General features: G+C 39.0%; 2 pseudogenes; one reads left to right on the forward strand and one right to left on the reverse strand.

Moving 5' to 3' along the window:
- Nucleotides 1-7,308: 7,308 nt before the first annotated feature.
- On the forward strand, nucleotides 7,309-74,395 carry LOC119507700 (annotated as a pseudogene).
- A 37,034-nt stretch (nucleotides 74,396-111,429) lies between these two features.
- On the reverse strand, nucleotides 111,430-111,758 carry LOC119507701 (annotated as a pseudogene).
- Nucleotides 111,759-144,179: the final 32,421 nt, after the last annotated feature.

Raw genomic sequence — 144,179 nt, forward strand, 5'->3', positions numbered from 1 at the left:
TTTCACATCTCCAGACTTACTGGGAGATTTCTCAGCTGAGAGAATGCAGAAGCAGTTATCAGGGACACTCACCAGTTTCTAGTTCTCTTGCTTCCCTTCTGACCCAGCCCAGAGGACCTCCTTTGTGGGTGGAAAATTCTTGCTGCTTATAGTCTCCCATTTGTCTCAAATCTGGACTTGGAAGTACCAATGCCAAAAATTTGAATCCTTTGTTCTCTGGAACAAAGACAATCTTTTTTCTGCCTTTCACCTCCTTTTCCCCAAAACAATGGGAACACATTATATGAATTCTCTGTCAGATATATTTTGAATATTTGTGTGCATACGTGTGTGTGTGTGTGTGTGGCTTATTTTCCTTTTATTTATTAAGGCTTTATTTTTGGAGATACGTGTGTTTTATTCTCATTCCCCCATTTCCCTCTTCTTGCTGCCTATGACAACTGGAGCAGCCTCAAGATGTTCTTGAGGATGTAAGCCAGATTCAGAGAATAATAGGACAGAAAACTAAATAGAGTCTGGGTCCCTGATAATTTCATGGAGCAAACTGTCCACCTTGTATTGATTAACCCTAGACAAACAGCCTTATACTGGACTTCTCTTTTGTGAGATAATAAACCCTTTGTGTTTTATTTTTCCTTTGTGATTTTTTTTTCTTTTATATTTGTCTGAACCTACTTCTAAATTGATATGGATACCTTAATCATTTCAAACTTGTCTATAGTTATTTAATAGACATGGAGGTAAACAGAACATCATTTCTATTCTCAAAGAGTCATAAGCCAGTATGAGGGGTGAAAACCTGTATGATTTACTCTGGCACAAGGTAAAGTAGAAGTACAGAAGAGATGGGAAAAATCCTATAGGGGTTCTGAGAAAAAAGAGATAAGTTTAAAGCACAGAAAATATGGCAAGAGACTCCGCAGAAGATAGATTTGAAATGGATCTTGAAGGAAATGGATAGATTTTTTTTTTTTAATGCAGTGTGATGGGAAAGGAGACCTTTCCAGGGTTTTCCATCATTAGCAAGGGGGAACTTCATGGTATCTGTTCAAGGAATGTTGAGTGGTTTCATTCAACAACATTCCTGTAGGGCGAGGAGTTGGGAGAGATGAGACTGGAGAATGAGGATGAAGCTACTTCTTGGAGGGCACTGAATTCCTGTGTACCAGGGTCAATGTACTGAAAAATATTAACAAGCTCTTTTTTCCTTTTTTATTTCTGTGTACTTGACTTCTCCACACTCAGTTCAAAGCATACAACTTCCTTGGTAGCAGAGACAATAGAATTCTGAATGTTATAAATGCAAATGAAAAGCAATTGTTAAGGGCCCATGGGCAGGGGTCACTCTGAGATCTGAGCTGTGAGGTCAGGTTGTCCTATCTCAGGGCTTCCAACCCTGGAAAAGAATATAAAGAAATATAGCTGGGGGATACTTATGGGAAGATGGTGGACTAAGATAGGCAGAGCTCACTCCCCCATTGTGGAACAACTGGAGAAATGGCAGAAAATGACCAGGACAGCAGTTCTGGGGTTCAGGTGACCAAAGAAGGACCTCTGCATGCTTTAGGGAAGATCTAATTGCAAAAGTGGAGAAACTATGACTGGGGAGTTGTGGTGAGTGTGCTCAATCATGACTACTCCTGAGGCCCAATGCTGCATGCTGGCAGGATCAGGTGGCTGAGGAGTGACACACCTGTACTTTGGCTGCTGGTTGTGGGGATGTCAACCCTCTCAATCCCACAGGCTAGCATTCCCACAGGGGAATCAAGGAGCCAAAAAACTCATTTTATTCACACACAGAGACCCAAACCTGCTGCAGTGCCCAGTGCCTACCCCCTATCCCCAAGGCAGGCTATTGTGGGGACCTGGTTTCTGGGGAGACTGGGAAGCCCTCCCGTCTGGAGGAGAAGGGGATGCAGAGCAGTGATTAACTGACATTTGGCTCATGAGAGAGACACTTGGTTCCACTGCCGCTGTCCTTTCTCCACAGAAGCCCAGGGCACTCACTGTGTTCATGAGCAGAGAGGCAAGGGTGAGGGAGCTGCATTGCAATGCCAAGTGCCCTTCCCCTACCCCTGAGGCTGGCAAGTGCACACCAGCCTGGGTTTTGCTGGCTTGTGAAAAGCAGTATACTCCTGAGTCAGCTGCTGGCTGGGGATGTTGAACGTCTCAGTCCCACAGCCCAGTCTTTCCACAAATGAGTCTGGGAATCACAAGACTCATTGTGCCCATAACTGGGGACTTGGCTGAGATGCAGATTGTCCACCTCCTGCTCCCAGAGCCAGAAGCTTCCAGCATGCATTGAGACCTGTAACCTTGACTGGATGATTACCCAGTCAGGTCCCTGCCCAGTGGGCTGACAAACCAACTGCCAAAGGAAACCTTCAACAAAAGCCAAGCAACTAAAAAATCTTAGATGAGTGAGGGAAATAAACTCAGAAAATAACGTTATCAAGATAATAAAATGCCAAGAAACAAGCAAAAAATCACAAAGCGCATGAAGAAGCAAGATATAGCCAAGCCAAATGATCTAACTAAAAAGTGAGAGGAGACAGAATTTGGAAGAACCAATCAAAGATGTTCAAATATATCTCCTAAATAACTTCAATAGAAGCCAATCCATTTTTTGGTATTTTGCATAATGGTGGCTCTAGCAAACTGGAACACCATCTTATTGAAATTATGTAGTTAGTTTGTCAGTAATTCCCGCCAAATCGGCCTGGGCATCATGTAGGGGTGCAACCCTTTTCAGAAGTCTTTTAGAAGCTGGGAAGAAAAGCAGCTTGCCAGACTGCAGCTTCTCTCAGCTCCTATCTATGCTTGCTTCTTTCTCCCAAGGTGTTTCTCTCTAAGCATCTAGGGGTCCTCTTTTAGCTTCTCCGGGGCATACTATGGGCTTCATCTGTTAGCTTAGCATCTCTAAATGTCCTTCTGTCTGCATCTTCAAGTGTCTCCAAGCATCAAGATCTGTGTCAGCTCCCGAGCTCTCTTAAGTACTCCAGTGAACCAATCAAGACCCATCCTGAAGGGGCAGGGCTACACCTCCATGGAAATAATTTAATCAGAATGTCTCATCCACAGTTGGGTGAGTCACATCTCCACAGAAATACTCAATTGAAAGTTTCCACCCAATAAAATTGGGTTAAAAAATCATGGCTCTTCTGGGGTTCATAACAGTTCCAAACTGACACATTCCACCCTCTGGACCCAGAAAGGCAGTTTTTTTCCAAATGCAAAAATATTCCATCACAATATAGTTAAATACAAAATATTATCAAAATCAGTTACAGGTGTGGTCTGTCCTAAGGCAAAATTCTCCTTTGGCTGTGGACCTGTGAAACTCAGAACAAGTTATCCTCTGCCAATATACAAAAGAGGGACAGTCATAGGATAAATGTTCCCATTGCCATAGGGAGAAATTGAAAAGAAAACAGGGTTCATGGGAACAAAATAATTCCTAAAACCTGAAGGGCATACTTCATTAGATTTTGAAGTTCGAGAGTCATTTATCAAATGACGTTTTATCCTTGGGGCTTGAGAGAGCAGGAATCCAACTCTTTCCAAAGACCTTCCTGGCAGCCTTTCTTTCCAAATATTGGGGTGAGTGCTCCACATATCCACACATTGGGGAGGCCACCTTCTTCTCAACCTCACCTTCCTCAAGCATTGGAGTGACACCCGGGTTCTCTGTCATTGACAGGGCACATGCTCAACCTCTTCAGAAGAGTGTGGTGGTGGCTAGGCTCTCCCTAATGCCTGGAGTGCAGCACTCTTCCTGAGCATTGAGGCGGAAGGTCTGCTCTCTGCCTCTAGGCAAATTCACCCTTTCCATGTGCATGGGTTGCTCTGCTCTCCTTGCCTGAGATTTCTTGGCTTCAGACCTTGGCTTCCATGGTTCTGCCTTCTCTGAAGAAATTTTCCCTTCAATCTGTCCCTTTTCTGTCTCTTTTAGTCCAGACTGGCAGTGGTTCTGCCTATACAGATTTTGCAAAAAAATCATTGGCTTTGCATGCATCATACAGGTTTGAAAACTGTCAGAAAATAGGACTTTCCACACATCCTTTCTGGATAACTCCATGTCCAATCTTGGCTTGTAATAAAATGTCTGGCAGTTTCCATGTTTTGTTAAATCATCACATGGAGGTGTAGCCTCTGACGTTTCACTTTCTGGAAGCCCAGAGTTTTCCAGACCATCAATTTCTGGTTTCTTTGTACCCAAGTCTTCAGTTTTCAGCTGTCTTTCCTCTCACATTTTACTGTAAGCTGCAAGGAAAAGCCAGGCTGCATTTTCAACATTTAGTTTGAGATCTCTTCAACTAAGTATCCCAGCTCATCACTTTCAAATTATGCCTTCCATCCAACACTAGGACTCAATTTTGCCAAATTCTTCACCGCTTTAAAACATGGATCACCTTTCTTCCAGTTTGCAAGGATGCATTCATTATTTCTGTTTAAGGCCTCATCAGAAGTATCTTTAGAGTCCCTATTTCTACCAATAGTTTCTTCAAAGTAATCTACGCCTTCTCTATCAAGGTCCTCACAATTATTCCAGAATCTTATCCTTATCCATCTAAAAAGTGGTTCCAACATGTTTGGTATTTGCAAACTCAGCAGCACCCCACTTCTCTGATACCAAAGTCTATTCCAGTTTGCTAATGCTGCCATTATGCAAAATATAAGAAATGGCTTGGCTTTTATAAAGGGGGTTTATTTGGGTTCAAATTTACAGTCCTAAGGCCATAAAAGTGTCCAAACTAAGGTATCAACAAGAGGAGATCTTCACTGAAGAACAGCCAATGGTGTCCGGAACACCTCTGTCAGTTGGGAAGGCATGTGGCTGTCATCTGCTGGTCCTTTGCTCACAGGTTGTATTTCAAAATGGCTTTCTCCAAAATGTCTGGGCATCTGTCTTAGCTCCTCTCTCCCAGCTCCTCTGCATCTTTGCTTCTTTCTCACAGGACATTTTTCTCTAAGCATCTGGGGGTTCTAACTTAGCTTCTCCAGGGCAAAATCTGGGCTAGCATCTCCAAACATCCTTCTGTCTGAATCCCCAAGTAACTCCAAGCATCAGCGTCAGCACCTGTGTTGACTCCTGGCTCTCTGAAATATGCCAGTGAAGTAATCAAGACCCACCCTGAGTGGGTGGGGTCCACACCTCCATGGAATTAATTCATAAGAGGTTCCACCCTAATCAACAGACTAATCCATCTGCCCCCACAAGATTGCATTAAGGAACATGGCTTTTTGGGGGGACATAATATGTTCCAAACTGGCACAAATGCATATGGAGAGATTAGAACACTTATTCACTGCTGGTGGGAATGTAAAATGGTACAGTCACTGAGGAAGACAGTTTGGCATTTCCTCAGAATACTAAATATTGCGTTGTCCTATGACCTGGCAATTCCACTTCTTGGTATGTACCCAGAAGATCTGAAAACAGGGACATGAACAGACATTTGCACACCGATGCTCATAGTGGCATTATTCATAGTTGCCAAAAGATTGAAACAATCCAAGTTTCCATCAACAGATGAGTGGATAAACAAAATGTGCTATATACACATGATGGACTATTATGCAGTAGTAAGAAGGAATGAGGTCCTGAAGCATGCGACAACATGGATGAACCTTGAAGATATAATGCTGAGTGAAATAAGTCAAACACAAAAGGACAGATATTGTATGATTTCACTAATATGGACTAACTGGAATATGCAACTCAGCATCTTAAAACATAGAATACAGGGCACCTAGAAATAAACAGAAGCTAGAGAAGGGGAGCAGTTACCTAAAATGTACAGAACTTTTAATGAGGTTGAACATAAATGTTTGGGAATGGATAGAAGTAAACGTAGCTCATTATTGGGATTATAAGTAATAGTGCTGTATTGTAGGTGAATTTGGTTGAAAGGGATTGTATAGTGTTATGTATGTCACTGATTAACTCTACAAAAATATAAATTCTTGAATGAACTACACAAATGTATGACACTTGTACAAAAACTTAATAATAGAGGGCCATATGGGGAAAAATTACCTATTCCAAGCTATGGACTATAGATAGCAATAATACCTTAATGTTCTTTCATCAACAGTAACAAGTGTACTACACTGATACTAGGGGTCAATATTTGGGAGATGATAAGTGATATGGGGTGTTTTGAGTTTTCTTTTTTGTGTTTATCTGATATTTTTCTTTTTGGAACAATGGAAATGGTCTAAAATTGAGTGTGATTATGATTGCACAACTAAGTGATGATACTGATGTATATTTTGGATGGAATATATGGTATATGAACATATATCAATGAAATCTGCAGTTTCAAAAAAAGCAAATGTTAATATTTAGCATATGAAATTCAAAATAGGTTTAGTAGCAATGCAATAGGGTGGGAATCCAAGTTTTTCTCTAAAGGAAAACTTTACAATTGCTTTTACATACCAAGAAGAGAGCCCAGAGACCTCACATCATAGAATTCTGCTACAGTGTTTAAAAGATCCCTCTCCCTTGTTGTTCAGGCCTGGAGGCTTGATGCCCAAGGAGGAATAAAGAACAAAACAGAACAGAGCTTCCCAACCTGTGTGTCGTCAGTGGGTTAGCAGCATCTCTTGACCCATAGTCTTCAGGAAAGCTCAGCATGCCCTAGGGTGGCTGTGGTCCTTGGTTGGTAGCCTCTGAACCTGAATAATTTTGTCTAGTGGCCAAACAATGAAATCAAGCACTCTTCCTGTGTGTGGCCAAGGAGATCCTCTACACTTGAGCATTCCACTTCAGCAGGCAGCTGATGGGCAGAGTAGTCACTGCCCTTCAGGGACACATGGACTTTGGTGTTGCTAGGTGATTACTGGGGAGGTCACGTCAGGGTTGCAGTCAGGGTTCAGGAGCAGAAAGGCCTGCTGGGTGCTCCCATGGGCCCTGCTGTGACTGTTTTCCCATATATCAGATATTTTTTACCATGTGTGGCAGATGCACCCTTTTATGGTTCTGAAGCTAGCCATGGAGTGATTACTCTAACAATGCATGGGTATTCTGCAAATTAGCTTCACCACTAGTTTGAATACTTGATGAGGAAAAAGTTTGATTGGACTTGAAGTGCTTTTGCATTATCACCACAAATTTCAACCTTACATTTTTCAATGAAACAAAAGGAATAGCTGGCAGATTCTTTAAATACCATTTCAAATACTGTAAATTTTGAATGGTTGTAAAACATTGGTGTTAAAAAGTGGTATTAAGACTTCCTGGAGCTGCCAGCCAGGGCTGCTTGCTGCACTTGGTACTGGATCTTGGAGCCAGTGGCTGCTGCCATGTCCCACCAGACTGTCATGAAAGCTAGTGAAGATATTAAAGACATCCTTGCCAGAGCAAGAAATGGAAAATACAGACTTCTGAAAATATTTATTGAAAATGAGCAATTTGTGATTTGGTCGTGTAGTCAACCTTTAGATTCCTGGGATAAGGATTATGATTTCTTTGTTCTACCCTGCTGGAGGACAAACAACCATGCTATATATTATTCAGAGTAGATTCCAAGAATGCTCAGGGATATGAATGGATATTCATTCCATGGTCTTCATATCATTCTCATGTTCATTGGAAAATGTACATGGCAACAAGAGCAGTTCTAAAGAAGGAGTTTGGAGGTGGCCACATTAAAGATGAAGTATTTGGAACAGTAAAGAAAGATGTATCATTACCTGCATATAAAAATATTTGCTATCATGATCTTCCCCTGCCCTGTTAATGCAGCTGAGGAAGAATTATGACAGATTAAAATTAATGAGGTACAAACTGATGTGAGGGAGGACACTGTGCATCAAACACTAAAAGGGGTAGCATTTCCTATTTCTCAGGAAGATTTTCAGCCTTTGGAAAAATTGAATAACAGACAGCTCAACTATGTGCAGTTGGAAATAGATATAAAAAATGAAATTATAATTTTGGTGAACACAGCAACTACAGAACAAAAAGATTTGCCAAACAGGATTCCCAAAGATTCAGCACATTACCATTTCTTTCTGTATAAATGTTCCCATGAAGGAGACTATTTGGAGTCCATAGTTTTTCTTTATTCAATGCCTGGATATACATGCAGTATAAGAGAATGTTATATTCTAGCTGGTAGTCATGTCACACATAGAGGGGAGGACAGCAAGTCCGCCTGTCAAGTTGGTTTAGAGAGAGAGGCCACATCTGAGCAACAAAAGAGGTTCTCTGGGGGTAACTCTTAGGCACCATTATAAGCAGGCTTAGGCTCTCCTTTGCAGGAACAAGCTTCATAAGGGCAAGCCCCAAGACCGAGGGCATACCTTCTAAATCGGTAGTCCCCAATGCTTGTGAGAATATCAGTAATTCCCCAAGTGGGGAAGTTTAATATTTCCCAATTTTTCCCCAGTCCCTCAAGGGGGTTTTACAAATATGTTTTTATTCTCTGCCCAAATTACTCTGGGATGTATCAGGGCTTCACACTAACCTGTACAAATCAACCAGATTTCACTCCCTATTCAAAGTTCCATATAATTATGGTGTTTGAATAAACTGACCATACAAGTTAAATTATATAGTGTGCTACAAAAAAATATAGATTTGGCACCTAATAAACATCTCTTCCTTTGGACTCACACAGAAGTTGAAGTTTTAAAATACCATCAATATCATTCTTTGCCCTTTAGTCTGATTTACCTTAGTCCTAACCAAGTCCATTTTGTTATTATCTCTAATTGAAGATTGATCTCTTTTTCATCTTCTTTAACATTTGCTGTTTGGTGTAATGCTGACATTCATAACTGTCAAACTCTGTCTCTGTGTCTCAGGTGTCACATCACAGAGATACCTGAACTTCCAGGGACTGACCTGGTGATACACAAGAGCTCATCATATCAGAATTTATAAATAGCCTTTACAACTCAGGAATAGATGTAACTGCTGTAAGAGCTTACAATCTAGGAACCTTTACCATAAGGCTTCTCCTGATAACCTATGCTCTCAGATTCATTTCTCAGAGTTTGAAAATTATAGTTAGTCCATATTAGTGAAGCATTATAATGTTTGTCTTTTCATTTCTGGTTTATTTCACTCAACATACTGTCCTCAAGATCCATTCACTCACAAGATCACATGACTCACAACTTCCTTCCTTCTCATAGTCACTCAATATTCCATTGTATGTATACACCACAGTATGCCATTCTGTTCATCAGTTGATGTATCCTTAGGTCACCTCCATCCATTGCAAATTGTGAGTACTGTCACCATAAACCCCACTGTGAAAATGTCCATTTGTGTCCCTGTTGTCAGTTCTTCCAAGTATATACCCAATAACAGAGTTGCAGGAACATATGGCAACCCCATAGTTAGCTTCCTGTGGAACCAACACACTGCCTTTCAGATGGGCTGCACCATTTTACTTCCCCACCAACAGTGATCAGTTACATCCCTCTCTCCACATTTTCTCAAGTACTTGTATACTTTTGTTTATTTTTTAAACACTATCATTCACACACCATGCATTCTCTCTTAAGTAAACAATCAATGGTTCCTGGTATAATCACATAGTTATGCATAAACCAACATAATCTATATGAGGACATTTCCATTTCTTCCACAAAGAAAGAGGAAAAGGAGAAAAAAGAAAAAGGAAAAAAAAGAAAAAAGAAAAAGATGGCAAAAAAACTAAAATAAAATAAAAATACAATACAATACAATAAAAATGTCAGACAACAACACCAATGCAAAGAATCCCATACCCCTCCCTTATATTCCTCCTCTTATAGATATTTATCTTAGGTATATTGCCTTTGTTACAATCAATGAAAGTGTATTACAATGTTACTGTTAACTATAGACTCTAGTTTGCATTGATTGTATTTTTTCCCCAGTACCATCCTGTTTTCAGCACCTTGTGAAATTAACATTCATTTGTTCTCCCTCATGTAAACTAAATTACAATCATTGACCACTCTAGATTTAACTAAGTTATACAGTCCCAATTATTATCTTCTATCTTTCTTCTTGTGTCGTACATACCACTTACCTTCCTCTTTTAACGGTACTCACAGTCATCTTTTTTCAGTGTACTTACAATATTGTGCTATCCATTTCTGGATGTATATCCTGTTGAACATTCTATACATTCTGTATTCCTTCAGCATCAAATGCCTGATCTCTACTTTCTTTCTATCTCCTGATATCTTCATTTATGCACTCTTCTCCAAACCTCTCTCTCCTGTCTTTTCCTATCTGTCTATAGCACTCCCTGTAGTATTTCTTGTAGAGGTGGTCACCTGTTCACAAATTCTCTCGGTGTCTATTTATCTGAAAATATTTAAAACTATCCCTCACTTTTGAAGGACAGTTTTGCCAGATATAGGATTATTGGTTGGCAGTTTTTCTCTTTCAGTATCTTGAATATATCGTGCCACTGCCTTCTTGCATCCATGGTTTCTGCTGAGAGATCCACACTTGTTTTATAGAGCTTCCCTTGTATTTGATGGATTGCTTTTCCCTTGCTGTTTTCAGAGTTCTCTCTTTGTCTTTAACATTTGGAAATCTGATTAGTGTCTTGGAGTAGGTCTATTTTGACCAATTCTGTTTGGGGTACACTGTGCTTCTTGAACCTGTAATTTTATGTCTTTCATAAGAGTTGGGATATCTTCATTGATTATTTCCTCTATTATTCTTTCTGCCCCCTTTCCCTTCTCTTCTCCTTCTGGGACACTTATAACATGTATTTTTGTGCACTTCATCTAGTCATTCAGTTCCCTGAGACCCTATTACATTCTCCCATTCTTTTCTCTATCTGCTCTTTTGTGTGTATGATTTCAGATGTCCTGTCCTCTAGTTCCCTAATCCTTTCTTCTGCCTCTCCAAGTCTGCTGTTGTATGTCTCCATTGTGTTTTTCATCTCTTCTATTTTACCTTTTATTCCCATAAGTCCTGCCATTTGTTTTCTCAAGCTTATGAATTATTCCTTATGGTCACCCAGTGTCTTCTTTATATCCTTTATCTCATTTGTCACATTTTTCTTTCAACTTGTCAATTTGATTTAACATATTTGTTTGAACATCATTAATTAGTTGTTTCAACTCCTGTATCACAGTTAAGTTGTTAGTTTGTTCCTTTATCTGGGCCATATCTTCATGTTTCCTGGTGTGGCTCATCATTTTTTTTTTTTTTTTTTTTTTTGCTGTCTAGGCATCTGATTTTATTGATTAGTTTATTCTGGAAGTTGTTTTCTCTCTTTTGCCTAGGGTTTTCTTGTTGGTTGTCTTTGATCTCTATCTTTTCTTTGTTTCTCTTGCTGGCCAGTTTTCAGATTGTCTCTGCCCCCCAAAATCAAGCACCCACTATGGATTGCTAAAGAGAAGGGAGATAGGCATTGAGCACCCCTGCAAGTTTACTGTGTGTAGTAATATAAATCTGCTGGCTTCCAGTGGTGCTCTCTTTTCTGCTGTCCAGCAAGACCTGGGTTTGTTTTAGAACCCTGCTTTAACAGTTTGGTCTTCCATATTTCTCAGCCAAAACAGGGCCAGGTTTCTGTACAGGGCATGTAGACTTGCTCCTGTGTTCCCAAGAAAGGGTCTGGAGCACCTTTTTAAAAGTTTCTCAATTCCCTTGCACCTTCCAGACTATCCAGGAGATTGTACTATTTGGTAACTTATTTGACCTCAGACACTGCTTTGCATCTGAGCACAGGCTGCTTCCACACAGGTGAGCTGAAACTGGAGGATTCTGTGCCTTTCCCACACTGAGACTGAGTGGCAGTGGGGCAGGATAGGGGGAGAGGATGGTATGGTCTGGGATGAAAGATTCCCACCTGATATTTTTTCTCTTTCTTCAATTTGACAATTGCAACATCTTTTTCCAGTGTATATCCTCCTCCAGAATTTCAAACAATTCAGAATTTTCCTTTTTTTCATTGAATCTCTGGAGAGGTTTTCAGTAGCCATTTACATTGCCATATTGATGACGTCACTCCTAAAGTCATTTAATTTTAAGTACCATGAGACCAAATATTTATGTTCAGATTGAAATTTAATATTTAAAGCAAACAATACTAATGCCAAAACATTGAAAAAGTTTTAAATGGCAAGATTGAATTTTCCTCTGAAACCATATATTTATAGGCACAATGTGTTCTTTATCACTTTAGAATACTCAGATTTATTAGAATTATTTTAAGGTCCATGTACTTGTCAGCCTAACATAGATCATAAATTTAGCTTAAGAATTTTGTTTCAATTCAATTTAGATCATATTTCAAAACACACTTAACTGTTTTTTATATTATTGCATTTTCAGTTATAATTCTAGAGCATTTTCAGCCTCATTTTTCTTTGATACCTGAAATAGAGAGAGCTAGAACACTTCATCATGTTTAATCTGCTAAACCTGCTCCAAGAGCCATAATTTTGAGGAGTTGTTTTCTAAATGAACAGAGGGATCCAGGATTTGGAAATTCTTGGTCTAAACCTTATGCTGCAGAAAATGAAATCAGAAATGTACATTTCATAGTATAAAATATGAAGCAGTCATTTATAAACCTTATTATCTAAGGTGTATGCACCTTTCTGTCATTCAATATGTGTTCAAGTAAGTAAAACATATTAGAATAATTATGGGTTGACAGATGTTTTTAAAAAGTAGAAAAAAAGACAGTATTTGTGTGGGTTTTGTTTACAAATAATCAGATTATAAAATTTAAACATGCAAAATAATTCACAGTAATGTTGCACTTTTTTACTAAAGATAAACACTTATAAGTTGTTCCATGGGTGCACACATAGATGTGACACATACACAATTATTGCATTGAGAAGCCTGAAACTATGTTGCAGACCATACCTGCAGCTGTTATTTTTAGTCAGGAAGAATGTTACCTGTCATGAGGGTATCAAATAATTCAGTAGTGAGTGTTCTGCACCATCCATGTGCAATTATACTTTTAAATTCCACTACACTGCAAGAAGGTAAACAGACAATCCAGACTATAGATATGATTATTCAGTCTTAAACTAATTATTATTAAACTAAAAAAAAAAGTGGTATTGCTAAAAAAAAAGTGGTATTCTCATTTGTGAGAATAACATTTCTCATCAGTGTTGACTTTCTAGAATTTGAAGAATACATCATCAAAAACTTAATCAGGAATTGCTTGTGCCTATTTTAGGGATAAAGTCTGATACAAAATTTATCCTCAGAATTCAACTCAAGTTTCTCTTAAAAAATTGGAAAATATTTTATTTTGTGTTTGTTTTTGTTTCCTGGCTGCCAAAGCAAATGCCATGCAATGGGTTGGGTTAAACAATAGGATTTTATTGGCTCACAATTTTGAGGCTAGATGATGCCCAAAATCAAGGCACCATCAAGGCAATGCTTTTTCCCAGAAGACTGGCATTTTGGGGCTGGCTGCCAGTGATTCTTGGTCCTGGGCTTCTCTGTTACATGGAAATGCCCATGATGGCCTCCCCTGGCTTCTTCCTTCTCTTCTGGGTTCCCTTGACATTGAGCTTCTGGCTGCTCCTTCTGTCTTTCTCTCTGTGACCTTCCATATAAGGCCTTCAGTAAATAGGATTAAGACCCATCGTGATTCAGCTGGGCCATACTTTAACTATAGTAACCTCATCAAAAGGGCCTATTTATAAGAGTTCATGTCCATAGGAATGGATTAAGTTTAAAAGCATGTTTTTCTGGGGTACATAGCTCCAAGCCACCACAGTGTTTTATACAAATTCAAAATTTAATAACTTTCCTAGTACTTTGATTTTTTATTTCTATTATTATAAAACTATAATATAAAAATTTTAATATTTTCAACAATTCACATGTAGATGGCCCCATATCCCCTCCAGTTTACTCCAGTGTGCAGTACAAATGCTATCAAATTTGATGTGTGTTATGAAAATGTTTGGGAAGCACTGACAAAGAGGAAGAAAAGTGTGAGGTCCCTCTGTCCCCTTCCAAGGTTTAGTGAAGAAGGGAAACCAAATAGATCATAAGTCAAGGATTATAGAAATAGTCAGATAAATACGTGGGAGCCTGGGATTACCAGGGCTAGTAGTAAACTTTCTTAGTTATGCTGTGGGACACTACAAGATTAAGAAGCCTTGCATCAGACACTACTGACATGGAAAGTACAGTGGTGGCCCCGCAACAGTGCTGGGAAGGGCTGGACAGATAGGCCCATAGAAGCCCTTCTGGTTCTCCATGAACTTGCAATGGTTGCTGGGGACCCCGGAATTTCCATGTACCTCAGGTAGGGGGCACAGAGGTGTCAACTGTTTTGGGGCCTGACAGAGGACTGAGGTAAAAATGTGGAAATTGCCATGGGTGGGGACCTCTAGGCTGGGGACAACTGACTGGGACTCCAGGCCCCAGACACGACTCAAATCACAGCCTGATTCTGGGACAGTTAATCCAGACACTCTGCAGCAGGTATCAGTGGTTCCAGAGGATGCCATGGTGGTTTGAGGACCCCTTCCTGTTGCTGCTGGGAAGGCACAATAAGTCTCTTTTACATACAGAATGGCCATCTTCAGGAGGTTGGAGCCGAGGGTGCAAACCCTGAAAGACTGAACATTTGCCAAAAAGGTCTGAGGGGTCTGAGACATCAAAAAGAGACCATTAAATTAGCCATGATATGAAGTTAACTTTGAATAGGCTGAGTATTTAAACTTAATAATTTAAACCATTTTGTTTTAAACAAAAGAGACTAAAATATTATTAATTGCAAATCTATTATTAATTGCTCAGTTAGGTGTGAGCTTGATGAGGAAGATAAGGCTACTTTTATGGAAAGAAAAAAGTAAGCTTTCTATCCACCTCTAAAAGCAATGTGAATAAATTAGTATCAGTCCTACACTACCCAAGGGTTTAGCCTTTGTTTGGTGGGCAATGGGGTGCCTTTAAATATTTATTGGTAGCAGTAGCTATTTCTGTGCAACAGATCATAAATATACCTTATTTTACCTCTCTTGAATGTCCCAACCCTTCTAAGAAGTACACAAACTGCCCCTGTACAAGAACCCCATGCCTGCACCAAACCCAAATAAAATCTCTTTTTTAATGAAAATTAAAAAGTTTGCTGCTAAGGAATAGGGGAGAAATTTCTTTTAAGCTCAAAGAGAATCTGGCCTGATGAATATGCTTATTTAAAGTTTTGATTTCAGTTCATGCTATCTTTTTTTCCTAAATCCTAAAATACTCTTAAAATATATCAGAATGGTGATGAATCCCCTTCCACAGAGTGGCTATAACAAGAGACTGCTTTTAAAAGCATTGACTTCTTGGACCAAAAGAGGGAGGAGAAATTAAACAAAATAAAGTTTCAGTGGCTGAGAGATTTCAAATGGAGTTGAAAAGTCATTCTGGAGGTTATTCTTATGTTCCATATAGATATCCCTTTTTAGTTTTTAGTGTAGTAGAATAGCTAGAAGGAAATACTTGAAACTGTTGAATTGCAACCCATTAGCCTTGATTCTTGAAGATATTGTGTTAACTATATAGCTTTGATGGTGTGACTGAGATTGTGAAAACCTTGCAACTAACACTCCCTTTATCCAGTGTATGGACAGACGAGTGAGAAACTAAAGACAAAAAATAAATAAATAATGGGGGGGGGGGAGGGATAATGGGTATAGGATATTTTGGGTATTCTTTTTTATTTTCATTTTCATTTTTATTCTTATTTATTTATTTTTGGAGTAATGAAAATGCTCAAAAAGTGATCGTGGTGATGAATGTACAACTATGTGATGATCCTGTGAACCATTGATTGTACATTTTGGATGATTATCTGGTATGTGACTATATCTCAATAAAATTTCTTCCTAGGCCTGCAGAAAGGATTTTGAGAATGGCATGCAATACATTCATTCTAGCTTACTGCTTCCCATATACCGTTGAATTATCTTTTTTTTTTTTTTAAACTAAAATATTGGCTGGTTATTTCTAATGTGAATGTTTTTCAGTCATAAATAGGTCATTGTGAAATGCCTGTCATGTATGTCTCTTTGGTCGATAATCTTTGGGATAAAGAAGAATAAATATGACAACAGGAAAACGATTACTTGTGAAGGAGCCATGCCTCTCTATCAACTGTTAGTATATCTAGGCCTGGGACTTTAACAAAATGTGGACGAAAGCTTGTGTTGTGTATATTTGGCCCTAGGATGTACACCCATCCGCTGCCCATTGCATTGACTTTCGGTTTTTGCTCAGGATCCTACCTCTTATTACTTCTGCCTATCTCTGCTCTCTTTCTCCCTTGATTGCACCTTAATGTGTTTCGTTTTTTTTGAAACAGTCATATTTGAACACATGTAGTATGGAAGTCAGGTAGTAAGTATGTTTTGTGATTTAAAAAATATTTTTACTTGATTTTTTAAAAAGGAAGAGCTTAGGATGCTCAAACTTGAACTACATACAGAAAAATGTAAATTTAACAAATTAAAAATACAACTTTTCTATTATTTTTTATCCTTAATTACTTTGCTAATCTAAATGTAGTAAAAAGCTGATTTAAAAATGGTGATTAAGTTAGGAGTGATGAATGCTTAGCTTTTAAATAAAAATATCAACTCTTTAATATATCCCAGAGCCTTAATTTACAAAGCCTTCTTCCTTTAGCAGCCTACTCATCATATTTATTCCCTGAATTTTCTTTATTTTGAGAACACAACAATGCTATTATTTTAGGGGAAAGCCTCTTGGAGGGTTAGCACTGGTGAGAGAGTAGGAAAAATTCTCATGTAGGTGATAAATGCTTTCCTTTATTCAGACATTCTTGTCTGTCAATAGGAAAGGGATAATATATTCACTAATTATACACCTTTTTATTCCTCTGTAAAAAGGTGAGACATTAAGGTTTTAGGTGATAATTGTTCTTTGACTTTGGACATGAGTATTTGGAGAAATTCTCTTTGGTAAATTCAGTTCACTCACAAGCATTGGAAACAGGTATCAAAAGCTTCAGAAAGAAACCTAATAGCATAGAGTAATAACTACTTTGCAACGGTGTTGGGGGAATTAATCAGAGAGGTTCTGTAAAGTGGCTTGGAAACGAAAAGTGCAATATAAATGCTAAGTAGCCCCATATTTTTCTGGGAAGAGGTACAATAAACACAATCAGGGCTCTGCTCAAGCTGAGCAGCCTGATGGCCACTTCCACGCTTATACTTAATGTTGATGAAATCACTGGTAAAATATCCAACAGAGCATCTCTTTATTTCCTCCTACTACAATGCAAATAATTTCCACAGAAGTCAGGGCAATTTAAGCTTGTGAATGCTTTACACAATTTCCAGCAATGTGAAGAAAAAAATCCAGGTATATGATATTTATATGGTATAATATTTGTTGATTTTATTTTACTTTACCATTGCTAAGTTCTTAGGGCCCCTTTACTCATGTGTTTTTGAAGTCCCATGAGATGATGATGACACTAGATGGTGCTATGTAACCATGGAAGACTAGTGGGGTGATGGAGGGGGGAGTGAATCTAATTTTGTAGTTAGCCAACAATATAGATAAGCAGAAGTTTCATTTAAGTCATTTTGCCCTCATTATACTTTTAATAAATCATGACTGTTTTTTTTTTTTTTTGTTATTGTTGTATTTTTTTTGGAGAGGGGACAGGGACTCATTGTATTATTTTATCTTTGCATAAAGCAAGTTCAATTTGATTTCTATTTAATTCTCACTTTGAGGGAGAGAATGCCAGGCTGCTGCCAGCTCTGTTTCACAGGGTGTGTCACTGGTAATGAGCTATGACAGCGTTCCTCCTGCCATTTACTCTGTGTCACATGAATACTGTAGTCAGAAAGTAACTTGAGATTTGGAAAAGTGAAGATGCATGATTGATTCTCATAATGAGAATGTGCTTTCTAGTCTTCTCTAAAAGCTAATGACTATTTAATTTTCATTGGAATAAAAGTATTGGTTTTCTCATTGTCCTTGGAAATTCCCATAATGGGCTAAAATATTCCTTCTGCCCTTTAAAAACAGTTTGTAATGATTCCAACTGTTAATAAGATTTCAAAAATAATTGAACAGGAAAGCCTTAGGTAATGTATCTGAGCAAATTCTAGCAGAAGGGACCACTGGCTTCCACTGTGAATAGAATCACCTTTGTGGGGACAGGGAATAGTCCTTTATAAGAGGAATGTTTAATTTATTAACTGTGTTCTGATCTATTTAGTGTTTAAAAAATTCACAAAGGGCTAACTCCTTCAAAGAAACCAGAGAGCAAAGGAAATGAGTTTTTCACCAGGATACAGGCTGCTGAATGATTGAATTACTATAATGAGATACATTGTTATATAGGTTATATATCTGTTTCTGTATCTGTATTTCTATCTCTAACTCTGTATACTCATGCTTTACTAAGACAGTTTGTGACTACTTGAAAAGGATATCAGGAAGAAGAAATTGTAGAATGGAAGCCAGAGAAGCTTCTTGGGAGAATAGTAGCTTGAACCAAAAAAGGAAAGAGAGTCAAGTATAGGCTAATTCTGTGATTGTGTGCCAAGAAAACACAGGGGTGCCTCAGCAAACTTACAAGGATGCCCTGTGATATTTTAAGTTTTTGAGGCAGAGTATTATCTGTCACATACCTCACAAACTGTATCAGAGTTTCAATATTAGATTGCACTATATTCCTTAAGATGACATCATATCTTTGCAAAGCTGGGTTTTCAGAGGTTAATGTGATAAAAATCTGTGCAGAAATTGATATGGAATGGTAAATAAGGGTGGTGTGTCCAATCTGATTCCAACATTTGAGGAGTTGCACAGTTCACACCAGGCATAGAAAGCCGATTTGTAAATAATTGTGGTTATTTAAGAATTAAATAGAAATATGTTTTCCTTTAATTTTATTTAATTTGTGACCACCCAATGTCTTACTGCATCCCATCCACACTCCCAGCACTCAGCTACCCCTTCCCTACTCTATTATTCCTTTTGGCCATCATGGATATCACCTTTAATGCACCATAAAATCTAGTTATTTAGTACTCTTATTGTTTATTGTTTGTTTGTGCCTTCTTGCTAAACTCTAAGTGCCACATGGGCAGGATTCTTTGCTGTTTTATTTGCTGACTGTTCTCAAGCATTTAGAAAAGTACCTGGCACATGCAGTTCTTAATAAATATTTGTTGAATAAGTGAAAAACGGCCAGTGGCATCTCACATCTGGTAGATATATGTTTTTGTATTATGTAAGAAAATATTCAGAAAAAAAATAGCTTAGGAACTCTTTCTTGGTCTGAAGTATTCTATGATTCATATATTGAAAGAATAGTTACCTAAGTCTTTGTTGTTATTATTGACTTTGCTTTATAGATGAGTGAGTGAATGAATCAAAGATTCTATTCTTGCTCTTCCTAATTCTCCATTCTTTAAGATGAGGCTAACGTGTGCCTGGAGCTATACTTACTACATTCCTTTCATTCTCTTCCAGCAGAGGTGATCTTTGGTTCTGTGAATTAAAAATGTCTCTAGGCTTTAACTTAAAACTTCAGTCCTTTCTGAAGTGAAGAAAACCTCACAGAGATAAGTTTCATACATTCTACAGCGAGAGTTAGAATTGTTATGAATAAATGGGGGAGGGAGATTAGCAAAGCTTGATTGGTTCAAAGTAAAAAGGATTCCATGCTGACTCAGTATATAGGTTTTCTATTGCTCTATCATAAATTACCACAAACTTAGGGACTTAAAACCACACCCATTGATTATCTCAAATTACCATGGGTTAGGAGTCAGGGCACAGTTTAGCCAGGCCCTCTACTTAGGACCTCACAAGGATGCAGTCAAGGTGTTGGCCAGGCTGCATTCTCATTTGGAGGTTTGACTGGGGAAGAATCTGCCTATAGGGTCATTCAGGCTCTGGCAGAATTCATTTCCTTGTGGCTGGATGAATGAGGCCCCAACTTCTTACTGGCTGTTGGCTGGAGGCTGCAGGGTTTAGAGATTGCCCCCTGCCACATGACTAGCCCTCTCTGTGGCCAATTCCCAGCATTGCTGTTTGCTTCTTCAAGGCCAGCAAGAAAATCTGTCCTTCCTGTCTGTTAAGACAGAGTCTTATATAACAAAACATAACCATGGGAGTGACAGACCATCACTTTGCCATATTTTATTTGTTAGAAGCAAGTGGCAGGCCCCACCCACACTCAAAGGGAGGGGATTTCACAAAAGCATTAAAACATCAGGAGGTGGGAATTATTGGGTTTTACCCCAAGGTTTGTCTACCATACTCAGGCAACAGAAAACAGCACTTTTTTTCTGTAAAATCCCTGGTCCCATATTTGCCATCCAAGGTATACTTAAAGTAATCCTCTTTTCCAAGCCCCCATCAGGAGCTATGGAGTTTACCAAAAAGTGGTTGTGCTCCTGGCATGACTTCAGAGCGATGAAATTGAAATTCTTCAGCCCGAGCTGCTGTCTGCAGCTGCTGAGACTCCCAGCCACCTCGGCAACACAGGGCATGGGGGTACAGTTCAGGCTCCTTGTCTGACAGGTGGTTCTGTTCTAGGTTCTTTGCTGCAGAAGCTCTGGGTTTGTTAACAAAATACAAAGTTTTGAAAATATATTACCCATTGTAGTTCCTTTCCATGATTATCAGTCTCAATTATTTTAAATTTATTTTTTGGAAGTTTGTTCCAAACTAGGATTAAAGTTGTTCAATGTTTGTGATATTGTGATAACATCAATTATTACTTTTGAATTAATAACATGTTATATTTAGCAAAACATGTTTAAATAATCTATATTATAGGACTTCTTACATTTTATTCTCAAAAATATAAAAGAATTACCTGTGAAAAACTCTGTATTTTGATCCTGTTTTATTCTAATTGGAATTGATAGTCTACTTATTGCTAACATAGGGGAGTGGGATGATACTCTTTTAGCATCAAAGATATATTGTATTAATAGGAAGAAGTGAGGAATAGCAAGGTGGAATAACCATTTAGTTACACAGGATCACTAATGAATAAATCCTGAAACTTCCACCACACCCCCTCTCTTTCTCCTTTCTTAGATTTTCTCAAGGTTATCTGTTAAACAGGCTTGCTTCTGTTCAGTCCTTGGAAAAGTGGGAGGGAGTTTTGCACTCACTGACTTAAAAGTTTTGGACAAATATGTTACTCCTTTTATTATGTATGGAGATACTAAATGCTTGTAAAACAGCTATATTTTATTTAACTTTACCATAAACTTTTGCTGAAATATAGTATATATTTTATTATATTGGTGGTTCACACCTTAAAAATATAAGGCTAGAGACTATCTTTCGGGCCTGAGAGAAAGAGGGTCTAAAATTGCATTCTTGCATGACTCTGTAAAAAATTGTTCCATTCTCCTGAGAAATACTACTGATTATAAATTAAATTATAAAAATAAAATTAAAATAAAAAATATTCATTTAAGGAAATTTATCTATCATTATACAGACTATTTGTTAGTTCTGTAATAAGAAAAATTAAATGCCATCGATTAATCTTTCAAAAGATGTGTGCGAGCTATTTAGAGAGAATAAGCAGGAAAAGCTTGTATTATGAAATATTATTAAGTAAATTAAATTTTACTTAATAATATTTCATAATATAATTAAAATAATTGAGACCAATATTCATGGAAAGGAACTACAATGGGTAATACATTTTCAAAACTCCGTATTTTGTTAACAAACCCAGAGCTTCTGCAGCAAAGAACCTAGAGCAGAACCACTTGTCAGACAAGGGGCCTGCCAATTGTACCCCCATGCCCTGTGTTGCCGAGGTGGCTGGGAGTCTCAGCAGCTGCAGAGAATGTTTTTCTTAAGACCCATGATAAGCAAAAATCCATGGAAACCAAGGAGTCTCATTTTGCTTTAGTAAAAAGAGAACAGAATGACGCTTTACTCAGGGGTATTAATTTGCATTTATAAAAAGCTATAAAATTTTCACTAAAACCCTGTTTTTAATCATCTCACTATTTCATGAATTTTATTATACTGTGGGTCAACTCTGTGCCCATGGAGAAGCTATGACAGGTAGTTACCCAAACACTATAATCAGGATCCAACTATTCTAATAATAAGCATTTTGAAAATATTTGTTAAGCACTGACAATGTCTTTGGTGCTATATAGAAAATAGATTTTTTTTTTTTTTCTTTTTATCTCCATCACCTCATAGTTCAAGGTGTCATGTCACCCATCCCACCTCTGGCTGTCAAAATACAATACTGCACATATGTGTCCATTCCTTTTGTAGCAATGTTTGTTTGAATCTCTTAAGATTTTGAAGGCTTAATGTGGACTTCATAGGTAAGAACAAATGATAATTTTTTAAGGTAGAGATTTCCCATTCCCAAGCTGGCAGCACTTCATGGAGGAGATCAGGTTCCAAGAGACTCTCTAGTGGGGAGAAGTGGGCTTTGATGAGCAACAGGCAGATGGCTGGACTGCTCCAAGTGTATGGAGTCATATTGAGAATAAATAGCATCTGAAACAGCAGAATGACCTACAGCAATGTTCTCAAAGGTAAATCTCGATCAGAATTGCTTGGAGGGCTTGTTAAAACAAAGATTGCTGCCTCTACCCCCAGTTTCTGATTCTGTAGATCTAGGGTGGGGGTCTGAGAATTTGCATTTTCAACAAGTTTCCAGCTGCTGCTACTGCAACTGTTACCAGGATCACATTTTGAAAAACATTGACCTAGAGTGTCGCCACGTCACCTGGCCTGATTAGGAATTGGCTGCTTGCAGAGAGAACAGGAGCTGAGGAAAGCTTGGAAGAAGTACCTTGAATGAGAGTGAGAAGGGTCTGAGACTTGATATGAATTGCTTTATTTGGGAACCCATAGTTGACACTACTGACCTTGGGGGCAATAACCCCTCCCACCATACATGCTGGCAAGTAACAAGTATTGCCTACTGGGGGGATCAGTTTTCCCTAGTGATCAAGGCCACAGGCTTTGGCGTCAGCTGAGACTTGAGTCTGAATTCCTGCTCCACCTTAACATTGCCAGAGCAAGTCATTTATCCACTTTAAGTCACAATTGCGTCTTGGTGGTCTAGGGATACAAAGTAAGTTCTCAAAAGTGACAGCGTGGTAACATTCATCCTTCCTATTTGTGGGGAGCCCCCAGTGAGTGTATTTGGGCTCCATCTTGCCTCTACCCAGACCTGGCAAATAGCCCAGGGGGACATACCCTGGCTTGGCCACATATGTGTAGTGTTTGGAGTGAGGGGTGGGATCAATGAGGGGGACAAAGATGAAGGGACAATTAGAATTTGTGGTCTCAGACCTATCAGTGTGCATCCAGTTGTATTGCCACCAAATTGTATCTGCCACCAAATTCTGTAGTGCCTTCAACCTCTCTAAGACTTGCCTAAATGTCAACTTCATGTGAAATCTTCCCTTACTTGCCATTCTTGTTTAAAAGACCAATAACAACCCCTGCCCCAACTCTCTCTCTACCCACCTTGCTTAATTTTGTCTCTTGACACCATCTACCATGCTATATATTTTTCTTATTTGTTTTTGTCTGACTCTCCCATTGGAAGGTGAGCTTCATGAAGGAAGGAATTTTATTTCTTGTTCACCATTGTATCCTAATCCCTAGAACAATACCTGACATTAATACCTGAAACATAGTAGTACTCTGTAAGTATTTATTCAGCGAATGAACACTGTGAGCCAGTGATACTCCTGTAAAGCTGTTTGTCTAAGAGAGCTAAAATTAACTTGTTGCAATTATTGATCCTGGCTAACACAGATAGCTATTATTATCAAGTGTTTTTAATAGTTTTAGTTACTTTAAAAATGTTTCCATTTGCATGTTGGGATTATTGCTATACTTTCATGAAGGAGATTTATCAGCTGAGAATTTTCCTTAGTAACAAGGATTTTATGAGATACAAATACGAAACAGCTTGGCTTTTTTTTTTTTTTTCATCATCAAACATATGCTGTCAAATCTTTTCCATCTCAGCAATATCTTGGACAGATCTCACTTCTTTAAGGACATTTTTGGGTACAAAATTCCAGTCTAGCTTAATTTAATCAATTGAAAATTTCAAACTCATATCCAATTGAAAACTATTCTCCATTGGAGTTGGCATGGGACCCATGAAACATGCACTAGTGGGGGGACTGTATTCGAGGGGGCTGGTTTGCACCTTCTCTCTTACTCCTCCTTTCCTTCTCTCTCCTGAGAATCCTCTTTCCTCCAGTATATTATGGGTTGGGGGAAAGAATGGGAAGAGGGGCAAATATCTCTTACATAAAAAGGGCTGCTGTATTTCTTCCTTGGCTGATTGTGTTCTCTGTATGACAGGCATCTAATGACAGTTTTCTTATTGTTGGGTGTGCAGCCCTTTGGCCACATAGCTTAAGTCTGAATAATTTCCATTGTGTCCACTTGGCCCAGGAGACTCATCTATCCTTGCAACACTGAAAAGTTGGCAGGGAAGACAAATACATTGCTGCCTCTCTCTTTTTTCACCCAGCCACCTACTGTCCCCACTATTAATTCCCTTTTATTTTCTGCTCAAAGGGGAGCAGAGGCCAATCAGTAAGTCCATTCATAGGCAGAATCCACATTGGGAATGGATGTCAGTTGCCCCTTCTTATGGCCACTACTAATTTTTTGGAGTGCCTCTCACTTGGCTTTGGAGTAAGATAGCAGAACCATTCCTGGAGGGAAATGGAAAAGCCATAGGAGTTTTACCTTATGCCAGTATTTCTTAATAGGAAAGCTAGTGGCAATTTGAGTAGGACAATTCTTTGCTGCACAAGCCACTCCTTTACTTTGCAGGTTATTTAGTGTCCCTTGATGCTGCCCACTAAAGGCCAGTAGCACCCCTAGAAACACCTTCTCATATTACCAGCCTCCACTCAGATTGAGAACCATTGCTAGACCAACAACTCAGTAACACATGGAAATCCTAGAATTTCTAAGCTATTACTGTTACAGGTTGGTGGGAGTAGTGGGTGATATCTACATGACTGATATGTTCTGCAAAGATGCATCTGGCAGTTCTCTTTAGAATGTGGGGGTTCTTAGCACTTATCCTCAGCTTTGGGCTTTAGTTGAAATTCTTAGACGAGAGAGAAAGAGCCCTTCAACACCCTGTTATAGGCTGATAGCAACATGTCTCCAAATCACAGTGTGAGGTATATTTTACCTGAGGTTTCTTGTATACAGCTAGTTCCCTTTTGGTAAGTAGTTTCCAGTCTCCCTCAATCAGACAAGTTATCCTTTTCCTGTCTCATTTCCCCAAGTTCTTATGCCCCAATCTTCTTTAGAACAGTATATATCTTATTCATTTTCTAAGTAAATCCTATCAGAATCACAACAGCTAATTTTTATGATGTCTTTGTAATTTTATCTTATCTTAAAAGCAAAGTTAATACTTTGTATTATGTTGAACCTTGAAATGGTCATTTTTGTAAATTAAAAATGGTTGAATATTGGCAATTTTGTGTAATTCAACTGAATTAAAAATTAATGGACCCCATACCGAATTTGAACACAAGTTTAAAGCTTTAGCATAAAGCAGTATTAGTGACTCTGATAGCAATTGAGATATCATGTTATTTACTAGCTAGATGACAGAGACAGAGAGAGACACACAGAGAGAGATAGAGACAGAGAAAGACTCAGATTTCTCCGTTTTACCATGAGTCAGCCTTATAAGAAGAAAATGGAGGATAGAAAGGTAGTTGATGTCTTAGGTTGGCATTGTGGTGCACAGTTTTTAGAATGCTTTCACATACCTGATCTCATTTTTCTTTCATGCCACTCTAAAACTCATTTCATGGAGTATTTGTGTTCCTTTAGAGGTACAATCCCCACCACCTCTGAGCATCAGAATGGCAGCCAGGTTCTCTATGAATGGCAGGGCATAGGCCTCACCAATTTTGAGCACTGAGGTGGCAGCACTCTCTGAACAGTGGGGCACAAAGCCTGCCTCTTCCAAGTGCCGGGGCAGATGGCCTGCCCCTTCTAAGTACAGAGGTGGACCCACCCTTCCCATATATGTAGGTAGGCCTGCTCTCTTGACCCAAGGAGATCTTTTCTGTCCAGACCTGTTTTCCTATGGTTCTGCTTTTGAAGTCATTCTTCCTTCAATCCATTCCTTCTCTTTCCCTTTCAGTTCAGGTTGGCAGTGGTTCTGTTCATACACATTTTGCAAAACACCTTGTTGGCTTTGTGCATATTTCCAGGGGTTCCAAACTATCAGACAAAAGAACTTTCCACAGATCCTTCCTGACTTCAATTGAAATAGCTGCCTGGATCCATGTTCAGTCTCACCCTCTTTAGCAAAGGGTCATGCAGTTAAACCCTCACATGAAGCCATGGCCTTTAGGGACTCACTTCATGAAAGCTTAGGCTCACAGTTTTGAGGTTTGAGGTGTCCAAAACTGAAGTGTCAGCAAGACAGTGCTTTCTCCTTGAAGGCTGTGGTGTTCTGGGGCTACCTGCCAGCAATCCTTAGTCCTTGGCTTTTTCATCACATGGAAATGCACATGGCAGCATTTTCTCCTTTCTATTCTGGATTCTGTTGACTTCCAGCTTCTTGCTTCCCATGGCTTTTTTCCCATGTCTGAATTTCATGCTGCTTATAAAAGACTCCAGTAATCTGGATTAAAATCCAGACTGATTCAATTAGCCACATCTAAACTAAATATAGCATCTTAAAAAACCATCTATTTACAATGGTTTCACATCCACAGAAATGGATTATGATTAAGGCATGTTTTTCTGGGGTACATAACTCCAAGCCATCACAAATTAAAGATGGCCAGTTTCCACAAGTGTATAAAAACTCCTAATCTCCTAATGGGAACTGTGACTTTAGAAGTCATTTTGCTAATGTTTAGGAAATATTCTGAAATTTATTCTCTAGTTAGGATAAATATTTAAGATGTTCAAATCATTAAGAAATACCATGTTATGATAGCAGCATATGTAAACTATACTTAATAATCATATTTGGGGTTTAGATTAATAATTGCTATATATCCTAGAATGGGTATTTTAAATGAAAAGTCTTCCAAATGCTCCCAACCCATAGAACCAGTAGGGTTTTAATGTCAATTTCCTTATGAAAGCATTCTTGAAACACTGAAGGAAATGGGGAATATTGATTTTGGGAAGGGTATATGGTTCTGGGATATTGAAACAAATACTATAAAGTGGGTTGGCCTAAACCTTTCTTGGGATCTGTGATTTTTGGGGAGGCCATCATAGAGGAGTTGTTTTAGGATTGGCTTGCAGATGACAGATAATCTTGTGTGGGTAAGAATAAAAGGGAGAACTTATTTAATGAAAAAAAAATCTCCCATTTGTCAGTTTGGGTACCTATCTCCTTATTCTAGGACATGTCTATCCGTGGAATTCCACTGATGCAGATTTTTCAACAAAAGCTCTTTGATAAAGTAAATTTATCCTTTGTGTCCAATCACGTGCATTTGGAGAATGAACCCTAGTGAGTAGAAGTCATTTTAATCTGTATTATTTAATATGTTTATTGTAATAGTTTGAACTACCTCTTCATCTGCCCGGAGAAGGTATGAGAATCCTGCATTCTGTGTCCTTTAGTCTGCTCATTCTGGAGGAAGACATGATGTTATGTTGAACAGTTTGATACGAATCCATTTTAACTGCCCTTGGTAACCATTTTTGCGACCTTCCTTATCGAATCCTCCAGAGGAGCAGTCCCATTTCTCCATCACTCTGCATCATCCACAGTTCTACCCTAATCTTGCAGTGGATGACCTCTAAAAGTCCTGAAAGAGACTGGGAGAAAAGAGGTTAAGGGACATTGAACTAGTCCCAGCCAGAGATTTGTATGTTTATGACAACTTAAAAGAAACAAAAGGGTTACATTTAGTCATACACCCCTTCATATACATCTGTCTTTTGGATGTGACATGAGATAATTAATGTGTAAGAGCCAATTGGAGTGCTTGGCACAGAGAAAACAGTCAACAACTGTTGGTATCTATCAGTCTTTCTTTAATGACCTTTTGACCAGCAAAGATGGTTTACAAAAATATTAGGTAACTCAGATTCAGCAGTTATGATGCCCTGATGTCCTTCATTTGGTGGCTCAGATATAATAGCCAAAATATGAGTGAAATGTAGCTCTAAACCAAAGATAATATCTCAAGTAACTCCTGTTGTCAAGTCACTTAGATGGAAACACCTTTGCAGCTAAACCCCAACTGTCAGGGATGGACTTGATGGGACTTTCGTGCAGCTAGCACATGTTTGAAGTCTTCTTCATGCTATGGTTTCAGTTTTGCTGCTGCTATTGTAGGCACCACTTCTCAGCATGGGCACCACTGCTTGCTGAACCAATGGGTGACCAACATAGACCCCGATCATCTTCTGAAATCTAAGAGACAATTCACTTCCAACTTGACTTAACTACAATGCATGCCCTATTATGCAATGCTGGTACAATTTGCAGTGAGGGGGTTACAGTGACACTGACTAGGAACAAAGATGGAATTTTGTGGTCAAATGAGTTAATATTTTTCAGTGCTTTGCAGCTTACAGACCACTTTCTCATGCATTGTATGATTTTATCTAAAATAACCCCTTGAAGTACGTACAGGAAATATTTTCATCTCCTTTTTATTCACAAGGTTGAAGAATATTGTTTGAGAATATTCTTACACTCTTATTTTTTCCCTTCAGGTAAAATGTACATGTCCTGCTTTTAAGTGAACTGTTTTGGTCACTAGTGCCAAATGAAATGGCAAAGCTTCACCCACCTCCTTAGGCAATACTTTTGGCAGATACAACTGCATATAGTTGGAATACTATAATGGTATGAGTGCTTTTTGCATTGATGTGTTGTACCTTGAATCAGTTTCTTCTGACAAACTGTAGTATTGCCCCCTTGAATGATGAAACTTCTTCATGAAGATGCCACGTTATACATGCACACTATTTTCTAACAGTATCAACTGTGACACTGTGATGTTATTGCGATCTTAAGGGAGGCATGGTGATCTCAACAATTCTGGTGAAGGGCTTTGTGAAAATTTATCACAGAATTACTCATTCACTACTGTTTTCTTAAGTTCTTGAACAGTCTCTTCCAAGAAGAGTGGCCTTCCCAGGAAATATTTAGTGAATGAATGAGAATTAATTGTGGCAGACATCAAGATTGATTGATTGATTGATTGATATATAACATTTGAAATAGACAATTGTATATACTGTGCATTGGCTAAACTGAACCAATGAGCACTCCCTGGATGCTTCCTGCCCCTATACCTTTGATTACTTCATTTCCTCCATCTGGAAAGCCCTTCCCATCCCTTTTATTTTTTTTTTTTTTGTTTTTTTTTATTATTTTTTTTTAATGTATATATTTTTTTCAATATTCATTTTATTGAGATATATTCACATACCACGCAGTCATACAAAACAAATTGTACTTTCGATTGTTTACAGTACCATTACATAGTGGTACATTCATCACCCATATCAATCCCTGACACCTTCATTAGCACACACACAAAAATAACAAGAATAATAATTAGAGTGAAAAACAGCAATTGAAGTAAAAAAGAACACTGGGTACCTTTGTCTGTTTGTTTCCTTCCCCTATTTTTCTACTCATCCATCCATAAACTAGACAAAGTGGAGTGTGGTCCTTATGGCTTTCCCAGTCCCATTGTCACCCCTCATAAGCTACATTTTTATACAACTGTCTTCGAGATTCATGGGTTCTGGGTTGTAGTTTGATAGTTTCAGGTATCCACCACCAGCTACCCCAATTCTTTAGAACCTAAAAAGGGTTGTCTAAAGTGTGCGTAAGAGTGCCCACCAGAGTGACCTCTCGGCTCCTTTTGGATTCTCTCTGCCACTGAAGCTTATTTCATTTCCTTTCACATCCCCCTTTTGGTCAAGAAGATGTTCTCCGTCCCACGATGCCAGGTCTACATTCCTCCCTGGGAGTCATATTCCACGTTGCCAGGGAGATTCACTCCCCTGGGTGTCTGATCCCACGTAGGGGGGAGGGCAGTGATTTCACCTTTCAAGTTGGCTTAGCTAGAGAGAGAGGGCCACATCTGAGCAACAAAGAGGCATTCGGGAGGAGGCTCTTAGGCACAACCATAGGGAGGCCTAGCCTCTCCTTTGCAGCAACCGTCTTCCCAAGGGTAAAACCTATGGTAGAGGGCTCAGCCCATCAAACCACCAGTCCCCTATGTCTGTGGTCATGTTAGCAACCATCAAGGTGGGGTAGGCGAATACCCCTGCATTCTCCACAGTCTCCTTAAGGGGGGACTACATCTTTTTTTTTCCTTGTTTTTCTTTTTTTTTTTTTAACTTTCCCTTTTTTTTTAAATCAACTGTATGAAAAAAAAAGTTAAAAAGAAAACAAACATACAATAAAAGAACATTTTAAAGAGACCATAACAAGGGAGTAAGAAAAAGACAACTAACCTAAGATAACTGCTTAACTTCCAACATGTTCCTACTTTACACTAAGAAAGTTACCTAATATAGCAACATTTCTGTGAACTTGTTCCTACTATATCCATCAGAAATTAACAGACCATAGTCATTCCTGGGCATCCCCAGAACGTTAAATAGCTTATCTGTTCTTCTTGGATTATTGTTCCCCCTTCCTTAATTGCTCTCTATTGCTAGTTCCCCTACATTCTACATTATAAACCATTTGTTTTACATTTTTCAAAGTTCACATTAGTGGTAGCATATAATATTTCTCTTTCTGTGCCTGGCTTATTTCGCTCAGCATTATGTCTTCAAGGTTCATCCATGTTGTCATATGTTTCACGAGATCGTTCCTTCTTACTGCCGCGTAGTATTCCATCGTGTGTATATACCACATTTTATTTATCCACTCATCTGTTGAAGGACATTTGGGTTGTTTCCATCTCTTGGCAATTGTGAATAATGCTGCTATGAACATTGGAGTGCAGATATCTGTTCGTGTCACTGCTTTCCGATCTTCCAGGTATATACCGAGAAGTGCAATCGCTGGATCGAATGGTAACTCTATATCTAGTTTTCTAAGGAACTGCCAGACTGACTTCCAGAGTGGCTGAACCATTATACAGTCCCACCAACAATGAATAAGAGTTCCAATTTCTCCACATCCCCTCCAGCATTTGTAGTTTCCTGTTTGTTTAATGGCAGCCATTCTAACCGGTGTTAGATGGTATCTCATTGTGGTCTTAATTTGCATCTCTCTAATAGCTAGTGAAGCTGAACATTTTTTCATGTGTTTCTTGGCCATTTGTATTTCCTCTTCAGAGAACTGTCTTTTCATATCTTTTGCCCATTTTATAATTGGGCCGACTGTACTACTGTCATTGAGTTGTAGGATTTCTTTATATATGCAAGATATCAGTCTTTTGTCAGATACATGGTTTCCAAAAATTTTTTCCCATTGAGTTGGCTGCCTCTTTACCTTTTTGAGAAATTCCTTTGAGGTGCAGAAACTTCTAAGCTTGAGGAGTTCCCATTTATCTATTTTCTCTTTTGTTGCTTGTGCTTTGGGTGTAAAGTCTAGGAAGTGGCCGCCTAATACAAGGTCTTGAAGATGTTTTCCTACATTATCTTCTAGGAGTTTTATGGTACTTTCTTTTATATTGAGATCTTTGGTCTATTTTGAGTTAATTTTTGTGTAGGGGTTGAGGTAGGGGTCCTCTTTCATTCTTTTGGATATGGATTTACAACTCTCCCAGCCCCATTTTTTGAAAAGACCATTATGGCTCAGTTCAGTGACTTTGGGGGCCTTATCAAAGATCAGTCGGCCATAGATCTGAGGGTCTATCTCCGAATTCTGAATTCGATTCCATTGATCTATATGTCTATCTTTGTGCCAGTACCATGCTGTTTTGGCAACTGTGGCTTTATAATAAGCTTCAAAGTCAGGGAGTGTAAGTCCTCCCACTTCGTTTTTCTTTTTTAGAGTGTCTTTAGCAATTCGAGGCATCTTCCCTTTCCAAATAAATTTGATAACTGGCTTTTCCAAGTCTGCAAAGTAGATTGTTGGAATTTTGATTGGGATTGCATTGAATCTGTAGATGAGTTTGGGTAGAATTGACATCTTAATGACATTTAGCCTTCCTATCCATGAACATGGAATATTTTTCCATCTTTTAAGGTCCACCTCTATTTCTTTTAGTAGAGTTATGTAGTTTTCTTTGTATAGGTCTTTTACATCTTTGGTTAAGTTGATTCCTAGGTACTTGATTTTTTTAGTTGCTATTGAAAATGGTATCTTTTTCTTGAGTGTCTCTTCAGTTTGTTCATTTCTAGCATATAGAAGCATTACTGACTTATGTGCATTAATCTTGTATCCCGCTACTTTGCTAAATTTGTTTATTAGCTCTAGTAGCTGTATCGTCGATTTCTCAGGGTTTTCCAGATATAAGATCATATCATCTGCAAACAATGACAGTTTTACTTCTTCTTTTCCAATTTGGATGCCTTTTATTTCTTTGTCTTGCCGGATTGCCCTGGCTAGCAATTCTAGCAGAATGATGAATAACAGTGGTGACAGCGGGCATCCTTGTCTTGTTCCTGATCTTAGAGGGAAGGCTTTCAGTCTCTCACCATTGAGTACTATGCTGGCTGTGGGTTTTTCATATATGCTCTTTATCATGTTGAGGAAGTTTCCTTCAATTCCTACCTTTTGAAGTGTTTTTATCAAAAACGGATGTTGGATTTTGTCAAATGCTTTTTCAGCGTCTGTTGAGATGATCAATTAATTTTTCCCTTTTGACTTGTTAATGTGTTGTAATACATTGATTGATTTTCTTATGTTGAACCATCCTTGCATGCCTGGAATGAACCCCACTTGGTCATGGTGTATGATTTTTTTAATGTGTCTTTGGATTCAATTTGCAAGTATTTTGTTGAGGATTTTTGCATCTATATTCATTAGGGAGATTGGCCGGTAGTTTTCCTTTTTTGTAGCATCTTTGCCTGGTTTTGGTATTAGATTGATGTTAGCTTCATAAAATGAGTTAGGTAGTGTTCCATTTTCTTCAATGTTTTGAAAGAGTTTGAGTAAGATTGGTGTCAGTTCTTTCTGGAAAGTTTGGTAGAATTCCCCTGTGAAGCCATCTGGCCCTGGGCATTTATTTGTGGGAAGATTTTTGGTGACTGATTGGATCTCTTTGCTTGTGATGGGTTGTTGAGGTCTTCTATTTCTTCTCTGGTCAGTCTAGGTTGTTCATATGTTTCCAGGAAATTGTCCATTTCCTGTACATTATCCAGTTTGTTGCCATACAGTTGTTCATAGTATCCTCTTATAATTTTTTTAATTTCTTCAGGATCTGCAGTTATGTCACCTTTTTCATTCATTATTTTGTTTATATGGGTCTTCTCTCTTTTTGATTTTGTCAGTCTAGCTAGGGGCTTGTCAATCTTGTTGATCTTCTCAAAGAACCAACTTTTGGTGATATTTATCCTCTCTATTGTTTTTTTGTTCTCTATGTCATTTATTTCTGCTTTAATTCTTGTTATTTCTTTTCTTCTACATGGTTTAGGATTGGTTTGCTGTTCATTTTCTAGCTTCTTCAGTTGATCCATTAGTTCTTTGATTTTGGCTCTTTCTTCCTTTTTAATATATGTGTTTAGTGCTATAAATTTCCCCCTTAGCACTGCTTTTGCTGCATCCCATAGGTTTTGGTATGTTGTGTTCTCATTTTCATTTGTCTCTATATATTTAGCAATTTCTCTTGCTATTTCTTCGTTAACCCACTGATTGTTTAGGAGTGTGTTGTTTAACCTCCAAGTATTTGTGAATTTTCTAAGTCTCTGATGGTTATTGACTTCTAATTGTATTCCATTGTGGTCGGAGAATGTGCTTTGAATAATTTCAATCTTTTTAAATTTATTGAGGCTTGTTTTATGTCCCAGCATATGATCTATTCTGGAGAAAGTTCCATGAGCACTAGAAAAGTATGTGTATCCTGGTGATTTGGGATGTAATGTCCTGTATATGTCTGTTAAATCTAATTCATTTATCAGATTGTTTAGGTTTTCAATTTCCTTATTGGTCTTCTGTCTGGTTGATCTATCTATAGGAGAGAGTGATGTGTTGAAGTCTCCTACAATTATTGTGGAAACATCCATTGCTTCCTTTAGTTTTGCCAGTGTTTATCTCATGTATTTTGTGGCACCTTGACTGGGTGCATAGACATTTACGATTGTTATTTCTTCTTGCTGATTTGCCCCTTTTATTAGTATGTAGTGGCCTTCTTTGTCTCTCAAAACATCCCTGCATTTGAAGTCTATTTTATCTGAGATTAATATTGCTACACCTGCTTTCTTTTGGCTGTGGCTTGCATGAAATATTTTTTTCCATCCTTTCATTTTCAGTTTCTTTGTGTCCCTGTGTCTAAGATGAGTCTCTTGTATGGAACATATTGATGGTTCATTTTTTTTGATCCATTCTGCGAATCTATATCTTTTAATTGGGGAGTTTAATCCATTTACATTCAACGTTATAACCGTGAAGGCATTTCCTGTATCAGCCATCTTATCCTTTGGTTTATGTTTGTCATATTTTTCCCGTCTGTCTATTAATATCCTTTATTGTACCCATACCGAATCTCTTTAGTACTGAACCTTTCTCCAAGTCTCTCTGTCCTTTCTTTGTTTCTCTGTCTGTAGGGCTCCGTTTAGTATCTCCAGGAGGGCAGGTCTCTTGTTAGCAAATTCTCTCAGCATTTGTTTGTCTGTGAAAAATTTAAGGTCTCCCTCAAATTTGAAGGAGAGCTTTGCTGGATAAAGTATTCTTGGCTGGAAATTTTTCTCACTCAGAATTTTAAATATATCGTGCCACTGCCTTCTTGCCTCCATGGTGGCTGCTGAGTAGTCACTACTTAGTCTTATGCTGTTTCCTTTGTATGTGGTGAGTTGCTTTTCTCTTGCTGCTTTCAGAACTTGCTCCTTCTCTTCTGTGTTTGACAGTGTGATCAGTATATGTCTCGGAGTGGGTTTATTTGGATTTATTCTATTTGGAGTTCGCTGAGCATTTATGATTTGTGTATTTATGTTGTTTAGAAGATTTGGGAAGTTTTCCCCAACAATTTCTTTGAATACTCTTCCTAGACCTTTACCCTTTTCTTCCCCTTCTGGGACACCAATGAGTCTTATATTTGGACGTTTCATATTATCTATCATATCCCTGAGGTCCATTTCGATTTTTTCAATTTTTTTTCCCCATTCTTTCTTTTATGCTTTCATTTTCCATTCTGTCATCTTCCAGGTCACTGATTCATTGTTCAACTTCCTCTAGTCTTGTACTATGAGTGTCCAGAATCTTTTTAATTTGGTCAACAGTTTCTTTAATTTCCATAAGATCATCCATTTTTTTATTTAGTCTTGCAATGTCTTCTTTATGCTCTTCTAGGGTCTTCTTGATTTCCTTTGTATCCCGTACTATGGTCTCATTGTTCATCTTTAGTTCTTTGAGTAGCTGCTCTAGGTGCTGTGTCTCTTTCGATCTTTTGATTTGGGTGCTTGGGCTTGGGTTTTCCATATCGTCTGGTTTTTTCATATGCTTTATAATTTTCTGTTGTTTTTGGCCTCGTGGCATTTGCTGAACTTGATAGGGTTCTTTTAGGATTTGTAGACCAATTGAAGTCCTTATCTCTAATTTATCAGATCTACAGCTTCGTGGAGTACACTTTCTCTAACTAACCAGCAGGTGGCGTCCATGAGGCACCTGTTCTCCACAAGCCAGTTCTCCCCTGCTTAGCGTTTTTGGTGATTGGGGGAGTGAGTCTTGTGGGGTCCAATTGGTGTACCAAGCTTGCGTGTGTAGTTGGTGTTGCCTGCCTTGTATATGGGGCGTGTTTCTGGGCAGTCAGGGAGGGGGGGGTGGCCCTAACAATCAAATCTCCCTGGTGATCCTAGAGTTTTAAAGCTGCTGCAATAGTCTAATCCTTCAGTTCAGTCCTGCCACAGTTTGTCTCTGCCACTGACCCACAAGTCCTTGGTATTGGTGTATGGCTCCTGAGACTTGCAAGTGGGCCCCTCTTCCAGGCTGTGCACCCCGGGTCCTCTGTTGAGGGATGACTGTGCTATGTCACAGGTGAATGCCATCCCCCCAGGGTAGTTCTGGGCTGCTGGGCTGTGTAGGGAGGCTCCCAGTCTGCTGAAATGATGGCCGAATGGGGCTTTGTTAATTCATACTGCTCCACCTTCCCAACTCTGGGACAATCAGCTGAGGTTGCAGGGAAGGCTAATGTCCACGCCCAGTTTTGTGGAGTGTGCCTGTTATTTGAAGCACTTCCGTCACACTGTGTTGTCTGGGGCAGCTCTGGGCTATGGGGCTGGCGATGGTCAGGAGTGTTTCTTGTCCACCAGGATGATGGCTGTGAGCAAACACCCTCCTTTTCTTGGGAAGTTGTGGTGTTTAGTGAATTTTCTCAGCCACTGGATTATTGCCTTTTGTCTCAGAGCTCTCTTAGTTCTGCTCTTGACTTGACTTGCCCAAATTGCAAGTCTTTGAAGCTTTTTGTATTGGGCTTCTTAGAGTAATTGTTTTAGAAAAAGAAAAAAGGATTAATAAAAAAAAAGGGCCCTCCTCAGAGATCTAATGGGTTATTGAAATGCTAAGAGACAAAGCAACCAGGGCCATTAAGGAAAGGTCCACAGGGCAGAGAGATCAGCTTTTCTTCGTGATTTGCATATGCGCCTCAGGGCCTGAGGTCTGCCCTTCCCCTTTCTATGTTCACCAGAACTCCAAAAATCCTCTGCTTTTATTTTGGAGTTTTTCGTGTTGTTTTTTTTCTATGCCTGTCTCCTCTCTGCTGGGCTGGCTGCTCTCAGATTCTCTGGTGTCTGGTCTCAGTCTATCTATGGTTGGAGTTTGGATCAGTAGAATGAGTTTCCGATAAGGGCTGCCACTGCAGTTCTCCCTTCTCCTTCCCGGAGCTGACAGCCCCTCCTCCCACAGGACCGAGCCTGGCAGGGAGGGGCGCGGGTCCCCTGGCCGCAAAAACTTACAGATTTCGCTGATCTCAGCAGTTCCACATTTTCATGAGTGTTGTATGAAGTATGCCCAAAGTCAGATTGCTCTGTGGTGTCCAGTCCACGCAGTTCCTGGCTTTCTACCTACTTTCCTGGAGGAGTAACTAAAACATACAGCTCACCAGTCCACCATCTTGCCCCGCCTCCCCCATCCCTTTTAATCAAAATTCTACTCATGCATTGGTCTGTACTGAATGTCATTTTCTCTTGGAACCCTTTGCTGTAACTTCCATCACCACAGCTGTAACTAATTGCATCTCAGAAAGTTCTCATAGCTCTGTGAAAAAGTCTTGGTAGTGGATGGTGGTGGTAGCACAATATTGTAAGTATAATTAATACCACTGAATTATACACTTTAAGCAGTTAAAATGCAAATTTTATGTTATGCTTGTGTGTGTTTGTGTATATACATACATATTATTACCAGAATGAAATTCTTTTTAAAAAGTTTCTCAGCCACTGGATTATGTCTTTTTTGGTTCTTAGCATGTTTTTCTTGTATTACAGTAATACAAGTACAGCTTCTTTCTCTTTAGAATCTAAGTTCTCTGAGAACAGAGACCATGTCATGTTCATCTTTCTACCTTAGACATTTTTTTTAGTATAATGTCACATATGCTACAGTCTTTCAATCTATGTTGAATGAATGAAGTTTAGAGGGAATTGGCTATCTTTTCTATATTGTTATACCTAGAGTTAAATTTCCCATCTGTGATGGTTAGGTCCATGTGTCAACTTGGCCAGGTGATGGTGCCCAGGTGTCTGGTCAGGCAAACGCTGGCCTAACCATTACTGAATGGACATTTGTGGCTGGTTAATAAATCAGAAGGCTGGTTTATTAGATCATCAGTCAATTGATTGCATCTGTGGCTGATTACATCAATGAAGGGCATGCCTTCTGCAATGAGAGGATTCAGTCACCTGGATTTAATCCAATCAGTTGAAGAATTTTAAGGGCGAAGAGAGAGAATTTTCGTTTCTTCTTCAGCCAGCCAGCCTCTCCTGGGGGTTTCATCAGAGACCTTCATTGGAGTTGCCAGCTTGCTGCCTGCTCCACAGAGTTTGGATTTGTGCATCCTGCCCTATGGAATTTGGACTCATGCATCCCCACAGTTGTGTGAAACACGTTTATAAAATCTCATATTTACAGATATATCATGTTTGTTCTGCTTCCCTAGAGAACCCTAACTAATACACTGTCCCTCAAGGAAAATCATTCAGATTTGATTTTTACTTAAGTTTAAAGCCCCTTATGGAAATATAAATAAACAATGAAATGGACAAAGTTATAGGAGATCTAATTTTTTAAAAGACACTGAGTGGATAAATCTGCTTTGATTATTTGGGAGTGAACAGATTCACTTTAAGAACTGTTGATATTTAGTCTAAAAACCTAGAAAGATATATAGCATTTCTTTTCCCATGAGAGCCAAATGTCAATTTTTAAAAACTACCTAGTTTGGAATTCAGAATACAGCTCTTGAATAGTCTCTAAATTATTTCTTAAAGTCACAATGTCAAAGCAACAAAAGTAGCCCTAGGATATTATTTTTAGTTCCAGTAAAAGAAGGAGCCACAAATAACTGACAGGGGCTGGGCCTAGCGTGGGTGTGGGGCTGGAGCTGGAGTGTCCAAGAAGCTGGAAAGGAAGGTGTGGAATGCAGCAGTCTTTTCTCTGTTACTGTTATTCCAGGCAGTTGCCAATCTATGCTGATTATTTATAGATGAATCTGCAGTGTGACAGGCAATTCCCTGAGTGATGCCTCAGGTAGTGAGGCTCCGATGAAGTAGGCATGACACTGCAGATTTCTAAGAGCAGTGGGGAAGGAACCGCAGGGCAGCCGAGAGCCATACTCTCCCTGTTCCCCACTCCTTGATTTTTCCTTTGAACACAAATTTTCCCAGAGGGTTTGAAAGACACCGATTCACTTTAAAAGGGGTTATAGTAAATTCCCTAGAGGGAGCCTCCTTTCCTACAGAGACAAATATTAGAGTCCACGGAAACCTGGGTTACTGACTTAGAAACCAAATAATTGGGGATGAATGAATGGACCAGGTGAAGAGCCTGCACATAAAGGGAATCCCTTCTGACTGCATCTTTTTTTTTTTTTTTTATGCTGGAGGCATTTAGAACATGATGTGAGCAGACACAGCCCATGGGTTTGTGTTGCCAGGGAACCAGGGTACCCGCTGATTTCCATTTCTACTTCATTTTCAATTCAGGAAAGCTATTGCTTTTTTTTTTTTTTTTTTCCCAGAGAAAGAAGAAGGATTAAGGAACACTGCCCCTCATCCCTCCTCATTAAGATCTAACTAATCACATTAATCACATTCACCTGTTGGTGGCCAAAATGTTTCAAAGCACATAATTGTTTTTAAAGATTTAAGCTATTAGAAATTCAGCTGAAAACACCAGGATGAAAATGTGCGGATGGCAGCGTCATGGGCGGCAGCATCCCTGCTTGGTATTCAAGCAGCCAGTGGAAAAACCCCTGCTTCCCCCAGGGCTTCCTGATAGCCTGGGTGGGTTAATTCTGCGGCTTCAACCATTCAGACGTTTCTGCCCCTTTGCTATGAATTTCCCTGTCCACGACTTACTAGAGAGATTCTCCAATGCTTGCTTTTGTTTGCCTTAAAAGCTTGCTCTTATCGCAACCTTTTCTAAAAGCTCTTTTACGGGTAACTTAGCAACACAGTATAACCAAACAAGACAGAGTCCTTTCTCTCTCTCTCTCGTAATGAAGGAATATGGGGATTTTAAATCTTAAAGTCAAATCTTAGGTTAAGCAGTTTTCTTTCCATTTGACAGAAAAGCAGCCAAATTGGATGTCTTTTCATATTCCATGGAGCAAAGGCTAAGTAAGCCTGAAGCCCAACATGCAGTTAGAAATTATCTCTTTGGATAGTGTTTGTGCTTTTGGAATGCATGGGGTAGTGTCTGAATGTGTGTGCGCGTGCGTGTGTGCAGTTGGACTTTCATTGTGGATATGTGATACAATTATCTCTCTATCAGGACATCTCACAGGAAGCTTCCTATTATCATCTGCCCTTTACAGTGGAAATCAGGATGAGGCAAAACTGTTTTAGGCTTATCAGCGCTAACACTAATGCTTCCTATAAGGCAGATGACACTGTAGGAAGCATCACAGAGAGAAGTTTCTATAGTTCTAGGTTCTTCAGTACAAGTGAGCTGGAAAGGCAGACCCTCAGACTACAGTCTTTTCACACTGCCTGTCTGTGAAGTTTGTAACCTTTAAAATCGCAGTCCTTTTTCTGCATAAAAGGCAAAAGAAACAGAAGACTTGGTCTGGTGACAACTGCCTTTAGCACTTTGAATAATTAAAACTTTGACAAATCAGTGAAATGATTTTCTATCAAGGAAATCTGGAAATGGAGAAGATTCAACTGCAACAAGCAGAGGTCAATAGTTTAATGTTTAGTGGATTTCTTAAAATTTCTAATAACTCTCTGTAAAAGTGATCTTGGTTGATTTAGTACACCCTGCTAACAGAATATATGTAACCCCCAGCAGTGGAGGGTTTTAAGATGCTTTTAGCCCTTGGTCCTCCAGAGTTAGGGATGCGTCTAAGGTTATTTATAAATTACTCAGGGGAAAGAGTGACTATTCATGGCTCCAATGTGGGGTAGATTGCAGGAGATTACAAAATATTATCTTTCTCAACATTTCTATATGGATGAAAATCAGGGTAAGTTGAGTATCAAGGGTATTTATTGTTAAAGGGTAATGGTTGCCACAGAAAAGCAAAAAATATCCTGACTTGGAAGGGGCTGGCTGCAGTCTGTAGTCCTCTAGGTGAGGGAGATGGTAAGCGATTTCTGTATATTTATCTGTATTTGTGTATATGGTTTGTGGGCACAAACATGACTATGTAAGCACATGTGTGCACCTCACATTTAGCATTCGTGTGGACATTACAGTCTCCTCTAATTTCCTTTCAGAGCCTGGATTCTGTCAAAACTAGGGAATTGGAGTCACCCCAGATGGTCCTATTGGAGGAATGTCTGTCTCTGGAATACTCAGGATGGGAAGCTCTGTACTTTTCAGCATATAGTATGTCCTCAATAAATGTGTGATTTATTGAGTTGTGAGAGGAAGATGAGTGGGGAGAATAAAATCAGAAGAGCCAAAGGATGAACTACTCTTCTGATAGGAAATGGAAATGTTGACCCACAGGGAAATGAAATGCTGGACCCAGGATTTGCACACCCTGAGCTTCCAAGGAGACTGATTTTACCTTCCTACTTTGATTGCAAAGACCCCAAGGGAAAGACTTCTTAGATTAATGAAGAGGCCTTATTATTCTCACATTTCTCAACATTCCACAGTCATCTGAATGTAGCACCCCATATTTCTCTACCCCCTGCTTCTCTTTTTCTCCTTTAAGAGCAAAAGAAAGGATGAGATCTTTCATTCCAAGGTGAGTGCACTGTCAGTTAAATTGAAAGTCCTCCTCCCTTTAGGGCTCAAATCAGCAGAGAAATGGTTTTATTTAGAGTTTATTCATAATTCCTCAGAAGCCCAATGTACAATTTCACAGCATGTAAATGGTGAGTGCAGGCTGTCGGATTCAGTTATGCTGCAGCTCCCAAGGATGCTTTCAAGGTTGTGTCAGTCTGTTCTGCCACTAATAGAAATTATACTGCAAATGTTTTTGTCTTATTTATATGTATTACATTGTTTCTGTTGCTAAGTTGCAAAAAGTGGTATTTGTTCTGTTGTGATTTGTAATTTTTTATCAACTTTTAAAACAGCTCTTGTTTTGTTATAATGTGAGACTTTGGTTTAGGAATAAAATCATGTAGCCTGGAGGAAGCAAAGATATTTACAGTGTTTTTATTTGGTTTGCCTTCATGTCTGGTTTCCTCAGCAGACTCTTGGTTCGAAGTATGCTTGGGGTAAAGGACAGAAGCTGAAGTAAAATGATAATGGGATGCAATTTATCCTTGTTCCCCAATGACTTGGATGAATGTCAGAGAGCTCTTTCCTAGTAGAAAAAAACGTGGTCGAACTTATGCTTTCAGGAGCAATTTTAACCACAACCCATCCTTCCTACCTCGAAGTGGAAAGGAAATAGGCAAATAAAACATGAACTTCCTCTGCTCACATATACAAATAATGTGCACTTTGAGAATTGGTTCTAGAGTGTGCTTTTTCACATTGAATTGGGTCATATACTCCAGGAAGATTCAGGAAGGGAGTGGAGAAAAGTTTGAGAACCTATGTCCTAGGGAGCTCATCGAAAATCACAAAATTTTTGCATCAGAAATTTCACCTTGAAAAACCTCTGTGAGGAAGGAGAGAAAAGTAGTTTGAGCCTCCCTGTTTAGTGGTCATATGAAGCTGTGGAAACAAACATAAATGGTCTAAATCTATATTTATTGGAGTAAAAATGCTTTCTACTTCTTGTAAATCTGGTTTAATTATAGGAAATGAGAGCACATATTTTAGGGTCTTCAGCATTTGAATGTGGCTTCTCAGGCTATTGAAAGTAGAAAGAAATATGGTGCATCTCTTTCTACAGACTCAGAGCACAAAATATTTCTCTGCAAGAGCAATTGGTCAACAGTAAACTCATTAATTAGCTTTTCCCATGGGCCCTGAATATTTCTTCCTCCACCTCACTTCCCTCAAAAGAATGGAAATTAGGTGATGGGGAAAGAGTGTATGTGAGGAGGGTCTTTGTATTTTCATTCTTTAAGCTTACAGTAGGGAAGGTATCAATTTTTTATAAAAATCATGTTGTATTTACCTAAAATTTTTGCAGTCTCATGACAGTGCTATCTAGAGAGATTTCAAAGTCTTGCCTTGAGTATACACAGCAATTAGGAGGTATTACTAGGTTAATTAGAAACTGTGCCTCTTAATGATTCAAAATTGTTCAGGGGAGAAAATTGCAAGAGAAGAGAGTTCAGGGAGAGGATTTGTCTTTAAAAGCTGCTCTCCCGTGAAGGTCATGCTATTGTTATAGCAAATTTGCTTGTGTTCTTGTTAGAAATGATCATTATGCCTGCTTTGTATCAGCTGTGTTAAGTGAACAGTGATGTGTTTATTAAAATAATTTCCATTCATTGACTAAATTAAGCTAAAATATTAAACCAGCTTTGACCCTGGCATTATTGATTAATTAGTCTCCTTGAAATCTAGGCCTCCCCAGTCCTCTTTCTATATCTTAGACTTATGTTTGCTGCTGGCCCCCTTTGCAGGCTCCTCTTCCTCTGCCGGCTCTTGTTTTGTTGCTGGATCTGGGTGCTTTCTGAATGGCTTAACACCACCTATGTCCTGATGGCTAGAAACCTCTAATTGACCCACATTTTTCTTTCTTTTCTTTTCTTTCTTTTTTAAAAAACTCTTCCTGTACTTTTGGTTTTATTCTTTGACAGAGGCACTTTTTTTTGGGAAAGAGCTTATATTTACTCATTTCTAAAGGACTTGTAGTTTTTCTTTGATATTTGACTTTATTGCCCATAATTCTCCTACTTATTTCCCTCTGTTTAATACTGTACACTCAACATTTTTCTGTTAATGTATCTCTACCTTTATCTTCCATTATAGTTACTTCAGACCCTCTCCTTCCATCATGATGACAGTTGGTCTCCCTGCCTGTGGTTCTGCACCTTCCATATTACAGCCAGAGAAATCTTTCTGAAATGCAAATCTGACTAGGTGGCTGTTTGTATATTATCCCTTTGTATATTTTTCCCTGGGCCCTGCCTTCCTCTCTCTCCAGCCCTCTCTCTTACATTGGTCCTCCTTGAGCCTTACACTTCAACCATACAGAATTGTTTGTGGATCCTTAAGTTTACCATGTGGTTTGTCACTCTGGGCTCCCTGATGCTCATGTTTTCCCTCTGTGTAATGCTCCTTGGCATTCCACACCCTATCTAATGGCCTCAACTACACCTGCTCATTTTTCAAAGGTACTCCTAAGTGTAACTCCATATTCCTTCATCTTAAGAAGGCTTTCAGACTTCCTTGCCCCACTTTTCCCACAGTAGAATTGACCAATCTTTCAGTTAAGCCTCTACTTTGCTTTGTTCATTTCTCTCACATATCATTGGGCAGCTCTGTTGTGCTTAACAGAAATGGTTTAACTTTACATTGTCTCTACTAAGTTCCAATCTCCATTCTAAGCACTTTACAGAAGTCATTCACTTGGTAACATATCTATCTTCTCTACTAGACTGTGAGCCTCTAAGGGCAGGGAAAGTCTTAATACTATTTTAAAGTTATTTACTTTTAATTATACAAGGAATAGATAAAATCAGAAGAGAAATTATCTATTCCCATCACAAATTCTAACTACCTGTATTACCTGTATCTGGATCCCATTTACCCTGTTTTACTTCTGCTTGTGCTTCTAAGACCAATCATTCTGCTTGTGCTCTGGAGCCTGCTTCTTCTCACGCTTTCAAGCATGATACTTTTCTATAATCATTTGTTTTCTTTCTTGCATCTTCTTGTGCAGTGGTAAAGTGCTCAGATTGCCAGTTTGTCAATCATGGCTCTGCAACTTACTAACAATGTGACTTTGAGAAAATTAATTAACTTCTCTGTGCCTCAGTGACCTCATCTCTAAAATGGTGATACTTTTTGTAATTAAATAAGCAATACAAGAAAGTATGTGAGACCAGGCAAATAATTGGCAGATTATTAAAAATCCTTTCCTATAGCATATACAATGCCTTATTATCATGCATTATCAAATATCCTTGAGCTGCAATTCCCCTCTAGCTACTGCCCTGTTTTTCATCTCTGCTTCATGGCAAAATTATTTGAAAGAGTTTCCTATACCTACTGTGATGGTTAGGTTCATGTGTCAACTTGGCCAGGTGATGGTACCAGGTGTCTGATCAAGCAAGCACTGGCATTTGTGGCTGCTTGATAAACCAGAAGGTTGGTTTGTTAAATCATCAGTCAATTGACTGCAGCTGTGACTGATGAAGTCATGAAGAGCATGTCTTCCACAATGAGAGAACGCAGTCAGCTGGATTTAATCCAATCAGTTGAAGAATTTTAAGCGAGACAGATAGAGGAACTTCACTTCTTCGGCTGACCAGCGAAGCATTTCCTGAGGAGTTCGTCGAAGTTTCCAGTTTGCTGCCTGAGGAGTTCTTGAACATCTTCATTGGAGTTGCCTTTTGGTGCCTGTCCTATGGAATTTGGACTCGTGCATACCCACAGTTGCGTGAGACACTTTTATAAATCTCATATTTATAGATATCTCTTGTTGATTCTGTTTCCCTAGAGAACCCTAACTGATAGACCTACTGTCACATTGTTCTCATTTTCTTTTTCTCCTGAACTCACTGGAATGGGGCTTTTATCCATCTCACTCTACTGAAACAGCTTTTATCACACTTTTCAAGTTCACCAATGATTGATATCATGCCAGAGTCAATTGTCAATCCTCTGTCCTTGTTCAAATTGACTTTCAACAGTGGTTGACTTGGTTGATAACTCCCTCCTTAAAATGCTTTCTTCTTTAGGCTTCAGAGATGCTGTAAGCCTGGTTTTCCTTGCCCTTTTGGGTCCTTCTTTTTAGTCTTGTTGCTAACTCCTCTCCTCTATCAGACCTCTGAGAATAGGAGTCCTTCAGAGATATGGCTTTGGTCTTCTTCTTTATCTGTATTTGCTTCTTAGGTGATCTGATTAAGTCCCATGGCTTCAAATAACATCTATATGCTGATGAATTCTCAAATTTATATTTCCAGTTCAAATCTCTTCCCTGGGCTCTTCACTCAGATACTGAACTGGTTACTGAGCATTGCTATATGGATGTCTGATAGGCATGTTGGCAGTAATGCACCAAAATAGGAGTATAAATTCCTTTCCTCCAAAATTTCCCCCACTCCAAAGTAAATGGCACCACCATCCATCCAGTGCCTCAAGCTCAAGCCTAGAAGTCACCCTGGATTACTTTCTTTCCTTCATTCCCTACAACCAAACCATGAAAGTTCCCATCGTCTCTCCTTGCATTACTTCTACATTTTTGCAATCCTCCAGTTAAACTTCCACATGATAGTCTGAGTGATCTTTCTAAAGCAAACATCAGATCATGCCACCTCTTGCTTAAAACATTCTAAAAACTTCCATTACACTTGGAATAAAAGCTAGTCTCCTTGCTATGGTCTGATGGCCTCATGTGATCTTGTTTCTTTCCTCATCTGCTTTCTTGCTTGCTCTCTCTCTTCTGACCACACTGAATTTCTTTGATCTTGAACATGCCAAGATCATTCCAGTGTCAGTACCTTTGCATTGCACCAGTTGTTTCTTCTGGATAGGTGTTATTTCCCTGGATTTTTAACTAGCTACTTCCTTCTCATCAAACAGGTATCAACTCAAATACAGTAATAGAGATTAACAGAATTACCTAATTTGTTTAGGATTCTTAATTTAAAATTTAGCTCTCTTATTGACCCGTATAAAAATGGATTGTTTTTATAACTCACATGGAGTAAAACTTAATTTTCCCCCAAATTTAACCAATTGTTCCAACTCCATTTATTTAATAGACCACTATTTTTCTACACTTGTTTGAAATTCTAGTAGAGATACCTAGACCACTGGTACTAGCATTTCTGGTGAAAGAATTGGTAAATATACTTAAGAACTCGGATCCAGAGTTCACAGGAGAGCCAACAATTACTGTGGTCTGTGTTCAAGGTTTATATTTGGCTGAAAATTCCTCTCCTCCCAAGAAATTTTTATTTTTTTCTGACACCTACTATCCAAAATAATTTATTAGTAAACAACCATGACAATCTTATGGACATTAACTTTTATAAGAAATTTTCAAGTTAAATTCCTATGGTTTTGACGTTGCTACTTCATTCAAATTACCTTAGTCTCAATTTTGAGTCTTCTTATCTGTAAAATAACTTTTACAGTACCCCTGTAGCTCTGAGCTGTGTGATTTTAGGAAATCTTAAAAGATTCTCCCTTACATATTTTTTAATGAACTCTACTCGTGTTCACTGATATACAAGATATTCTACAGTTTTCATACTACATTTTTTTTTTTTTTTTTGCTGTAGAGATTGAAATATAGAAATCCAACTATTTCTAGGTAGTTTCTTTTTCAGAAAAAGCATTTGTTAACATCAAAGGCTTACTGTTTATTATTAGCTCTTTGAGGTTCTAAACTTTTCCTCACATCCATCTTTACTGCATTTTTTTAAAACTTCAGCTGCTGTGTTTCTTTTTTAATATATGACCAGGCAAAATGTTGATAATGGTGGGTACCTTGGACATGTGCAGGATTTGTGCAAGCTTTATTAATGCCTGAAAGTTCTGATCTTTGGAAACAAACTGAAAGTCAGAAATATCATTGTTTGCTCAAGGTCATTTTTTTTTTTTTTTTCAAATAGCTGTGCTGAATTTGTACCTTATTTGAACAATTTCCACATTGAAAGGTTCAGAATGCTCTACTGTGCGACTCCTCTTTTGCCCTCTAAGAAAAATGTCTAAACATTTAAAATGGAAATAGCAAGCTTATTATGTAGGAAGTGTGGTTGTAAAGCAGAATGTCATCTTGATAACAGAAAGCAAGAAAACTGAACAGAGCCTGGCTTCCCTATTCACAGTACTAAATAAATAATGCATTTTTCAAAGCCTGTATCTTTGGATGCAAACCTAATTTTTGGTAAAGAAGAAAGGCATTTCAACTCTATTATTGGCCTTTGGACCATTTCTGCTTTCCACCAATTCTGAAATTGCAGTCAATTAGGTACTGCTTCTTATGACAGATTGGAAAGCAGACGGGAGTTTCATGAATCCAAGCAGAGAAATTTGAGCTAAAATGTCTTTAAAGCATTTCTTTGCAGATTTTCTCATTAGAATTTATAGAATACATTTATTTCCTGATATAATTAATTATGAGGTGATTTAGGCATGAATTAGTAGGCATGCTTTATTGTGAATCCCTACCCATTTTTAAATTCATGTATTAAATTTAATTATTTGTATTCTGCTACACAATTGGTCGACTTAATGGACTGGGACTTGGATTTCACACCTTCTCCTTGAAAGCCGATTCCTACTTTTTAAAAGTTGGTTCTTTGTTGATAATCTATGACAGCTAAACTTTTTTGAGTTTGTAGCACTGTCTGGATTTCTTGTCCTGAGTCCATGGAGTGAAAATGGTACATTTCTCTTTATGATTGGGTATATATTCTTGGGTTTCTGATGGGCACAAGTCTGATTTCAGTTTCTTCATATTGAAAAAGGTATTTCAAACCCAATGAGTATCACTCTGGGAAGGCAGTGCTTTGTTGGAGACATTTAGTAGATGGGGGTGTTTGGAGAAACTGTTTTGGTTCCTTGCCTAGAATACTTTTTCCCATGAATTTGAATCCATGCTTCAGACTCCGATTCTAGAGAACCTGATATAAGATGCTTGGGCCAGCAGAGGGCTCCTAGGACACAGACTCTAGGGGATTCTGAAGGAATTTTGAAGCTGGATCACTCCCCAGGTGGCTGGTGATGAGTCCCTATCACTGGTGATAAGTGAAGTATTGCTAGTCCCTGTGATGTAGTAGCAGTTCAAATGTTAAACCTTGTGCTTGTGGTAAACTGAGGCAGGATACAGGTGGAAGGAGAGTCACTGGCTTGTGCAGTATCTCTGGCATATGAAAAATTCAGGAGCAATATTTTTATAAGGACTGTGAATTGGGTGCCTGTTGCTGAATGCCTTTCATGCTCAGGGCAATCAATCACCAACCCAAATTAAAGTGTGAGAATCAGAGAGCTTCCCTGGCAGAATTTAAAGAGACTCTTATATCCTGCTGCTTGAGCAATGACAGAGTTAAAGACCAGAAATAAGTCTTAATTGTAAGAGTGACTGAACTTCAGAGTCACCTATGCCAAAGTCAGATCCCTGTTGGAAAGGAGTAGGACGCTAAGACTGGGGATGGAGCTATCTGTATGGATGTGTCTGAGTACCTTGAGCCCTAAGATTCCCCTGAACTCGGGATTCTAGGAGTTTGTCCTTGTTGGCAGATAGAGTCCTCCCTGCTTGCTTGACTGCTATGCAAAAGCCTCATATGATAGAGGCCAGGGCAATACTGGCCCGTTCAGGATCTGCCCCATCTCTCTTCTTAGACACTAGACCAATAACTGAGGTCAAAGCTTAGCATGACTCAACTGGAGACATGCTAAGCTTGCCAAGGAGCTGCAGGAGAGTATGGCTGGGAGTGAATCTTGAGGTTGCTGGATCAAGGGGGATGGGATACACTGAACCCCTAACTGGAATAGATACATATTCTGGCTATGAGTTTATCCTTTTCACCTGTAGTATGTCAAGGACCAAGTTACTTTCGTTAAAGAAACAATTGTGCAGCAAGTGGCATGTGACCATGGGGTCCACTGATAATACTTCATACCATATCATTCAGAAAGTGCTGAACAGAATGTGTCAGTTGAGTCCTCTGGGGAACAGATACTGGAGTGCAAGAGGGATATTGGAAGGGGGTAATGACTTTGGAAGATTAAAGGGAGAGGAAGCAGAATTGTCCAGGGGAAGTTTTCAGACTATGATGCAGCTCTGACATCTGTGAAAGAAGAAAGGAGGAAACAGGACTGAGGAGGGCAAGACTCAGACCACAATGCAGATCTGACGAAGTCAACAGAGAACTCCAAGCAATGATTGCCCTTTAGAATCCCATGCTGAGTGGAAATGGCGAGCCCCTAGTATCTTCTCAGGACTTTAATCATTAGCTGAGGGATGCCCGGAAAGAGTATGCCCTTGATTAAAAAACTAAGACAGATCATGAAGGTGCTAATAGCTGGAGACTGTCACCTTAATGCATGCAACTGAGCAGCAAGTTCTTTTTTGAAGAGAGATTCTAGTATCACACTTCATGGCTGCCACAATCTTTATCTTGTGCTCTGTGGATCCATATGTTCAAAGAGTAGCTTTTTCAGGGTTTCCAGTGGCCTCTTTTAATGAAAGGAAATTTGGAAGAGGGAAGTTAGTGGGATGATATACAACCATCACTACTGCAGTTGGTCTGGGATCTGAATCTGGTATTCATTGTTTTCCTTGTACACTATGATTCTAAATTTCCTTGTTTTCAAGTATTACCTCTGCTGGCCTTGGTGGCTTACCTCATGGTGTGACCCAAACACTTACTCCTAATTCTGAGCCCCTAACAACTCTACTCTTCTCAGGCTGGGGTTGTTATGCTTGTTCATTTGCAGTCATAATTGGTCAATGGTATACCAGGAGATGCCTGAATGCATCACCTGGATTCCACATATATTCCTCCTTGGTCCCACCTCCACCTGATAGTTAGGATCAATTACCCCTGCTATGATGGTGACTGCTTTTCTTACCTGTTGGTCCTGGACACAAGGAGTTCAAAGTGCCCAGGTTGCAGGCATAGCATAGTTCAATGGGACTTTTGTTGTATTCCTTGGTAAGAATTCACCCCCCACTTGTGGCCCGAGACTTTCAACCCATAGAGGCCAGAGTTCTGGAAACAGGAAGCAAAGTATCTCCCAGTGGGACATTGGAGATGATGGTAAGTTGGGCTGTGTCTGTTTCTATGCTTGGTTTCTGGATCCATGCAGTTTCCTTATTAGGGAAGAGAGGTCTCTGATTCATTATGTGTGCATCCTGAAGGATGGCACCTCATCCTTACAGAGTATTGACTCTGAACTGGCACTCCATCTAAGGGGATACTTGACAAAGGGGAGAGCAGGTGTGAAGGTCATGGTTGAACACGATAGGTTTCATGGAAAGACTGCTCCTTGTTTCTCTTCTCAGGACACACTGATTGTCAGGATAGTGATAGCCAGGGAGATGGGAAGTTTCTTGTTTGGATAAACGACTTCCATATATTGATATTTGGGAATACTTTAGTGAGTGTCTAAGTCTATTCAAGTAGAGAGATCTCTATGGAAATTAGATTATTGGATATGTTTGAATACTTCAAAAATAATACAAATAGACATTTGACAGATCTCATTGAACATGTCTGGGAAAATTAAGCATAGTGCATAGAAAACTAAGGAAATAATTTTTTTCATACCACTTATCACCTTTCGGCTCTATAATTTTCTTACTTATCATGTTTATTTTTCCTTTCTAGAATGTCAGAGCCATGAGAGCAGGTATATTTGTCTGTTTTAGTCACAACTCTATCACAAGTGCTTAGAATAGAGCCTGGCACATAGATGAATTCAAGAAGTAAAGAAGCAATAACACAAAACAATAAAGAGAAAAAATGCTAAGTTCTGGGAAAATTTGTGTAATAAAAGGAATAAAACTCTATTATAATATAGTTTAATAGTTGTAATATTACATATTATAATACATGATTTTAATATTTATTTATAACAACAGACATATAATAATATAAACATATAAACATAATATGCCTTTTATAACAAAGGAAATGAAATATCTTAATATTTATACTCTAATTATAATAATGCACTATATATTATTCATTATATTAACATATATGATCTTACAATTATATAATACAGTTCAAAGAATATGATTATAGTATGCATTATAATATTATTTATTGTAATTATATTTCATAACACATTTGTAATTATAAAATAATTATACAAGAGTTTGCATGATAAAGTAAATTAATAGTAATATAATCTTAGCAGTGCAGTAAATTCTAATAATGCGAAGACCAACTATAGATTTAAATATAAATTGTCATATTATTATATTTGAAGGCTTGTGGAAAGATGATAGGAGTTTAAGAAAGCTAAGTTTTCATCTACTATATTTGGAAGTCAATAGATAATGTCTATATTTTTTAAGTCAGTAAATGTCAGAATAAACATATTATTAAGCAACATGGAGGCAAATATCAGAAGAAACTCCTACAGCAGTTGAAAGTGTTTGATTCTAGGGAGGCAAATGGACATTTGGGAGGAATGAAAGAAGTGTGGTTTCTTATTATGAGCCTTTTGATATATTTGATTCTTCAACTATAATTTGTATTACTTTCATAAAAAGACCAATTAAATAAATTAGTTCTCTGAACAACTTGTTAAGGAAGGTACTGTGAAGTTTTGTAGTCATCTCAGAATTATTCCTAGAATTGTGTTATGGGAAATGGAATTCAGTCATTGGAGCAATTTTGTGCCCAAATATGCCTTGCAGAGCTAGGGGGTCTTCTGGGTGTCAGAATGTGTAAGACAGCGAGTACCGAGGTGAAGTTATAAAGGTGTTGGTGGAGGTGGTCTGTGAGCTGAGAAGGCATTTCCGGAAGTCTTCACGATGGTGCTGACATGCTCAGAGGATGAGCATGTACAAAAATGTTTGTGGTCGAGTCTGCTTTTCATCTTCATGGCTCACATAGTGCCTACATATGTAATAAGCATTAATAGATATTTATTGATTGGGTTTGAATTATTTGACAAATGCTTGGACTCTTATTTTGTCTTTACAGTGTCATGTTGACCTCTTTTTTTTTTTTTTTAAAAAAAGTCAGTTCCAGTATTATAGTAATAAAATATATTTAGTTAATATAATACAATTCTTTTATTTGATAGTAATGGAAAAGGAAGGAAGTCTCTTCAACAAAAAGTACAGTAGATATCTGGCTTGATATAAACAAGCCAGATATCTTTATTTTAAAGGCATGTGTTTTAGTTTCCTAGCTGCTAAAATAAATAACACGTAATGGATTGGTTTAACAGCAGGAATTTACTGGCTCGCATTTTCAGAAGCTAGAAGGCTTTCTTCTTCCTGGGATTTGTATCTTACAGCTGGCCGGTAATCTGCAGAGTTCCTTGGCTTTTCTGTCACATGGCAGTGTACATGGTGGCATCTTTTCCTTTCTCTTCTGGGTCCTGTTGATTTCCAGTTTCTGGCTACTCTCTGTGACTTCTCTCTCTGTCTGACTTTCACGCTGCTATAAAGGACTCCAGTAATCTGGATTAAGACCCAACCTGATTCAGTTGGGCTACACCTTAACTGAAGTAATATCCCGAAGAGATCTTATTTACAATGAGTAAACATCTGAATGCAGACCAAAGACCAAGAGCATGTCCAAACTGGGGTACATAATTCAATCCACCACAGCATCTGTGTATGGGTTGCTTGTTTGGAGGCAATTACAGTCATGCTGCTTTGAAACTATATTTTCCTCAACAAATTCAAAGCACTTTCCACACAAAATTCTCACAACATGAGAATGCTGGTGGAGTTTAGAATCAAAGGGTGGCCTTCACTTTTCAAATCCTTGCTCTGCCCTCTGGAGAGTTTGGGTCAGCTCTATTAGGCATCTTCTATCAGCTCCTGAACTAGTGCTTGTCAGTGTTACTACTGATTTTCCAGTTGCCCATTTGTTTTACATTCTCTCTAATCCTTTTCCTTTTGCATTTTTTCTTGGCCTATTTTCCTTGTGCACTTTCTTCTCCTCCCTTTATTCTCTGACCCACTGGAACATTTAATTCTCACCCTGTCTCTTTTCTTTAATTTAAAGGATACATTTTATTCAGGTTTTTGGTGGACTAAGGATCCTCATTTGGATTAGGTCCAAAGTCATGAAATTGTAGTTGAATCATCAATGGTTATAGTGTCCTGAGGTTATTGTTTTGAGAAAAGGGAAAAGTCACTAGCTGGGTAGTTGAATCCCAAATGACTAATGGGTGCTGACTTTGGAAGAAATGTGCAATTTGAAGAGGCTCTGTAAGGGCAGTAAAGGGATGATAAACTTCAGTAGAAAGAGCTTTTGGGGCCAAACAGATCTGAAACTAAGCAGGAGGCCCATATGAAAAAGACCCAGCTTCCTTTGGCACTAAGGGGTAAGAGAAACAATTCTTGCATTGATGTAAAGTAATGCAATTTGTAGTTTGTCTCTGAGAGTACCCTCCATTGTAGGAAAGTAAAATACACAACTTAAATAGCTGATCCTGATGTGTTACCACTTGAGCCACAAAGGTACCCATGGAAGGGGATGATTCGGGATTACAGGGAAGATGTCCCTAGATGGGAAGTCTCCCTTCATCTTCTGTGCTATAGCAGGAAAGACACCAAATTTGTAATATCCTTGGAAATTAAAGACAAATCATGTAAAGAAGTTGCCTGAGACTTCTGATACCTGTGTTGTCCCAAGGATCTATGCTCTATGGTTTTGCTCTATGATTGGAGCAGATAACTTTCATTAGGGACTACTTTAATTATCTTTTCTTTGCTTCTATTATCTTTATGCAAATACATCAGGCTTCTGGGTTTGATTGCTATTGGCCCATTTTCTATAGTACAGTTGACTCTTGCTATTTGTGGTAATGTTCTCCAAAGTTGCCATTAATTAGTGAATACTGAACCATTGTTCCTAAGGGAAGGTACCTGTGAGCCTCTGGTCACATTTTCATCAACCTATCAATACCTCACCTTGTTTTATGTGTGTTTCTGTTTAAAGAGACCTTATTTAATATAAATTGTTGATTCATCAACACTGAACTCCTGGCCAACAGCACTATCACTCCTGCCTGAATGAAGCTTATCTAATACATGTATTTTCTCTGTAAGGCCCTTCACAGACTCCTTGTTCTTAGGAATACTAATCATCTATCTAGTCCCCCTCCAGACCTTGGAATCCTCATTCCAGCCTCACTCAGACCCTTGCTGAGTGTCTCTGAATATCTGTAGATGCTCATATTCTATATATCTTCCTGTTATGAGTATTTATGTGCAATACGTAAATGCATACTCACTGATAAATTCTAACAAAATAAATAAATTGAAATTTCCCCTTGACATTTCTTTCCTCTCTGCTAAGAAAATTCTGTTTTCTCCTCTGACATAATCACTATCAACAATTTAGTGTGCATTTCTTCATGTCTATTTCTCTGTTTTCATACATCTATGTACATAAGAAGTATTTAGATATCTACATTATCTGTTTGTTGGTCTGAAACTTGCATTCTTCACTTCATAATATGCTTGAGGCATCATTCCATGTCAATCTATTGTGTCAGTCATGGTCCTGACAGAAAACAAATGGCTTCATTCAAATTAAGTAATTTGAGGGGAATTTGATTAATTGAGTTTATGGCCAGGATGTGGGGAAATCACAGGGGACAATACAGTACCTTGAGACTAGGAATAATGAGGATGCTATTTCTACTTTAGACTGGATTGGACAAAAGGTGGGGAGTAGTTACTAAGAGAGAGAAAGGGGGAAAGGGGAGAAAGAGGGAAAGAAAGAGAGAGAGAGGGAGAGAGAGAGAATGTCCAAGCAAGTTCTGTAGAATGGGCTGTTTGGCAGGGCTGAGGCCTTCAGTGGGGGAAGACAGTCAGTCTGCACCAATCCCACAGGGAGTGAGCCAGGGGGGAAAATCCTCCCTCTTGCTCCTCCTTCCCTCTGATTTCTCCAGAAATCCCCATTGGGTGAACTCAATGGGAAGCTGGTGAGCAAGGGAGTATGTAGATGCAGTGAATATACATCAGCTTCCTAAGGCACAGTGCTGCCACATTCATATAGATTTACTCATTCCTTCAATAAATATTCTGTGCCTCTATAAGGCAGGCTATGTTCTAGGGGCAAGAGAATGAGGTAAAGAAAAATCACTGCCCTGCAAGAACTAACATTCTGTTGGAGGGAGTGTTCCATAGAATACAGAGTATTTCCTAGTGTACATGTTCCAGAGTTTGTTAATGACAGAAATTTGTACTGTTTAGTTTTTCCTTATTCAAACAGTGCTGTATGACAATTCTTGTTGGGGCGTCTTTCTGCACACGTATAAATATTTCTTTTAGGTAGATGAGTAGAATTGTTGGGTTAAAGGAAATATGCTTATTAAATGTTAAATAGGCTCATTTAAGTTACACTTCTGCTAATGGGGTATAAAAATACTCATCCCCCACTCCCTCACCAATAGCTGTTACTGTCATTCTCTCAAAGTTTTATCTGTTTGATGGGAGCAGGGGGATAGTAGGTAACTGAGTTTGAATCTTCCTAATTACTGGTGAGAATTAGAATCTTTTAATAGATATACAGTCACATGTATTTTCTTATCTGTGAATTGCCTTTCCTGTTCATATCCCTTGGCTATTTTTTTGAGATTCATTGTCCTTTAAAAAATGTATGTTTTATATCTAATGTTTCTTTAGATTTTGTGTTAGTCTCATTTTAAAGCCTTATTCTGTTTGCTTTAGTAACACTGTTTTCTCAGGCATTAGGTTGTACTTGTGCTTGGGGCCTCTCTGTCATGGGGCTGATTTCCCCAGACGTTAAGGCCAATTTTGGTTGTGCTCATCTTTGTAATTAAGATTCCAGTGCTTCCATCTCTTTGATAGACTGCTTCTATTGCTAATGGCTGGGTGGCAATACCAGTAGAGAGAATAAATGAGTAGCTGGTGTCCTGGGAACACAAGCCTCCTGTCTTTTCTTGGGTGTTGTCAGTCTCCTGGAGCACTGTTCTGACCCCCTGGCTCATGTTCTCCACTTCATTGCTCCATCTGTGGGCAGAGGACTTTGCTGCCCAGGCTCAGCATTAGGCAGCTGAGGAAGGGTGGGCCGTCTGGCTGCTCCTGCTGCAGGTGTTGACCAAGCACACAGCCAGCTGTCCAGGGACCCTTCTACTCTCTGAGTTACAATTCCAGTCACTCCCATCTTCCATAGCTGTCCCTTTCCTGTATATCCTATTGGCTTCCCATTTCCCTGTAATTCTGTTTGCCTTCTGTATTTCAGGGATTCCTTATACCTTCTGATGTCCAATAATACCCCCTCTTGTTTTTCAGGGCTATTACAGAATTCAAATGCATTTTTTTTCTATCAGAGATTTGTGACCAGAAGATCTAGATCAGGGCTCAGCAAAGTTTTCTGTAAAGAGACCAGATGGTAAATATTTTAGACTTTGTAGGTGAGATGATTTCTGTCACAACTACTGAACTCTGCCTTTGTCATGCAAAAACAGCCATAGACAATAAAATACTAGAAGGGGTTGAGAGATTTGTCCAAAGCTACTCTCAGCTAGTGAGTGGAAGAATTATGATTATCAATCACTTGTCTGGTTACTCCTCCATCCCCAATCCCTGCTTTTCTCTTTTCGTAGCATTATCTTAAATGTATCTCAATTCTTAAATTCTTCCGTGAGCGCTTTGGAAACAAGGAGGTTTCTTTCAATTCCTTTTACTTTTTTTTTTCCCTGTGACTTGAAGGCAAATAAAGTCCAGACTAAGTCACCTAATGATGAAACTTATTGAAATCATGGAGTTGATGGAGAGGCAATGAAAGATTTGTTGGTATCGGGAATGAGGGGATGATTATTGCCCACTTTTCAGTTTTTCCTCTTGAGTTGTATAAACATTTGGCAAGATTAATGGAGTGTAAAGTATTTGAGCTCTTCAGAGGCAAGTTTCTAGCTTAAGCACATATATTATGACTCAATTTTAGTCAGTATGGCCAACAAGGGATAGAGTTTGATATCTGTGAATTTTTGTCTAACTTTGGGGCAGTAGGAAAGGGATTGAGCTTGGAGTTTGGATTGAGTGTGAGTTTGTATTCTGCCACTTACAAGCAATATGACCTTGAAAAAAGTGCTTAAACTCCTTGTTTGCCATCCCTATTCATCATAAAATGAGGATAATAATGTCCATCTCATAGAGTTGTTTTCAGATTGAGATAATGTAAATAAGGCAATTTATACATTGAAAAGCATTGTAAAATTTTAAGTTGTTAATCTATAAACTGAAAATGGAAGCCATCATGTGGAAGACAAACTAGTGCCAATTGCTGTGATTTGTTATTTGAAATGCAGGGAAAGAGGGAATATAAGGGAAATGGTATGTGCTGGACATGTTAACTAGCACACCTACATTACATTTAGTGGGACACTAAATGCTAATCTTTTTCTGTTTAAATTTTGTTATGTCTAGGGGCTTTATTTCAAGTTAGTGCATCTACTTTTAATCTTCTTAGAATTTTCCAGGAAAATAATTAAACCATCTATCCATTGGGGGTTTTAAATGAAGTGTCCCATTTAAAAATTCACCTGTACAAAATATAGCATTATCTGAGGAATAAAGCATTTATCTGAGGAATTAGGTATTGAAATGAGTTTCACCTACTTGTTTAATAAAGTTGTTCATGCTCTTCCTTTCATTTAAGACGTGGTCATTGGGTTGGACTCTGGATCCAGTTCACCCAGGTTTGAATTCCTGCTCTGCCATGTATAGGCTATGTGACTTTGGACAAGTTACTTAATCTCTCTTTATTTCACTTTCCTCATCCATAAATTTGGGATAATAACAACCCATACGTTATAGGTTGTTGTGAGAATTGAATGTGTCAGTGCATGCAAAATATTTTAGAGCAGTGCCTGGCACATAATAAGGACTCACTAAATGTTAGCTATTATTGCTTATTGCCAATGCTATACCAAGCATGATGCTATGGATCTATGAGACGTGATCCTTGTGTTAAGAGAGCAAAATGAGCAGAGTTGGGGTTTTAAAAGAGCATTCTACTCTGGGTGATGTGGGGAGAAAGAATTGGAGGCGTGTAATATCAAAGTGTGGAAATGCTTAAGGAATGAAGCTATTGTTTAATTTTAAGAAAACCTTCCCAACAAGCCTTCAAGGCCTGAATCATGCTTTGCATTTCCTTTTACGGCTAAGGAAATGCACACTGTACAAGTGATGAGCAAAGCCTGGTTTTCACTTCAAATTTCTCTTGTTCTGTGGTAGGTAGGTCATTACCAGGTCTGCTCAGTGGAAACATCTGGTAGCCCAATGGCATAACAAGGAATAAAACATGGTAATAGCTAGGTTATATGAAGTGCTTTGTCAGTGCTAATACTTGTGTTATGTTACTATCATACCGTGGTGTATTTTTAACCTGAACCTGAATATTAGCCCTAGGGACACATGGTAATGCTATACCCTCTAGTGCTCTTGTGTCCTGTTCTCCCCTAGTGCAAGTTCCTAGGTCTAAAAAGGAACAAAATATGGGGAATCTTCCTGTCCTTGGCCACTCTGGATCTCAGCAGGGGATCTCTTGCTTCATACAGACTGCTGAAAACACAAACTAGATGAACCTTCTTGAGGAATAAAGAAGGTGCAGAGCAATTGCATCCTTTCTTGCCATCATAAATCCTTGATCATGCATGTATTCTTGGAATCTTTTGTTTGCTGGTCCAGTGGTAAAACAATGTGAAAATAATGATGCTCAAGTCAAAGTAATTGTTCTTACCAGTCCTTGCACTGTGAACCATCTTTTGGCTGCCCTATCTCAGATATGAGTTCCTACTACTGCACCTTCACTGACCCCAGCCCTTCCCAAGACTCCATTATGGTAAAGACTTCACTGCCACAAAGTTGTGATTTTTGCCACCAGGAAAAAGGTCAGAAGGACCGCCTCACAAGGAAGTAAAATTGATTGTATGCAAAACACTGACACTCTCCACAATTTACTTATTCTTTAGGGCTTTCTCTGTGGACCACTCCCAGACCATTTCTCTGTGGTTAATAGAAAAACCGTTAATGATTATTCTACCCCTTAAACTTGGGTCCAATCATGAAGAGAACTGACTCTGATTTTACTTTAGTCTCTTAGCACAGCTGAGACCAATTCAAATTTTCTAAAAATATCATATTTATAGATTAAGGACATCAACTTTCAGCTAGGGCAGAATGAAGATGATGATTCTCCTCTGCAAAAGCAAGTACGAAACTGAATAAAATGGCAACAAAACAATACAAAACAAAACAAAACAAACAAAAAAACAAAAACCCAACCACTTAGGGGCACTAGAAATTGACCAAAGATGGACAACAAATGGAGAAGAGTCTATTCTTGAAAATGCAAAAATTTCAAGTAAGAATAGTTGACTTTGAGTATGTGGCCTTCTTGCCTGAGACTTCTCCTGTATCCCTAGGGTAACTAGATAAAATACATGGTGCCCAGTTAAATACATTTGACTTTCAAATAAGCAGCAAATAATTTTTAGTATAAGTGTATCCAAAATGTTGCATGGGGCACATGTATACTAAAACAGTATTCATTGATTATCTGAATTTTGAATGTATTTAACTAGGTATTCTCTCTCTCTATCCCTGGCTCTCTCTGCCTCTCTATATACATATATAATTTTTTCTTCTAAATATGGAAATCCTACATATTTCCCCTTCTTGTCTGCTTCCTCCCACCAACAATAACTTCATCAGTTAAGAATGTGGGTCTGGATGTGAAAATCAGCAGCTTTTCTGCCAGAGTGGTGGGACTTGATTTGCGGTGGGGTTGAAAACCCATGGCTTTGCCAGCTAAAAGTGGTGAACTTGGTTAGGAACAAGAAAAACTAGCTGCTTAGCAAGCCTGAGGTTGTAGTTCTTGTTGCAGTGAATGGTAGACCAGCCAGATATTTAATGGGGAATCTTAGAAATGAGATAGTCCTAGAAGGGCTGAGATCAGCTCTCCACATATCCCTTGGTAAATGGAAAACTATGTTGATGAGTGAGGGATATCTGAGAGAGTGGGGGCAGCAGGGCATAAATCCCAATGGAGACCTTAGAACTAGTGGTGAACTTGAATACATTCCCCGGTCACACATATCAATAGACAAATGGTGGAAAGCTTATGGTTTTAAAATGTTTGAGCCCAACCTCTACCTAAAGCACTGGCTGAGCCACTAAGTTATGTAATTACTAAGAAGCTAGGCTAAAAAGTGAAAAAAAAATCTATGCAGAGATATCAGTGACTACATACCATGGGGAGACATATTCTATAGTTTAAGTCAAGGCAAGTTACTAAGGGGGGAAAAACAACTCTCAGAAAAATAAAATGGAATTTAGAGTTGCTACAATAATTAACTAAAATATCTAGTTTCTAACTGAAATTATGAGACATGCAAGGAAGCAGGAACATGATCAATACTCAGGGGCAAAAAAAAAAAAATCAATAGAAACTAATTCTGATTGGCCTAAAAGACTTCAAAATAGCTATTATGACTATCTCCAAAAAATTAAAGGAAGTTATGTGCAATTATTTTAAATGTATACTGACAGTGACAGAAAATAAGGACTCTTGGTAGAGAAACAGAAATTATTAAAATAAAAACAAAAAACAAAAGGCCCTCTAGAGTTGAAGAGCAAAATATCCAAAAATGAAAAATTCACTAGATGGGATCAGCAAAAGATTTGAGAGGCAGAACAAAGAATAAGTGAATTTGGAGATAGAAATTATCCAATGCAACGAACAGAGAGAAAAATGATTGAACAGAGACTCAGAGACCTGTGGGACAATGTCCCAACCTATGCATAATAGGAGCCCTAGAGGGAGAGAAGAAAGAGAAAGGGGCAGAAAAAATATTTGAAGAAATAGTGGCTCAAAATTCCCAAATTTGATGAAAACTCGTGATTTACAGAATCAAGAAGCTCAATGAACCCTAAGTAGAATAAACAAAGAGAAATATAGCTTGATGCAACATAGTAAAACTGCTGAGAGACAAAGACAAAAAGAAAATCTTGAAAGCAACGAAAAGAAAACTGACTCAGCATGTACGGGGGGAAAACAATATAAATGATATCTGACTTCTCATCAGAATACAATGGAATCTGGAAGGCAGTGGAATGACATTCAAAATGCTGAATGAAAAAAAATATGTCATCTAAGAATTCTATATCCAGCAAAGCTATCCAACAAAAATGAAAGTGAACTAATGAAATAAAGATATGCCCTGAAAAGCGAAAATGGAGAGAATTAGTATACTTACTCTATATTTGTATACATACCCTATAAGAAATACTAAAGAAGCCCTTCAATGTGAAAGGAAATGACAATAGACAGTAACTTGGATTCATCAGAAGAAATGAAGAGTGCTAGATATGATAAAGATGTTGGTAAATATAAAAGACTGCATATATGTTTTTTCTCTTTTCTTCTAATTTCTTTAAAAAGCATAAGAGTGTTTAAAGCAATAAATACAAGACTGTATTGTTTGGTTTATAACATATGTAGATTTAAGAAATATGATGAGAACAGCCTCAAGGATGGGGTTGGGGATGGAGCCATATTGGAGCAACATCGCTCTATTTTACCGGAATTAAGTTAGTATTAACCTGAGGTAGATTGTGATGAATTAATGATGGCTAGTGACCTCTAAAAATAGCATAAAAACCCAACAGAGGAATTAAAGTAGTATACTAGAAAATATCTATTTAATACAAAAAAAGGCAGTAAAGAAGGAACAGAGAAACAGGACACAAGACACACAGAAAACAAATGACAAATTAGCAGATGTAAGTCCAACTATATCAGAAATTACATTAAAAGGCAGAAATTGTCAGACTGAATAAAAAAGCAAGATCCAGCTAGATGCTGTCTATAAAAGATCCACATTAATTTCAAAGATACAAAATATTAAAGGGATGGAAAAATATAACCATGCAGACAGTAGCCATAAGAAAGCTGGAGTGGCTATATTAATTTCAGGCAAAATAGATTTTATGACAAAGATCATTACTAGAGATAATGATGAATATTTTCTAAAAATATATTGGGAAGATATAACAATTATAAATGATTATACATCTAAGAACAGAGCCCCAAAGTACATGAAGCAAATGGACAGAATTATAGTTGGAGATTTCAATAGTCCTCTAAAAGTAATTAATGTAACTACTACACAGAAAATCAGAATGGTTATAGAAGTATGAAAATCACTTTCAACCAATTTGACCTATCTGACATACACAGAATACTCCACTCTATAACAGCAGAATACATACTGTTTTTGTTGTTGTTTGTTTCTCAATTATTGATTGAATACTAGACAGTTTGTAGAAAACAGTAAAGCCTGAGGTAAAGACTATTTTTGCCTAGAAATAGGCACACCTCTTCTACAATCAGCCTTTTAATGTAGGGATACTGATGATCTATTTTTTAAAAAAAGCAGATATTGGGTTTTGATGTTGCTAAAATTATCATTAATGTACCATGGTCTGCAAATCCCTCCAGCAGTGGACTGCTGTTACTTTGTACTTAGTGTGGTCTGTGGAATGTTGGAGGATTTTTCTCAGTGTTCCTGATTTATCCTCAGCTTTAAGTGGCCCCTGAATGTTGTGCCACAAAGGGGTCTTTCTCTATGCTCTTCCCCTTCTCATATTGCATACTCATGTTGTTTGTTATTTGGTGTGGGGTTAGTGGTGGGGATTGGGTAAGGCTCTTAGTTCTCCTGATCCAGCTCCAATCTTATCAAGTCCTATGTATCTAGATCTCAGGAGTAGGGGTCTCCCAACATGTCTGTTCCTTTCCCATTTGACAGCCAAACTCCACCTAGTATCTACCGGACATCTTGGACAGAAGAGGGTTTCTTGCCACTGCCCCGGTGGTAGCTGGCTATCGCTCTGCCCCTCCCTCAGCATTCTCTACCTTTGCTTGAGATCAGTGGCAAAGAGGGTTTCCTACCCCTCCTAGCACTTGTTACTCAGTGTAAGGCTCCTGGTGGAAGCAAGGGATGTTTCCCATCTCTTTCCTCAGAGTTTACCTTTGTCTAGGACTGGGGGACAAAAGGAGTATTTTCTGCAATCCCCCAACTGATATTGGCTTCTATCCCTTCCCAGAGGCAATATATCTTGGTACTTCGTACTTCCTCCGCCTACCCCAGAGGGCCCACTGCCCTTGCTTCAGTTGGGGGGTGGGGGGAGAGGGTGGCTCTCTCAAGTTTCCTGCCTGCCACTGTCCGGCGCCTTCTCGCTCGGTCCCGCGCGTCCTGTCCTCGGCCGGCAAGGAGAACAGAGGGAAAGAGGGAGAGACGCAGACAAACTGACACTTGAGGTACGCAATGGCAGTGAATGCAAGCCTTTTACTGGAGCCAGGAAGAAAATTTTCTCTGTTACATATTCCACACGAGGCCCTATACCCCGTGGGAGAACAACCTCTATGCGGCCGTCAGGCACGGCTCCCTGTGGGCTGTCTCCCCGAGGCTAGCCCGGGTAATTTCTTATATACAATAGTTACAACCAATGTGCTGGCAGTACGCAAGCGTGTACAATAGGCTAGCAGCAACCGCTGCCTCATGCGTCATATGCGGAAGCAGGATACGGGCGCCATCTTGGCTCAAACGATGGGCGGGGGCTACTCTGGAGCAGGTCGCGGCGTGTCCACTAGGCCCTAACCCGGAAAGCGGCTCCCCACATCTCCCCCTTTTTTATATATTTCAACCCAGTGTCTCCATTGATGAGTGTACTCCCGTGGGCCTGAGTGACCCACTACATGTTTTGGTGCTTTGGGGAGTCTGGACTAGGCCCCTGCCATTTTACGGCGGAACCTCTGGCACCGACCAGAATGCTTACCTCATATAGAGACCGGAGAGCCCGTGAGCTGGAAACAACGTGACTCTCCCTACAGTACTTTGCCTCGTAACTGGGGAAAGACGGTTGGGGCAGGAGAGTGGCAACCAGCGTCAAAGGCGTCACTAGGCGTCTCTGTGCAATGGCCAGAGTCCAGTCTGGCCACAACTGGGACTCCGCCTAAGAGACTCGCCTGAGACAAAAATTAAGACTGCTGGAGTTATATGTTATATCCGGGATACGGCCATGGACTTTGCCGCGAACCTGGCCCCAGAGCGCCCCACCCCGAGTGGCCGGGACGGGGATCGATCAGTATAGAAGCTACTGTCAGAAGTACTACAGGTTGAAGACATAGCCATCATAGTGGTAACGCGCAGTTGCTGCTGTGCTCGAAACAAGCGTTCTAACAGGCATTTGACGATTACTAAACCCACCAACAACCCTATAGCGAGGAGAACCCAAGTGGTCAGATTGGGCCACGAAAACCAGGAAGTAACTCGGTTCCACAGGTCAGTTACCAAACTGACAAGGTTGAACTTAACGGGGGTCAACTTAACGGCCCCAATCTTGTCCAGGCTGACGTCCACCTGCTGGGTAAGATTGGTAAAAGTTGGCAGATAAGTATTTTTAAGCCAGTCAGAGACTTTGTGGGTGTTAGCAGTTACATTGGCCCTGACCGGAGTGACGCAAAGTCTGAAAAGGATCCATCGGGTGTCACACAGTTGCTCGACTGTTTTCCAGAGCCCATCTATCTCCTGTCCAAGTTCCTGTATTTCACTTTGCATTTTCTGGATTGCTTGCGAATTCAACTCTAACATTAGATTGTGGGCGTGCAACGCGTCCCGGGTGGCATTGGCTAAAGTGTTGACTGTTTCCATCGTCAGGGCGATCTGCTCCGTTGTCCAGGCTTGAAGCACCGCATTCCCCACTGCTGGGACGAACAATGAAGCGACGATGCCGCCGAGGTTCCACAGCCAGCCTTTGACACTTCTTGGTTTCCTGTTAAGGGAGGGATTAAAAGGCCCAGAAAACGGAAAGTTTTCCGTTGATACAACCTGGGTAATAGGGCCTACCCAATCAGTGGTATTGACCGGGACCCAAACATAGCTGGGACGGTAGGTTAGGATGGCGTAGGGAGGGAATCCGTTCCAGCATTCAGACAGGGTACAGGGGACGCTGGAACAGTTGAAGGTAGGCTCTGTAGAGAGTAGAAAGGCGAAGGGAGGGAGCACACAAACCTGCCTGTGCAAAGGGAAGGAACAATTCTTATCAGCATATGTTCCCTCTGCACCCGAAAAAGAACAATTGGGAGAGTTACCCGTCGCGTCGGTTGACGTGTTGGTAAGGGTACCATTCAATAGCATGAAATAGCGCAGGTCCAGACATGCCCCCAGGGGGTTGCAGGCCAAATGCTGAGCGAAGGTTTGGATACGGGAGGCTTTGGGGTCGATTAATGGTTCTCGACATTGGTTTACGGTACCCCACGCCGATGCCTCAGTATATTTTCGGATCTTGCTTATTGCTGTGAAATTACGTATGTGAGGGCGCACGGACCAGAGCCACCAGTCCTCACTTAAGAGGAACGGGTGCCTCACGGGCATACAACTGTGCCAAGAGAAGTCCTCCAGAGTGACTTTCCTGTGTAGATCATGCGCGCAAGGGGGGAAAGGAGGCTGCGGGACATCAGGATCTCGAGAGCAGTTAAGGACTGTTGGTCTAAACCCAGAAAGCTTGAGGCATCTTTTCGTCTCATTTTTGTTAAGCAACCCCTCACAGTCCTGTTGATAGCCAGCCGAGGTATTAAGAAATTCTAGCAAGACTCCAAAAGTCACCTGAGTGCAATGGGTATCACAGGCAGTACTTGTGCTGTTTGCGCAGGAACAATTAGCTATAGAGCGATTAGCAAATGAAAGGATCAGCGTGTCATCGGTTAGAGGAAAGGTCTCGTTGAAGGTTATGGAGGAAACATTGGCAGGCAAAGGTAGATGACGGAGGCTAAGAGTTAAATTAGGAGTGAAGAACTGAGGAGAGGCGGGGGACCCCGCAGAAAAGGGAGCTAGCGTCGGGGGATGGTGCCAGAGGCCCCAGAGGAACTGATCTTCTCCCTGAACCACTGCAACACTGCTGAGAAAGAGAAAACAAATCAGGAGGGTATTTATAGGGGAATAGGGGTTGGGATCACCGGTCCTCCCCCTGGACGACGGGGAGGCGGTCAGGATCATTCTCATCATCTTGCTGGTCCTCTTGCTGGTCGTCACCAGCGTTGAAGGTTGGGTCTCTTGTGTCATGTTGGGGGTTCCCCAATTGGTCAGGCTGCAGCTTCTCAGCGCTCTCGGGCGTTGATACGGCTCTCACCAATCTCTCCGGAACCCACACCGGTTGACGTCCTGGTTCCTGTGGGAAGACACAAACAGAGCCTCTGGCCCAGCTGAGCACGGGGTCAGGGCCTTGCCACTGTCCTGACAGGACATCCTTCCATCGGACTAGACCTCTATGTGGAGGACTCGGGGTGGTGTGCTGAAGGGCAGGTGTCATGCCCTGTGAATTTTCATTTAAGAAATTATACGTGAATAAGGCTACAGACAGTTGAGCCTTTGGGGATAGGCCGTGACCTATCCCCTCTTTCTGTTTTTTGAGCAAGTCTTTCAGAGACCTGTGTGCTCTTTCAATGATACCTTGTCCTTGAGGGTTGTAAGGGATTCCATGCTTCAATTGTACTCCCATATTATCACAAAATTTTTGGAAAGTTTTACTGGTATAAGCAGGTCCGTTATCTGTCTTTAACATTTTTGGCTTGCCCCACGCTGCCCAAGCGGCAAGGCAGTGTGCAATGACTTGGTGGACTTTTTCTCCTGTCTCAGCAGAGGCAAATAATATTTGAGAACATGTGTCTACTGACACATGCAGGTATTTGATTTTTCCGTACTCTGAATGATGAGTGACATCCATTTGCCAAATGTCTCCTGGGACGAGACCTCTAGGGTTAACTCCCACAGATGGGATATGCTGTTGAGTAACACAATTTCCACAAGCTCGGACTATGTCTCTAGCGGCCGCTCGCGGTATACTAAACCGCTTAGCCAGGGTACCTGCATTGATATGAAATTTGGCGTGGAACTCTCGGGCTTGCTGATATGGTGTCAGCACGGGGAAGACGTGTGGCTGTCGAGTGGCCACATCTACTATGTGATTTCCTTGGGCCACGGGACCAGGTAGGCCTGAATGGGCCCTAATGTGAGTTGTGTAAAAGGGATGTTGCCTAGTATGAATCGTCTTTTGCAGCTCGAGAAAGAATGTGCTTACAGTGGAGGAGCATTTTATAATGCCCACAGTTTCTAGGATTTGTAGAGAATTTACGACATAAAGGGAATCAGAGACAATATTCAGGGGGCCAGGAAACTCTCTCAGGACTGTAATAGTAACCTGCAATTCAACCCACTGCGGTTTTTGTGGTTGAAAAAACACTGTTTTGGGAGTGTCCCCTTCCACACAATACGCCCCTGTACCGGAGCTGGAGCCATCCGTGTACACGGTGAGGGCGTTCGCTAGTGGCCTAGACGAAGTCACTTTGGGAAAGATTACCGGATGTTGGGTGACAAACTGTAAGAGGGGGTCTTTGGGATATTGGTTATTAATACATCCCGAAAAGGTGCATCGGAGAACAGCCCATTGATCTATGCATCCGGTAAGCACCTCAATTTGTGGGAGAGAGTAGGGTACTCTAAGGTTTTTTGGTGGTTGGCCAAGGTGTTGGATGGCCTTCTTGATGGCCTCCAGGGCCAGATCTGCAACTGCGGTAGGGTAATGCTCTAAGATCTTTTTTGGAGAAACTCCGGGGTGGATCCAGAGCAATGGCCCCTGTTGCCACAGCACCGCCGTGGGCTGTGACACCGTCGGCAGCAGGCAAGCTTCGAAAGGCTTATCAGGGTTTATTCTTTTTAACGTGGCACTACTGAGTGCCTGTTCTACTTGGCATAGTGCTTGTCTCGCTTCAGGGGTGAAGGACCGGGGCGAAGCTAAGTCCGGATCCCCTTTAAGCAAGTCAAACAAGGGTCTTAATTCGGCATTGGGTAACTTCAGATATGGGCGAACCCAATTTATATCTCCCATGAGTTTTTGTAAGTCATTGAGGGTGTTCAGTTTATCTAACCTGAGAGACACCTTTTGGGGGGAGACTTGAGTAGACGTAAGTTTTGCTCCCAGGAAGGTGACAATCTCGGTCATCTGGATCTTCTCTGGGGCTATTTCAAGATTGACCTCTCTAAGTGCAAGAACCAAATGTGATAGTGCAGCGTTAAGGAGATCTGGGCTTTCATGAGTCAGCAAGATATCATCCATGTAATGAAGGATCCTTACTTTGGGGAATTGCTGCCGGGTATCGGCCAACTGTGCAGCGACATACAACTGACACATGGTAGGGCTGTTGGTCATGCCCTGGGGCAGGACCGTCCACTCAAAGCGGTGACAGGGCCCCTCTTGGTTTAGAGAGGGCACAGTAAAAGCAAATTTTTGGGTATCCTCTGTGTGAAGTGGGATAGAAAAGAAACAGTCTTTGATATCTAAGATGATAACAGGCCAACGCTCTGGCAGGGCCGAAAGGAGGGGCAACCCCATCTGAACGGGCCCTAAAGGCTCCATGCAATTATTGATGGCTCTTAAATCGTGCAGCAACCTCCACTTGCCTGATTTTTTCTTTATAACAAAAATAGGGGTGTTCCAAGGTGATGTGGAGGGAATGAGGTGGCCCTCTCTTAGCTGATCTGACACCAGAGTGTGTAATGCGGAGAGCTTTTCCCGTGATAAGGGCCACTGAGGCACCCAAACCGGAGATTTGGTCTTCCATTTTAGCTTTATGGGTGTGGGTGGGAACATTCCCTCAGTGGCCCCCAGGAAAAACCCAGGCCTTGCTTGACAATGTTGGAGGTAGCTTGTATGGGCTCTACACGTCCCTGTAACGAGGCTCCTAAGCCTTTGCCAGGGACATATCCCATTCCTTTTAACAATCGCTTAGAGGTTGGGGAGCAACCACTGGTCAAGGTAACGTCCATCTGGGTAAGAATGTCTCTTCCCCACAGGGAAACAGGCAGGGCTAATACATATGGCTGAAAACTACCTTGGTGTCCTTCTTCGTCTGCCCAATGAAGGGCAGCGGCACTCAGCATGGGTGCCGAAACCTGGCCTATTCCTCTGATGGTATCTTCCGCCTTGCACGTCGGCCAGGTGGAGGGCCAGTCCTGTTGTCTTATAATCGACCGATCGGCCCCGGTATCTAGCAGGCCTAGGAAAGATCTGCCTTGTACCTTGATAGTCAGCATGGGTCGAGACTCCAGAGACATATGGAAGCCCTCAAAAACTTCTCCTGAAGACCCAAATCCCTTATCTCCTCTCTGTCTGGGTCTACTCTGAAAGAGTGTATGCAAGCTGGGTAGGAGCAAGAGCTGTGCCAGCTTGTCACCTTTTGCAATGACCAGCGTACCTTGCTGAGATTGTACCATAATCTGGACGTAACCTGTGAAATCTGAATCCACAACACCTGGTATGACACTTAGTCCCTTTAGGGCTGTGGATGCTCTCCCTATTATGAGCCCAACAGTCTTTGCTGGCAAGGGCCCTTTAAAGGAGGTCCCTACCAACTGGACACCCATGGAGGGGGTCAGTACGAGTCTGGAGGTGGCACAGAGGTCCAGTCCCGCTGACCCAGGGGATGCGCGAATTTGGGCGGGCTTCGTGTCGCCGGATGGCATGCAGGGGGGCCCACCGAAAGGGTGGACCCCCCCTGCCCGTTTTTTGGGTCCTGTTCAGGACGGCCAGAAAGGCGCACACCTTGCGCATCGAAGGCTGACCTACAGTCTTCTGCGCGATGAGGTCCCTTGTGGCAACGGCCACATAGCCTGGTTGCTGCATATGGTCTACCAAACTGTGGAGTGGCAGGTGGTTGACCTTTATTGGGACAGTTCCTCTTAATATGTCCCAGCTGGCCACAATGATAACATCCTCTGGGCTTCATTTCTAGTTCTTTAGATTTCTTTGCAGACACTTGTAAGGAGTTGGCTAGCATGGCAGCTAGACCTGCATTAGTTAACGGGCTGCCAGCATCTCTGCAAAGCCGAACCCAGTCCGTCAGCTGTTTTCCTCTGTTTTGTGCTAAAATAACTTTACATTCTTTATTACACTGTTCAAATATCATTTGTTTAACTACAGTCTCTGCCACCCCTGGATCTGAGAAAATTCTCTCGGCTGCAGTTTGCATTTTGGCTACAAAGTCCACAAAAGGTTCTGTGGGGCCCTGATGAATATTACTGAGCGAGGCTTGAGCCTCTCCCTCACCTGTCAGCTTTTTCCAAGCTCCCACGAAACAACGGAAGATTTGGGCATAGACCTCTTGAGGGAACCGCGTTTGATTTTGGGCATGGGCTCCCCTCCCCAACAGCATGTCTGTATTCCACGCGCCATGTCTTCCCGCTGCGTTCCTAGCCGCTTGTTCCTCAGCTAACTCTTCAAACCACGCTTTCCAATCTATAAATCGGCCTGGTGGCAAACAAGCACGGGCTAACTGAACGATATCTGCGGGCGTATGATTTAGGGCGGAGAGGTTTTCAACCATGTTCAGGGTATAAGGGGCATTGGGGCCGTACTGATGGACGGCCTGCCTTAGCTCTTTCAAAAGTTTGTAATCATATGCTTCATATTGGTTGTTGCCTTGGTGGTTAATAATAACCGGGTACATTTCTGGGGATGGTTCTGGCTTAAGTGGTTGGTACCCACCTAGTATACCGAAAGGCCTAAAGGTGAAAGAGGGGACCCATTTCCAGAAATGCCTCCCTCCACATTCTGATGATATGGGGTCTAGGGGGCCTGAGTATTCAGGTGGGGGATACGGCTGTGGATGCCCCTCCCCCGGCCCGCCTGCAAGGGGCTCCGGGTCCCGCAAAGGCGGACCATCGTGATTATCGGATTCGGGCACTAGTGGGAGCTCTCGGCAAGGGCCTTTGGCGGAGCCGCTCAACCAGCCCACCGGAAGCCGCGGCGTTTTTTGTGACGCGGCGACAGGAGCCGGCGGGGCGGAAGGCCGCGTGGGTGGGGCGGGAGGCTCCTCCCAAGCAATTAATGGAGGCGCTTCCGCTCCCTCACCGTCATCGCTATCCGATTCTGAGGCAGAGGTGTCCGAGCTACCACCACTCAACTCTGGCTGCTTGCCTTTATGAGAGCCGGCCGCAGATGACACCGACTGGGTTTCTTGGAGAGCGTGCCGTACCTCTTGCAAGGCGGAGGACGGACTTAGGCCTGTAGTCGACTCCAGTTCAAGGACCGCGCGGACGGTCTCCCATATAGGGACTAGAATTGGATCCAGACAAACGCCCGTCTGACGCGCCCGGTCTATATCGTGACCAAGCTTCAGCCAAGAGGGCAGACTGAGGCTGCCGGTGGAGGGAAACCAAGGGGCAAAAGTTTCAACATCATCGAGAAACCTCTGTAGGGAGCTTTTCTTAACTGAGATACCCCTCTGCTTCAGGAGGGTTTTTAAAGGAGCCAATAAAGGCGAACTTCCAGACTGCCCCATGCTTGCAGTCGGCGCTGTACTTTAACCACTCGGAGAGCTCTTCCGAGTCCCCGGGACCGCCTGAGAACCCACGGGCCCTGACTCTCACGTAAAAGAAACACTCACCTTCTCGCGCTGATCAGGCGCGGGAAGTCCGCTGCAGTGAAAAAGGAGCGAGGCGAAAGGTATGTGCCCCGTACGGTTAGCTCAGTTGGTTAGAGCTTGGTGCTGATAACGCCAAGGTCGCGGGTTCGGTCCCCGTACGGGCCACCACTTGTCCGGCGCCTTCTCGCTCGGTCCCGCGCGTCCTGTCCTCGGCCGGCAAGGAGAACAGAGGGAAAGAGGGAGAGACGCAGACAAACTGACACTTGAGGTACGCAATGGCAGTGAATGCAAGCCTTTTACTGGAGCCAGGAAGAAAATTTTCTCTGTTACATATTCCACACGAGGCCCTATACCCCGTGGGAGAACAACCTCTATGCGGCCGTCAGGCACGGCTCCCTGTGGGCTGTCTCCCCGAGGCTAGCCCGGGTAATTTCTTATATACAATAGTTACAACCAATGTGCTGGCAGTACGCAAGCGTGTACAATAGGCTAGCAGCAACCGCTGCCTCATGCGTCATATGCGGAAGCAGGATACGGGCGCCATCTTGGCTCAAACGATGGGCGGGGGCTACTCTGGAGCAGGTCGCGGCGTGTCCACTAGGCCCTAACCCGGAAAGCGGCTCCCCACATGCCACCAATCTTTCTTCTCAACACTGTGGAGAAGAGCTTTTGAATGAGTATGGACTTCCTAATGCCTAGAGCAACCAGGGATCTAAACTGTCGCTCTACCCTAAATTTGACCTTTAAGAATTGTTAAAAAAAGTTTCATCTGTTTTTTCATACCCACTTTTAAGGTGGTCACCTCTTCATGCTGAACTTTGCCAAAAATAAAGCAGTTCATGATTTTGGTGTCTCTTCAGAGGCGCCTGTTAGCTGCTCTCCAATGGGCTCAAGATAAAGTATGATTTGATTGGTTATCTAGCTTTTTATTGTTGTGAAGTTGGGATCCATGTTCTTTTGAGGCTTTCTACATCTAAGCAGAAGTGAGACAGGATCTCCCTTTTAATTAGTCTCTTCCACTTGTGACTTTCTTCTTGAGTTGCCCATTCTACCAAAAGGAATCAACTCCTGACATTTTCCGGGAGAAGGTATTAAGTTTCCACCTACTTGAAAAGAAACTGAAGCCATTAAGGTATCTTGTTTCTCCTTAAGAGCTGAGTGATGAAATAAATCTTCTAAAGTTCATATTTCCAAGTCTAAATTTTAGTGTTTCAATAGTACATAAGTAAACAATTGCTTTTTAAAAAGATAGCCATAGAAAAAGGGGGAACATGGTTGAAAAATTTTACTGGCTTTTACTCTGAATAATTTTGGATTCTTAATAGTTGCTTAGATTAAAATACTTTGTGTTGTTTAGAATATATATATTTTTAATGTTTCAACTTCTTTATGATTATATATATATATACATACATACATACACACACACACACACACACACACACACACACACACATTTGGAAGAGACCGGCTGAACAATTGCTTTGGCCAGTAGATAGAATTTTATTTGATCTTAATATCAAATGACTTTCAAAATGAAATGAAATTTTTTCAGTTTAAGTTTTCCAATTTTTTATTCTTCTGGCAAGATACAATTTAAAGGAACGCCAAGAAGAGTACATTGAGTGGGATGATGTAATATGAAATGCCAACAAAACTTATGACTGAAGTGAAAAAAAATAGGAAACTTTTAAAGTGGAGCAATTCAAATATTGAGAAAAAGATCTCACTTATTTTGATGATGGAGAAACTTTGGTGATTTCATTTCTCTTAAAGAATGGTTTAGCTTTAGAAATCTGCATTTCATTTGGGAGTTCAACCCTCCTCAAGAGATAAAAAAAATGGAATTTACATGCTCTTCTGGCTCATTTGTAAAACTTTAAATGTCTAAGGAAATAATGATTAACCAACAAGCAAACAAAAAACTCAAAAAATTACTTCTAGGAAGGAAACATTGGTTTTAAATGCCTACAACAACTTGTGCACGTCTGTGGCATCATAGCATAGTGAGGTAACTGTCTTTGCAAAGAAAATATTTTATTTGAAACCAACAAGCAAAAGCACTAGCTCTTCATTTTTATGTGTGAGGCTAAATTATATCTATGTAGGAATCAAGCTGAGTGATGATTGACTAAACTTGAACTTAAGAGTTTTTATTTGGATATAGAATAAACAAAATCTTTACATAGAATCTTAATTTTAAAATTATATGTCTCCTTTATTTCTTAGGTTTTATGGAATCACCTATTATCCTACCTAACAAATGCAAGGATCCTCTTGGGTAGGATTATTTTTGGTTTCTGTTCATTAACACAGGCTGACATGGTAAGGAGAACTGGAGAAAATGACCTGGAGCTGCAGGAACATGTGTCCTTACAGGTCAGACTTAATTCAAGCCTGGTGAACTTCCCAAGTAAAAGGTGAAGTTTATTTTTCCTACCCTTACCATCACCTGCATTCTGAATTTCAGATTCTGCTTGAGTCAGGGAAGGAGTAGTTAACTTCATGGGGAGCTTGTTGAGAATAGTGCCCTTATAATTGGGTCCACTGACCTGACTGAGTGCAAACCATGATACTTGGTAAGATTTGGTCATTTTTAGGATAAACATTACATGAAACTCACGCATAGTTGGTTATCTTCTTGCAAATGTGTAGGGTGGTATATTTTATATGTATGAAGGCTGAACATTATTGGGAGCCTACTCAGCATCCATTTGATCTTCCTTCCTAATGGAATACCAATTGTGTAGCCCACATGGCTTAGCGGAAGCTGACTGACTCTACCTCCAGAGGCTGGTTTTTACCAGGTGAACCCATTCAAGAGAAACACATCTGACTGATTTATAGCCAGGCCCATTGTGGACCCAAAGGATGTGAGAAGTTCGCTGGGGGCTTCTTGAAAAGGAACTTACTTATTTATAACAGACGGCTGAGAATTTAGCTTCTCTCCTGTTGGATCTGAGGGAGAAAGCATGTGGTGGTGATTGATACCAACAGTTATCCTACAACAATGATCAAAACTGGGTTTAAGATGAACATAATTCTATAAATTCTTGAGCAAGAGGTGGGGAGAACCTGGGTCCTTAGGGACATTTCTGAGGCATTCCAGCCTCCTGAGCCAAAAAACTTCCTTATTTTTAAAGTCAGTTTGAGATGACTTTTATGTTACTTGTGATCAAAACCATTCTGATACAATGTGTATTTTACCTCTGAAGAATTTTATCCTATTGGTTCAACCTCAGGGCTAGGAGGCCCCCTCAAATTTAAGTAGATTGGTATTGACAAGTTCCCATTAGAATGTCACAACTGCCAATATGGTTGTTGATCTAGAACTATGGACAAAGTGCATGAAAATTCTTTATTTTCCAGAAGAAATCATTGATTGTAAGTATAGTTATTTTTAATCAAATGAGCTCTCCTTGGAAAAAGATGCCATCTGAGTTAGTGTCTTCTCTAATTACCAAGACTGATAACAGAAAATATTTTATTGTTTTTGCATATCCTATTGTGGGGCATTTTTGGAAAGTCTACTCTTGTGTGCATAGGCTTACATTTTCCAAAAAATTTCTAACTACTAAGATTTTTCTTAAAAAAAAATGAAATAGAAAATATGTGGATATTTGAGTTTCCTTAATGGCTTAGCTTATAAACTGCCTTAACACGCAAGTGGAATTTTGTGAGGATGGGTAATAGGAGACTTTGGGCATACTGTGTCGCAAGTCAAATGTGAGTCAAATTTATAGAATCTGTTTAAGCTGCAAAAGGATCACAAGATGTAAAAATAATAACTTGTGAAAAGGAAATGTGAGGTACCTCCCCTAATGCTCTGGACCCATTAGCGCTGGAGATATACTGCTGAGATGCTCCATGAAAAGAAGAATGAAGACATCACTGAGAACATTGATCTGAGCTCCATAGTGATAGTTAAGAATGGGAAAACTAAAGGGAAGTTGAGAGCAGTAGAAAATTTAATCTGGAGAAGGAAAGTTTAAAGTAGTCATATGAAGTTGAGGTCAAGGAGGGAAATAGAAAAATCATACTGCTTTCAAAGAACATGGATTATGCATCTATCTTAATTAGGCTATTATATTTTTAACAGAACGTCAATGAGAGGATATGAGGCTCTATCTAAAATTGAGGGATCCGTATTGCATATGAGGAAGAATTTCCAAACATGGAAATTCCAAACATGTTAAATTCTTGTATAGACTTACGTGTTCTCCAATTTCATTACTCATTTACTCATTTATGTCCCAAAGTTCTTTAGGCAAGTCTTTTGGTTTTAGTATTTATGCTAATGAATCTTCTAGTGTAAAATATTCCTAACTGCTAACTAGCCCACATAAAATATATATTGAATGAATGCAAGTTTTGTGAGGTCTCTAACACAATTGTGCAAGACTTCTATTATTATCATTTTGGATAATTGATAGAGTTTGTGAATAAAAGGAAAAAATGGAAATATTTTAATAGTCTCATGGAAGAATATTGCACTAACATTTAGGTGTCTTAGTTTATAGACCTTAGTTATTATTTCTAGACCTATTAGTTACAGATAAGCTGTATACCTTTGGGTGAGTCACGTCATGTCTCCAGACCTCAGTTTATTATCTTTAAATAAAGATGTTGACCTAAATTTTCCCTGTCCAATAACTAGCCATCAAGTTGATAATGATGACTTGCAATGTAGCTAGTTCAAATTGAGGTGTGCTGTAAATGTAAAATACACACAGTATTTCCAAGACTTGGTACAAAATAAAGATTGTAAAATATTAATTATTTAATATTGATTACATGTTGAAATTATAGTATTTTGGATATGTTAGGTTAAAGAAAATATGTTAATAAAATTAATTTTACCATTTTCTTTTTAGTTTTTAAAATGTGGCTCCTGGAATATTTAAAATTACATGTAAGGCTCACATTATATTTCTATTGGATAGCACTGGTCTAAATGGTTGCTAAGACTGTCTAAAAGTTTATGTTTTCTTTTTAAGTGTTTTAAACATTTTATATCCAGAATGTTCCTTTAGTAAACAGGTGCTCCTTGACATAGAAATACCCTAATGAGGTTGTCACTTCATCTGAGGTTCTTGACCAATGAGAGGTTGTTTTTATTATTATCTTTCTATTTGTATATTTAAATATATCCTGCTATATTATCTTTCCTTTTTTTTGTCTTGCAAGTACAGCGATCTTAAGCAAAAGAAAAAAAACTTATTTGGAAGGTTCTAGTAGATGCTGATATAGCTTTAGCTGTTCCGAAGTGTTTTTAGAGCCCTGCCTTTCCTTTGCAGCGGTAGGCTATTATTGGCTGCAGTTGGGCCAGTTCTTCCTCTAAAGACTCTCTTCACTTATTTCTGTGATACCACATTCTTCCAGCTCTCCTCCTGCGATTCTGCCTTCTATTTTGCAATCTTTGCTTTATTGTTTTTCTATCCAGCCAAGGCTTTGTCTTGTCCCTGTTCAATTTTTACTCTGTATTCTTTTCTCCAACATTACCTGTTTCCATGGTTTCTATTACTATTTTTATATTGACAGTTGCTGAAATATTTCTTGTCCAGGAGTTTCTTCTGAGCATTGGTTTGCCTACTTGAGATTTTCTGGATTTCCACATGGATGCATCATAAACAATTCAAATTTAATATTCCACCAAATGAGCTCATGATCATCAGCTAAAGACTTCTCCTGTGTTCTCCATAACAGTAAATGATTAGTACATCCAACTCGGTGATTCATGCCAGGGACCTTTGTTTCTCTCTCTTTTTTAACCTCCACAACCTATTGATACCACTTCCTAAATATTTCTGGAATCCATTTACTTCTTTTCTTTTTCACTGCCACCATTCTTGTCTTTTCAGCAGAAAGCTATTGCAGATATCATTTATCATTTATTCTTCTGCAATAGCTTTCTGTTGAATTCCTTGTATCTAATTTTGCTGCACTAAAATCAGTTTTCCTCACTGTGGCAGGAGTGATCTGTTTAAAATAAGATATGATCATATCTCATTTCCTCAGGATGAGGTCCAAACTTCTTTATCATGATCTGTGGGCCCTGTATACCTGCCCTCCTGCCCACCTCTCTGTCTGGCCTCTCTTGTTACTTATTCCCTTACTTTATATTTTCCAATCATATTGGGTTTTTTGTCAAATTAATGAGATTTCATGTTCTTTTTCAACCAAGTGCTTTTGAACATGCTGCTGTCTATGATTCTCCTTCCACCCATCATAAAATGCCTTTTATTTCTAGTCTTAGAATTTGCTTTATCTGGGAAGCCTTTCCTGAGCCACCAGAAGAAGTCAGATATCCTGGGTATATGCTCCCACATCATCCAGCACTCGATCAGTGTCCCCCATTTGAGTTCAGCTCCATGAGATCAGGGGCTGTGTCTGCCTTTTTCACCTCTGTGTTATTAGTACTTAGCAGACTGCCTGCCTTCAATAAGTATCTGTGAATGAGTGAAAAAAAAAAAAAAAAACAGGCAACCAGTTTGATTTGGATATAGATAGTGTAACTGTTTAGGATTCGTATTTCTAATATCTCTACCCTTTGGACTGGATTTGAATCACTAATATTACCATGGACCCCAGTAAGGCTTAAGGGTTTTCCATGTATCCAGTATATAAACCAAGTTTGTGTTGAGAATTTCCTAGCAAGAGATAAGCTTCCTGTTAAGACCTGTGACATGGTCTGGGCACAGAGGGAAGAGCAACAGCACAATAAAAGAATTTCCAGACCCTCGTGCCTCTCATTTTGTTGAGTTCTAGCCACCATTCTAAGTGAGTCTTTGAGACAATATTTGCTCTAAGACACAATGCCACCATGTAGACTTTCCTGAGGATTTTTGGAATTCAGCTACTCTTCTCAGAGATTAGAGACTTCGTCTCCATGTGTCAATTCCATCTTAATGGAATACAGTGGGGGTAGCGAGGCAATCTATTGACAATTATTGTGGCATAATAAAAATGGTAGTAGTAGTAATAATAATAATAATAATAATAATAATAATAATAATACTGAGAACTAGAATTTATTGATTATTATGTTCCAGGAACTGTTTTAATCACTTTACACTTATTAACTCATTTGATTTTTATCTCACCATAAAAGTTAGGTACCATAATTAACCCCATTTTTAGATGAGGAAACTAGGGTTAATTAACTTTGCCAGGGTCATTTGGCTGTTGTGTAGAGGAGCCTGAATTTGAATAATCTGTTGAGAAATAATTTAACTTCTTAAGAGCAGGCTTACACTGTAAATCAATGAAAGGTATATGTGTCAGTTTGGATGTATTATGTCCCCCAAAATGTTATGTTCTTTAATGAAATCTTGTGGGGACAGAAGTATTAGTATTGATTAGGCTGGAATCTTTGGTTTAGGTTGTTTCCATGGAGATGTGACCCACCCAGCTGTGGCTAATTCCTTTGATTAGATTTTTCCGTGGAGGTGTGGCCCCACCCACTCAGCATGGGTCTTGATCATTTACTGGAGTATTTTAAAAAGAGCCACACAGGCCCAGATGCTGCTGCAGCTTAGAAAGACATTTTGGAGATGGCCGTTGAAGACAGACTTTTGCTGATGCTTTGGAGATACTAGCCCAGAGTTTGCCCCCTAGAAGCTAAGCCTAGAGACATTTTGGAGAATGCCAATTTGAAACTCAACCTGGGAGCAAGCAGACATCAGCCACATGCCTTCCAAGCTAACAGAGGTTTTCCGGACACCAAAGGCCTTTCTCCACTGAAGGTATACTCATGTTTATGCCTTGGTTTGGACACTTATATGGCTGTAGAACTATAAATTTGTAACCAAATAAAACCCCTTTATAAAGGCCAGTCCATTTCTGGTATTTTGCATAAGAGCAGCATTGGCAAACTGGAACAATATATCAGCCTCCATCTCATGTGTCACCCCCTACATACCTCCCTGTCTCTCCTTGTGGTATGAGCTCCTCGTCTCTGTCCCACCATTGCCCTGAACATGCCATATCTTGCAGTTTATAATCTATGTGTTTCAGGATAAAAATAGAATGCTCTGGCCCTGAGGTAGGCCAGGCGATTTAAGCATGGATTTATTTTTGAAGGTTTTTTAGCCATTTTAGAAGAAAAAGATGGATCTGTTGGAGGTGGGGGGGGGTGGTTGTATTGGAGGCTTAGCATGTTGAAAGTTGAAGGTAGAAGTGTCTATCCAGGAAAATGGTGAGGATTCTGCCAAGTGGAGACAGAGAGAAGTTGGGGTTGTTGAGTGCTTAGTGCCCCTGAGATGGGAGAAACAGTGTCTGCAAGGGGAGCCCACTGAGAACTGTGGCCTGGGAAGTGGAGTGCTGGAGGAGCTGCCCACATTTAAATGATTCCTGGCTTGAGCTAGCAGCAGGACACTGGTGACCACACAGGCTAAGCAACAGGTCCTTCCCTTTGACCCCAGATCCCATAAACCCTGAGTTGTTGGATGATACAAGGCATGTGAAGGGAGACCTAATGATTGGTATGTCTGCTTCTAGCCCATCTTGGTGGGTTTAACCTGGAGTAGATACAATTTAATAGTATCTACTAATGTAATTCTATCTGCACATTTATAATATAGAAATATGATATTATATGCATTTTGAGTGCTCTGGACCAACTTGCCTTTGTTTCAGTAGGCCTTGGCTAGTCCTTGTCTTGCAGGTTATCCCAGATGAAAATCTCAGCCTTGATTTTAAAAAAAAGGTGGTTAGCTTGTGAGTGCTGAATAATCTTACATAATCAGAGAAGGAGACCTTGTAAAATCATCCAGGGAAAGCATTCTCTGGAGGAAAAGACTTTTGGCTGCAGTTATATGTCTAGACTTTAGAGTTATTGCTGAAGGCAACAGTATTTTTTTCAAAGGCAATAGTTACTAAATTTAATTCAAAATACTTCATGTCAGTTAGGAATAAAGTGAGAAAATACAACCTGTGAGTTTATCTCTAATACAACAGAATGTGATATGAACAACTGTGAAATCTTATTTTTATTTAGCTTTATCCAGCCTACATGTAATTTCCATCAGACTGAGAATACTCCTGATATAATTTCCTGGTGTTGAATTATCTTAGATCAATGATAGCTGTATCTTTTAAAAGACATCTAGTGGACAGTCAAACATTCTTCAGTTTAGCACATTAAAAACAGTTTTTTTTTCATGAGGGAAAACAGTTTTTTCATGAGGGAAATTTAAATAACAGACGGATTTTTTTAGATCAACTATTTTTGTGTTTTTGTGTTTTGCCAGTTAAACTTTTAAATTATAATCTGAAGTCTTTAATGTATTTGTAGTATACACTTTTCAAAAATGTAAAATCATTGTTCTCAGGCAAAAATAAAATGAACATGTGTTAATAATTTTATTTAACTCATGAATTAATACAGGGATTGGTTATTTGTTTATATTAATATGAGTCAAAGAGGATTTAAGAGACTAGGACATCTATAGACAATTTAATAAAGAAATGTTAGGATAAGATTACTGAATAAGTTAAAAACTGATTAACGCCCAGCAGGACATAACTCTTTGGGGTTATATGTTTACTGGGCATCTCCAAATTACCAAGTAAATTCAGTGAATCTAGGACCTTTAATCAGTAATAAGCAGTACATTCCCCTAGACAATTCTTGGGTGGCCGTTGCTCCCATATGATTCTGAAAGTAAGTGCCACATACCCTTTTTGTCTTATTTACAAGTTGTTGTTTTTGTTGTTTCAAAAGGACAATTGACTTAATTCATTTCTGTGACTATAGAGCCTTTTTGTGATGTGAGAGGTGATTCGCCCCTGTATACTTTCCTGGTCTCCCCAGTTGTGTTGGTGCCTACACAGTTGTGGGGGGCAAGGATGCTTCCTTGGCCACAGAACAGACAGGGCATGGTTGTTGCCAGGCACCCTCATTATCAGGATGCCTTCACAGATATTGCAATTTCTCAAGGAGTCCTGGAGTCTCACTTTAGTAAACACATGAATAACTGAGACACAGAGCTTAGCTCTTCCTTTTGAGTTAGCTTCCAACTATTTCAGAGTGAGAAGCTAATAAAGTCTTTACCAGAAGGATCATTAAATAAACATTAATTATATAGCTTAGAGGTCAGGAGCCCAGAGACTGAATTCATAAAAATCAGAATTACCATTGGTCTACCACTTATTAATTCTGTCATCTTGGTTAGATACTTAACCTCTCAGGGTTTCAGTCTTCTGATATGGGTTATTATGAAGGTTATATGAGATAATGAATGTGAATGCTCATTATAGTGCCTTGGATGCAGTTTTTGATCAGTAATAAAAATAAGTAATAAATTATTATTATTGACTCTGGGTCAAATACTGTTTAGGTCTTAGGCATTTAGAGACAACATGGTGCTAGACCTGAAGGTTAATATTCCACTTCAGGGAGGGAGATAGACCTGTAATCAATAATTATGATACAAAGTGTTTACTGCTATTACAGAGGATCCTTAAAGGGCTCTGTCACATAAATAACAAAGCCATTAACTCAGCCTAGATGGCTGTTGGCACACTGGGGAATGTACTAACAGGTGACCTTTAAAGAGGGTTTGAGGGAATGGGAATGGGAGCTAGAGAGTGAGCTAAAGGGCAAAGTCCATTTTCTGGGGGCTGGGTGGGGATGGGGAAGTTGTCTTGTGATCTGCTGGTGAAGGCCTCGTGAAAGAAATAGAAAATGGGAATAGGAGTTTTCATTACCTTAAATTTCAGGTGAGGCAACTTCTGGCAAAACTCTTCTTGCTACAACTATCCTTAAGTTGTCAAGAGTAGAGCCCAGCTATGGCCAGGCCAAGTTTGTTCAAGGTGTGAAGGGACTGAACTCAAGAAGAGTCCTGGGTTCTTAAGATTATGGGAGGTCATAGCACTACTGTAACCTGCACTGCTCAAACACATGTGAAGAATTTTTTGGTTCTGGGTGCCCTACCCTAAAAGATAGATGTTGATTAAAAATAAAAAATTCAGTTCAAGAGTAGAGTGGTAAGGAAGTGAAGAATATATAAACAAAGTGCTGTAAGTTTGGTGGCCATATAATCTATTGCCCAAACATTTGACAGTGAAAGAGGGCTGTTAAGAAAAATTGTCCAAAACTTGGAAATAAAGCAAGATAATGACTGTATGTCTTCAGTGACACACAGGGGCAATTATTATCAGGCCTGCCCAAGGATTATTTGATTTCCCTGGAAGAATGTAACTTTGTGTGACTTTGCCATTTGATGAATGCCCAGATATTGTGATGTCATATTTTATTTTGTAGACTTCTATCTAGTAGAAGAAAAGATAACCCAATGGTATCTGTTTAATTCCTTTTAGAGTAATAACCAGTGTTTTAGTTTCCTAGGCTGCTTAAAGCAGATCCGATGAAATTGGTTGGCTTAACCAATGGGAATTTATTGGCTTACAGTTTGCAACCAGGAAAATGTACAAATCAAGTCATCGTCAAGGTGATGTTTTCTTCCCAAAGACTGGCTGCCAGAAACCTTTGGCTTTTCTGCTACTTAGCAAGGCACATGGTGGCATCTGCTAGTCTCTGCCTTCTCTTCAGGTTTCATTGCTTTCAGCTTCATGCTTTTATGACTTTCTCTTCTCTTTGTCTGAATTTCATTCTCTTATAAAAGACTCCAGTAATAGGATTAAGACCCATTCTGAATGAGGGGGGTCACGCCTTAACTGAAGTAGCCTAACCAAAAGGTCTTACTTATAGTGGTTTTAAATCCACAGTAATGGATTATATTTAATAACATATTTTTGGGGGGTACAAAGAGCTTCAAACTACCACAGCTAGTTTCATATCTAAACTAGAAAACTTTTCCTAACATTTCTTTTTCTCAAAATGCCTAATAGCCAGTTCCTGTACCATCTTATTTGTTGCCTTATTAATTGATAAATTGAATAAAATATTTGACACACATTCATTATTTGTATGAGCATAACTTTTTTAACTTTTTGAGCTTTATACTTAGACAAGGCATTATTAATTTTATTCTGGGAAAATAAGGGTAAATTGGGACTATCCTGCACAAATCAGGCTATATGGTAAACTTAGGTATAAGAAGTGTTGAAGGAGTTCAGGAAATTTATCCTGGAGAAGGAAGGATGGGAGGGCATGGTGATTTGGAACTGTATGTTCCCCCAGGAAAAGATATTCTCAATACCTGTGGGTGTGAACCTATTGTAAGTAGAACTTTTGGATATGGTTACTTCAGTTAGGATGTGACCCATCTCAATCAGGATGGGTCTTAATCCTATTATTGGAGTCCTTTATAAGTGGAATGAAATTGAGAAAGGGAGAGAGAAAGTAGTAGGAAGCAAGAAGCTGAAACTGTACCCAGAAGAGAGGGAGAGACCAGGAGAACTGCCATGTGACAGAGGAGCCAAGGATTGCCAGCAGCTACTCCAGAACACCACAGCCTTCGGGGAGAAAGCATTGCTTTGATGATGCCTTGGTTCGGACTTTTTCCCAGCCTCAAACCATGAATGAATAAATTCCCACTGTTTAAGCCAACCCATTTCATGGTATTTGCTTGAGCAGCCTAGGAAACTAAAACTGATTTTGGTACCAGGAATGGAGTGCTACTATTGCAAATACCAAAACTATGGAAATGGCTTTGGAATTGAGTGATGGGTAAAGGCTGGAAGAATTGTGAGGTACCTGACAGAAAAGGTCTAGATTTCTTGGAAGAGACTATTGGTAGAAATATGGACGCTAAAGGTACTTCTGATGAGGGCTTAGGCAGTAATGATGAATGTGTTATTGGAAAATGGAGGAAAGGTGATCCTTGTTTTAACGTGGCAGAGAACTTAGTGAAATTGAATTCTGATGTTGAATGGAAGGCAGAATTTGACATGATGAACTTGGATATTAGCTGAGAAGATTTCTAAGATGAATATGAAAAGTATAGCCTGGTTTCTCCTTGCACCTTGTAGTAAAATATGAGAGGAAAGGGATAAGCTGAAAACTGAACTTCTGAGCACAAGGAAACCAGAAATTGAATGTTTAGAAAATTCTGAGCTTATCCAGGCTAGAAGTAGCTCTATCAAGGACTTCCCTGAGCTTCTAGGAAGTGAATCCCTGGAGAACAGTCTTCCATGTGAGGATTTAACTGAACAAGGAAACTGGCAGCCATTTCTGGGGAAATTAGAATTGGAAATGCAGTTATGCAGGGAAGAGCTATGGAAGGCTCTATTGTCTGATGATTTGGATCCCTGTGTAGTACATGCAAGGTCGATATTTTATTTATTTATTTATTTATTTATTTATTTATTTATTTATTTTTTTAAATTTGTATGAACAGACTACTGCCAGCCTGGAATAAAAGGGACAGAGAAGGGACAACTTGAAGGAAGACTCATGGGCAGAACCATGGGAGCTGACGTCTGGACCAAAGGCATCTTTTTGGGCCGCGAGTGGGCTCACCCATGTGTGTGGAAAGGGTGAGTCTGCCCCAGTGCATGGAGAGGGTGGGCCTTCCGCCTCACTGTTCAGGAAGAGTGCTGCCACCCCAGTGCTCTGAAAGGGTGGAGCCTGTGCCCCAGCATTTGCAGAGACCCTGACCACAATCCTGATGTTTTGATAGGGTAGAGCCTTCACCCCAGTGTTCAGTGAGAGCATGGCCACTGCTCAAGCACTTGGAAACGGTGGGGCCTGAACAAAACATTGTTGCATAGATGAACTTCAGACCTTGAAATCTAATGGAGTGTGCCCTGCAGATTTTCAGAATTGTTTGTGACCTGTGACCTGTGTTTTCCTTCTCCCAATGGGAATGGGAATGTTTATCCTATGCCTGTCCTTCCATTATATATTGGAAGCAGATAACTTTTTTCTCTAGGTTTCACAGGTCCACAGACAGAGGAGAATTTTGCCCTAAGACAGACCACACTCATAACCGATTTTGATGAAATTTTGTTCTAAGCATTGTTTCTGAAATGACTTAAGGCTTCTGGAACATATTTTGCATATAGAAAGAATATGTCTTTCTGGGATCCAGAGGGTGGAGTGTGTGGTTTGGAACTGTATGTACCCCAGAAAAAAAGTTGTTCCTAAAGTTAATCCATTCCTGTGGGTGTGAACCTATTGTAAGTACAACTTTTGGATATGGTTACTTCAGTTAAGGTGACCCATCTCAATCAGAATGGGTCTTAATCCTATTATTGGAGTCCTTTATAAGTGGAAGAAAATTGAGAATGAGAGAGAGAAAGTCACAGGAAGCAAGAAGCCGAAACAGTACCCAGAAGAGAAGGAGAGACCAGGAGAACTGCAATGTGACAGAGGAGCCAAGGATTGCCAGCAGCTAGCTCCAGAACACCACAGTCCTCAGGAAGAAAGAACTGCCTCAATGATGACTTGATTTGGACTTTTTTTCCAGCCTCAAACCATGAGTGAATAAATTCCCTATCTTTAAACCAACCCATTTCATGGTATTTGCTTGAATGGCCTGGGAAACTAAAGCAGATGGTCACAAGGAGATATGAATGGCAAAATGCCATGGTCTTTGTATATTTTGAAAACTATAAGAGAGGATGAAGATGATGAAGACTGCATATAGGTACCACAATAGACTGGAAGACAGTTTTCAATGGCATCATTGCTTTTTGGGTGCTGAAGCAGTGCAAGATTGAGACCCATACACAGTCATTTGGGGGGTGGTGTCTTAGTTTGCTGGGGCTGCTATGACAATTACCATACAATGTATTGGCTTAAATCCATTGTATGAGAAATCATTTTCTCATGGTTTTGAATCTAGAAGTCTCAAAGCAGGATGTCAGTAAGACTATGCTTTCTCTCCAGGAATGGTAGCATTCTGGTGTAGGCAGTCTTCCATAACATGGTGATCTCTCCTCTCTGGCTTCTTCTGACTTCTGACATTAGTCTGTGGCTTTTTCTGACTGACTGTGTCTGCATTAACTCTGTTTATAATAACTCCAGTTATATGGATTAAGACCTATCCTGATTCAATTTGGCTATATCTTAACTAATAATAACACCTTCAAAAAGTTCATATGAGAGAGACAGGAGAAGATGGTGGCATAGAGAGGAGTAGAAGTTAGTTAGCCCCACTGGAGCAACTAATAAACAACCAGGAACAACTAGTAAATGATCTGGAATAACTGCTGGGGGACAATGACTGTCCACACATTGTGCACCAACCTGGATTGGGAGGAATGCCTGAGATCGCATCATGGAATCCGTGAGTAGAAACTGTGGATCCAAGCTGAGAGACCCTCCCCCCACGGCAATACAAACTGCAAAGCCTCGCTGTGATAGAGAGCAGCACTCTCTGAACAAGCGAATATACCTCAGTCCAGTTCCAACTAGGGTTTTAATTGGCAAATGTGGACTGATCAATGCAAGCTGCAAATCCCCATCAAGCAGACAAGGGCTTTTAGCAATGACTCACCTTGAAGAGCCAGAGGACTTCTTTGTGCCGGGAGGGGGAGCCCAGAGGATCAGGGGGCTTTCTATCCCTCTCTCTCTCTCTCAACCTGAGCAGCTCAGTGGAGAAAGAGCCATTTTCAGCTCATAGTGCTCTGCAGTAGAGAAAGCCTCAGCCATTTTCAGCTCACAGTGCTCTGACCCAGACAAAGGTGAAGATAGCAGAGTCAGAGAGACAAAGAACCTATTTATCTGCAAATGAAAACTCCCTAGGGGGCATATCTTCCCTATGAGGAAAAAGGTGGTGCCCAGATCTACTGCCCACCTTCCATTCAGAACCAGACTCCAGAGCCTGGGGGAAAACAGCCATGGGCCACACCTACTTATGCCAGTCAGGAGTGACAGGCTGAAGGCGCCACCTGCTGGGCAGAAAAGCACAGTGTCTTGAGGCCTCACAGGGTGTATAAATCCTCTAAGACACACCCTCAGGGAAACCGGTTACTGAATATTTCTTCCTTCTGGGACCCAAGCCTGTTCTGGTCTGGGAAAACTTGATTAGGGTAACCAAGGAAACCAGATGCCTAGACAATAGAAAGCTGCAGCCTACACTAAGAAAAATGAAGTTATGGCCCAGTCAGAGGAACAAACTTACACTTCAACTGCGATACAGGAATTGAAACAACTAATGCTAAACCAATTAAAAAAGTTTAGGGAAGATATGGCAAAAGAGATGAAGGCTATAAAGAAAACACTAGGTGTACATAAGGTAGAAATTGAGAGTTCGAAAAAACATCTGGCAGACTATGGAAATGAAAGACACAAGAAATGAAAGACACAGTGGAAACATACAACAGCAGATCTCGAGAAGCAGAAGAAAACACTCAGGAACTGGAGAACAAGACACCTGAAAGCCTGCGCACAAAAGAACAGATAGGAAAAAGAATGGAAAAATATGAGCAACCTCTCAGGGAATTGAATGATGACATGAAACTCATGATTGTATGTGTCATGGGTGTCCCAGAAGGAGAAGAGAAGGGAAAAGGGGCAGAAGTAATAATAGAGGAAATAATCAATGAAAACTTCCCATCTTTCGTGAAAGACATAAAATTACAGATCCAAGAAGTGCAGTGTACCCCAAACAGAATAGATCTGAATAGGCCTATGCCAAGACACTTAAAAATCAGGTTATCAAATGTCAAAGACAAAGAGTGAATCCTGAAAACAGAAAGAGAAAAGTGATTCATCACATACAAAGGATGGTTGATAAGACGATTTGAAGATTTCTCAGCAGAAACCATGAAGGCAAGGAGGAAGTGGTCGACAATGTCCATGATTAACTGTACAAATATTAGAAATCTCTTTCATGAACCAGAACAAATGTATGACATTATAACTAGAAGTTAATAATAGAGGGGCATGTAGGGAAAAAATATGCCTATTGCAAACTGTATACTACAGTCAGTAGTATTTTAACATTCTTTCATCAACAGTAATAAATGTACTATACCAATATTATGAGTCACCAATGGAGGAGGGGTGTTTCGGGGTATGGGAGGGAGGATTTGAGTTTCCTTTTTTTGTCTTTAATTCTTTTCTGGAATAATGAAAATGTTCTAAAAATTGAAAAAAAATTAATTGTGGTGATGGATGCACAGCTGTATGATGGTACTGTGGGCAATTGATTTTACACTTTGGATCTTTGAATAATTGTATGGTATGTGAACAATCACAATAATAAAAAAAAAGGAACACAGGACCAGGAATCAAGAGCTCTGGTTTTATACCTTTAAAAGAAAGTAATAATATAATAATAAATAGCAGGTAAAATAAAGTTCATATGAGTTCACATCCCCAGGAATGTGGATTAAGATTTGAACATGTCTTTTGTGGGGGACATGATTCAATCCCCTGTCCCACTGTAACTCAGATATATGCAGACTGGCTGCCTAGCCATGTACCTGCCCCTCCATCATTAGTAGAAGCTGGGACCCAACTAGATGGCATTGCTGAGGAAATTGACTCTGCCAATGGGGCTCAGAGGGAATAAGTGTCTTATCTATATTTGCACAAGTTGGAATTTGAACCTTGCTTTCCAGGCTTCTAGACCAGAATTCATCCCACTACATCCCAAATGAATTCCTCCCATTTCTTGTTACTTTACATAGTTTAGATTTGGTAAGTATTTATATACTATGTTGTGTGTATTACATTGTATATTGCTTTTGATACCCACCTAATATTGTAAATACATTTCCAAGCATTGATATAGTCTGAACTTGACATTCTTAATGACTAAATTTGATGAATCATGTTGAGACATCATAATGTACATAGTCATTAGAAGTAAGAATATTTTTAGCTTTATCAAAGAAATTTCTTATGAGTATGTCATGTTGTTATTATCACTGCAATACCAGAATAACCATATATGTGTGTGTGTGTGTGTGTGTGTGTGTGTAATGTGTATATATTTAATTGCAGAATATATAGAACTGTAAGTACAGGTTTTAAATGAATGAGAGTCTTAAAAACAGTCCTTTAGCTGCAAGTGTGGTGTATTGGTCTGAACCATTGAAAAATGCCCAGGGAGATATATCATTCTTGTTGTAACAGTCTTCAGTTTGACTTTAAGGGAAAACAATTAAAAATGGTTGAGTAAACTCTGATAGGGCTCCATTTTGCAGATGATTACACCACTAAATAAGAAACCATTACCTGTGAAATAGTCTAATTGAATTCCTGATGGCATGGGTTAGCTTACTGTTTTTAAGAAGAAAGCTGCATTTAAGAAAGATTGGAGCTTCAAAAGTTATTAAACTCCCAAATATTTTTGCGTTTTTGTGTAGTGGACATAAAACATTTGGAACCAATAAATGTTTATGAACTCAGACTAATAACAAAGTACATTAAAGTCTTTGAAATGATAGATTAGTATAGTCTTAATTCATATGCTCTGTATCAAACATATATTGTACCCTTAACCATTTTCAAAATGTTCAATGCAGTTTTGCTTTTTAAATTGCTGTTGGCTCACTTTAACTGCTATAGTGCTTCAGGTTGTATTCTTGGTTACTGTGAAACATAAAATGCATGAATTGCCTAAAGTATCAGTTTTCAAACTTTTTTGAACTGTAACTACTGTTACCACCTTTCAGTGAAAAGTAAACTCATGGATAACAGAGAATTGGAGAGGAACAGAATAATGAAAATTGTTCAAAAATTCATGGACAGTGGCTTCATTAAAGGGCTTGTTCTTTGATAGCTATTGGTGGTGTATAAAATGAAAGTATCTAATATTGTTGATGATTCTTGCTTAAATGAAAAAGGAAAGACTTGCGCTTTTAGGTCAATTTGCAGTCCATAGTGATAAAACAAAAACTTTTCACGCTATTTAGAATCTCATAGCTTTATTGAGTGATTGATGAATTGGGCAGCATCCTGTTCAGAAAGTAGAAGGGAGCTCTACCATGGGAGTGGAAAAGGGAAGCTCATATAGGGTGAATGCAGAAGGAAGTGAGGAAATGTTCTGATTAGTCGACATTGTTTCCATTTTACATAGGGGGATCTGACACAGTGGGGAGCAGATACACATTGACTGGTATGGTATGCTTGTCATTCTGATAAGCTATGTCTACTGGACTGAAACTAATTTTATCACCAGGTATCTGCAACTCTGTAGGGTGTGTTCCATCTTCTCAGAAAACCCTTGCTGTTCAATTGTGTATGTCTTCTGGAAAAGCCCTTTTCAGGAAGGGGTCCCCTCCTGGCAACACCCAAAGCAGGTGGCTATTTTATTTTCCTTAATAATAAGTTTGAGGACCATGCTTTTCGAGTGCTTAATTTAAAGCAACAGAAATGATGTGAATGTCAGACTTGTTGAGTACAAACAAGAAATGATTGAAGTAAGACAGGAAAGCAGTTGCTATCCCAGGAGTACAGTGGCAATTTGGGGGACACTGATGGAAATCGTGGATAAAAGATGACAAATGAATACAATGTTAAAGATTTAGCTTTTAAATATTTATGGACTGGAATAGTTTTCTTTCTATCCTGTGTTGGCTTATCAATGCACGTGAATTGAGGAAGATGGAAAGAGGAGGTGATGATGATAAGATAAGGCATTTCCAGGGAGGCAAACTAATCATTTGCCAAGAATAAACATTTTGTCTCTTCTTTTTAAAATACATATTTATGCTTTTCATTTTTTTCCTTATCTTATTTCAGAGGGAAATGATAATAGAGTGAGCAATTTTTTTCTGATCTCTGATAAGGAAATGCCTCTGAGGTTTCACCATTAAGTGAAAAAAAATGCTTTTGGTTTAAAACAGTCTTTAACAATTGAAGGAATTATTGTTTATGTATTCATTCAATAATTATTTATTTAATGTCTCCATCATTGTCGGCACTCTGCTAGGTGCTCAAAAAATCCATCCAAGTCTAGTTTACTAGAAGGTTTGTAATGTGTGCATGTGTGTGTGTGTGTGTGTGTGTGTGTGTGTATGTGTATTTAAATATATATATTTTAAAATATGTATATTTATGTTTTAAACCTATTTAAACAAGGACTGAATGTTTACTTTTATTAAATATCTTTTCTGCGCTTATTTGGAAGTATATAAAGTTTTTCTTTTTTTAAGTTCCAGTGTGTGATGAATTACTTTAATATATTTCCTCATATTAAATCATTCTTACATTCCTACAAAATTTTAGATTTTCTTTTGGACTTACATAATGAATGAATGAATGATTATTGCTGATATTATAGAATATTTACAAATATTTGGATCATACTATATATGCTGTTCAACAACTTGATTTTGTTTTTTCCACTTAATATATCATGGGCATCTTTCTTTGTTAGTTCATATAGAGCAGGGTTTCTCAACCTTAGCACTACTGACATCTGAGGCTGCAATATTCTTTGTTGAGAGGGGCTGTCCTGTACATTGTAGGATGTTTAGCAGCATCTTTGGCCTCTCTTCCCCACTAGATGCCAGTAGCACCCCCCCCCCCTCAGGGTGACAACCAAAAATGTCTCCAGACATTGCCAAATGTACCGTGGGGGACAAAATCACCCCTGGTTGATAACCACTGATGTAAAACTACTCTGCTGTTTTTTAACAGATGCACTGTACTTCATTTATAAATGTACTGTAATTAATGGATAACAGACTGATGGATCTTTAGTTTATTTCCAATTTTTCACTATTATAAACATGCTGAAATGAATATTCTTTCACTCTTTACAAGTATTTCCATAAGGTAAATCCTAGTACTGGAATTCCTGGATAAGATGTATGCAAAATTTTCATTTTAATTTTGTCAAATAACATCAAAAGAGGTTGTCTCAAGAAATATTCTCATCATCCAACTATTACTTTGGTTGCTTCCTTATATTCTCTACAAATAGATTACTATCAGTTTTTCAATTTTAGTTAATCTTATTGCTTTCATTTGCATTTCTTTGATTAAGAGTGTTGCTTAATATACGTTGATCAACCATTTGCATCTTTTCCTCTGATTACATCTGTTGTATCCTTTGCATCTTATAATAGTGGCTTGTTAATCTTTTTATTTTGATTCTTAGGAATTCTTTATGTGAGTATTAACATTATGCTTTCTATGTTGAAAATTTTTTTCTCAACTTGTTCTATTATTCTTATTTATCATTTTTTTTTGGCATGGATAATTTTAATTTTTATGTTGTCAAACTGATAAATCATTCCTTCATTATTTGCCTGCTACACTTGGAAAGACTACTCACACCCTGACATGATTAAAATATTTATTCATTTTATTCCTGTACTTCTCTGTTTTGATTATTTACATTTAAATCTTTGATCCCTATAGAATTTATGCTGCTTTAAGGAGTCATATAAAAGTAAGTTTAATTTATTTCCTCAAATGGTCACCTCATTGTCCTATACCATTTTAAAAAAATAGTTTGTCTTTTTGTTTGTCAAAATGTCATTTTTGTCATATATTAAATTTCCAACTTATTCTCTTCCATTTGTTCATTTATTCATTTCTGATGAATACCACATTGGTTTAATTACTGAATCTTTATAATAAATTTCAATGTTTGGTAGGAAATTTCTCTTTTGTTCTTTTTCAAAATTGGCAAGTCTATTCTTACACATTTACTCTTTCTTATGGATTTTAGAATCCATTTCTTGTGTTAAATGAAAAACCTTGTGTTTTTATTGGGATTGCACTGTTTTAATGTTTTTTGGAGAAGGATTAAAAGGTTTGCAGTATCGAATCTTCCTTTTCATTAATATGGTTTATCTCTCCATTTATTCTTTTAACTTTGCTAATAAAATTTTTCTTCAGTAGTTTCATTCAGTTGGTTGTATCTCTTTCAGGCTACTGTTTTCTTGAAATGACTGGTTATCCTTAGTTATACATTTATTTTTATGAAGGAATGACAGACTGATTAGAACCACAGCCTAATTGTTGTGGGTATGTTCACCCGAAATACCTATGCCTCAAATGGGCTTGTGGACTCTAGGATTCAGGTTAGTGGGTAGGTCCTGTTTTATAACAGACCTCCTTCTGGGTGTATGGAAGCCCCCAACTTCCACCTCCCCCCCACCAAGATTGCTAAATGATGGTGACTTTTTAGGAGGGGATGGAGGAGATGTGGAATATGGGTGTGGCTCTAACACCCATAATAGGGACCTAATCAAGCAGCCTTTCCCTTTGTTTAGCTTCAGGAAGTAGTTCTCAGAGTTCTTGCTGAGGTTGGGCGCTCCCTCCACCTGCTCTGTGTATACTGTAGAGAAGAGGGTCTGCCTGACTCAGCTGTCAATGGCATTCATTTAGTTATTACCCTAAATGCTGCCCCAGGGCTCTTCTGGCTTCCATCCCTGCCAATTCTGAGCCTAGAGCTTTCTGGTAAGGAATGACTTTCACCTCTGCTAAGCCTTATCCTGTGCTTATTTTGAGTTCTGGTTTACTCTGCCTGGTTTATCTTTCATTATGATCCATTCTGCTTTTCATCTTCCAGAAAGCTATCAACATTTTTGGTCAAAACATTTCTTACTTTCGCTACTGCTATGATTTATCTTTATTAGTATGAATTTACTGTCGTTTTAATGACATTTTGTACGCATGTATGTATAATTAGGAAGGGTGCATTTAAATCAGCTATCTATAATTTTTAAAAATTGCATTTTCTTACATGCTACCTTTCTTATGCAAGAAAATAACTGAATTTTGTATGTTACATTTGTAACTGGCCACCCTTTTGAACTTTCCTTTTATTTATAACACACTTTATGAGTACATTTCTTTGTGGTTTAGGAGTTGCCTTCCATCAATTTAGTCATTTTGAGCTGCAGACCCAAGACTTTCTTCTTCTCAGGAGCATTTTCTTCTGTAATTGCATCTGTCTTATCTATTCTGTTGCCTTTTTTGAGAAATAAAATGTATATATACATATATACCTATCCTTTTGTATCTTCCATACCCTCATCATTTTTAACTCTTATCATATTCTCAGTCTGGGTAGAAAGCAGACGTTTACTGGGGGAAAAATGTATGTAATAGTTACCAGTGCAGCTTTTACAAAAGCAGTAGTTCATGTGAAGGCAACCATTTTTCATGGTGGGTAAGATTCTAAACAGGTAGCTAATTAATCGCTAGCTAATATGAAAATGCCAAAGTGGTACTGTTTCCATCATTCTTCATTTCCTCATCACCATCATATTCACTTAAAAAGAATTCAACTATTTCATCTTCTCAATAATTTTCTTAAAAGGAAGACAGGAGATTTATATTTTTAAATGGTTACTCATAAGGCTTTTCATAAGAGGGATAATGGGGCAGAGTAGACCCATCTCTCTGCCATTCCCACCATTGTATGTGTCACCACCAGAGGAAAGTTACTGTATATTGAGTGCTTTACTGAAGGTTTAGACATTCTCAAAAGGGCATTGCATGGTAGGAGCAACAAAAGTTGAAGCGCTAATTAGTCTAGATGTTTCTTTCTATTGCACAACGGAGGAAGCTTTCAGGCTTTTGACCTTCATATGCTTGGTATTCTCTTGCATTCTTTCTCTATAACTGACCACCCTTCTCTTGCATGTGAACCATCTCCCCTCCCTTCTCTCTGGCCACGAACACATTTATTTCTCAGTTTGACAACCTTGCATCCCTCAGAGAACTCCACTCTTTTCCAAAGAAGCTTTCACTGCTTGATGTTTTCTGGTGTTGTGTTTAACTCGACGGGCATAGGCTGAGCACAGTGTTCGACTCTGTGCAGTCTCACAGAATCCAGAGAGGACATGGGCTCCAGTTCCATGTGTGAGAGTGAGTGTGTGTCCTCAATTCTACTTCATCCTCCTTGTTAGTCAGTGTATTAGTCAGGGTCCAGTTAGGAAAACAGGACCCAAAATATTTTAATAGAAAAGTAATATGGGAATTGGTGTTGGTGAACTGAAAGGCAACAAGGGATGACTGAGGTATCAGATTTAGAAACTGCAGGAAGCTGCAGCCCCCATAGGGCAAGGAAACAAAAGGAAGAGGGTGGGGTTAAGAGAAATCTGAAAGTTGGGATGGGGGCCCTGCAGAGCTGGGATCCAGCCTTCTGGAGGGGGAGCTGCCTGGCTGATGATGGTATCTTTCAGGACGTGCAATGAAGCTGAGTGTGAAAAAAAGCTGACACTAAAACCAATTACTACTAAAACTAACTGCTGCCGCTGCAGGAAAGAACCATTGCAATAAGCAAACAGGACGGAGAAAGTCTTTGTCCCTCTTCCAGCTTTATAGTCTCCCTCTAGTGACCCTTTTGGCAGAACCTAACGGAGCAGTTGGCAAAGGAGAAATTTGCAGAGTCCCAGACACAGCATTACAAAGCAGGAGGGTTTGGAGGTTAGTGACAACAGTTAATACCCAGTGCAGTGAAAGTCAGTGAGGGTTGCAGTTGAAGTAAGTTTATGTGCAAAGGTAAATATTTGTATTCATCAGAGATCCACAAGCTGATCCCACATCATGGAAATAATATTTTGGTGCAAGGATGGACACAAAGGAAAAGAGTCCAGAAATAGATGTGCATAATATAGTAACTTGATTTATGATAAAGGTGCCGTTGCAATTCATTGGAGAAAGGATTACTTTTCAATTAATGGTGCTGGAGAAATTGGTATCTCTGTGGAAAAAAAAAGTGAATCCTGAACTTGACCTTACACCATACATAAAAATTAATTCAAGGTGGATGATAGGAATGTGAAAGGTAAAACAATACAGCTCCTAGAATATAACAAAGGAAAATGACTGTGGAGTAGGCAAGAGTTTTTAAGACACCAAAAACATGAGCCATAAAAGAAAAAAATGATAAATTGTACTTCATTAAAATTAAGAACCTCTACTCATCAAAAGACATAATTTAAAAAGTGAGTAGGCAAGCCACAGATTGTGGGAAGATATTCATAATACATAATACCTGAGAAATGACTCATAACCATATTTTATAAATCAAGGATAAGATATATAGCCCAATTTAAAACCACAAGATAACTGTTCAAATTCAGTAGGATGGGTAAAAGTAAAAGACTCAAAATCAAGTGCTGGTGAGATTGCTGGTGGAAGTGTAAGTTGGTTTTACCACTTTTGAAAGCTGTTTGTTGTTATCTGTTAAAGCTAAAGCTATTCCTAACACATGACCCTGCTATTCTACTAGGTATATACCCAAGAGAAACAAAAGTATGTGCCCACTAAAATGCGTACAAAAGACTGTTGTTTGCAGCTTTAGCCACACTAGTCCAAAAACTGGAAACAATCCAAATGTCCAAAAATAGGAGAATGCGTAAGTAAATTGTAGTATATTCATAAAATGGAATACTACACAGCAAAAAAAAAAAATGAATTGATACAGATAACAGTATAGATAAATCTCAGAAACATTCAACTGAACAATGAAACCAGACATGAAAGAATGCATATTGGGTGATTCCACTTATAGAAAGTTAAAGATGTGTAAATACAATCCATGCCAGAAGTCAGAGTAGAGGATACTGTTGGGGTGGGTATTGGATTAGGAAGGGGTACAAGGAAACTGTTTGGAATGATGGAAATTTTCTGTATCTTGATTTGGGTGGTAAGTACATAGGTGCATACATAAGTAAAATTTTATCTAGCTGTACAGTGCACTTTGCAACATATAAATACCTCAAAAGAGAAAGAAAACACAAAAAAAGAAAGATTATTTATTTTGTTATCATGGTCCTGGTTTAGTCCTTTAGGAACAATAGGCTCCTGTGATTGTGCTAAGTTTTGCTTTTTTCTGTTCCATTGAAGGCCTCGCATCACCCAAAACAGTACAATACAAAACAAAACAGAAAACATAATGGCTATTAAGTTGACCTTTTTGTGGCTTGAGAAGAGTGGCATCAGTTTCATTAGGAATTTTTTCATTTTAGGACCTCTTTCTTTGTGAGACGGGTCAGGGAGTTTGTTCATCACATCTTAGCTTACATATAAAGATGAAAAACACAGCGCCTTTATCTTCAAGGATCTCATAGGACATGGATGATGAAGTGCCCATAGTGTTTTGGAAGCATTGAAGGGAGGCAATGAAACAGCACCTATAGCAGTGCTGAAGAGCTCAGATTTGCGGTCAGACACCCTGCATGCAGAAAGCACTTGATAAGTAATTAGCTACTATTATTCAAATCTTAGGTTTCTCATGAAAACAATAGCATCTCTGAGTGACTGGTGAAGAAATGTCTGATTTTATTTTAACTTTTGGGCAAATGTGTGAGTATATATGCATGTGGTATGTGTGTGCGCACATGTGGAGAAGAGTACTATCGTTATATTAAACTGATGATCCTGTTTTCTACAAGAGATTACTTCTACTGGATTTCTGGGGGTGATAAATACCTTGTTTGCATTCTGAGCATTTATCAACAAGGGGCCCAGAGGAGGGAGTCAAACTTTTGTTGAAGTCATGGATGTTCTGCTTGAGAAAGTTGGGTGCTCTAGGGAAAAAGTGATTCTAACTGAAGTGTAATTAAAGAAGCAACAGGATCAGAGTGGCCATCATTTGAAAGTGAGGAAAGGGAAAAGACCAACAAGAGTGAATGAAGACTAATGGTATAATGTTATCCCAAAGCTAAGTTTCTAGCATTGTCTGAATAATACATAAACCTGTAATTAAGATTTAAGATGATGCCCTATGGGAAATGTTCTTTTGGACCAGAAGAATTCAATATTTCTTGTGGCCATTAAAGGCAAGATGATAAATCATCTTTTCACTCTCTATGGGAAGTAGGAGAGTGGTAACTTAAACCATAAAGAAAGTGCTGAGGTATTTAGAAGGAAGATTTGAGGTAGCTGGGGGTGGGGGTAGGAGGATAGAAATAGTGATTCTGGATTCATAGGAGTCCTGCTTAGTTCTATTAGCTAAAAGCTGTGGCGATACTCAAAAGAACTACAACTTTTCGGTGTGTATTGGGGGGTGGAAGGTGGGGAGAGAATTGACTTGGAAATTTGAACTTTTAGGGATTTTTCCTTATAAAAACTTAGTCTAAACATATTCTGGCCTACAAATCTACATTTGGTGAGCTCAGATTTTAGGTTTGAGATCTTTGTAATGAAAGGCAAGACTGTTCAAGCTGTCTAGATTGAGTTCTGGGAAATAACTTTTAAGTGTGGACCCTGGGTAGATGCCAATTCACAGGTACTAAGCAGATGCAGGGTGAGTTGCAGAATAGCATTGGAGTTGAAAAAATCATCTAGGATACCCACCTCTTTTTATACACAAGGGACTGGAGTAAATTGTCCAAAGTCACATGGCCAGTTAGTGGTAGGGCTTGGGCTTGAATGCAGATTTACGACTCAGTGTCCGGGGTACTGTACAGTGTTGCAAAAGAGTATTCAGTATTGAAATCATCTCCTCCATCACAAAAAACCATTTGCTGGTGCTTTACTGGCCTCTAATAGATGGTGATACTATGAGTGGGAAGAGAGAACTATAGACACCTTTTCCAGGTTTAGGGGATAGCATTTTATTGATTTCAATAAACTATGAGATATAGTTTTACATATTGTAAATAAGGAAGAGCATGGAGAATTTTCCTCCTTCAATTTTGCCTGTCTGAAAATGTCTTTATATTACCTGCATTCTTTAGTGAGAGTTTGCTGCATTTAAAGTTTTGGGATGACAGCTCTTTTCCCTCAGCAACTTTGAAGATGTTATTGAATTATCTTCTTCTGTTGTTGCTATCTGGAAGTTGTTGTCAGTTTAATTAGTGTTCCTTTATGAATAATTGATTTTTTACCCTGGCCTTTTTACTTTTTGTCTTTGGTTTCTTGCACTTTCACCATGAGGATTGTTAAAATAAATTGTCTGCCTGCTTTGGCAGCACTGGGGTGGCCCCCTCTCTGGGAAGTGACAGGCACTTTTGTCAAAAGTTAAAAATAAAAGTGGGGCTCTCCAGAAAATAGAACATACCCTATAAAAGTTGCAGTTTAAGCAACAACTGGAAATAGAGTAGTTGTGGTCCAATAGAGGTGACCTACCAAAAGTAGGCAAGTATGCTATAATAACTAACCTATGATCATTCCCCACATTATAAGACCCTTCTTTATAATTTGGAACTTAAAATGTCAACCAATTATTGTAACTTCCCCTTTGGAAATCTTCTAATTGCCTTTATGAGCTAATGTAATTTGCTATCTATTTTGAGACCCTTAGACTGGTTTGAGATCTCCATTATTGAACAGTTTCTTTGAATAAACCCATTTTACTGATTATTATTAGTGATTCTGTTTATTTTGACAATGTTTAAGTTTAGACTTGCCTAAATTAATTCTGCTTTGGACTCATTTTTATTCCTGAAATTAAAGTTTCACCTTTCCCAGGTTGTAAAAATTTTACAGCTATTATTTCTTCGAATACTGTATTGCCTCTCTCACATTTTCTTCATTCTTACCTTCCTTCCATGTACTCTTATCAGGTACATCTTGGAGCTTTTCCTTCTGTCCTTCATTCCTCTTAACCTCACTTTCATAGTTTGTATCTCTCTAGCTCTCAGGATTTCATCCTTGATAATTTCTTTGGATCTGTTGTTCCAGTTTGCTAATGCTGCCCATTATGCAAAATAACAGAAATGGACTGGCTTTTATAACGGGGATTTATTTGGTTACAAAGTTACAGTCTTAAGGCCATAAAGTGTCCATCAACAACAGGGTGCCTTCACTGGAGGATGGCCAATGGTGTCTGGAAAACCTCTGTTAGCTGGGAAGGCACATGGCTGGCGTCTGCTCCAAAGTTCTGGTTTCAAAATGGCTTTCTCCAAGATGTCAGTTGTCAGTTTCCAACAGCCATCTTCAAAATGTGTCTCTCAGCTGCAGCTACCTATGAGCTCCTTCTGTCTGAGCTTTTATAGGGCTTCAGTGAGCTAATCAAGACCCACACTAAAAGGGTGGGGCCACACCTCCATGGAAACGTTCAATCAGAGGTCACAGCCTAACCAAAGGTGTCACTCACAGTTGGGTGGGTTACATCTCCATGGAAATAATCAAAAGTTTCTAACCTAATCAACTCTAATACATCTGCCTCCACAAGATTGCATTAAAGATTACAGCTTTTTCTGGGGGACATAATATATACAAACCAGCACATCTATCTTCCACTTAACTGATTTTCTCTTCAGATTTCTAAGCTGCTTTTCTATCTATGCAATGTGTTTTTCATTTCTCAAAGTTCTATATGTTACTTCATCAAACATGGTTGGCCTTTTGTCTTGATGGTTGGGAGAGTGTTTTCCTAATCCATTCTTTCCCTGAGGGTAAATCCCTTTGAGCATCCCAGTTTTGTGTGGAGTCTCAGTTCCAGAAGTCTGCCTTGCTCAGGCCCAAGGATTAACTCTCATCCCTTAATGGCTGTTGAAAGTGAAAATCCCCTTCTCTTTTCTACCCCATGACTCCCAATTTCTTAGTATCTCTGAAACTTCAACCGCCATTTACCATTTTAGCTCCTATTGTATTCCAGTTTTCCTCTTCTTTTTTGGCACCTGGAAATTTCTCTTACTTTTGGGTCCTTGGTCATACATTTAAGTGGAATTTTGTTATCAGTTTCCTTTGATGCATTGCATAGAAGGGTTTTAAAGTTATTCAGATCAGGGTTCCTTAAATTTAATGTACGTACCCATCACCTGAGAATTGTATTAAAATGCAGATTCTGATTCAGAAGATCTGAAGTAGAACCTGAGATTCTGCATTTCTCATAAACTCCCATATGATGCCAATGCTTCTCATCCATAGTCCACATGCTGTGTAGCAGGATTCTAGACATATATCAACAAAAACAGAAATCCATGAAAATTTACCACTTTTCCAAAGAAGTAAAGGACTACAGGATAGAGAAAAGGATAGTCGGATTAGGGTTGTTTGGTTGCAAGTAACAGATACTTAGCTTAAGTGAACAAGGGGAATTTATTGTAAGGAAAGTGAGGAATCTCTTGGAATCTTAGGACTGCATATGTCTTTATCCGCAGAATAACTGGAAACAGGAACTTGAATGTGATCAGTTTTCTCTCTTTGCTTCCTGTCTCTACTTCTCTATGTGTATGCATTTTTGTTTTCTTTCTCTTATCTGTTTCCCTGTTACTTGGAGGGCATCAATCACTGGAGAGTCCTCTCTCTCAAAATCGCAGGAGTGATATAGAACAGTGGACAAATGTGTGGCTTATTGAACTAGACTTTCTGATTTGAATTCTGGCTTTGCCATTTATTAGCTGTTTAACCTTGGGCAAGTTACTTAATCTCTGTATCCCTTGGTTTTCTTATGTGTAAATGGGGGTATTAATAGTATAACAATAGTACAACTAATCCTACAACACAGGATTGAATAAGTTGTTACATATGAAGTGCTTAGAACAGTTACTGAAACAGAGTTAAGTGTTCAAGTAGCAATTATTGTCTTTTCTTTCATGTTCTTTTTCCCAGATCTCAGAAAATGACTCACTGGTCCAACTCGGTTCAAATACACGAATGGACCTATTGGAGGTAGCCAGGAGTTTATGAACCGTGTCACAAGGTATGAAATGGCTGCTCCTTTAGTAATCATGTGGTTTAAAGTGGCGGTCTTTCCTAGGAGAGAGAAGGACTGACCAGACCAAATAATGTGTTCAGTCAGTGGTCTATAGGACAGTTGGTTATGAATAATTTAAACATGCAAATATTTTATTCATTTCTTCCAGGTAAATTATATTAATTGTAGAGTCCTTCATTTTTAAAACAACTGAGGTCTAGTTACTAGAAAATAAGTGCTATTATGGATTACTAAAATTTTACTTCCATACTTTAAAGGCATTTTTCTCAGGGCCATAGTATATGGTATCATAGAATGGTTCATGCATTTTCCAGAGGGTGCCTTTCATTTGATTCAAAACCACAGTGACTCTGGTGTTCCTGGAGTTAACACTATTTTGTATTCTTTAAGAAAAGTGGCTTATATGCTTGGGAAATTGCAAAGTTCCTATTGCACAGGTGAAAATGCAAATAGTTGAATTTTCTGCTTTTCTTCAGGAAAGACTCTTTAAAATCAATGTACCCATAAGTTATTGGTATTGTCGTAAATGGTTCACTGTTTTCTCATCACTGCTGTTGCAACTTTTTAATTGTAAATGATTGTTTGTTTATCTTTGTATTTTTTAATCAGTTAGTTTTGTTGTAGGTTTATTGGTTATTCTTTTTTTTTTTAATCTTCATTTTATTGAGATATATTCACATACCACGCAGTCATACAAGACAAATCGTACATTCGATTATATTCTTAAGTTTTTAGTGCTGTGCTTATTTTCTGGTAACTGCATATTGAAGACGTTTATGCGCATTGTGATACAAATATGAATCACCGGCAATCTAATTGCTAAAGCAAATGTCTTATAATTTAACTAAGCTTATATTACAGTAACATTGACTGTTATTACTGACTTCATTTGCCACTTGGATGTGGGAATTGATGGGACCAGGGGACTGTTGTTTCTGTTTAACCTACTAAAATGGGATGCTGGCAAAAAAGTTGGAGAAGCAGTACACTGGATAGACAGGGAGGTTGGTAGGTAGATAGAAAGATAGGTAGATAGGTAGATAGATCAATCTAAGTTGTATTGAACAAAGAAGAAAATAGGCTATATGAAGAGGCTGAGGTCTTGTTCTAACAGATTAGAATGAATACGGAGGCTCTGTGGTTTGCTATGAGCTGTGGAGCTGCCATTTGCAAAGTCTGTTAAAAGTCAGCTGTTGTGACTGGCATTAAATAGAAGGAAAACCATAGTGGCCCTTGGTACCAAAGGGAATATTGAGTAGCCTTACTTTTTGGGTAACATCTGCCTGGTGATCTGGAAGTTTATTCAGGCCCACTGAACATGCAGAGTGGCAGTTACTGGCTAGATGTGGGAACAAAAGACAGTTTCCATTTCCCCAACATTTTTGGGAATTTGCTACTAAAACACTTTGGATTGAGTTCTCATTGATACAGGTTGCTGGTGGGCCTGAGCAGTTACGTATTACCATTGGAATGAGCTTACTGGAGTTAGATAAACTATGATATTAAAGTATTAGTTCTCCACAATGCCAAGTCTGCCTAAGACTTCTTACCCCAACTTCAAGGACTTAGGATCCAACTACAAAGTTAGAGGGGAGATTCCACGTAAGACTACCCTCCCTTCTGATATCAACTACTGGTTTGGAGAAGTTTTAGTTTCCTTGACTGCTCAAGCAAATACCATGCAATATGTTGGCTTAAACAATGGGAATTTATTAGTTCATGATTTTGAGGCTGAGAAGTCCACATCGAGGCATCATCAAGGCAGTGCTTTCTTCCCAAAGACTGGCATTCTGGGGCTGGCTACCAGTGATCCTTGATCCTCCCTTCCCCAGAGGTCAAACTGCTATAACTGGCTGAAAGCCCCAACTCTCTAATCACGTGCTTGGTTTTTCTAGCATAGCCAGCACCCATCCTAGGTCATCTTGTTATCATAGCTATAGTCTGAGGGGCCCACCATGAATAACAAAGACACTTCTATCACTCACAAATTCTAAGTGTTTAGAGGTTACTTCCTAATAGCCTGGCCAAATGTCAGAACTCTCTGTGTATGAGGGCAAATTCCATACTACACAGTGCTGCAGAGAAGAGACAGTCAATATTGATGTAGCAATGGGAAAAGAGTAGTTATGAGAATTCAAACTTACTATTTCTAAGCAGGTTGGTATCATGAAACTTGGACTGTATATGGCCAGCAGCTTTTGGGTTTGGGATTGCTGCTTGCCAGTTGTGGGGGAGTGGCAATGCTGGGAGTCTATGCTTTAAATCTTATCTAGACTTATAGAAGTCTCTGGGGGCTTCTTGCATTTTCCAGAGGATTTGGTTGTGTCTGCCTTCACCAGAGAATGAACTTGCTTTGGGAAATTATAGGAAACAGCCCCTGGTCTTTGACACAAATTTCCCAACACAAATCTCAACATTTAAGCAGTTGAATCCCTGACAATTTGGGCTGAAATCTCACTCATTCCTGTCCTGTGTTTTCTGACTTTTGACTTGGGTCCTTCCAAAGCATTTGCTTATTTGGGTCATTCTGCTTCATTCTGCTTTGCATATGACCATTCACCCTCAGAGCACCAAGCCCTGGCCCTCTAGTTGGAGATCCAGCTGACCTTCTCCTTTCTTTTATGTAACAATATTAAAGCTGAAGATTCTACTAAGATAAGTATGAAATTCCAAAGTGTGGTGCTGAAACACTCTCGAGAGGATTTTCAAATGAAATGTTGAGAAACTACTCCGTGGCTGTTCACTCCCTCACCCACCTCAAGGGTTAAGGGACAGGTTTATGCAGAATTTTCTTTGGAGGGAGTGGGTGTTGTGAATGTTCCTTTTACATCAAGCCCTGTGAGGATGGGCATCACAAGTGCATTCAGAGAAATTGTGATGTGTTGGGCATGGCATTTAGGAAACACTGTAGATGAGGCTATGACTCTAGCTTGGAAATCCAGACGGGAAAATTAGTGCTGGCTCACTGCCTTGGGATTGGCTTGCCTTTCTAGCATTGCCAGCGTAAAGCGTGTGTAAATGTGTTTTGTGGACCAGTTATGGGCTGTGTGAGAGAACCAGCATGGGGTTTTCAGTAGGCCTGCCCACAAGGGCAGAAGGGTAAAAATATGATTATTAGGGGCTGAGAAAGAAGTCACAAGGGTGTGGAAGAGTGAGGATGGTGTGACCTATAGGAGACAGGTTTCCATGATGGAGAAGTGTCCCATGAGTGTGAGAAAGCTGTTATTAAATATCTGCCAGATCCAGAGAGCACATGACTTGTTTAGACTCTGCCAGTTCAAGTAAGACTTTCTCTGCAACTTCCACTGGAAGCGGAGGAAGCCCTTAGAGGACTTCTCTGCTTCCGGGCTCTTTCCCACAGCTGGTATGTGTGGCTGGCAGTCTGGAACTAGCACTGGTCAGTGAGTGGAGAAGATGGTGTGTTAAATCAAGTTCACAATATCGATGAATGTGGTGGACTGAATAGTTCAGTTTCTCAATTATGACTGTGTGTGACTTAAATTGACCTTAGGGCTACCTATTACCTAAAGAAGGAGAAAAGTCATGGGTTTGTCCAAATGTTTATCCAGGGGTTGGAGACAAACTTTCCTGACTCAATAAATTTTCAAGGAACCATGAGAGACCAAATAAAGTTGTGCTTTGATTATTTCAAAGTAGTGCATGATCCAGTTACTACTGGTTACCTCTGTGGAGTGGTATTTCTTTCCTTCTTTTTTTCTTTTGGGGCTACTTTGGGCGGCGGAGTGCATGAGCTGACCTGCTGTTTCTCCCAGTTGGTGCCCCAGCAGTGTCGGAGTTATTTTGGGGTCACCCTGCCCTAATATTTCTTTCAAGGTCAACATTAAAGAGAAATTCCCCAGAGATGATAGAGTCAGAGGAGGCTGCTGGAAAGGAATTCATGGCATTAAAGAGATTAGGGTTTTCTGCATAATGCATATAGGGTTATATATTTCCACTATTACTTTCTGCTTCATCACTTTTTTTTTTTTAAATTAAGAAGTGATAATAGGGCACTGGATTTCTCTGGTGGCTATATTCCTACAGCACAGTAGGCTTGTGGTTGTCATTTATAGGTACTGAGAACTGTCATTTCTACACAGCACTACAGCAAAAGATGATGGTTTTCAAAGGTGTAGTCACCTGACCAGCAACATCAGCAACATCTTGGAACATATTTAAAATGCAGGTTATCGGGCCCCATACCAGACTCTTCAAATCAGAAACTGAGGGAGGGCATTCATCAGCTGTGTTTCAGCGGGCTCACCTGGAGATCCGCTGCATGCTGAAGTTGTGAACCACTGTCATAGAGGCTAAGCCCAGGGGCTTTGGTGTTAGCTCCGTTTTGAACCGAGGCCCTGCCATAACAGACATGTAACTTGGGAAAAATTCTTTAATTTCAATCTTTTTTTGCCAATCTGGCAAATGAAGATAATAATTTTGCATCCTTCATTGGATTGATGTCAACATTAATAGAGATTTAAGATAATTGAAAAGCCCTTTACTACAGTCTCTAGAAAATAGGCTTATCTATTTGAATCCTCACCTCAATGCTTTGAGTTAAGATTAGTATTCCTAAGTAGGGTTGCCAGGTATAGCAAATAAAAATACCGGATGCTCAGTTATATTTGAATTTCAAATAAACAGTTGTGTGATGCTGCATTTTCTATGTGCTTTGTTAGTACATGTGACATACCAACATTAAAAAACTATTCATTGTTTAGCCTAAATCTAAATGTAACTGAGTGTCCAATATTTTATCTGGCAACCCTGTTCCTAGGTTGCACATGAAAAATGAAGCTCAGAGAGGTTGAGTAATTTGCTTAGTCACGTGGTTGGTAATTGGGATTAAAGCCCAGGTATGTCCAATTTCAGCATCAGGTTTTTTCCACTTTTGCACCATCCCTCAACATTGGCAATACATGGGACCAACAAATTTGGCTGGAAGAGCTAATTTACTTCCTGTTTCTAAACCAGTATTGGGTTTGTGAGGACATACTTAGGGAGAAAGAGTTCTGTGCTGTTGCATTTTCCTATGCACTTTCCTATTGGTAAACAATTCTAATAGAATTCTTTTTCCTTCCATAGGTAAACATGGGGGAAAATCCATAGATTACTATATGGAGTTTATAGCAATATTTAGAACATGTATTATTTATTTAACAGTATTTTCTCTGTCTCAGAAACTTCCTCAGATCCTATAGTTTTTAAAAAATTTTTTTTTTATTGAGATTGTTCACATACCATACAATTATCCAAAGATCCAAAGTGTATAGTTGCCCATGGTACCATCACACAGTTGTGCATCCATCACCACAATTAATTTTTTTAAAATTTTAGGACATATTCATTACTCCAGAAAAGAAATGCAGACAAAAAAAGGAAACTCCAATCTTGCCATACCCCTAAACACCCCTGCCCCTCCATTATTGATTCATAGTTTTGGTATAGTATATTTGTTACTATTGATGAAAGAATGTTAAAATACTACTAACTGTAGTATATAGTTTGCAATAGGTATATATTTTTTTCCTATATACCTCTCTATTATTAGCTTCTAGTTATAGTGTCATACATTTGTTCTAGTTCGTGAGACATATTTGTAATATTTGTACAATTAATCATGGACGTTGTCCACCACAAGATTCACTGTTTTATACATTCCCATCTTTTAACTTCCAACTTTTCTTCTGGTGACATACGTGACTCTGAGCTTACCCTTTCCATCACATTCACATACCTTTCAGCACTGTTAGTTATTCTCACAATGTGCTACCATCACCTCTGTCCATTTCCAAACGTTTAAGTTCACCCTAGTTGAACAATCTGCTTGTGATAAGTAACGGCTCCCCATTCTTTAGCCTCATTTTATATCCTGGTAACTTATATTTCATGTCTATGAGTTTACATATAATTAGTTCATATCAGTGAGACTCTGAAATATTTGTCTTTTTGTGTCTGCCGTATTTCTCTCAATACAGTGCCCTCAAGTTTTCTTCATCAACACATTTTTTTTAAGATGGTGTTGTTCACACACCATATGTTCTGTACTAAGTAAACAATCAATGGTTCCCTGTATAGTCACGCATTTATGTATTCAGCACCATTGCCACTATCTATATAAGGACATCTCCATTTCTTCCACAAAGAAGGAGGAAGAGTCAAAGAAGGCAGAAAGAAGAAAAAGAAAAGGAGAGAGAGAGAGAGAGAGAGAGAGAGAGAGAGAGAGAGAGAGAGAGAGAGAGAAATCATGACAGCTCGAAAGCAACAAAAGGAAAGACAGCATTAACCTAAAGTAGATTAGAGTCAGACAACATCACCAATGCCAGGAGTCCCATACCCTTCCTCTATGTCCCCCCCGATATGCATTTAGCTTTGGTATATTGCCTTTGTTATATTAAAGGAAGCATAATACAATATTTCTGTTAATTATAGTCTCTAGTTTGCATTGATTGTATTCCCCCCCCAATCCCACCCTATTTTTAACACTTTGCGTTGTTGACATTCATTTGTTCTACCTCATGTAAAAACATATTTGTACCTTTTATTACAATCGTTGAGCACCATAGGTTTCCCTGAGTTATACAGTCCCAGTCTTTATCTTTCATCTTTTGTTCTGGTGTTCCACATGGTCCAAACCTTCCTCTTTCAACCATACTCACAGTCATCTTTTTTCAGTGTACTTACATTGCTGTGCTACTATCTCCCAAAATTATTTTCCAAACCTCTCACTCCTGTCTTTTCCTTTCTGTCTGCAGTGCTTCCTTTAGTGTTTCATGTAGAGCAGGTATCTTGTTCACAAACTCTGTCATTGTCTGTTTGTCTGAGAATATTTTAAGCTCTCCCTCTTATTTGAAGGACAGTTTTGCCAGATATAGGATTCTTGGTTGGTGGTCTTAAATGTATTACCCCACTTCCTTCTTGCCTCCATGTTTTTTTTTGAGAAATCTGCACATAGTATTATCAAGCTTCCTTTGTATGTGATGGATCGCTTTTCTCTTGCTGCTTTCGGGATTCTCTATCTTTCAAGCTTAATAATCTGATTATTAAGTATCTTGGTGTAGGCCTATTGAGATCTATTCTGTTTGGGGTATACTGTGCTTCTTGGATCTGTAACTTTACATCTTTCATAAGAGATGGGAAATTTTCATTAATTATTTCCTCTATTATTGCTTCTGCCCCTTTTTCCTTCTCTTCTCCTTCTGGGATACCCATGGCACATACATTCCTGTGTTTCATGTTGTCACTCAATTCCCAGAGTTGTTCCTCATATTTTTCCATTCTTTTCTCTATCTGTTCTTTTGTGTGTAGGCTTTCAGGTGCCATGTTCTCCAGTTCATAAGTGTTTTCTTCTGCCTCTTGAGATCTGCTGTTGCATGTTTCCAGTGAGTCTTTCATTTCTTGTGTAGTGACTTTCATTTCCATAGGTTCTGCCAGTTGGTTTTTCGAACTTTCAATTTCTACCTTATGTATGCCCAGTGTTTTCATTATATGGTTCATTTCTTTTGCTATATCTTCCCTAAACTTTTTGAATTGATTTAGTATTAGTTGTTTCAACTCCTGTATCTCAGTTGAAGTGTAAGTTTGTTCCTTTGACTGGGCCATAGCTTCATTTTTCTTAGTGTAGGTTGTAGTTTTCTGTTGTGTAGGCATGGTTTCCTTGGTTACCCCAATCAGTTTTTCCCAGACCAAAATGTCTCCAGTCCCAGAAGGAAGAAATATTTAACATCCGGTTTCCCTGAGGGTGTGTCTTAGAAAATTGGTACACCCTGTGAGGCCTCAGGTCACTGTGCTTTTCTGCCCAGCAGGTGTTGCCTGTCAGCCTGTAGCTCTAGACTGGTGTAAGGTGGTCTGGCCCATGGCTGTTTTCCCCCAGGCTCTGGGGTCTGGTTCTGAATGGAAGGCAGGTAGTAAAGCTGGGCCCCACCTCTTTCTTCTTAGGGAAGATAGAACCCCTAGGGAGAGGTCATTAGCATTTGAGTGGTCTCTCTCTGCCTGTGCTATCTCCATCCTTGTCTGGGTCAGAACTCTGGGAACTGAATATTGCTGAGGCTTTCTCTGCTGAGCTGAAACAGGGACAGAACACTCCCTTCAGGGCCAGTCTACAGCCGCCATCTGGCTCTCCAAGGTCAGTTTTCACCCAAAGCCTCTGCCTGCTTGTTGGGGATTCATAGCTTGTATTGAGCAGAGCACATTTGTTAATTAACACCCCAGTTGGAGCTCAGCTGAGCTGTATTCACTTGCTTGGAGAGAGCTGCTCTCTAGCACCATGAGGCTTTGCAGCTTGGGCAATGGGGGGAGGGACTCCCAGCTTGGACCTGCAGTTTTCACTTATGGATTTTGTGCTGCGATCTCAGGCATTCTTCCAATTCAGGCTGGTGTATGATTTTGTTTATTTCAGTCTTCTCTCTTGATTTTGATGACAGTCACATTTATTCCCCCATAGTTATTCTGGATTATTTACTAGCTGTTCCTGGTTGTTTATTAGTTGTTCCAGGGGGACTAACTAGCTTCCACTCCTCTGTATGCTGCCATCTTAGACCAAATTCTCCAGATTCTATAGTTTTTACAGAAATGTTTTCTATATTATTCAAATGAACCAAACATTGATCTGTTGGTAAGTAGAGAAAATATTGATGAGTATTGATGAATGAAAAAGGATTTTTCCATTTCATGTTAACAGGATGACATGCATAGAATGTGATTTATCTTGGTTATCCATGGCAATTAATCAGTGACAACATTAATTCTAGATTATAACACTGTGGCACTTAAGAAGCCTTCTTCATCAGTCCATATATAAATTTTAAAGACACTATGCAAAAAGTGAGCTGGGCTGACCACACTTGTAGTTTGAATGCATATTAAAAAACAAAGGCACACTTCCTGGAAATAATACTTTACATTAACAAAAAATTTATTATTTTATATATAACAGTAGGCAAGCTTGATAACATAGCAGGTTCTAAGTCAAAGGCTAGAAAATGTTTCTTGAAGAGCAGGCTTGAATCTCTCTAGTTATTCATGAATGATGATTATGATGATGATGACAAGGATGACAATGATGACAAATATGACAACCACATTGCTAATCCTAGTTGCCTGCATCTTGCAATTCTTCCATCAGTATATTCTCTTCAACTTGGCAGCACTTGTTTCATACTGAGAAGCTATTGCCTGCAGCATGTCTGCACAGTCATCTAACTTAGAGAGTTTCTGATCTCTCTAAATTTATCTGCATTGATTCTCATAATGTCCTCTGACTCATCCATTTGCTTCTGTGTCTGCTGAAGTGTTTGATTACTGCAAGAGGCAGTGCTTGAACCTGCAGTCCCTCCTGTGGGCATTTTGGTGGCAGCAAGGCAGTGGGTGAAGGTTGGTGTGAGACTCTTCTTTTTAATGTAAGCATTTAGAGCTATACATTTCCCTCTCGGCACTGCCTGTGCTGTATCCCATAAGTTTTGGAATATTGTGTTTTCACTTTCTTTTGCCTCAAGCTATTTTTTAGTTTCCCTTGTGATTTATTCTTTTACCCCTTGGTTGTTTAATTTCTATATTTTTGTGAATTTCCCAGTTCTCTTTCTGTTATTGATTTCTAGCTTCATTCCATTGTGGTTGGAGAAGATACATTGTATGATTTCAATAATTTTTTAATTTACTGAGACTTGTTTTGTGACCAGATATATGGTCTATCCTAGAGAATGATTCATGTGCACTAGAAAAGAATGTATATTCTGCTGCTGTTGAGTGAAGTGTTCTATATATGTTTGTTAGGTCTAGTTGGTTTATAGTTACAATTCAAGTCTTCTGTTTCCTTATTGATTTTCAGTCTAGATGTTCAATCCATTATTAGAAAGTCTTCTCCTTTTAATGTAGAACCATCTTCATAAATGTTTTTGACTTAAAGTCTATTGTATCTGATTATAGCTATCCCAGTTCTCGTTTGAGTGCTATTTCCACGATATATTTTTTTCCCATCCTTTCACATTCAACCTACTTATGTCTTTGAATTTAAGGTGAGTCTTTTGTAAACAACATATAGTTGGGTCATGGTTTTTTTAAATGCAATTTTATTGAGATATATTTACACACCATATAATCCATCCAGAGCTTACAATCAATGGCTCACAATATCATCATGTGGTTTTGTATTCATCACCACAATTTTTTGAACATTTTCATTACTCCAAAAAAATAATAAAAATAAAAACAAAAGAGGACACCCCAAAAATTTTAACCTGACCTTTCCCCTCTGAGACACTGCAAAAATTTGCTGATGTGGTGTTTTACCTTAATGTAGTAAGCAATAAACTCTGCTTTGTCTTATCAACAAGTTTTTTTTTTGGGATATTTGGGAAGTCAGATTTTGATATAATTAAAAATGGTTAACTGTTGGGGGGGTATAGGCGTATAAGGGATTGGACAGAAGACAGAGGTGGGGGGGTGAAACTCTTCAATGAATATTGTGTAATACTACTGACTCATGTGAATGCATTATCCATTCAAAAAAGGAAATGGTACATACACACCAATGTTCATCACAGCATGATTCACAATTGCCAAAATATGGAAGCAGCCCAAGTGTCCATCAACAGGCGAATGGATAAATAAAATGTGGCATATCCATACAATGGAATAATACTCATCCATAAAAAGAAGTGAAGTGCTGGTACATGCTGCATGGATGAACCTTGAAAACACCATATTGAGTGAAATAAGCCAGACAAAAAAGGACAAATGTTGTATGATTTCTCTTATTTGAAATACTTAGAATGCTTAGAATAAGCAAATTCATAGAGAAAGAAAGCAGAAAGAGATTACGAGGTGTGGTGGTAAGTGGAGAGTTATTGCTAAATGAATGTGAGTTTTGGTTCAGGGTTATAAAAATAGTCTGGAAATAGTGGTGAAGGTTACACAGTGTTGTCAATATATTTAATGTCAAAGAATTGTTTGTTTAAAATGGTTAAAAATGATTTTTATAGTATGTATATTTTACCACAATTAAAAATAAATAATTTTTTAAAGAATGATTATCTACCGACGTAAGAGGAAATGAGGAAAGTAAATATTATCTGCAATAAATAAAATATAAAGTAAAATTGGGGGTTGGTTATTAAATTGTTAAATTTCCTTTCAATGCTATAATTCTATTACATTTTCATATTGTTCAAATTGATTTCCAAAATTGGTGCAATATTGAAGGTGGTTGCTGAGTTTACATATGTCTTGTAATGGGATAGCTTTCAATCTCCCAATTCATTGAACCACAGGTGTTTTTAATGCTGATTTCAAGTAACATTTGTCAGAGATAAAAATACAAGTTTTATCTAGAGCCAGCACTTTTTTGGCAGAATCATTTTCAACATGTGACTTCTTGGCACAGGAGACTTGTGGTTTTAATTGGAAAACAAATTACTTTAAAAATTACTCTATTCCTGACCTTTAACATTATTTGTATAAAAAGAGGCCCATATTTTGGAGGGTTATGATTATTATTATGATTCGTGACTGTCAGAAGAAAGCAGGGTGTTCCAGGAAGCATTAGGGATCATTTGAGAGGACTTGGTGTTCTCAGAACCTAAGGTGACTGGAATTGAAAGGTCTGTTGTGTTGTTGGAGTTGAGGATATGCAGTAACATTAAAAAAAAAAAAGCAAAGTTGTCCCCCCAACCAAAAAAAAAAAAAAAAAAATTGTAAAAGCGGTGAGAATGAATAGTAAAATTGACTGTGGCAGGTTTTCATAAGATTATAGTTTTGTTTTTACCTTTTTTTCTTTAAATAATATATGGAGGGAAGGGATTAGATTAACAAGAAAAGGAATAATACCCTGTGAGAATATATTGTGGTTAAGCATTAAGGAAAAGTAAACCTAAATTTCCTTCTTTTTGTAATCTGTGTGCTAATAAAAGAAGAAATTAGGTGCAAATAATGGAAAACAAATCCCAGATCATTTATATTATATTTCTAAGTACTCACATCTTTTAGGTACCTCCTTTTCACCTTATTAAATCTGAGTATAGAAGGAAATTTTTAATATTCAAAGTAGTATAGCATACATTTTGCATAATAATACCATTTGTTTGAATGGCATTATAATTTACCAGGAGCTCTCAAATACATTCTTATTCTCAATATTTTTAATTGTTCTCCATGTATGGCACATTGAACAAAAAATATTATTTCTTTCCCTCAATGGTGCTTGTCTTTCTTTCATTCAATTAATATTATTTGACATTTACTTACATCTTTTAGACATAAGTAGTTATATTTCTTATCACTCAACATTAAACTCAATTACATATTCAAGAGAATTTTTTGAAACTCGTGTCCATCTGTTAAACATAACCTCAGGTGGCTGCATCAATTTAATTCTTTGCTTATGAGCCTTTCTTTTCACTGTTAATCATTTTGCTATTTCTCTGTGAATTGACAAAGGCTGACATTTTTATATTAGCATATGGAATTGAAATTTCTAAAACTTAGTTGTTAAATTTTCCTCTGTGGATAGAGAAGTGGCTGGATTGAATTGTGATTTATCCTGCCAGTGACAGTGATGAAAATTGGAGCATTGGGCTCCTGGCTGTAGCCAAAAGAATATCCATTGCTGGTGTTAAAAGGGACAGATCTTGCCTGGAGAACAGGTGAGGCAACCTGTCTGGTTTGTATTTGCATGAAGGATTAAGGTGATTTCTGGGAGAGAATCATTCTAAGGGAAGGAAGGATAATGGAATAGAGATTTTGAATACCACCTAGAATCTGTCCTCCAGCTCTGTTACCTGCCCGGCTTCCATGGGCATCTATCTAGGTCTTTGCTAATAGCAGAGAAGTTAGTAAAACAAAGTACATGGCCACAGATCACCCTGCAGCTGTGCACCTTGGTATACCTGGTGGCAAGTGGTAGCAATGCCTTGTAGACATCTCTGGTTGTGCATAATGAAGAAAGCACTGCCTGGTGACCATGGTAGTGGAAAAGAGCTCAAGCAGGGCCTACGTGTTAGCTAAAATGACTTTTTCTTGACTCCTGTGAGAAAAATTCCTGGGGTCTTCCAGAAAGAAATGTAGGAGACTTTTACAGGGAGCAGAGGTCCTGCATTGGCAGGTGAGAGCTTAGATAAACAATAGTTGAAATGATATCTTGCCATGAAAAGAAAATTCTACAGAAGACATTCTATTTTTTAGTATTGGTTGTAAGGTTGGCTGATTTACATTAGTCTGAAAATTATAAAGATCTCTTAAAAGGAATTTCTTACTAGGAAAATGAGATAACCTTTAGTTCTAGGTTCAGGCTTACTTTAACTCTGCCAATCATTTGCAACAAGGAGTGTAGCTGGTTCTCAGAGTGATCAGTGGATGTAGTGGTGAAATCCTAGGTAGCAACAGAAGAGTAATTTGGTTTCTTAAGGAAACCTTTAGAAGTAAATGGCATTCTCCCTACCTAGAGCATATTCTATATCCACAAAACATGAGAGTTTCCACTGTGAGAAATTGTCAAGGGTTCTTTAGGTATAGGTAAGACACTGATTCTGACCAACTTCAGCAAGAATGTATACTGCAAATATCATTAAAATAGCTTCTGGATTTTTAAAGATAGAAAGAACTTATGTCTCTTCAAGCACAGACCTTTTCCCTCTCACAATTAGTGTCTCCAGCTATTTAAAAAAGTGCACTTAACACTAATATCTTTGGGAAAAAGCATGCAGAGCTCCAAAATATTTGATGAATAAATGAATAGCTGTTGATCTCTAAGAATCTCTTCTAACTTTGTGAGAGGTGAAATTGTAAAAGGCTCATCTTTACTGAACTTCTTTGTTTTTGTAAAGTTTCTCCTCTTCAGAAGCAAGGTTTATGTTGACTGATTTAATATTCCTGTGCTTGAAGCTGGGAGATAGACTAGATGACAGTGAAATTTATTTTAGTGCTGTAAACTCTAGTATTTTCTGAATCAAACCCAACTTATGTGTGCTCCTAACCTCTAGGATCGTGAAGTCCTTTCCTTCATGGGAGGAAGAGATTTGGAATTTTAGTCATGTCCTGCTATGGATGGAAAAAATGTCTACTCTAATTTTCTTTATTTACTTATTGAAGAATACTAGAAGTGTGGAAGCTGAGAAATTACTGTCAACATGCAAGAGAAAAGGTTTGTGAATTGAAGATCAATTTACTTATAAAGTCCTAGTCTTTCTACTCTGAGACAACCTTTCTTCTCTCTCATTCATTTGGTCATTCCTTCAACAAATACATACTGATGAGCATCATTTTTTTAAATGTGCCAGGAGTTATGCTGTGAATGTGTATGTATGGGTGTATTATTGGGGGAGTATTAACAGCTGGAAACAGAGGAGGCATAGTCCCTGCTTTCATGGAGCTTCCAGCCTAACCAGTTAAGCAAATAATTAAGGACACTGAAAGGGGAAGCTTAGTGGGCTTTGGGAGCACACAGCCAGACCACTGAGAGTAAAGGTAGGCAAGGTCAGGTCAGGGAAGGCCTTGCAAGCCACAGGAAGAAGTTTGTATTTAACTTTACAGGGAATGGCAGGTTTAAATCAAGGAGTTGTGTGATTAGATTCGTACTTATAAATGAATTCTCTGACTGCTTATGGAGAATGAACTGGAAGAAGCCTAGAGCATATGAGGGATTCTAGCTTTATTTGTCCAGGGAATGATGCCAGTGGCTTAGGCTAGACAGGTGGCCTAAGGCAGATTCTAAATCTTAAATTCTGGTGACTTATTAGTTGTGGTCTGAAAGGGGAAAGAGGAGGGTGTTCAGACTGATCCCCAGGTTTAAGGGTATCATTTGTTGAACTAGGGAGCACTGAAGGTAGCAGGTTTGGTGAAGTATGACATATTCAATTTTAGATGTCCCAAATCTGAAATGCCTGACATCAGTAGTAGATTAGATTATTACTCAAGAACATTCACTCCCTCTTCACCCCCTAACATGGATGCAGGGTACTTCTCTACCCTTGACTTTGGGCTTGGCCCATGTGCTTTGCTTTGGCCAACTTGAGTTTGCTTTCTTGCACCTCTGCCATCTCTGTGAGAAGAACATGGCTGGGCTGGACCGCTGGTCCTGGCTGTGCTGCCCCAGCCAAGTACCACCTAGATCAGTGAACACAAAGTTGTGTGAGCTACATAAATGCTTATTGTTGTATGCCAATGTGATTTCACAGTATAATTTCCAAAACGAAGATCTTGATTGGGTCAAGAATGATGTTTCTCAGTGCTTTAAATACTTCTCAACTCCAAATCACAACAGCCCCCCCAATTGTGTGTGAAGAACCCACAACTCATTGTGTTAAGTTGCACAGCTGCTTGATTTTCAAATGCCAAGGATAACAACTTTTTTAAGATAAATTTCGGGGATCTGAAAGTGCTTGATTTTATAAATTAGTGTATTGAAAGTATTATTCTACCTAGCCACCACATTTTTAGGACCTGTCAAGAGTCTAGGGAGAAAATGTATTCAGAACACCTAAATATTAGATGTCATATATTTTATTGGTCTATTATTTTCAAAAATACTTTTATATAAACATTTGAGCATCAGGGTCATCTGGAGGGGGCTGGCATTATTATGCACATTTTACATATGAAGAAACTGAGGTTCAGAGAAGTCCATAGTGTGTTGAAGTCCACATAATTAGTTAAATGGTGGAGGGGGATTTAACTGAGGTCTTTTTACTCTCAATCCTACCTTCTGTCTAGTGTGATGTGTTTTTCTCCCTGCAGCTCTGTCCTGCAAGGGGGAGCAGGGCAGGTCCCAGCTCTCAGCCATTCAGTGGGACCTCCTGGGGCCTTGCTTAGTGTTTCTAGTAGAGCCAAGCATGGAAGTGGTAGTAGGAACCATGAAGATACATTTTCCCTCAACTCAGTCTTTTGTTTTTTCCTCTTTCCTTCTCTTCCTTCCTTCCCCTTCTAGGCATGTAGAGAAGAGAAAATCTGCCACTTATTTTTAGATCCCTGATATTTGACATAGACTGGCACATGGTAGATACTTAGAGGTTGTTAGGGAAATTGACCAGAATGCCCAGCATTTTGTATCCTTCCCCCTTTCTATGACAGTTATTGAGACTCCTCCCTTCAGGGGGATGGTGAGAAGTGGGGAGTCAACGTTGGAAATGGCAGATGGTGGGGTATTGCGAAGGTACTGGGAAGAATCTGCAAGGAACGTCATGTCAGGCAGTGGGGTCTGAGGAAGGAAGAGGGGACTCCCAGAGGCAATGAAAGGTTTTTAGTAGTCATCCTGGGTGGTGGGGGCATCTACTGACTTCTCTCTCTTTTTTTTATATAGCTTATATTTATTCTCTGCAACACTGTATCTTTTTTTAACATTGTATTTTTAAAAATTCAGTTTTACTGAGATATATTCACATACCATACAATCATCCACAGTGCACAATCAGTTGTTCACAGTATCATTATATAGTTGTGCATTCATCACCAGAATCAATTTTTGAACATTTTCATTACTCCAAAAAAAAAGAATAAAAATAAAAGTAAACAAGAGCACCCAAAACATCCCATCTCCCCTTCTCCCACTATTATTCATTTAATTTTTGTCCCCATTTTTCTACCCATTTGTCCATACACTGGATAAAGGGAGTATGAGCCACAAGGTTTTCACAGTAGTCACATGGTCACACCATGTAGGCTATTTAGTTATACAGTCATCTTCAAGAATCAAGGCTACTAGGTTGCAGTTCAACAGTTTCAGGTATTTCCTTCTAGTTACTCCAGTACACTAAAAACTAAACAGGGATGTCTATATAACACATAAGAATAACTTCCAGGATGACCTCTCGACTCCATTTGAAATCTCTCAACCACTGAAACTTTATTTTATTTCATTTTTCTTCCCCCTTTTGGTCCAGAAGGCTTTCTCAATCCCACGATGCCAGGGCCAGGCTCATCCCTGGAAGTCATGTCCCACATTGCCAGGGAGATTTTTACCCCTGGGCGACTTCTCTTGACCTCCATCTTTATGATTACTCAGCTACTCTATCGTTATTTTTATCATAACTCATGAACCTTAAAAAAACTTTTAAAATATAATACTATTTTAAAATTCTGAAACAATATTAAACTTAAAGAAAAGTTGAAAGTCAGTTCAAATAACATTTCCCCCAGAATCATTGGAGAATATGCTGCCAACATGACACCCCATCACTCCCAATTATGTTTTTTTTTTCTTTATGCATATTTCCCACAAAGACATTCTTCTATGTGACCACAATATAACAAAATCAGGAGATTAGCATTGGTACATAACTACCATCTAATCCTTATTTAAGTTTTGTCAGTTGTCTCAATAATGTCCTTTATAGTAAATGGATCCACTCTAGAATCATGCATTGTATTTAGTCATTATATGGTTTTTCTCTTCTTTGGTCTTTACTTCATTGCTTCTGCTTTCTCAAACCTTCTTTCACCTTATGGCTCCTAGCATTTCATGGTTTCTGTTTACTAATTTCCTTCTCTATGTTAACCAGATTCTCTCTCCTTTATCTCCCTCCCATATTCCCCAGGAGTTTGCAATTAATAGATGTACCATTAGCATTATACATTTATGTGTATTAGCCATAATTAGGATGGGGTATTGATCTGTAATGGACTTAAGATGGTAGGGTGAACACAAAAAGGAAGAATTTTTTCCAAGGGAGGGTTGAAAAAATATAAATAGTGGAAAATATCTTGAGCCTGTGAGAAGGAGATGACCTGAACTGGATTTAACTGAAATTTGACCCATGAAAGGATGAACCAAGGAGGTAGCCTGATTTGTGCATAATAATTACAGGGAGAAAGTGAAAGTTCCCCATGCTGACCAACATGTGTTGCCTTCCACACAAAGAAGGTTGGCTTCTTTTGGGAGTTAGTGAAAGAGGGAGTGGAAGAGGGAAAGAAAGTAAACTGAAGGTTTTTGGTTTGTGGAGGCACTGTTCTACCAACTCCAGGCAGTCCTTACTTTGCACCCTAGTGTGGGACCGCAAAAATGACAGTGAAGGCTGAAACTGTGCAAAGCAATCAGTGGGAAAAATAATGACTCTTCCATGACTTTAAAAATATTCACTAAAACATTAAAACCTCTCTGTCAGTTATAAATGCATAGGGAAATGAAAAAAGTAGTAGCACTAATATGTTCAATACACTGTAACATGACATTAGAAATATGGAAAATTAAAGTTTTATTTCTTTGTAAAAATTATCAAGAGTATTTTGAATAGGACTTGCCTTCTCATTGCATAACCAACTATATGGAGCAAGGATCTTTTCTATGCCTTGGAGAATTCTCATAATCCTTTCTGAGTTTGGATCAGTTTTCAGTATTTTATCCTTTGAACTTCTGATGTCATGAACTCTCTCTGCAAGTTTCTTTAATGTAAAGTTACTTGCTGGTGTCATTTTCTCTGGGACATCTTCATACTTTTTGTTGTAACTACTCTACTCATTTATGTTGATACATTCATCTTCACTAAATTCCTCTGGGGTCCCTCAGAGGGGGCAGTATCAGTAACAACGCTCGCAAAATCAGTTATTTCTTCTATAACTACATTTATACTCAATTTGAATTTCACTTTCTTTGTTATCATTTTTCATTTCTTTGTTGCATTTCATCTTTTGTTGACCACTTCCCTCTTTTGAGATCTGTTTTTGGACAAAGGCATGTGAATTTATCACTGAGAGTTAAGGAGACAACACAGCTATATCCCTTGCTACGCAGTAACCAATCACTGAAAGGCTTTACAAGAAGCAATGTGATTGGCCACTAATCATGATAAGCATCTGTTATTTATACAGTAACTTGTGAACTAAGAGTTAGCAGAGAAGGTTGCACTTTATCCAATTACACACAATTAATATGCTATGGTAACTGAAATTTGAATCCTATTGTTGGGGAACCGATGTTATTAACTATATGTGCTAACTGAAATTGGTGCATATTGGAACCTGTGGTAGGTTGAATTATGTACCCCAGAATAAACATGTTTTTAATATTATTCCATTCCTGTGGGTGCAAGTCCATTGTAAATAGGACCTTATGAAGATGTTATTTTTAATTAAGGTGTGGCCAAATGGATTAGGGTGAGCTTTATTCTGTAGTCCTTTAAAAACAGAATAAAGTTCAGACAGAGAGAGAAAGCCATGGGAAGAACCAGAAGCTGGAAGTCAACAGAACCTGGGACAGAAAGGAGAGGACATTGCCATGTATATGGCTATGTGACAGGAAAACCAACCACTCAAGAATCTCTAGCAGCCACCACCAAAACACCCCAGCCTTCAGGGAGAAAACATCACCTTGCTGATGTCTTGATTTTGAATTCCTCCTAGCCTCAAAACCAAGAGCCAATAAATTTTGTTGTTAAGCCAACATACTGTATGGTATTTGTGTTAGCAGCTGGGAAACAAATACAGAAACATTCAAAACAAACATTGTATACATTTTTATTAATGGGGCATTTTTTTATTTTTTATTTTTTTTACCATCCAGGTATAAGGTAGAGACTGTGTTTTCTGCGTAGGAAGGTATGTGTTTAAATCTCACCTCCTTTTACTAATTCTGTGACTTCTGACACTATTTTCTCAACTTCAGTTTCCTCACATGCAAAAAAGGAATAGTGATGTTGAACTTACTGGGATAAAAATCAGTGTATACAAGAGAATCAAGTATAATATCTGACACACAGTGGGTTCAATCAGTGCTAGTTTTTAAAAAGATTATTATTACTAATTTTTTTTGTATTTGAAACTATAAAACTTAAAGAAAAGTTGCAAGAACAGTTCAAAGAATTAATTTTTTTCTAGAACAATTGTCAGCATGATGCTTCCTCACTCCTGAATACTTTGGTGTGTATTTCCTATAAACAAGGGCATTCTCCTTTGTAGCCACAATACAACAAAATTAACAATGATACATTACACCGTCTAATCCTCAGACCCCATTTAAGTTTCATCAGTTGTCCCAATAATGTCCTTTATAGAATATGGATCTGCAACCAGAATCATCCATGGTCTTTGATACATTTTGTGTTAATTTTTGTATATGCCATGAGATGGGGGGCCCCCTTCATTCTTTTGCACATGGATATCCACTTCCCTCAGTGCCATTTGTTGAAGAGAATGTTGTTTCCCAGTTGAGTGGATTTGGCAGCCTTGTCAAAAACCAATTGGCCATAGACATGACGGTCTATTTCTGAACTCTCAATTTGATTCCATTGTTCAATCTATCTATCCCTAAGCAAGTACCATGTTCTTTTGACTACTGTAGCTTTGTAATATAGTTTAAAGTCAGAAAGAGTGAGTTCTCCCACTTCATTCTTCTTTTTCAAGATGTTTTTGGCTGTTTGGAGCTCCTTACTTTTCCAAATACATTTGATAATTTGCTTTTCCATTTTTCCAAAGTTGGCTGTTGGAATTTTGTTTGGGATTGCATTGAATCTGTAAATCAATTTGGGTAGAACTGACATCTTAATGATATTTAGTCTTCTAATCCATGAACATAGAATTCTCTTTCCTTTATTTAGGTTTTCTTTAACTTCTTTTAGCAATATTTTGTAGTTTTGTGTGTGCAGATCCTTTACATGTTTGGTCAAATTTATTCCTGGGCATTTAATTGTTTTAGTTGCTGTTTGTAAATGGATTTTTTTCCTTGATTTCCTCTTCAGATTACTAATATATAGAAACACTACTGATTTTTGCATGTTGATCTTGTATCCTGCCACTTTGCCGAACTTTTTTATTAGCTCTAGTAGCTTTGTTGTAGAGTTTTCAGGACTTTCTATTTATAGGAACATGCACTTTGCAAATAGTGCAAGTTTTACTTCTTTCTTTCTAATTGGATGCCTTTTGTGTCTTTTTCTTGCCTAACTCCTCTGGCTAGAACTTTCAGTACAAAATTGAATAACAGTAGTGATAGTGGGCATCCTTGTCTTGTTCCAGGTCTTAGAGGGGAAGCTCTCAGTCTTTACCCATGAGTATGATATTTGATGGGGTTTTTTCTTATATGTCTTGTATCATGCTGAGGAAGTTTCCTTCTGTTCCTATTTTTCTAAGTGTTTTTATAAAAAAAAATGCTGGATTTTGTCAACTACCTTTTCTGTCTCAAGTGAGATGATCATGTTTTCTTTATGTTCATTTTGTTAGTCCAGTGTATTACATTAATAGATTTTCTTATTTTGAACCACCCTTGCATAATTGGGGATAAAACTCACTTGATCATGATGTATAATTCTTTTGATGTACTGTTGGATTCAATTTGCAAAGATTTCATTGAGGATTTTTGCATCTATATTCATATGATAAATTGGTCTGTAATTTTCTTTTCTGGTAGTATCTTTATCAGGCTTCAGTATTAGGATGATGTCCGCTTCATATAATGAATTAGGTAGTGTTCTAGTTTGCTAATGCTGCTGGAATGCAAAACACCAGAAATGGATTGGCTTTTATAAAAGGGGTTTTATTTGGTTACACAGTTACAGTCTTAAGGCCATAAATTGTCCAAGGTAATGTATCAACAATCGGGTACCTTCACTGGAAGATGGTCAATGGCACCTGGAAAACCTCTGTTAGCTGGGAAGGCACATGGCCAGCGCCTGCTCCAAGTTCTGGTTTCAAAATGGCTTTCTCCCAGGATGTTCCTCTCTAGGCTTCAGCTCCTCAGAAATGTCATTCTTAGTTGCTCTTGGGATGATTAACCACTCTTAGCTTCTCTGAAGCAAAAGTCTGCTTTAAATGGCTGTCTTCAACCTGTCTCTCATCTGCAGCTACTCTCTCATCTTCTGTGCATTCTTCAAAGTGTCCCTTTTGGCTGTAGCTCCTCTTCAAAATGTCACTCTCAGCTGCACTGAGTTCCTTCTGTTTGTCAGCTCATTTATATGGCTCCAGTGATTTAATTTAGACCCATCCTGAATAGGTGGGGTAACACCTCCATGGAAATTATCCAATCAGAGTCATCACCCACAGTTGGGTGGGGCGCATCTCCATGGAGACACTCAAAGAATTACAATCTAATCAACACTGATACATCTGCCCACTTAAGATTACTTCAAAGATAATAGCATTTTGGGGAGGACATAATACATTCAAACTGGCACAGGTAGTGTTTTCTTCTCTTCAATTTTTGGAAGAGTTTGAGCAGCAAAGGTATAAATTCTTCTTGGAATGATTGAATTCACTTGTGGAGCCATCTGGTCCTGGACTTTTTTGGGGGAGATTTTTTATGACTGATTTAATTTCTTTACTTGTAATAGGTCTATTGTGATCTTCCCTATCTTCTAGAGTTAATGTAGGTTGTTTGTGTGTTTCTAGGATTTTGTCTGTTTCATCTAGGTTGTCTAATTTGTTGTCATGCTCTTGTTCATATTATCCTCTTATGATTCTTTTTATTTCTGTGGGGTCAGTAGTTATGTCCCCCTCATTACTAATTTTATTTATTTGCATCATCTCTCTCTCTCTCTCCTTTATTTTTTCTTTTTCATTCTAGTTAAAGGTTTGCCAATTTTATTGATATAGTCAAGGAACCAACTTTTGGTTTTGCTAATGCTATTGGCTTTTAAAAAAATTATTCTCTATTTCATGTATTTCTGCTCTAACATTTGCTATTTCTTTCCTTCTACTTGCATTTGGGTTTATTTTGATATTTCTTTTTCTAGTTCCTCCTGGTGTGCATTTAGGACTTTGATTTTAGCTCTTTTATCTTTTTTTAGTACAAGTGTTTAGGGCTATAAATTTCCTTCTCAGTACTGCCTTCACTGCATCACGTAAGTTTTTTTCTAAATATCCTTTTCATATAATGGAAGAAAAACATGTTCATGGTAGAACATTAGAAAATACAGACAATCAAAAATTTTGGAAATAAAAATCTCACACTCTCACCTCCCAGGTCTCATGCACCATGGACACCTTAGACCAGATATGAATGAGTTTTCTATTGGGGCTGTGCAATAAATTACAACAAAAATTACAGCCAGGAGCTGCAACCATTTATTGCCTTACAGTTACATGGGTCAGAAGTCTCGCGGGACTCAGCTGGCTTTTGGGCTCTGGATCTCACAAGGCCAAAACCTAAGTGTCAGCTGGGCTGAGCTCTGATCTGAAAGGTCTGCAGGATAATCCCTTCCCAAGCTCAAGTGGGTTGTTGGCAGAGCCAGTTCCTTACAACTGCAGGACAGAAGTCTCCATTCCTTGCCAGCTGTCGACTGGGGGGCTGTTCTCTGCTCCTACAGGCCTCTCCCTAGTCCTTCTACATCTTCAAGCCAGCAAACGGCACATCACTCAGGCTTCCAATCTCTCTCACTTCCCTTCTGCTTTCCTCTTCTGCTACCAGCCAGAGAAAACTCTCTGCTATTAAAAGCCTCGTGATTTGACTAGGCTTTCCCAGATAATCTTCCTATCGTAAGGTCAACCAGGATGTACATAACATCATAAATCACAGGAATGATATAGCTCATCAGAGTCACAGATTCTGAGGAATAGGGTGTAGAATTTTAGGGGGCCATTTTTTTTTTTTTTTTATAATCCTGCCTGCCACAAACATCCTTCCAGATCTCGCTCTGTACACATATATTAGTAAATCTGAATTCTACATAAAATAAGAGACCTGCTCTTTCCAGTCAATGATCTCCATCTTTCCATTGCAGTGAATATTCATCTCATCTAATATCCAGAGCTTATTCAGGTTTCCTCAATGGACCCCAAAATGTCTTTACAAACCAGTTCAGGTTCAACCCTGCATCTGGTTATCTCCCATAAGTGTTTTTCAGTCTAGCCAGGACCCTGATTTCATGACCCTGACATATTGAAAAGACAGGATAGTTGTTCTGCAAAAAAAGTCTCACTTGCTAGATGTATCAGATGGCTTCCTTGTGATGGTGTTTAGCTTACTCCTTTAATCTTTTGTGTTTCCTCTAAAGGGCAGATCCCCAGCAAAGCCCAAAGTTCTCATCCCTCCTGCTTTGTAGGAAGAGGTGACCAACGTGGTTGTCCATCTAAAGAAAGGCTGGTTTCCATTTGATCTTTCCCTTCCTCACCAGGATCTGGGAGGCCCAGCCATACTGCTTCTCAGAAACTTGGGGGCGTGTAATAAGTTTATCTGGGCGACATATCCATGTCAGCGAGGAGTGTTTTCAATGGAAATGCTGCAGGCTCCCTATTGTAGACTGCCTTTTTCTCTCCCTGTCTTTTTTCCACAGGACTCAAATGGGAACACCAAGTGGCCTGGAACCCTGCAAGAGCCATGAGGGGTCTCAAGTCCTTCAGCCTGGTAACCCCCAGAACCCACCCCCACCCCCATGCCACTTCCAGTCCTCCGGGTGAGGGTGGGGGTGCCAATGTCATCCAAGTAATTTCTCCCCAACTTGATGCCCAGACCCTTGGCCTGAAACCTTGGAGGCCTTTGCACTGCCAGGTGGTCCTATGTTGCAAGCCATCCCCCCACCCTCATCCCATAAGTTTTTGATATGCTGTGTTTTCATTTTCATTCATCTCAAGATATTTATTGATTTCCTTTCTGCTTTCTTCTTTAACTGATTGATTGTTTAAAAGTATGGTATTTAACTTCTATGTATTTGTGGATTTTCACATTCTCCCTCTGTTATGGATTTCTAGCTTCATTTCATTGTGGACACAGTAGATGCTTGTAAAATTTCTGTCTTTTAAAATTCATTGAAACTTGTTTTGAGACCCAACATGTAGTTTATCCTGGAGAATGATCCAGGTCCATTTGAGAAGAATGTGTATCCTGCTGTTTGGAGGTGCAATATTCTGTATATGCCTGTTAGGCCTAGTTCTTTTATTATATTTTTCAAATTCTCTTTTTCCTTATTGATATTCTGTCTATATGTTCTATCTATTGATAAGAGTAGTTTATTGAAGCATCAAACATTGTAGAGATGTCTATTTCTACTTTCAGTTTTCCCAGCTATTGTTTCATGTATTTTGGGGCACCAAGATTAGGTACATAAATATTTATGATTGTTATTTCTTCTTGGTGGATTGACCCTTTTATTAATTTATAGTGTCCTTTGTCTCTTAACAGCTTTTGACTTAAAGTCTATTTTGCCCAATATTAGAATAGCTAACCCAGCTCTTTTTTGTTTACTATTTGTATGGAACATCTTTTTCCATCCTTTCACTTGCAACCTATTGATGTCTATAAGTCTAAGGTGAGTTTATTTTAAATAACTTATAGTTGATTGTGCTTTTCTATTTGTTCTGCCAATCTGTGTCTTTTGATTGGGGAGTTTAATCCATTAACATTCATTGTTGTTACTGTAAAGGCAGTACTTCAGCCATTTTGTCCTTTGGTTTTTATGTCATATCTTTTTTTGTCTCAGTTTTCCTTTATTGTAGCCTCCTTTACTTTATAGTTGATCTTTTGTGATGTGTCTGACTGATCCCTTTCTCACTTCTGTTTCTGTATATTTTTTAAATGCTTTCTTTGTGGATATCCTGGAGTTTGTATTATACAACCTATGCCTATATCCTACTAATTTTAAAAGACACCAACTTAACTTCAATAGGATATATGTTATCTGCTCCCATATCCCTGTTTCCCCTCTTTATGTTGTTTTGTCCACATTAACTCCTTACCTTTTGTGTGACCATTATCACAAAATAGGATTGTTCTTATTTAAATTATATTCTGACTCTTATAGGAATTAAAGAGTAGAATTATATATTGATATAGTGCTATTGGGTTTTGCACTTACCCATTTAGTTACTTTACTGAAGATTCTTACTTCTTCATACTGCTCCAACCCACTCTCTCTTGTCTTTTCTTTTCAACTTTAAAAGAACTCCCTTTAGCAATTCTTGTAGGACACGTCTTTTAGTTACAGACTATCTGTGAGTGTTTTAAACTCTCTCTCTCAATTCTGAAGGACAGTTTTGCCAGACAGATACTTTTTGGCTGGCAGTTTTTCACTTTCACTACCTTAAATATATCATACCTCTCCCTTCTTGCCTCTATGATTTCTGATGAGAAATTGGTACTTAGTGTTATTGCAGTTCCCTTGTATGTGTTGAGTCACTTGTCTATTTCTGTTTTCAGAATGCTCTGTTTATCACTGATATTTGACATTATGATTAGTACGTGTCTCAAACTAGGTCTATTAGAATTTATTCTGCTTGGAGTACTTTGCACTTCTCAGACATGTATATTTATGTCTTTCATAAAAGTTGAGAAATTTTCAGCCATTATTTCCTCAAATATTCTTTCTGTCCCCTTTCCCTTCTTTTCTCCTTCCAGGACTCCCATGATGTGTATGTTTGTACACTCCATGCTTCACTCAAGTTCTTGAGGCACTGCTCAATTTTTCCTATCCTTTTCTTTGTTTGTTCTGGTTTGCTAAAGCTGTTATTATGCAAAATACCAAAAATAGATTGACTTTTATACAGGGGACTTACTGGGTCACAAATTTACAGTTCTAAGGTTATGAAAATGTCAAAATTAAGGCATCAACAAGGGGATGCCTTCACTGAAGAAAGGCTGAGGCCTTCAGAACACCTCTTTCATCTGGGAAGGCATGTGGCTAGCATCTGCAGTCCTTTGCTCCCAGGTTCCAGTTTCAAAATGGCTTTCTTTAAAATGTCTCTGGGCTTCTGTCTTTCTTAGCTTCTCTCTCTCAGTTCCTGTGCATCCTTGCTTGTTCTCCCAGGGCATTTCTCTCTAAGAGTCTGGGGGTCTTCTCTTAGCTTCTCCAGGGAAAAAGCTTAGCATCTCCCTATTGTTGATGCCTTACCTTGGACACTTTATGGCCTTAAAACTATAACCTTGTAACCACATAAAGCCCCTTTATAAAAGCCAATCCATTTCTGGTGTTTTGCAAAATGGAAGCATTAGCAAACCGGAACAGTCACTTAATAGCTTTATGCCTCAGTTTCCCCTAGTTTATAACACAGAAAATAATGCCCAACTCATAGAGCTGGAAGATGTGTCTACCATACAGAAAATTCAATAAATGATGGCAGATATTTGTATTATCTCTGTTTTGCCTTTTTGACTAAAGTAGCTTCTAGGACAATAACAAGTGTAATCTTGAAGATAAATTACTCAGGTCGTATTATTAGAGCAGCCTCATTCTCTAAATTTCCTCCTGCAGAACACAGATGCTTACTTGTCATTTGCAGAAAAGCACTCTAGTTGGGATGAGGGAATAAGAAATGACCTACACCCAAGCCTTCAATTCTACTTTACTTCCTCAGTGACTGCTGCCTTTCCCAACGCGGCTAAGGAATGGAGTTCCCAGTTTACTGACCTGAAGCTCTGCTTCTCCCTAGATAATCAGTAACTTGGGTTGAATTGTCCAGGCTTGTCGCTGTCAGTGGTTCCTCTCTAGAGACACCTGGTGAGCAAAATCCATCCTTGCACTTTGGCATTGGCATTGAAGAGTTCTTCCCCATTACTCTGCCATGAGGTCAAATGTGGCAGAATAAATTCTGAGCCTGTAGGGAAACTCAGACTTTTGCAAAAGAATCTGAGTTGTAAAATATGCATCTGACGGATCCCCCTGACTTTTCACTCCTTTACCCCCTAATTTTTTCAGGTGATCAGTGTGAAATATAAAAGAAAAAAATTAAAGAGACTCTGAATTCAAGGAACTTAAAATAAGCTTGGGAGTAAGGGAACATAATCCCTATGAAAAATGAAATAGCTAAGGAAGTGTTAAACAACTGTTCTCTGTTCATTTAACACATGCTAACTGGGTACAATGTTAGGTATTAGGATGTAGAGCTAAAAATCTTTTGTTCTCAAGGAGTTTATATTCTAGAAGGGAAGACAGGAATAAAGCAGCAGGTATATAGAATGGTCAAGTCCTAGAGAGGCAATTACATAAGTATCCACCTGATGACCACATCAGAGAGGTCACAGGACAGTACATAATAAGAACCAAATATGAAAAACAAAATAATCACAATTACACTGGGGTAGAAAAAGATTGCAATTAGCTACAAAGGTCAGGGAAGGCTTGTGGTAGGCCTTGAAGGGTAAAAACAGTCTGTATAGACATAGGAGAGGACATTTCTCCTCCTGCTGGCCCCTTCAGCCTGATGAACGAGGCAAAGCAGGCATCAGCAGAGGGAGGCTGCACTGGGTAAGATGATTTTCAGGGGAAGCCTGAAATGGAACCGAGAGGGAGCTGGAAGAGCACTACCCTGGGTCAGGAGATATTAACTGGTTTTAATGGTTTGTGTTAGTCTCCTCACTTCCCTGGGCCTCTCTCCCTTACCTGTAAAATGAGTGCATTAGGCTACATCATCTGCAAGTCGCTTCCAATATTCACACTCTCTGTCTAATTCCCTCATTTGGAACATATGGATAATTTGAATGATGAGAATGTGAATGAGACTCCTCAGAATTTGAGATGTACTATTTCTTTTCATGCCAGAGCAAGCAATATGGGAGAATATGCAATATCCTCTTAATTTCATTTCATTGTATTACTTCTTTCTCTGCACCAAGAACTTGCTTTTTTAATATCTTGCAAATGTTTTACTGGTATTTCCTCCTACTCATTAAATATTTCACAAGGGACATTTCTCCTCCATATGTCACTTGCTCCTTTGTTGTCATTGTTTTTCTATCTTAGGGAGCAATTATCAATTCTGCTTCTCCACAGACACGGACGAACACCCCTGACTTTGTGGATGTGTGGATCTGTCACTTTGGTGGAACTTTCTCAATCTGGTCTAAATTGTGGCAGGAACACTGTTCTTTAGAGTACCCTATTCAAAGACTTTCATTCAGTTTGGGAAAGGTAATATGCCATACAACAAAGACTAAGAAGGGCTGGGACGTGGCTTGACTAGTCTTACAAAAATATATTGTGCTTGCAGGGGCAGAGGGGGGGGTTTAATTTTTGTAAAAGAATGGATGCAGGAAGGCATTTTGTTCTTCTAGCAGAGCACTCTCCTTTTGTAGACTAAAAGGCTGTTTCTGCACAGAATCAAATAAAGTGGAGATTTTTCTTGTTGTTTTACTACCGGAGTATCCAGATTGGTTGATTGTATTCAATGGATCATGAGTAAAACTCTACTTCTCTTTGTTTTATGTATTATGAAGTGAGTCACATGACATTTCTTTCTGCAGTTCAGATAGAAGTGGGAAAGGGTTTCAATGTAGTACTAGTAAAGAGATTATTTCTCTACCCAGGTTTTCTTTCTCCTACTCTCCTGCAGTTCTCCAGGCTTGGGAACGGTGGTGCTGCTGCCCCATTCTTGAGTGAGCTGTTTCCCTGTTGAAAAGATTGAAGCTCAGGGTTTTCACTTCTCTGGATCATCAATAACATTTGCAGTGAGGCAAAGGAAGAAGAAAGCGCCATTCAGCACAGGACACAAGCCAACAAATTTAAAAGGTCAGGGAAGGACCAGCGTCTTCTTGGCTCACGTGCACGGGCATCCCACAAGGTCACCAGGTGCAGGGGCTGGAGGTACGTCACTTTTACAGGGAAGCATCAGCTATTAGCTTCAGATGAGGAGGCAGATGCTGATCCTAAGAGATTAATGGTCTGATTTGTGGAGGCAAATACTGGGCTTATCTAATTCATTTCAGAAAGTTGTCCAACATTCCAGACAGCACAAATCAGGTCAAGGAAAACATGAATTAAATCTTGAAGAAAAGCTTGAGGATAGTAGAGATTTGTGAGTGGGTGAGTGATAAGAATTCTTATATTCCCAAAAACTTCAGAGTAGGGGAGCTTATCTGTGTTTTGTGCTCTTGAATGCCGAAACATTCCAAGGAAAAATGAGCTGGCATTTACCCCTTTCTCAGGTAAAGGTCCAGTGTACCTTGGGTGGCCACAAGCAGCAAACAAAGGTACCCGCATCCCCTCTGGGAGGGCTCCCGGCTGGGCAGTGCTCCTGTTGGGCCTGGCTCCCTCTTCTCTTCCCTTCTGGGACCTGTGCCCAGAGCTGTCACATTGGTGTCAGTTCTGTGAACCTTTCCATCAGCAGGACAGGAGGCCTTGGCAGCAGCTTGTCCATCGGCCCTAAGGACCCTGCTTCTATTCAGATCATGCTTCTCAATGATCTTTGGAGGGTCTTGCTTAAGTGTGGAAAAAAAGACAGCTTTGGCTAGCTTCTATTTCCCATTAGCTTGTCTAAGAGATACCCACCTTAGTTGTGCATGTATCTGAATTGAGGCAGTCAGGGCTGTTCTAGCACCAAAATAATAATAATAACAAAAATAATAATAGAATAATTCTGACAGCTTTGAAGGCAGACCCTCCTGCTAGTTTTTAGTCACAGGCAGTGTTCGCTGCCTAGCTCTGTGGAGTAATAAAAGGGAAAAATACCAAAAGGCAGGCTGGGAAGAAAAGTGTTGCTTCTGTGCGTGGGCGGGAGCGTCTGGGGAGTGTTTCCAGAGAACTCTGGCAGGAGCGTTCTTGTTCATGAAGGATTTCCCTGGCACTGCGCTGTGGCAGAGTAACAGATGGGCTTCTCCGTACTGCAGAAGGGAAAATACCTTTTGTCTCCGCCAATGCCCTTCACTGCAGACAAGCAAATAGCAGGGCCTGCAGGCATGCCTTCTGCTCCCGGGTGTGGTCTCCCTGTCACGAAGCATCTGAATTTTCTCTGTAAGAACAGAAATAGAATTTTCACCATGTTCTGCTCCTGGAAGCTGTCAGCCATGAAGAGTGCCGTGTCCTTGTTCAGGGGTGCAGCTTCTGGAACGCTCAAGCAAAAAGCCAAAGACATTTTCATTTTCAGAGATTGCCAAAACTATTCACAGGCTTCCTGAGTATGCTCTGCCTCTGCCCTCCCCCAGGTTGTGGACCTCATTCTTTCTGTCTCCAGGCTTGCATCACATGTGGAGACCAGAGACCCTTGGACACAGAATTACAATTTGAAAGGTCTTTCTTGTTAGAACCTGCTTCTTAGCACACTCAGAATGGAGGTTAAGAAAATCTCAGCCATGGCTGACATTTTACAAAGCAATCTGCACCATTGTCATTGATTTTGTAATCATCTTGATTTGTTTTATCTCTAACCCATGTTATTAGTTTACTAGGGCTGATGATTAGTATCATCAGTTTGGTGGCTTAAAACTGGAAGTTTATTCTTCACAGTTGCGGAGACTCTAAGTCTAATATCAAGCTGCCTGCAGGGCCGTGCTCTCTCTCAAGGCTCTAGGGAAGCCAGGCTTCCGGCAGTGTCCCACAGTCCTTGGTGTTCCATAGCTGGCAGTTGCATCATGCAAGGCTCTGCCTCCATATTTACGTGGCCTTCTCCCCTGTGTCTGTGTACCTCCTCTTCTTATAAGGACAACAGTCATAGGATTAGGACTTACTCTAATTCAATACTACCTCATCCTGTTCTGATTACATCTGCAAATACACTATTTTTAAATAAGGTCACATTCACAAGTACTGGGCATCAGAACTTCAACATATCTTTTTGGGGAGCACAATTCAAACCATAGCAACCCTATTCACAATTTACTAGAAAGATTAAAAACAAAATAGCAAAAGCATGATTCTTCTTCATTGAATTCTCAGAGTGACTTGGTGATGTAGGTATTATTAATTTCCTAAGTTTAGGGGTAAGGAAATTGAGACTCAAAAAGGCCAAAGTTCTCTGAAGAGGCCTCGATGGGCATTTGATTAGCCTATTTCAGAAAATACAGACACCTTTTTGTCTTCTACCATGTTATAAGCTCAGGGTTCACGTTGATTCCGCCTTCCTCTTCATTTCCAGGTCACCCCCTATTTGACCTCAAGGTGCTACATTTCTTTCTGATGTTAGTGGGTCTTGCTCCTCTGATGCTCCCAATTAGATTCTAATGAGGAGTCAACTTGAACTTGGTTATTGTCAGGACCGAATTTTGCCTTATAAATGTGTCACATATACACAGCATTTGTTATATAACTGCTCTCTCTTTTTGACAGTTTAATCCTTTTACATCCATCTGCTTTTCCTCCTTCACTTTCTCCTCTTGCTCTTTGTCTTTGTCTACCCACTCTTCCTTCTCTTCTTGTTCTTTAACTGAGAACACGGAACTATTTGCAATCCACCCCATGAGTTTTAAAACCAACAAATGACTCACTTTTTGCTGCTGTTGTTTCTGAGATGGGTGTTTTAGAGAGTCTGGCCAAAACATGCTAGGCTGGATCCTCAAACCACCTGACTGCAAGAGTTTTCTAAACTATGTGGAAAGCAGTTTGGTCCCAAAGCACGTGCTAAAAACTGTTTCCCAGTGTCATCATTTGTTACCTATGACTTTATGTGCTTGTGCTTTTGTCAATGTTGGGTGGACTGCTAAATTATCTGTACTCTCATATCCTGAGTGCTTCTTGGTGACAAGGATGGTCTCACTCATTTTTATATTTTCTATGGTCTTTGGTAGACATATTGGGACTGCCACTAATTTAATAATTCTTATGAAAAGTGTATACATGTCAGGTAGCTGGGGGAAATGACTCACATACAATTGAGAAGGGAAAAAACCTTATCATTTATAGATTTCTAGCTACTGAACTACTGGTTAGAAAAATTAACCTTTCCAGATACTTATAAACTAGATGTAGAATTGTATCCAGGGAATAATTCCAAGATTCTGTTATTTCCACAATACTGCCAGAGAAATTTGGAGGACTTTTGAAAATTTTCAGAAACTTATTAGCTTGTAAAAAAAAAAAATGTCTGGAAAAAATGATTTAAACATTTTTGGTTAAATTTTCTTGACTCTCAAGATGCCTAAGTAGAAAAAAAAAATTTGTTACAAAAATGTTTAATAGAGACTATGATAACAAGAAGAAAATAAGGTTAGCTATTTGAGAGGAATGGAAATAAAAACTAGTTTTTTTTGAAATTTCATCATTTGTATGGAGTATTTTGATGAATTAAAAACCCCATAGCCCCAACGATTTTGCCAAAAAGGGATGTTTGAGGACTTTTTGTTAAATTACTTTCAGAGAATGGTAAGTTTAGGTAAATGCAGGGAAATTTTTGCTGATTGGAATTTGAAAATTTGGTGCCAGAATTGAATTGCTTAGGAAAATAGAATTTTAGAAGAATAATAAAGGGAAGAGTGAAGAAGTGTTTAGTGACTGCAGCAGAACAGGAGAAAAGCATTTTCTCAAGAGGAATTTTTTTTAAATGAAATTTTATTATATGCTATATATCCCCCCCCCCAGACTTCAGTAATATTTGTATTATTCACCAATGAAATTGGATCTATTTGGTTGGGGGTATGTGACAAAAGGCTGGATGTGACCTTGGGATGGGCACAGGGATGGAGCCAAGACTGCTTGTAGAAGAAGAGATATGTCTGTGTATTCGAGGAATATACATATGTCAGAGATCAGGAGAAAACACAACTTTGATCTATTTAATAGGCATATGGTTAGGTTCTATTGGATACTAGTAAGTGTCCCTTACTTGAACCCTCTAGAATATTCTTAATTTATCTGTACTTTTACAGAGAAGATGTAGTAGGTAGAATAAGGCCCCCTCCCCCACCCCCCAAAATCAGTGCTAATCCTAATCTGTGAAATCTGTTAATGTTATCTTATATGAAGAAAAAGTGTTTCTGCAGATGTACTTAAGAATCTCAAGCTTGGGAGATTATCCTGCATTATCCAGGTGGGCAATCACCTAGCCAGTGGAGCTACACTTCCTCCAGGGGCTCCAGGGGAGAACCCATTCCTTGCCCTGCTGGCACCTGGATTGCAGCCCAGTGATACTGATTTCAGATTTTTGGCCTCCAGAACTCTAAGAGAATAAATTTCTTTAATTTTAGGCCACCAAGATTGTGGCAATTTGTTACCACAGCTACAGGAAACTAATATAGAAAATCTTGGGAGTTTGATGGTTGGCCTGACTTTAGTGATTTGGACAATTTTTAATATCTAAATGCCCCAAAACTCAGACTGGTGTCATAATATTATATCCAAAGATTCAAACATATAGTAGCCCATCGATTTGGGACCTATGCTGATTACAGATGGCTCTGTTGAGTTCAAACTTTTAGAAATCGCTCCCGTGTAGAGCCAAAAATATGTGATGGTAGTGGCGGGAGAAAAAGAATAAGGCATAATTAAAGGAGAACTTGAAACTCTCCTACCTGAGTTCAATATTAAAAAGGGCAGTAGCAATCGAGTAACTCTATTGTATGTTAATCAATACATGTCTCATTTTGGGCAAACGTTTCTCAGAATTGAATCAGACAGCTATTTCTTTGGTTAAGCACTTGAAGTATTTGCCTTACATTCAGGGACCATATTTTAAAAATTATACTTTTTAACATTAGGGTCATAACTGTGAGACTTTCGGAAATGGAGATAGACCAGAAGAATAGCATAGTATATCTTCCATGTTGTAATTATCTCTATGAATATACTCATTGTGTATATGAGGAGTGAGGTCTCCCTGCCTTATCCACATTTTGTCAAGTGTGTCTAGTAAATTTGAGTAAGTTACATGCTCTGTGACAGGACTAAAACTTTTGCCATTTTATTTGTTCATTCATTCTACATTTATTGGCAGCTAGTGAGATAGAATACTAGGTATTCCTGAGGAAGCTCAAATAGATGAGGTGTAATTTCTGCTCTGAAGGAGAGCACTGCCTAGTGGGAATATAAAACATGTACGTGTTTCAGGATATGGCACATTAGAAGGTAAAAATTGTCAACAGAGTTCAGAAAATAATCCCTTCTGGTAGAAGAATTCAGGAAACACTTCATAGAAAAAGTGGTATTTTAGCTGGGTCTTAAGGAAGGGTAGGAGTTGAAGATGGAAGGAAGGGCAGGGAATAACTCTGTGGACAGAAGTAAAGTGTGATTAAGGCACAGAGCACAGGGAAGCTTCAGTCTTGCCTGGGAAATAGTAGTTTTAAGCGAAAATGAGAAATGTCCACTTCAAGTCAAGATTTTTGTTACTGGGACAAGGTTTACCTGAAACAACTAATAAATCAGACACAATACATAAACATACACAATTCTCAAGACATTGGACATCAGTAAATGAAGGAGAATGATCCCTGAGAGATGGGAAACAAATGAGGTCGTCTCCTACAATTGTTCCAGCTTATTGCCTGGTTTGGTGCATAGATGGGTTCTCAGACTGAGCTTGGCCCCTCTCTAAACTGAGGACTTGGTCCTACGTCTTAGTTTTCTAGAGCTGCCATGACAAAGTTACACAAACTGGGTGGCTTAAAACAACAGAAATTTATTGTCTTTCAGTTCTGGAGGCTGAAGTTCCAAAATTAAGATGTCGGCAGGGCCATGCTTCCCCTGAAGTCTGTAAGGAAGACTCTGATTCATGCCTCTCTCCTGGCTTCTGGTGGTAGCTTGCCAGCCATCCAAGGCATTCTTAGCCTCGTCATCATGTGTTGTTCTCCCCTCTGTCTGTCTGTCTGTCTATGCCCAATTCTCCCTTTCTTGTAAGGACACAATCATTTTGGATTAAAGGCCCATCCTAAACCTGTTTGGCATCATCTCAAGTAATAACATTTTCAAAGATCCTATTTCCAATAAGGCCACATTCACAGGGCTGAGTTTAGGACTTGAACATGTCTTTTTTGGGGGACACAATTCAACACATAACAACCTGTGAGTTCAGGGAAGCCAAGAGGGATAGAGTTCTCAGGGAAGATAGAATTTTCAGGGAAAGGAAAGAGCCACAAAGAGAAGAAACTCTGGAGCTCTGTAGAAATCATCCTTGCATGTACTGATAGGCACACGTGTGTGAAGAAATGATACAAGAGCCCGGGAGGAACCTCCCTAAAGGATCAGAGACAGCAATACCAGGAGCTCACACAGGGCAGGGAATAGGGCCTGTTTCCAAAAGCCACACTGGAAAACCTCATCAGTCATGAGACTGTGGGTAGAAGACTCAGAAGCATCTTCTCTCAGTAGTGGGGCAGAATTAACTTTAGTTAATGTTTCTCTGGACCTGTCAATGCAGGACCCGAAAGGATCAAAATATTTCCAAGAAACTTATCCGCATCCCAAAAAAGAGCTAAAAAATATTTATAGAAATATAAAAATATTCAGCACCCAATGAAGTAAGGTTGGCTTCTTGTCCCACCATATCCATTCTTCTCCTTCTTTGTTTCTATCCATCTCAGAATATTTCTAGTTTCAAGGACCTGTGAATGCCTGCCCCAAGGAAGTCCCAGACTAACGTGAATGTCTTACTTTTAGACATTTAGACTATTTCTGTTGTAGACACATTTCCTGGTTAATAAAATGAACTGGTATTTTCTTCATTGTTCTTGGCTTCTGCTGCCCTGCAGAATTTTATAAAAATTTGATCATGAAGGTATTTTATTCTGACAGTGATCCAGAAAAAGAACATTTAATTTAGTAATTTATTGGTACTGGGGATGGAAGAGTCTGGTATAGCATTCTCATTTCCTTTTATTATTCCAATTTTATAAGCATGCAGACCATCTGTCTTCAGAAGAAAAACTTAATGTAGAAGCCTGAACAATTATGAAGTAATGAAGATCTTATAAAACAGCTATCAGTAAAACACAGGAGAGGCAGTACTTGTAAAACTGGAATGAATATGAATCAGCAAAGCCTACAGATGTGTGCTCTTCAATCCTGAGAATGCTACTTAGCTAATTTACAGACTAGTTGGCAATTCATTTAGAAAATATTATGGAAGAGAGAGCAGTTTGAAATATTTTTAAGTAGAATGGGTTTTGGCAGGTAGGCTCTAGTAAATCTAACTCTGTTGACTATGAAGACATCCGAACAGATGCTGAGATAAAGTGAGGGGAAGAAGGATAGAATAGTAGTTAAGACCTGTTTTAGTTTGCTAGGCTGCCAAAATGCAACATACCAGAAATGGGCTGGCTTTTACCAACAGGGATTTATTAACTTACAAGCTTACAGTTCTGAGGCCATGAAAATGTCCAAATCAAGGCATCATTAGGCAGTACTTTCTCCCTGGAGATAGGCTGCTGATGATCCTAGACTCCTCTATCACATGACAAAGCACATGGCAGCATCTGCTGGTCTCTCCCTTCTTTTCCAGGTTTTGTTGCTTCCAGCTTCTAGCATCTGTGGCTTCCTCTCTCAGCTTCTGTGGTTTTCTCTTTTTTCTTTGTCTGAATTTCATCTTCTTATAAAGGACTCAAGTAAGAGGATTAAGACCACCTTGACTGAGGTGGGTCATGTCTTAAGATCCTACTCACCGAAAGACCTTATTTACAATGGGTCCCCACCTGCAGGAATGGATTAGTTTTAAGAACATACAGCTTCAAACCATCACAGGACCATATACAACAGGTGAGTCAGATCTGGCTTTGAGTCCTTTCACCATTGTTTATCAGCTTGTGATCTTGGCCAGTTTGTTTAGTTTTGAGGAGTCAGTTTCTTTATTTGTAAAATGAAGACAATAGTGCCAACTTCAAAGGAACATTAAATCTTGTGATGATTTAATGAGCTACTACAAATAAAGCACTTAGCTGGAGCCCTTAAGAAATATTATCTATTGATTATTTTTAAGGAGAAATCATAAAAATCTACGCTGCTACTTTTGGATGGAATTACAATAATAAAAGACAAAGCGCTTCAAATAGCATCCCATGTAATTTTACTTACATTGCACAATTCGAATTCTTTTAGAACCGGACTTTGTTACATGGACCATTATAAACAAACCAGAAGGGGTAAGACTAGTGAAAAATTCTTATCTTAAATCTTTGTTGCTTTGCATTTGAAAATATAGCCTAAAGTTGAGAAAGTGAGCGTATGGAGGCCCATGCTGGTAGTGTAATAGAAGTCCAGGATCCCTGAGCTGCTTCTTGGAGCTTGCTGTTCAAATGAAAAATGAATCTGGACTACTGCCCCTACAAAGATTCAGAATCTAAAATGTCATGAGAGAGAACTGAAAAAGTAAACATGCCAGAGAACTTGACAAAAGGTGGGGGTAGGGGGGTAAATAAGACATCAGTTTTAAATGTCATGTGACAGAGCAGCAGGTTGATTTGATTGGGGCTCAATATGAATTCTGGAACTGCTGTAAAAACTCCTAGAAATTAGGCCAATTAACTACTTAATGTGCCTGGTATACTTTCCTGTTTAAAGTGGAACAGCTTACATGGATGCTGAGGGATTGTGCTCCCTCCACATTTCCATATTTGATTTTAGTGATGACTGCACAGGAATATAAATCTGTCAAAACCCATCAAACTATACAAATAAAATGGGTGTATTTTATTATGTATGAATTTTACCTCATTAAATTGATAATTTCTCCCCTAAACGTAGCATTCATTTGTGATTTCTCTCTGGACCAATCTTTATTTTGATGGTTATGAAATTATGATTTGCTAACTCTAGCATTCACTCCACATTTACCAGTCAGTACTTGGCATTATTCTGTAAGCAAGTGTCCTCCCTTCTCACCTGTAGTTTTCTTTCCTTGTTATAATTATAGACTCATGGAATCTCATTTTTTCCAAAGGCTTATAATTTATTAATGTCCTTCATTACTTTGGCTCTCAAATTTTCCCATTGTTTTTACCAAATTTGGCCTGAGGGAGCCCCTTTGAGCTGATGCCCATGTGCTGGTGACACGCCCATTGTTTGTGTTTGAGCACTTCCTTACTTTATGGCATACGATGATGTTCCAGATTCATTTTGTGCCTTGTCTGCCCCAGCCCTGGAAAAGTCATTTATTGAGATGCCCTGGTTCCTATTAGTGGAGAATGGCATTAGAAACCAACATCTGAGTGCAAGATGTGCTCGTTGCTCCTGGGGTGGCTGTGCTCCTAGGCACTTTCAGGGTTGTCTGGTCTGCTTTCTACTGGAGTCAACCAAATTAAAGGAACAGGGGTTATTTACTGGAACCCTTTCTAATGAGGGTGAGCAAGAAGGGTGGGAATTGGAAAGGGGAGAAATTAATCCTTGAAAAAACTATTTGTTGTTACATACAAAAATAATACATTTATTGTTGTTAAAACATAGAAATACAGTTTAACAAAAATAGGAGACCTCCAAATCCCCCAAAATCCAAACATAAAGAAATAATCACTATTAATAGTTGTGTGCACTAGACATTGATTTATCTCTTTCATTAGCTATCATCACCTTGTATTTCTCAATTACTTTGTGGGTTTTCATGTTTATTCTCTTGCCTAGAAAGTTAATACCATGTTCCCATTAGAGTCCTGTTAGTCATGCTGCTTCACAGGAAGACAGCCACCTCTCTGGTCTGTGTGTGTGTGTGTGTGCACGCATGTGTGTGCATGCTGGTGTGTCTGTGACTTAGGAAGCAAAGTGAGCAGAAAATGGAGGGAGGATGTAGGGGAGCAGGCTTTGGAATTCTGTCTCTTGTAATGTAGGGCACAGGGAAGAATCAAGATTCCACATCTCCTTTTTCTTGAATGATCCCGTTTATAATCTAACAAGCTTCTTCACAGGTTAGCAAGGCAGCCTGGCCAAGGGTATTTGACCACTAAAAACATGGTTCTTGGAGATTTTGTTTTTACTATTGAAAATATCCATGAATGAGTCAATTTTTTTTTTTTTTTTTTTTTAATCACTGTTGCTTAATCAGAATATAGTGAACTGTGGCCTGGCTGGAAGTTCCTCAGGTGAGATCCTATTAGGACTCAATAATGAAATGTAGATGATCTTCCCTTACATTTTAGTATATCCTTTACCCTGTAGATGCAAGAGAATGGGGATTTCCAAAATAGGAAATAGCTGAAACCCCAATACTTGAGTCATTTAGTACTGAATTAAGAGAAACCAGGAGAAGACCTCACAAGAAATATTTGCAGGAAGTGGTAGGGTCTTCTCCAGCTCTAACTTCTAACATTAAATAAGGAGGAAGGCAGGGTTATAGCCATTAAATTACTTGAATGCTTCTCTCAGGTGTTGTTGCCTATTGTGATATCAAATTTATAGAATGGAAACTCCATTATAGTATTTTCTTTGAGTCATCCAACAGGCACACTGAGCACAATATAATGGAAACTCATCATGGTAATACTAATTTTTTTTCTTTCTCTTCCCATTTTCCCCTATTATTATTATTATTATTTTTTGCAAGGCAATAGGCTTCATTAGTTTTGTAAAAAGGATATAAACTTTACAAGAAATTTAAGTAATAAACCAAATTAAAAGAAAATGGAATTATACAAAAGCCCATTCAGAAATAATGTTCTTAATATTCAGTGAACCCTACTGTGGAGGTAGGTGTTTTAATGCGTATACAGTCTGACAGGATAGATAGAAATAGTTTAGAAAAGTTGGATCATACAATACCTGCTAGTTTAAATAAAGTATATCAAATAAAATGTTTCTTGACTTTTACTTTATTTTAGAAAAACACACTAAAAGTGATGAAATTGCTGAAACCCAATAAATCTTTTTTATTGTAAGAGCTTTTTGTTCCTAAAGTATCCTTCTACAAGTTAAGAAAAATGATTTTGAAAAATATTTAAGATGTGCATGTGTGTGTATGTCTGTTTGTGTATGTGTTTGTTCATGTGGTGTTTTTGCATGCATGCCTGTGTTTGCATGTGCATGTGTGAATGTGTGCGTGTGCACATGTGTGTATGCCTGTGTGCATCTGTGTACATATGTGTTTCTTTGTGTGTGTGTTTGTTCTTAAAAAATAGATCTTTGGGTATATAAGTTACCAGACTTAAAATTTAAAAAGTACCCATAGAACTGTGCAACACAAAGGGTAAACCTTAATATATAAACTATGGCCTGTAGTTAATAATATAGTTAATAATATAATTATAATAATGTTGTTTCCTCAATTGTAACAAAGGTACCACACTAATGCAAAATGTTGAATTGTTAATAATAGAGAAAATTGCATGTGTGTGGGGTATATGGATACTCTGTACTTTCTGCGATTTTTTTGAAAATCTACAACTGCTGTAATAAAACAAAACAAAATAAAACAAAGGACAACAACAAAAATGAATCTTTGGGGCTGGAATCCTAAATTCCTGCATAAACTGAGAATGCTGGCCTTGCAAGAGGAAGTCTTGGATCAAACATTCTTTCCCTTGGAAATGTATAGACAGCCCTACACTTTTTTCTGATTATTGCTTTGGAGAAATCTAGGAATAATCTGATTTTTCACTTTATCAGATTTGCTTTATTGGCTTATGTTTTTTTTATGTACTTGAAGTTAATTAACTTAATCTATGTTGAACATTCCATCTTTTTCCTAGTATGTGGTATTGTCTTTTGAGTTACCGATTCCAATTTTGCTTGATTTCAGGAAAAACTACTAACATTTAATACCATGTTTGCTTCTTGATTTTGGTAGATAGAATTTATATGTTTCAAGAGTTACCTTCTATTCCTATTTGACTAGGAATTTTTATTAGAAATGACTGTAGTATTTTATAAATTATTTTCTACATTAATTTGAAGATGCCACGGATTATGTTGGCTGATAAATTTCCTAAAGGAACTATTTTTGCATTCCTCTAGTAAAATGCTTATTGGTCACAGCATATTATAATATCAATATGTTGCTGGGCTTAATTTGCTAATATTTTATTTGGAATTTTTGTATATTGTATTTATATTCACAAGCATTATTTGTATACTTAAACCAATGTATTAAGGTTATATTAACTTTTTAAATAATTGCCCTTTTTTTTTTTTTGCTGTGGTCTGAAACAAATTTAATTATTACAGGAATTATCTCTTCTATAAAGTTTTAGTTTAACGTATGTACAAAGCCCACTTGTAAAAATATTTGGGACAAGTGTCTTTTTAAAATTGCTTTTTCAATGCCTGCTATGTTTATTGGTCCCTTTAGGTTTTCTGCCTTCCCTTAGAGAA

Source organism: Choloepus didactylus, chromosome 13 (assembly GCF_015220235.1).
Source record: "Choloepus didactylus isolate mChoDid1 chromosome 13, mChoDid1.pri, whole genome shotgun sequence".
NCBI classification, from domain to species: domain Eukaryota; kingdom Metazoa; phylum Chordata; class Mammalia; order Pilosa; family Megalonychidae; genus Choloepus; species Choloepus didactylus.